This window comes from Peromyscus californicus, unplaced genomic scaffold (genome assembly GCF_007827085.1).
Source record: "Peromyscus californicus insignis strain IS unplaced genomic scaffold, ASM782708v3 Scaffold_20__1_contigs__length_68692818, whole genome shotgun sequence".
Taxonomy (NCBI): Eukaryota; Metazoa; Chordata; class Mammalia; order Rodentia; family Cricetidae; genus Peromyscus; species Peromyscus californicus.
Window position 1 is genome coordinate 39,903,821 of NW_026294503.1, and position 140,107 is coordinate 40,043,927.

The 140,107-nt window shown below is 54.7% G+C and overlaps 2 protein-coding genes across 8 annotated transcripts; one reads left to right on the forward strand and one right to left on the reverse strand.

Moving 5' to 3' along the window:
- The first annotated feature begins 15,558 nt into the window (after positions 1-15,558).
- On the forward strand, positions 15,559-87,948 carry Adgrb1 (adhesion G protein-coupled receptor B1). 7 transcript variants are annotated; one of them, XM_052748001.1, is made up of 32 exons: positions 15,559-15,871; positions 27,869-28,886; positions 37,692-37,853; positions 38,651-38,761; positions 39,146-39,310; positions 39,484-39,647; positions 39,930-40,104; positions 40,683-40,847; positions 40,953-41,054; positions 41,836-41,942; positions 42,101-42,295; positions 43,152-43,220; positions 43,850-43,958; positions 46,723-46,866; positions 47,408-47,483; positions 47,669-47,771; positions 49,157-49,200; positions 61,989-62,130; positions 67,964-68,067; positions 69,710-69,812; positions 70,458-70,608; positions 71,242-71,311; positions 72,630-72,696; positions 74,397-74,482; positions 76,140-76,238; positions 79,455-79,626; positions 81,183-81,278; positions 82,675-82,729; positions 85,031-85,734; positions 86,485-86,520; positions 86,692-86,799; positions 87,169-87,948. In XM_052748001.1, exons 2-32 carry the CDS (start codon positions 28,103-28,105, stop codon positions 87,364-87,366), a joined length of 4,866 nt encoding a protein of 1,621 aa, XP_052603961.1. In that variant the 5' UTR covers positions 15,559-15,871; positions 27,869-28,102; the 3' UTR covers positions 87,367-87,948. The 7 variants fall into 7 exon arrangements, with proteins under 7 accessions (XP_052603961.1, XP_052603962.1, XP_052603963.1 ...); XM_052748002.1 differs by having other exon boundaries at positions 15,560-15,871; positions 39,484-39,648; positions 39,940-40,104; XM_052748003.1 differs by having other exon boundaries at positions 15,560-15,871; positions 82,675-82,714.
- Positions 87,949-102,658: 14,710 nt separating this feature from the next.
- LOC128117226 (maestro heat-like repeat family member 5) lies at positions 102,659-126,775 on the reverse strand. Its single transcript, XM_052749213.1, has 24 exons — positions 126,637-126,775; positions 125,431-125,520; positions 125,128-125,244; positions 124,790-124,909; positions 123,448-123,570; positions 123,281-123,357; positions 122,607-122,742; positions 119,196-119,291; positions 118,174-118,278; positions 113,588-113,723; positions 113,369-113,463; positions 112,122-112,271; positions 111,525-111,679; positions 110,446-110,590; positions 109,062-109,246; positions 108,717-108,854; positions 108,449-108,560; positions 108,123-108,266; positions 107,393-107,569; positions 105,895-106,050; positions 104,782-104,904; positions 103,216-103,318; positions 102,939-103,013; positions 102,659-102,759 (listed from the first exon to the last, which is right to left on the reverse strand). The coding sequence occupies exons 1-24, from the start codon at positions 126,724-126,726 to the stop codon at positions 102,659-102,661; spliced, it is 2,949 nt and encodes a 982-aa protein (XP_052605173.1). The 5' UTR covers positions 126,727-126,775.
- Between the last annotated feature and the right edge of the window lie 13,332 nt (positions 126,776-140,107).

A 140,107-nucleotide genomic window follows, 5' to 3' on the forward strand; every position in this document is an offset into this window, starting at 1 on the left:
ACAGAAGAACTTGGGTACCTCAGTCTCAACAAGACCCTGCTGCAACCAGGGCTCACTCTCTGTGTCTCTGTCTCTGTCTCTCTTTCTCTCTCTCTTTCTCTCTCTATCTCTCTCTCTGTCATAGGCTAAGGCAGCACCCATCTGGGCCCTTCAGAGATGCAAAGCATTAAAGTCACATGAGATACAGTGGGTGAGCATGACCCTGAAGGGGCAGGGATTCGGGAGACTTGTATAATCCAGACCATCTTCTCACCTGCGTGCCCACTCATGTGCATATATGAATGCATATGTGGGCTGTTGTGTGCACCTTTGTATGCTTGCACACATGAGCATCCCTCACTTGAGGCTGTGGGAGTTTCAGCTCAGAGTGAGCCAAGTACAGGCAGACATCCAGAGGCTCTGAGGAACTGTGGAACCCAGCTCAGCTGCTTGGGCTCAGTTTTAGTTGAGGATGGAGAGAAGGAAGGCCCCGGCTTCTGGCTTGTAGTTGTAGAAAAGGTGGGAGATGGCTGCAGAGCAATGGGGGATCCTGAGGGTTTGGGGTGGAGTGACTAGCCCCTGCCTGCTTATGTCTGTTCTCATCCATGTGTCAACTGCTCTGCAGTTGTAAAATCAGGTGACCTTGGACCCAGATCTGTGCCAAGGGCTCTGATAAATGCAGAAGTAAGGGCATTCCTGTCCAGCTAGGGGTCTGCCAATAGGCATGTGGGATTAGCACTGAACAGAGGCCATCAGAGTGGGAAGAATATGCTGAGATGGCCACAAGTGCAATGACAAAGACATTAGGAAAGTATCTCTGTAGGCATACAGGAGAGCATCAGACTCCTGTTTGAGGTCCCTGCGACATTCAAACCAGAAAGGGCCATTGTTTTTTTTAACACTTTCAAAGCCAGTGTCATCATCCCCACTACTATCACCAGCACCACTATTACCACGACTATCACTACTATTCATCACCACCATCACCAACAAAACCACCACCACCACCATCACCACTGCCGTCATAACCACACTATCGCCATGATCACCATTCTGTCACCCATGACCACCACCGTTATCACTACCACCGTCATCACAACCACCATCATTACCATCACTAACATCATCACCACCACCACCGTGTTCCCCAGAAAACCATGAGCAGACAACTGTACAGACCCTTTGGGGGTCTGTATGGCGTACTTGGCGGCTTGGTCCAGAAGGACATGAGAGGGTTGCCAGGCTAGTTGATTCTCACGTGACCTTGTGCACTGATTTGCTACTTCTGGACCTCAATTTTCCCACTTTTAACAGGAAACTGTGCTTCCTGACCTCTCTACTCCCCCATGTTGCTCTGAGAGTGGATAACTAGAACTCTCTGATGTGTTCTGTGAGCTCTAAAGTGGCATGCAGATGCTCTGGATTTTACTGCTCCCAGGGAGGACCTTCCCCAGCCACACCCTTCCTCAGCCCCTTCTAGCAACCACTCACTTGTGGGTCTTAGAAGACTGTGGTTCCAGGAACGAAACTCAGAAGCTGGAAGATTGATTCTGCCTTTGACTGGCATGCAAACAGTAGGCAAACGAGCACGCAGAGTCTCTGTAGCGCTCTGGGAGATCAGCCTGGTCTTCTGGAATTGGCTGCACTGCCTCTGGTAGAGTGTGTGTGAGGAACTGGGTTGGAGACGTTGTAGGAGGAAGTAAAGGGCTTTGAAACCTTGGTGCTCGGCTCATCAGCTGTCTCCACAGATGTCCAAGCTGCTCTTCATTGTCTCTAGTGTGCCCTCCTCCTCCTCCTCCTCCTCTTCTCTCTTCCCACCTCTCTCCTCACCCGCCCCTGCCCATTCTCTCCCCTGCCAGTGTCCTGAAAGGTTGGTATTATCTATGCCATTGGAAGCTCTGACTTGGGGGAAACTGAGGTGATGCCACCCCAGTATCCTACTCACAGTCCCACCCCACAGCCCCACCTCCAACTTTAAAGTCGTGTGGAGATATAGAGGCCTAGACCACATTCCTCACAGGGAAAAGGAGCCTTCCTCCCAAGGGTGCCGTGCCAGGACATGGGGACACAGGGAGAGGGTGACTTGCCCTGGAGGAACACGTGGTGGGGAAGATACTTTAGCTGGGCCAGGCCTGGTGCCTGGTGCCTCTCTGGCGCCTGCACTTCCTCACAGCATGCAGAGCTCAGGACAGGATACCTTTCAGATTTATTTTTTCCTTTTTCTTCTTTTTAAAGACAGGGTCTCTATGTGGCCAGGACTTGATCTTGTGATCCTCCTGCCTCAGCCTCCCAAGTACTGGGTTTGCAGGTCTGTGCCAGTACACCTGGATCCTGTATGTATGTATATATGTATGTATGCATGTACGTATTGTGTATGTGTGTGTGTGCACACACGTACCATAAGCACATGTGCCATGTGTGTGCAGAGCCTGTGAAGGCCGGAAGAGAGCATTGAAGCGCTGGAACTGGAATTGCAAGCAGTTGTGAGCTTCTTGACACAGACTTTCTACAAAAGCAAAAAGAACTCTTAACTGCTGAGCTATTTCCTCAGCTCCTTGTGTTTTGTTTTGTTTTCAATGGATCTTTCTATAGAGCAATTTTAACTTCCAGAAATTTTGATCTGGCAGGACAGGGTCCCACCTGCTTCCTTTCTCCCTTGTCCTTGACTTCCCCTATTTTTTTAAATTATGCTCTTCCATTTTTAAAGATTTATTATTTAATTTTATGCATATGTGTGTGTACACAAGTACACTATATGTGCACTATGTGTGTGCAGTACCCACAGAGACCAGAAGAGGGCATAGGATTCCCCTGGAACTGGAGTTCAAAGTGGTTGTAAGCTCCTATGTGGGTGCTGGGAATTGAACTTGGGTTCTCTGTAATAGCCGTAAGTGCTCTTAGCTGTTGAGCCATCATTCCAGCCCCAACTTCCCCTGTTATTTACATCTTGTATTTGGGCAATTCATCCGCTAGGTGGATCTACCAAGGATACACAGATCAGGGCTCACAGTGGATGCTGGGCCTCTTAGGTCTGGACACATAGTCAAGGACTTCTGTATACCATGATAATGTCACATGGAGCAGCCTGTTGTGATCCCCTAGTCATCCCTTGCTGCCCCAGCCCCTGGCAGCCACTGATCTTTGCACCGTCTCCATAACACTTTTTGCACTCTTTCCCTTTTCCATAATGTGGAAGGGTTAAGATGGCACAGTCTGCAACCTTTCCACCAGCTTCCTTCACTTAGCAATGTGTGTGGAAAGGTGCCTCCAGGTCTTCTCATGGCTTCACAGGCCCTTCTTCTCTGTGATGAATACTGCTGTTGCATTATCTGTACGCAGCAGCAGCGGCAGCAGCAGCAGCAACAACAGCAGCATCTGTTCCCTACTGCGGGACATCTTGGTAGCTTCCAAGTTTGAGTTATTGTGGTTTAAGTTGCTATAAACATTCGTGTCCAGATCAGTGTGAATGTAAGTTTCCAAGTCCTGTGGGTATATGCCAAGGAGCACGGTCGCTGGGTAGACAGAAGGTTGAGTTCTACAGCAAACTGTCTGCTCTTTGCAGCAGTTTTTCACTTCTGCATCCTCACCAGTAACAGCTGAGGTTCTCGGTGCCCCCACATCCTGGACAACACTTGACAGCAGTGTTCCCGAAGGTGGGCCTTCTCACAGGTTCCTGGTCTTTCCGTCCCTGCCTCAGTTTACATTTCCCAAGGACACTGACTTGACACTGACACCCCCCCCACCCCTTTTAAGACCAGGTCTCCTAGGTATCTTCCACTGACTTGCATTTTACTGTGTCGACCAGGCTGCTCTTAGAACTCATGGCGATCCTCCTGTCCCTACCTTCCTAGTGTTGGGCTGCACTATGTCCAGTTAACATCTGCTTCTGTTGCTGTTGCTGTTTTGGTGGGTTTTATTTTTTATTTTTTTATTTATCTATTTTGTTGGTGGTGGTTTTCGTATGTGTGTTGTTGTTTGGATTCTTTTTTTTTTTTTTTTGCTTATTTTCCGGCTGTATCCCTCCGTGTTCTTGCTCATTTTTAAATTACTTTCTCATACTTGAGTTTAGGAGCTGGCTATGGCATCCTTATGTTCCCAGCAGATCTTATCAAAGATGTCTTTTCCTCCTGAGTCTGTGACTTCCTTCATTCTCTCTTACCCTGTGCCTTTTGCAAAACAGTTTTAATTTTTAAAGATTTATTTTATTTGATTATTCTGGGTTACATAAGACCATTTTCATGCAACCATATAATGAACTCTGAGCCTATTCCTCCGGTAGCCTGGTACCCTCCCCTGCGTACACCTCCTCCTTCCCTTTAGGACTCTGTTCCCAAGACGATTCGGCTTCTACTTTCCTGCCATCGACACACACATGACTTTGTTTTTTTTAATTTATAAAGTCTATGACCCACAAAGGAGAGAAAACACAGTTGTCTGAGAGCGACTTGGTTCAATTGCTATTGCTATCTCCAGTTGCATCTGGCTTCCTACAAACAGCATGACTTCCTTCTTCTTCTCTGTGGCTGAAACAAAGTGCCTCTGTATATGGATCACATTTTGAGTCCAGTCCTCTGCTGACAGACAGCAAGGCCGGTTCCGTAACGCACGCGGCTGTTATGGCTATTGCTGCAATCAGCACTGACATGCAAGTGTCTCTGTGACATGCTGCCTTGGAGCCCTTTGGGCAGATGCCCAGGAGTGGTGTCCCTGAGTCACACGGGAGATCGACTTTTAGTTCTTTTGGGAACCTCCAAGCTGATCTCCAGATTGGCTAGACTGTTTATCCTTCCCATCAGCCATATATAAGGGTTCTTGATCACATCTGTGCCAGCACTGGTTGTGATTTGTTTTCTTGATGCCTGCCGTGCTGACTGGGGTGAGATTGACTCTCAATGTAGTTTTTTGTTTGTTTTATTGTTTTTGTTTGTTTGTTTGTTTGTTTTCAACACAGGGTTTCTCTGTGTAGCCCTGGCTGTCCTGGAACTCACTTTGTAGACCAGGCTGGCCTCAAACTCACAGAGATCCACCTGCCTCTGCCTCCCCAGTGCTGGGATTAAAGGCGTGTGCCACCACTACCCGGCCTCTCAATGTAGTTTCAATCTGCATTTCTCTGATGGCTGTATAGGCCAAACATCTTTTCATGTGCTTATTGGCTGTTTGTATTTCATCTTTTGAGAACCGCCTCATCTCATTAGAATGTCTGTTGTTTGGACTTTTGGTGTTTAGGATTTTTAGTTCTTTGTATATTCTGGATACTAATCCTCAGGCAGATGCGTAACTAGCAAAGGTTTTTCTCTCACTCTGTAGGCTATTACCTTAACTAATTTCTTTTGCTGTGCAGCACTTTTTTTTAACATCATGAGGTCCCATTTGTCAGCTGTTGGCACTGCCTGGCTGGCTAGACTCCTGTTCAGAAAGTGCTGTTTCCAATAAGGGTGCTCACATTTTCACCTGGCTGCTCCCAGGGCTCTGTTTTCCTTTGCTTGGTTTTTTTCGTTTGTTTGTTTGTTTGTTTGTTTGTTTGATTCTGTTTTTAAGGCAGGCTCTCTCTTTGTAGCCCTGACTGTCCTGGAAACTCATTCTGTAGACCAGGTTGACCTCCAACTCACAGTGGTCCATTTACCTCTGCCTTCTGAGGACTAGGATTAAAGGTGTGCACCACCATGCCTGCTGCATGCTAGGGGCTCTGAAAGTGAGTGGTCCAGCACCCGGACAGAACTACAGTGCCCATTACTACAGTTTGGCTCTAAAGTGCCCCCCCCCCATAGGTATATGTGCTGAAGGTCGTGTTCAGAGGTGGGGCTTCAGAGAAGTGAGTGGATAGTGAAGATTCCGACCTCATCAGTGGGTTCATCACTGATGGTACCTAAGATGTTTTGTCACTGTGGCAAAATACTTGACATGATTTAAGAGAGAAGCAGATTTATTCAGACTCACGGCTCATACCATTGTGGTGGGGAGGGCATGGTGGAGCTGAGCAGCCTACATCATGGTGGCCAGGAAGCATCAACTGAGTACCACCGATGTCTTGGGTGTACTCAACTGAATCTCCTAGGAACCTTTCATTCCAATCAAGCTGAAGGTTGGGGTTCACCATCACAGCTTGGTTGGCAATGGAATGGGCTCCTGGGAAGTGGTAGAAGCTGCAGGAGGTGGGTAGAATATTGTCCCTGGATTAAACACATGTGTCCTTGGCATGATGCTCTTGGGTTTTCTCTGCTTTCTTTTGTTGCCAGGGCATCAGCTTCGCTACAGTGCATGATGTTCTGCCTCATCTTGCATCAAAACTCTGAAGTTGGCCAGCTCCAGAGGACGTGAATCTCTAAAATTATAAGCTAAACAAATCTCTCTTGCTTCTAGCTGGGTTCTCTCGGGCACTCTGACATGGAAACACAAAGTTGTCCAACACTAGTTGTGTAGGCCACCTCTACCTATGGGAGAAGTGTTGGCAACATTTTGAAGACTCAGTCTTCTAAATTTCCAGATACCCAAACTTGTGGCAGCTCAGCCCTATTGTCAAGAACCTTCTTGTCCTAGAGTGGGGAGGTATTTCTGGACCATCTGGCCTTCTGGAAGGAGGGGTATCTCATACTTGGTTGACTGTTCCACCAGAATGCTCACCTAGGGAGAAATCATGCTTGGCCCAGCCAAAGGAGCGACTCTCTCAGGAGATGGGCCACCTGTGGTCATTCGTCCACTTACAACCAATGAGATTGTTAGGTAGAAGTCATGTCAATCACCAGGATAACAGACTCACACTGTGGGGGACTCAAACCACAGAACCTCACAGCCTCACAGTTCTGGAGGTTGGGAGTCCAGGGTCAGGGCACCAATATGGCTGGTGGACTTTAGGGAAGAGTCGGGTTCCTACACTTCTCCATCCTGCTGATCTTTGGTGGGCCTCAGCTGGCAGGCACCCCAGTTCAGTGTTTGTTCCGTCGGCTCATAGCCCTCCCAGAGCCTGGCCCGTTTCCTTGCTTCCGTACAAGCTCATCTCACTACCCCGTTTTGAAATAAGGTCATGTCCTTGGGGGCCTTAGCATATGAAGTTCAGCTCATCACCTCTCCACACCTGCCTGCTGCAGGCCTGCCCTTCCAGGCTCTGCTCTCCTCTGGCTCTGTCTCACTCTCCATCTCCGTTTCTCTGCCACAGAGGTGGTGGTGTGGAGGTGAGATACCACCATCACTACACAACTGCCCAGAGGAAAGTGTAACACTGTGGAAGAGAAGAGGTCCGGGATGGAGAGATCCCACAGGGAAGCACTGGGGTCCCTAGTTCTTTGTGCTTCACTTAGGAACGGCAGTTCTTTGAGTTCTAGCCCCGCCCCCTGCATCTAGTAAACAGAAGAGGACAGAGGGTTGCCCACAAGAGAAAGGATGTAGGGCTGGAGAGATGGTTCAGAGGTTAAGAACACTGGCTGCTCTTCCAGAGGTCCTGAGTTCAATTCCCAGCATCCGCATGGTGGCTCACAACCATCTGTAATGAGATTTGGCTCCCTCTTCTGGCCTGCAGGGATACATGCAAACAGAACATTGTATACATAATAAAAATAATAAATCTTTATAAAAAAAAAGAGAGAGAGAGAGAGAGAGAGGATGTAAGTCTAAGGATTGGGCTCTGGTCCTCATAGGGGACCTCACCCAAGCTGTGCCTTTGCAGGGAGGTGTCCCAGTTGTACCAGACCTCTAATGAGTGTCCCTGCACATACGTTCACACATACTACTTTAAGTCTAGTTCGAGGAAAGGCCTTTCTAGTAAATGTGAGGAGGAGAGAAAGGGATGTGGAGGGGAGGCAGAGGTTCAAGGTTCAACCCAGCACTTAAAGCTATTCCCCCAGCCTACCTTCAATTTCCTTATCACAACCTACTCTCAATTTTCCTATCTCTAACAGAGACAACTGAGACCCTGTGTTGGTGCTGTCTATATATGGTGGGGTGGCTCAGTGTCAGGATCATTAGTACATGGAGGACCCTGATGAGGACCCAGGCCAGCTGAGGGAGGGTAGATAGGAACAGATAACCACAGATCCACTGAGGGAAAGGGCTTCTTGCAAGCGCTGAGGTCAAGGGGGCACTTATCTGACCCAGGCACTGCCCTACACCCACCCTCTAGCAGATGGCTCTGGGGCTCCACCCTCACCATGTCCCATCCTCAAGCCTTATGTCTGAGAAATCTCTTTGAAAAAACCCTGGGGTAGAGGTCATGCCCACCTCTGTCTGTCTGTTTACATGCCACCCAGTTCCTGTCTAGGACAGCTGAAGACAGCATCTCCTCTTGGTGCGAACCGTAGGACTTAGCCTAGGGTATGGGAAACAACGTGGCGGCCCCAGTAGTGTTGATGGGCTTCTGATCACAACCCAGCCAGGGGTAGGTGAGGCTGACACAGCTGTGCCAATGGGGAACGAAAAAGGCAGCAGAGGCGAAGAAGGCTTGTGACCAAGGGAGGCTGACGGACAGTCCACACGTCAGGAACCCATGCAATGCCAAGACCGAGCAGGTGAGCACGCAGAATCAGCCAGGCCCACCTCCAGCCTGCTCCTGTTGACTCCCAGCTCTCTCTTCCTGCCTGCATTGATTTTTCACTGTGCTCTTTATTAAATGCCTAAACTCCCTCCAACAAGAGCTGGCTTGGCATTCCGTGTTCCTGGGGGCTCTCTAAACCCAGATGTGGGGGGCCTGAAGGGGCAGCTGGGGCAACTGTTTATAGAGGCCTTGAAGCCCATAGTCTCGGCTTTAGGAACCAGGGTGGAAGGTTGTCTAGTGTGGGCAAGATGCCAGGCCCAAAAGAGGTGCTTGGTAAACTGTGGAACTGTAGTTGGTGCCCGTCTTCAGGCTGTGACACCGGATGACAAGGACAAGGGACCAGTCTGGGATTATGGGTCCTGAGCTAATGGATAACCTAGATTCAGGGCTCAATTAATGATTCTAAATATATACCCAGATTTAGAATTCAGTCAGAAATCAAGGGTGAGTATATAACCAGTGATCTGGGATCTGTATATACTCTGAGCCATCTTAATCAGTAATGAGAACTTAGGGATTAGCATAGGAGTATGGATCAGCATGCACTCAGAGTCAAGGCTCAGTTAATGAACACAAATTAGAGTTTAGTCTGTGGACAGGGATCAGTAAATAACCAGGGATAAGTGCCAAGACTCAGATAGTAACAAGATCAGAGTTCTCTCTAGGGATCTGAAGATATGGCTCAGTGGTAGAGCACCTGTCCAGCATGCATGAAGCCCTTAGCACCACACACACATAAAGCTCTCTTTCTAGGAAGAGGGTCAATGCTCTGGCTGCTGCATGGACTGGGAACAGCTCTCTGAAAGGCCTCATGCTTTCCCTGGAACATTTCTCCTCCTTCGCTTTCTGCCCTACCGGTGTTGAAGACCTCCTTCAAAGGACAAATACATGACTCAGTGTGCAGGTTCTGGAGTCTATCCTAGACCCTGGCTGTGGGACCTTGGGCACTCATCCTCCCCTCCCTAGCCGCAGTTCTACCCGCTTTGGAAGGGGGCCCTTCTCTGCCACCTCTCCTAACTCTGTGAGGATAGAGGGAGGTAGAGAACAAGCCAGACAGGTCGGCGAAGCTGCTGAGGAACCTTCCAGAACCTATGTCTAGGCCTCACCATCTGCAGGGGCCTTGATGGCCCCAGGGGACCCCCTACTCCAGAAGGCCTAGGTGTCTGCCACCCCCACAGACTGGCTGGTGCCACCTTGCCTCTCCCTGACCTGCATTCAATGTGCCTGGGCCCTGAGGGGTGTTGGGAAAACCCGCTGCTCACACCTGGTTTGCACTCCCAGAGCTGTGACAAGGAGCGGTTGGAAATAGCTTGAGCTCCTCGGGGAAGGTGGAGCGGGTCCTGAGGCATGGACAGGGGCCACTAGGGTGATGTGCATCCCGAGCCCCTCCAGGGAGGGCACTTCTATACCTACTATCCTTGACCCCTTGGAGAGGGTCCGTGCCCTGGGGACCCCTGGTCTGGGCAGGGCATGATGAAAAGACAGTTAGCCTCAAAGACCTTGCCAGTGGCCAAGGGAGAAACGGCTCAAAGCACTGCCCCCACCCCCATCCCTCCAACAAGTGTCCATGGGATTTCTCTTCCCTTGTCTTCCTCCCTGACAGGCTGCCAGAATCCTGGCCAATAGGAACCCATTGTGGGTCCCAGGCCAGCACCTTCCCCTCCCTGAGTTTTTCCCAACGTGCAAGACGACGTCACCTGCCTCAGCTTGATAAGGGCAGCTGGCCAGGGGACAGATGTGCACTGGATGGAGTCCTGGCCTGGTCAGGACTAGCCATGCTCCCTATAAGCCCAAACACAACCTTCTGTGCACTCCTTCCAGAAAATCAGTGCCTCAGTGCCCCAGCCAAGGCACCCTGGGAAGCACATAACCTGCCTGAATCTTTCCAGGCCTGGTCCTTTGTATGAGCCCTGAATCCTCCATCCATAAGGTGAGGCAGTTGCCCCAGGACTTGGGGGCTTCTCTTGAGTCTTACGCAGAGGAGGCAAGAGTCATGGGGGTATCTATGCAAGGCTGCAGTAGGGTATGTGGACCATGCAGGGTCAGCTCCTGAGGGCCAGGGCCACAAAACGTTGGAGCCCTGGGGAGTCCCTTGCTCACTTTCTTTTTTAGGGATGTTCAGACAGCTGGCCCAGTCTACCAAGGGGGTAGTCTATGGGGCTGGGCATTGACCAGGAGAGTAATCATAGTTCCAAGGTTCTGGAGGTGAGCAGAGGCAGGGAGTCTGGGTTGGGCTGGAGGAGCTAGCGGACTATGCCATTTGCTGTAGTTATGTCTAGTGCTCAGAGGGCCAGGCAAAAGGGTCCAGCTCTGCAGACTGCACTCAGTTGGCAGACGGGAGAGCTTTATGTACTGGTACGAGACCTACAGTTATCTGGAGCAGTCCCTCTCCCGCATACACATAGTTGGGCCAGAGAACCTCTGTGCTCACCTGGTCCTGTCAAAAATCACACAGGAAGGCAGGACTACTGTTCTTGTTTGCAGATGAGGCAGATAAAGCTCAGAGAAGGTGAGAAACCTGCCTGAAAAGAGAGGAGCCAGGACACAGCCCAGCCAGCTGGCTGTGGGACTCACTAAGAAGTCATACCCTTCCTTACCTGGTGGTCCTGATGGGAGAGGGAAAAGAGCTGAGGGATGCTCCTGCTCAGCCACTTGAAGCCACAGGACTCTACTTGATAGAGATAGGATAAATGTCAGGTCCTCTGCCCTGCAGCCCTGTGAGAAGGTGGCCTGGTAGGGCCGGCCTCAGCCGACACCAGCTATACGACACATGCGGCTGTTTAAATTTTAAATGAACTGCAAGTCAGGAAAACGAATTTCCATCCTCAGGCCACAAGCGACATTTCCAGTTTGTAGCCACTCACTGTGCCATGTGGGGCATGCCAGGCAGAGTGGGCACCAGGCTCTGCCACCATCACAGTGGGACCATGTCCATCTAGAGGCAGATGCTTCCCTTGATGCTGGGACCCAAAGGCCAGGCCTTCTCTGCCCTTTGTCACCCTGGGATCTAAGGTGGGGAACTTGGGAGGGAGGCAGGGGAGCTGGGAAGGTGGGGCCACAAAGGCCAGACTCCTGCCTCCCCACTTCTTGCCCAGAAGCCTGGGATGGTGGTTGTGAGGTGACCACCCTCTGGGAACTACTCTTTCTTGTGCTGACCCTGAGTAGGGATGGCCCCAGAAAGCACCCCTTAGGCCCCAGTCTGTCCCTGGCCTCGGCTGGTGATATTAGAGATGATAAAAGAATTCTGAGGTGCATCACAGAATCAGAGAAGTTGGACAGTTGCTCCTGAAGGCCCTTGGGGTGTCTTGGCTGCCATTAACCCTGGCTGGCCTAACGGTGCAGAGCCTTTTCTGGAGGGTCTGTTGTCGTCTTTCTTTGGGCCCAGGCAGGAACAGAGGCCCTTGGGCAGGGGGACCAAGAAGGTTGCAGACTCTGAGTTGGCTGATAAGTGGGCAGAGACAGAGGTGCTTGTGAAATGCCTGGGGCACACAAGGAGACCAGTGAGGTTTCCTGGAAGGAGAGTCTCAGAGTTCCGAACCTTGTCAATGAGGGAGCTAGGTAAACCCTGCTCTTAGCATCGATTCCTCTGACATTGCCACTTGGCATTTTCACATTATGGAGGTTTTAAGGCTGAGCTCGGTCTCAGTTAGGTTATGGAGGGGGGGGGGGGGGCAGGACAGAGCTGGCAGAGGGCAGGGCTTGTACCTGAGTTTTAGGAAGACGCACTTTTTTTTTCCTGGTTTTTCGAGACAGGGTTTCTCTGTGTAGTTTTGGTGCCTGTCCTGGAGCTCACTCTGTAGCCCAGGCTGGCCTCGAACTCACAGAGATCCACCTGGTTCTGCCTCCTGAGTGCTGGGATTAAAGGCGTGCGCCACTGCTGCCCAGCTGTACCTGAGTTTTAGAATGGCAGCCCTTTGTGACCTGACTGGAAAGCTTACACAAGGCATTATTGTTGTTAGGTGCATAATGGGATCAGCACTCAGTATGTCGTGGGATCATGGCTCAGGGTCAGAGTTCAGCTTCGGAACAGGATAAGGACTCCATGCAGCCAGCGTCAGGACTCAAGACTGTGACTAAGGGCAAGGGCTTAGTGTGTGACCAGGATCAGAGTTCAGGTTGTGAGCAGAGTTTCTGGTCAGTGAATTGAATGTCATGGTTGAGTCTAACTGTGGTTTAGAGTCTGTTTTCAGCCAGGGATGTTGCTTAAAGGGTACCAAGAGTCTCCTTCTCCCTGGCTATATGAGGAGACTCCTGGTTGGGATCCGGTTACATGGAGCTTGCTCGGTAGGAGATCATCAATTCTAAGCATTCAGGGCTTCTCAGCAAGGCCCACACCCTTGGAAGAAAATAGATTTGGATACAGAATAGTGCTTAGTGGGTCCAGGCTAGTGTAGATATTGGGGGAAGAGCTACTGCTTGTAAACTGGTGGCAGATCCCCTGGTTTACAGTCGTAGGACCCTGAAGCAATTTGGCTGGAGGAGTTAATTAAGGTCACTTGTGCCCAGGGGGGAAGGGTTGACAGGGGGATGGACGATGACTGAGGTTACAGTTGGGTTGGTTTGTGAATGCTTCAGGGTGGCATCCCCTGCCTCTGACATTCCTCTTATCTGCAGAGGAATAGGGGGGGCCCAGCTGGGGTCTTACCTTGCACTATCTGACTCTGGCTCAGAGGCTTGGGTGTGGGGGGAATTGCTGAAGGCAGCAGGTCAATGGGGCAAGAATGAGTTCCCACTCAGGGAGAGGAAGGTTAGACCCCTTAGCCCCACCCCCCACCCAGAAGCCCCAGTTTGGGAGGAAAGACCACTTTGCCCTGATGGCACAGTTCAAGGGGGTCTCAGCCTTGTCCGAAGAGCCTCCAGGGCAGATCCCAAATCCCTGCCAGCGAGCTCTGCTGCCCTCCCCCATCAACAAGAAACAAGTGTGGAAAGCGCTTAGATCCTGACTCACAGCCTCACTGCTGCTTAGCAGCCTCTTGGCCTGATGTCAGAGGCCCCCTGGTGACCACAGGCTGCTACTGCAGCGAGAAGACCAAACCAGGACTAACCTCCAGAGACTGGAAAGTTAAGAGGCCCAGTAGGAGTAGAGGATGGTTGTCTGAGGCCTCCAGGGATAGCACCTCCTTTTTGTGATTTCAAATACCTTAGGAAGAAGGCCCTTTCTCAAGAAGGCTAGGTGGATATGGTACTGACGAATAGGATGAACTGGGAAAGACCTTGCGAGACTTTGGTTGTGACCCTGCTATCAGTCCCTCAGGACACCCTACACATTGAGGCCTTGCAAGAGTAACTGGTGTGTGCAGAATGACATGTGCAGTGTGCTTGGGAGCCTAATTGGCTTGAGGTGCCCCACACACGCGCACACACACACACACACACACACACACACACACACACACACAGAGTGGGGTAGGAAGAGTGATGACTATGACATTGATGGAGGACACTGACCATAAGTTTCGGTGGGGGCTATGGAACAGCGGTGTGAGTGCCGACACCCAGGGGGAGAATGTCGACAGTGAGTTTGTGTTGTGGTCAGTGGCCCTGAGGGAAAGATGCAAACAGCTGGACCAGATGTGTTCTTGCAATGGTATCTGTGGTCTGCTCAGATGGAGAGTGTGGGAAGTACTGGATCCTGTACAAAACGTCTTGGATTCAGGATGGACCACAAGTTGTGAAACAAGAGCAAGGGGCTGGAGGCAGGAGCATCCTGGTGGAGAGGGACACAAGGCAACTTCCCTGACATCAGGGCTCTGGGACTCTTGCTGTCAGTCTAGACTCAGGAGTGTCCAACCTTTTGAATGGAATGTGACACTGTGGTCTACAAACATGTTGGGTCACATTTATCGCTATCCTGGGATGCATGGAGCTGGTGGGCTGCAGGTTGAACATGTCTGCTGGAGGGACCCCTTGGGGCACCTAATAGAGGAGGAATCAGGGATCTTAGGGTGGAAGACAAAGCAGCTGAAGAGGCCCATCTCCACCCATTGGATGGAAACTGGCATGCAGGGTCACTTTAAAACCCGCCTCCTTTAGGCTCTATCCCTGGCTGGCTCCCCTCCCCTCAGCATCACAGGACAGGAGGTCCTCCCCTAGGTACATCTAGACCCACCAGACCCAAATGAAGCAGTTCAGCGCCGCACCCCTGTTCTTCTTGGAAGGGCCCCAGTCCCTGCCTGTGACTCCATCTCTTTGCCCATCACTCATCCAACCCACCCACCCACTCATCCACCTATGCATGCATCATCCTTCCATCTGCATGGCCCACCCATCTATGTAGCCCTCCCCCTAGTGCCACCAACCAAATCCACTTTCCCCCGAGTCCTGCTCACCCTCACCCACCTTCACAATTCCACCGATCCTGACCCTGAAGGTTACCTGTCCATCCACCCTTCCGCCAGCCTGTACCTACATTCACCTGCCTCTTCCACCCACACACCTATAGGTCTGTGCACAGCCCCTAACTCTTCTTCTCCATCCATCCGTTTGTTGGTTCATCACCTGTCACCCAGATGCAGCCACTCCCCTGCTCCTGGAAGAGAGCACAGTCCCAACTCTTGGCTTTCCTGCTGCGTGGGGCAGGAGCCGGCTGTCCTAGGTGCGGGCGCCTGTGCGTCGCACCCCTTCTCCGTGATCCCGCTCCCCTCCCCCAACCCGCCCCCCGCTTGCGCTCCCCCTCTAATGTGTGATCTGGAAGCTCTATAAAGCCTGATGTAATCCGTAATGCAGTCTCTGGCTCCCGATTCGGGATCCAGTTTCAGAGAGCCGAGAGATTGGGGAGCGCCGGCAGCCGGGCGGGGGAGCAGCTTGCCTCTCTCCTCCTCCTTCCCCGCGTCCTCGGCCTCCTCCTCCTTCTGCCCGCGCCGCCCCGCCCCCGGCTCCGCTCCGCTCGCCCCCCCCCCTCAGGAAGGGGAAAAAAGGCGAGAAGAGCCGGGCAGGCGAGAGGACCGGAGCGGCGGCGCGGCCGGAGAGGGAGCGGCGGGCGCAGGCGGCGGCGGCGGCGGCGGCAGGCGCGGCGTTGGCGGCGGCTCCGACAGAGGGAGCGGAGCGGGCGAGCCAGAGGCACAGGCGTCCGCGCCGCGTCCTAGCCCGGCTCCGGGCCCGCGTGCCCCGCATAGCCTGCAGCCCGGGCATCTAGACCCTCCCGGCGCCCGGGGGGCTCCGCCAGGCAGGGGGTGGGGAGGAGCCTGCGAGCGCCCGCGGGTGCGCTCTTGGGAACGTCTCGGCGGGGCCCGGAGCCGGTCGGGGGCGGCAGCGACAGTAGCCTTGGGTCGGGCGCGCTGCTCGGCCGCTGGCGACGCGGTGCGCTCCGGAGGCTTTGCAAGTCGCTGGATCAAGTCCTCGCCCGCGGGGCCTCTACTGCTGGGGAAGGTAAGAAAGGCTTCAGCGGGGGAGGGGGGACGAGAGGGGGCGTCTCGCGCTCGGAGGGGGTCGGGAGAAGGGTGGCCTCCCGGACTTCCCAACTTCGCTGTATGGGGCTTCGCAGCACCCAGGTTTGGGCTCAGAGCTCGGGAGTTTGAACAACCCCCCCCCTCTCCCAGCCCCCTTCCTCCTCCAGCGGCGGCAACGGAATCTGGCAGGTCCCTGCGCGCCCGCATTGGGCGGGCTGAGGAGGGGGCGCCCTGGACGTGGGAGAGGCTTCTTGGTGCTCCTCACCTCCCCCTCATCCTCACCAGGCAGAGCTGGGCCAATCTGGCAGGCTGGGCCGGGAAAGGACCCCCTGCTCTATCACCCGCACAGACCCGGGGCGCGCTGGGGGAAGGCGTTCCCGTGGCACCCCAACACACAGATGCTGACAGGGGTCTAAGGGAGCCCCGCCTGGCTCCCTATGCCGGCCCAAGGAGGCTCGCGGGAGAAAACCCGATGTGTCCCCCATTCCCTGATCTTCCCCAGAGCCGTTACATTATTATAGGGCCCGGTTGCATCTTCCCCCCACGCACAGAGCTGGAGGCGGGCAGAGAAGCCCCCAGACTCCCCCTTACAGCTCTCACCTACAGCCCCGACAATGGCAGAGAGGAGACCCCCGGAGGCCTATCTCCAAATTCGGAAAAAGGGCTATCCTCGTGCCCCCACCATCACAACTGACACGCGCAAACGCCCCAGCTCGTTCCCTCCCGGTGTTCTTTTCTGTTTGGTTGGACAGGCGGAGCAGATAGGCTGCCCTGAACTTTAGGTCGGCCCGCTGCCCTCTCCGACTGAAGCAGCGGGGCTGGGCTCCGAGCACTCCCGGTTGCGTTTCTCCAGTGGGCAGAGGCCACCAGCCTCCGCTGCCGCTGCGCTCTTTCCGAGCTGCGTGCCGCTGCCTCGAGGAATGAGCACGGCCCCCGCCCCCTCCTGAGAGGCCGAGGGCTCGGGATCCAGCCGGGAGCCCTTTCCCCCGGTCCTCTGCCCAGCCTAAGCAGGGCAGAAAGCATCCCCGACATCGGGAGAGGGGCGGCGTAGCGGATCATCGCCACCAAGAGAGGTGGCTCGAGGGCTGGTCCGAGGCTGCGGCTCTGCTCGGGTCCCTCCGCCTGGCCGCGGTGGCTCCTGCTTGGTCACTCCCAGGCAACCCAGAGAGCTGCACCAGCCTGGCACCCTCTCGGGCCTGTTGGGCACCGTTACCCTTTCCACTTTTATTTTGGGTTTCCAAGTTTCTCGGAGCGCGCGGACCCGGCTAGGGCTAGACTAGCCTTAATCCACTCCTTCAGTGCCCCTTCCCTCCCCGAAGTCCCCATCACGTTCCTCTCCCCTGGGTCTGGGGCGCAGATTCCTTAGCGGCAACTCCGAGGGAGTTGAAAGGCATGAAGGCGCGTGGGTGGGCACGGGGCGCGCACTCCCGCCCCAGAGGAGCCACTTGGCATACGTGTTGGGGAGGGGGTTGGGAGGTCTGCGGGTCTCCTCCACCCTGGGGACCCAAGGAGACCCTCTGTGCCCTGCTTTGTAGCCACAAACACACGCCCCTCGTGAGAGCTACTGCAGGGGCACAAACAGCAGGCGGAGGTGTGGGGAGAAAGGCTGGGGTCTTTTTCATTATCTGAGAGGCGGTATCCCGTATTTGGGATCCGAGAAAGCAAATGTAACATCTCCCGGAACCTTCAAGCCTTCCATTTCTCTGAGACCCTTCCAGCAGCGGCAGCAACAAGGGAGGTCGAGGAGGTAGCTGCTCCCTTCCGGACCGCGGGTGGCCTCAAAACTCTGCGCTCGGATGCCGCCGGGGTGCCGTAGGGTCTGGCTTTGAGTACCCAAGCAAGGTCAAGCAAGCGAAGGAGGGGGGCAGAGGCTCCTGGGCGCGTCCCCGCGCGCTCAGATTTGGGGCCTTGGAAGGGGGTGTGGGTAGCCGCCGAGTCAGTCCCGCGGGCCCGCCGCCGGCTCCCGGTCCCGAGAGGTGGACATAGCGCGAGTTCGGGGATCCCGGAGCGCCTCGCGCCCTGCGCGGGGCCCTGCACCCTCCCTCTCCCCTTGCTCGCAGCTGTTCGGCACTGCCTTCAGACTTGTTGCGCCTCGATCTGGGGACTGGAGACCGGCGGGGTAGCTCCGGAGCCCGGGAGGCCGGGGCAGAGCCCCAAGGCCAAGGGATGCGCCAGGGAGACGCGCGGACGCGCGATGCGCCGGGAGCGCTAGCAGGGAGTTTGCTGCCTCGGATCCGAGAGAAGGACGCTTGTCCCCGCCTTGATCCCGCGCGGGGGCGGAGAGGAGGCGATTTTGTCGCCTTCGGCTTCATACCGCACTCCTATGGACCTTGAGCCGCGGAGGGGCCGCCGCCAAGTTACAGAGCCCTCCCAGACCCTTCCTTTGCTCAGAGGCTCTTGGGCCTCGGTAGCTGAAACCGCAAAATGGGAACGCGCATTATGTTCTTGGAACGCTTGCAGCCCCGACCCCTCGCGCCCATCCAGAGATCCGACGTTCCGGGTCCGCAGTGTGCTGGTTCTGCAGCGTCCAGGCGGGCCGGGTTCCGAGGCGGCTCTGCGCCTGCGGACACAGCGGTTAGGCCAGGGAGCAGCGGGCCCCAAGCAGGGCCCGGCGAGCAGCAGGGGCCTGGGCAGCTTCCTACGGAGTCCTGGTCTCCTGGCTGCCCGCCTGGCCCAGTTCTACCTCCCAGAGCGGGTCTGGGGACGCGGAGTCAGTCCCCGGGGATGCCGCGGGCTCCAGGCCCAGGCGACCGGCGCCGGGCTGCGGTGGTGGAGGGCGGGAGGGCCCGGCGCGCTATCGCGGACGACCAAGAGAGGGCGCCCGCGCTGCGCTGCGCCGCGCCGCGCCGCGCCGGCCCTGCCCGCCCCTTCCGTCTCCTCTGCCGCGGACCCGCGCTCCAGGCCCCATCTTGGGCAACCCCCCGCCGCCCTCTCTTGTCCCTTGGCTCCTGCAGCCAGAGCCAATGACGCATCTGGTGTTTCAGACTGAGCCTGCATCACCCTCTCCCAAACTCGCCTGGCCTGTGTGTGCAATGCACAAGCGTGACTGTGTTTGTGGGCACGTGTACATATGTGCCAACGGATGCACGTGTGTGGGGGACAATCTGCAGGCTGCATGCATATGTGTGCATGCATGCAGCTTTCCACATGTGTGCATGTACTCCCTCTACATGGAAGGGGCTCTAGCACCCTCCCTCCCCAAGCAAGTCTGGACCTGAAGGGTTCTGTGAACCCCACCATGCCTGAAAGTCCACCCTTACCGCCCTTGTGCCGCCTGGGGTACAGCTGCACCAAGGCATAGAGCTGTGAATTCTGGGTAAACACTGGGCCTGTGCGACCCTGTGCACAGCCCACAGACACACAGAGGAAGTGCTGCACACCAAACACCAGGGTGCCCATTGTACAATCGTGCTGGAAGTATAGGGGTGGGCAAAACCAGCCCCCCACCACAAGTGCTTGGGCTAGTGGAAATATAGGACAGGGACCTGACAATCTCCTAGGGGCTGAGGTAGACCAGAGGTGTAGTTCTTCTAGGAGAGTCCCGGGAGTGTCAGAACTTAAGAGAAAGGAGAAAGGCAGTGATGAGATCAGAAAGATGTGAGAGAACAGCTGTACGAAGGCCTGAGGGTAGGAGTGCGAAGGCCTGAGGGTAGGAGTGCGGGTGTGAGGACTGGACAGAAACCGGGAAGGAAGGTGAGAGAGAGAGAGAACCCAAGAGCGCTATGGGCATTGGCCTCTTCTCTGGAAGGCTAGGAGGCATCTGAGGGCCATAGACAGGATTGATCACTTGGGTTCATAGACATGCCAAAGAGATGGTGGGTAGGCCTTTGCGCAGTGTGTCTCAGGGACACCAATCAGGAGACAGAATGCACGCTCTGTTGTATGGGGCTGCCACACCCCTGGCTGCCGTGGCACGGGAGTTATAGATAAGTTTGTCACACAGGAGAGTACCTAGACTGATGGGATCCCAGGTAGCCCACGTGCCAGCGTGCAACAGACATACAAATATCCCACAAAGAGACACACGGGGTGGGGTGGGGGTTACACACCACTGCCCAAACCCTGCGTCCACCGTGGGCTCACTGGGACTCATGTTGGCACGAGTAACACAGTAAGTGGAGCACATTTCACATGTGCCCGTGTGTGGGGGAATGTGCTATGGGGTTCCAAGGATACACTGATGGTTGGGAAGGTCCGTGGTACTCTGCTCCCAGAATGCCCAGGCTGGGGAAGAGCATGCCTCTGGCTTCCTGCACCCTCTGTCAGACAGGCTGTGGCTGTTTGCATTCCACAGTCCATACACACACTCACCCCTGGTTCCCTTCCCTCCCTCCTCACCTTCTGTTCAGCATCAGATGGCATCACATTGGTCTCTGGGTTCTTCATCCCACCCTGCCCATCACCCCTACCATCTCATGCCCATGCACAAGTGCCCACCATTGCCCCATGTCACCCCTCAACCCCTTCCTTCAGAATTGATTGAGGTTCCCAACTTGCCTACCACCTAACTTCTCACCCCCAGGAGGTCTGTGGGTCCATGTTAGGTCAAGAGTGCTGAGGGCTCCCTCGGTCTTGCTAGTCAGGCCTGGAAGCTGCTGTCGCTGTCTTGAACAACAACCTACATACAGCTGCTGATCTTCTGAGCCCACTGGTCCTTTCCAGGGACACGTGACATTCTGACTGAGCCAGGTGGATTCTAGGGAACTTAGAGGCAGGGTGAGGCCATAAGAAAAGCCCAAGCAGAGGAAGGCAAAGCCATCATGCATATCTTACTCAGCTGCCGACCACTTTGGGGGGTGGGGCGGAATTGGCTTTCGGCTGGGACATTGGATTGAAGGGCATGTGGTGTGACAGAGTTAGAGGAAGGGCCCTTGGGATTCCCCAGGCCATGTGAGGGCAGCCTGGACTCTCATGACTGACCTTGACAAGCTTGAAAGTGAGATTACTGAGGGAAGAGCACAAACTCCCAGGCCTATCCACTGGCATCCATGCTCTGACTTTTCCATGCCCCTGTACCCATAGTAGGCCAGAGGTCACAGAATGGAACCCTCACCAGGCCTGTTGGCACCAGTGACTGTCCTGTCGTGGTATGTTGATGAGGGGTTGGTCAAGGTGAGATTGGCAGATCATGGGCTTGCAGGGTGCCTAAAGTGGAGGCGGAAGACAAGGCTTGGTGGCATGGGCCTCTGGGAACTCATGAAAGTGTTTCGGAATCGGAGTGGAAAAGAATATGGCTTCAGTGCTGGGGAGGTGGCCCCCTGAGTCTGTGCCCTGACCGTCTTCCACATGCTCCTGCTGCCTAACCTGACACCCCCCCCAACCCCCATGCAACCCACGTCACCATGCTGGTGGCTCTGGCAGCATCCTCCTGTGGCCATAGCACACTGACCCCCATGGTCGCAGCCTTGCTCCTACATGCCACAGACGTGTGCACACCTGTGTTCCTTGCTACCACACACTAGCCATTCATATGTACTGTTCAACATACTGTGTTTGCCCCCTTGGACTTCCAATGCCATGTGCATACCACACTGCACACTCCACAATGCCACATGCCCACTGCACACTCACAATACTCTCATATGAGCAGGCTCACACACTTGTAACTCAGGGAGCAAGTCCTCACTGTCCATGCACACATACAGACACACATCCTCGTATATGTAGGTGACTCCCACGCTACCTGCACACACAAACTAATATACGCATGTCAGGCACACACTTCCTGGTTCCTCAGTGCCTAGCTGCCCATCTGCAGAACATTTCCTTTCTTCCTCCCCCTTGCCCTCCCAAGCAAGCTGCTCCTGGTTACCCTTGGAGGCGGCTGGGGTGGGGCCTGCTCTTCAGGCCATAACCTCCCTCTATATCCCCCCCTGAGCACTGGCTTAAGAAGGTGACTCCTGTTACAGCTGGAGAGGAGTGGCCACTTAGGAAACTTGCCAAAGGCCCTGGCTCAGGAACATCCTCCCCTCTTTACCTAGCACCTGAGCTCTGCCAGCAGGAGCCTTGCTTGTCTGCCATGGCCTCAGACCTGCCCTGGATTTCTTGGGCCTGAGCAGCAGGAAAGAGGCATGGTACGGGCACAGGCCAAGGGATCTGGGCATTTGGAGCGCCTTCCGTGCCGGGTGGGTTGGAGTGATGGGTACTGGACAGGAAGGGGTGCAGTAAGGCAGGGGTCAAGGTGCAATGGACAGTGGGTAGAGTGGGGTAAGGGATGACAGTCTCTTTCTTCCCAAGAGACCTGGGGCTATTGCTCATCTTCCCTGTGCTGGAGGTGACTGTTGTACTGCCCTGTCTGGGTGGTCTAAGCCAAAGTGGATTATGCACTGCAGAGGGTCTGGGCCTAGGCACTCCAGACACTGCCAGAGTGGTCTCATGTCTGATCTTTTCTCCTGGCAACTCAGTCTGGTTTCCAGCCATGTCCCCTGAATGACTCCTGTGTCGTGGAAAGCAGTGGCTTGCTGGGGCTGATGAATTAGGTGACTCCTGCTTCTGTTTCAGGGTCTTCTGTCCCATGTCCCTTGTGGGACTGATGCGTGGGCCACTCCACATCTCTGCTGTGGGTGGAGCCTCAAGAGGCCTTGCTGGCCCAGGCTGCACCAGGCAAATGGGCCTGAGGCCATGACTGGGGAGCAAGCCATGTAGATACCCCTCTTTGTCTTTGTACCTCCGGGGAGGGGGAGGCCTTTCACAGATGCTTGGCCCTCTCTGGCCCCGAGTCCTGAGGACTTCACACAGGTTGTCTTGGGCCCACATCAGAGGCCCTGATAGGGCCCACAGGCAGGTGCCAGGGCCACCTCTTCAACTGGTGATTAAGGTCTGAGAGGTCCGTGGGAGCAGGGATGGGGGAGCACCATGAGCAAGGAGGACACCCACCCCCGTCTCCTGGGCAGTCCTCAGTGCCCAGGGCGCCTGCCCCTCCCCCATTGCAGCCTCGGCTAGTACACAGGAGGGCACTGTTCAGAGGCCGCAGGACTACAGAGTGGCTTTTGTGGCTGGTGTCTAGGATGCCATTGGCAGCCTGGGGTGGGGAGGGGACCCAAGGCCCAGGCCCCTGGTTGATCTGTTGATATGGGGCTAGGGCAGGGCCTTGAGAAAAGATGGGCACACTGAGGCTGGAGAAGGGCCTCTGACAGCATCCTGGATACCCCTGCAGCACGATGTGGAGACCAAGTTACAGGACCTGATTGCTCTGTGTGTGTGTGTGTGTGTGTGTGGTGTTATTTGCGTTTACACTGGAGTGGTTTCTTCCTAGGCTGGACTGGATCTAGGTGGGAATCTCTGGTCTTTGGGTATTCCCGCCCACAGTGCTCCAAAGACTAAAATCTAGGGTCATAAGGGGCCATGCTTATTCTTGCCTGCAGGTGGCGCTCAGGGAGCCAAGTCATCAGTTCCCCTTTCTCCTCTCCTGATTCCTGCTCTTCCCCTCACCTGCTAAGGCATCTATGAATTCCATCAGCGGGACCTCACCACTGACACCCTACTACCACTTCCTCCCCTCTGAGGCTTTTCTGGGGTCTCTAGAAGATGCTGTGCCGGTAGAGGTGGGCCAGCCTTCTCTGCAGAACAATAGTGGCTAGACACTAGGAAGAACTTCCTGAAGTAAAACTATTGGGCCTTGGGGAAGTTGTTGGGAGAAGGGGCCCTGCGGAGGATTTGATGCAAATTGGACAGTGTCTCTAGGAACCAGAGAGGGTAGAAGGGTATATATACTTCCCAGTGTTACTCAGACCTGGAGATGGGGACTCTACCAGAGAAGTGGACTACGGTTTCGGGGGGCACAAGACAATCACCCACTTTTCTGGAGAGAGGGCCAGAGACAGCCTTATATTAAGTAAGGAACATTTAACCTGAGGATTCTTCAACACTTGGGATGGGAAGCATGAACCATTTGCCAGCCTATCTTGAAGCTTCTCGGCTCTAAAATTCTGTGGGCTGCCCACGACAGGCCAGGTTGCCTTCCCGGGTCCTGATGGATGCTTGGACCATCTCTGGGGGATGAGGCTGGCAGGTAGCTGCAAGGGATGCCAGGCTTTCACTAGGGAAGTACAGAGCATGGCCTTGGGATGTATGGAACTCGGGGAGCCTGGTCCAGCCCCGAGGAACCCAGGCACCTCTCAAGGAGCAGTCTACGGACTAACTGACAGGGGAGGGACAGAGGCTAGGTGGAGCGGAGCATCTCTGTGCATGGTACAGTGGCTGCAAGGCTGCTTCCTGTGGGAGAGCATGTGACTCAGCTGTCCTCTTCCCCCAGCTCCTGGCCACCAAGATTTCTGAAACTTGCTGCCTAGGTGAGCCCTCCTTTCCCAGCCTGACTGGCTCAGCTCCCTCGGGACGGCTGAGTGGGTGTACCTAAGCTGGGCTGTCCAGCACATTATATAAACACACCTTGCCCGTGCTCATATAAATGCACACATGTGTGTAGACTTGGATTACACAGAATGAATGCAGTCACACAAGGGACACATGCCTGCTCCACCTCCCCATCTCAGGGACGGCCACCAGGTGCCCCCACTTGCCCACCGGTCATTGCCTGTGGCCTTCTGTCCCTGCTGATAAGGGTCTCCTCCTTCTCTCCTTGCCATTGTGTCCTCTGAAATCACAGATACCTCTAATAAGGACGAGATGAGGCCTGAACCACAACTCTCAGCCATCCACTTGGGCTCTGTCTTCCAAGATGCCAACCTTTGGTGCCTGAGCTTAACTTAGCCCATGCCAGCAGGGAGCCAGGCCTTGTAGTATCCTTCTCGGAGTCCTCTACTAGAGGGTTTGTTTGGGCTGAGAAGAATGAGAGGGGGCTTGTGGGAGGAGCCAGGCAGGTGGCTGCAGGCCTCTGCTGAGGGCCACTGGGGACAGGCTGGCATGGAGGCAGGGGCCCAGTGTGTTGACACCCAGATTTCTTCCTAGACCTTCCTTCCGACAGAGGACAGCCAAGCCCTGCTATGGCTCTCTCTTGTGTTGGTTGTGATGCCTCTGGGCCAGCTGTGCCTTTTCCAAAGCTAGGGGTGGGGCAAGCTCAAGTCTAAGGAGCTTTAGAGCAGTAGTTCTCAACCTGTGAGTCAAGACCCCCATGGGGGGGTGTCCTGCATATCAGATATTCACATTACGATTCATAACACCAGCAAAATTATACTTATGAAGTAGTCACAAAATAATTTTATGGTTGGAGTCACCACAACATGAGGAACTGTGTTAAAGGGTTGCAGCGTTAGGAAGGTTGAGAACCACTGCTCTAGAGAATGCTAGACCACCTGGAAGAGGCCTGAGCCTTACCACCTCCCTCCTTTGGTGGCCTTGTGCCCCTCTCCAGGCATTTTAGGGACCTGTTTGAGGAGTCCCCAGGTGGTGTTTGTTGAAGGCCTTGGGGAATGGTTGCCTGACAAGACATGGGACAATGCCTTCACTTGCCCCTTCTCCTGTGTCTCACCGGGACCTCTTACATTCTTAATAACAGTCCAGAAATGTTCCCTCTTGGTCCCCTTAGTTACCTTAGTTAACTCTGGTTCTTGACCCTTTTTCCTGCCTCCTCCTTGGCCTCTTTTGGCCCCCAGCCTACAAGTGAGCCCCTGGCTATCTGGTGGCTCATTTAAGGGACAGCTCTGTGGCAATACTGCCACTGGCCCCCATGGCTACCTTCTGCCCCTGGAATAGACATTGGGAGCCTATGTCCCTGTCCAGTACTCAAGGAGTAGTTGGCCATCCTACAGGAGTTGACCAGGGACAAGAGTCAGCCGGTGCCCGGGTTCCTGGGATGGTGGCCAGTGAGGACAAGGCAAGGATCCTCTGTGGACCTTACTGGCCATCTGTGAAGTGGATCCAAAGCAAGAGCCCCAGGCTCTCTGCTGCAGTGACAAATTGCAGGTGCAGGGCAGTGTACACCATGTATTGTCCTTCCAAGAACTGAGATGAGCTTGTTTCTCACCAAGCTGACCCTTGGAGGCCAGTGCCACAGTCCACATGGCTCTATGGACACCACCAATACCCCCACACTCCCTGGCTAAGTTGCCCATTTTCCAGAATGGATGCCAGAGGCCTGAGGGTGCTTTTATTTGACCTCAGACCTGGAGGTGGGTCTCCAGGACCAATGCTCTCCTCTGAGGAGAGGGCCCAGGAGCCAGTGGTCCTTCTAAGCTATGTAGGCCCCTTGGTAAAAGGCAGTGGATTTGGGCGTGATCGCAGCCATGAGTTGTGGCTCCCAAGATGGCCTAGGCTTCCCAGGTGCTTGGGCTGAGCAGAATGAGGGTGGCTGGATTGGGGTTGGGTAGTGACAGCATGGGAGGCTGTGCCAGGCTTGGCTGAGTGCTTCCTCTAGACCTTACCAACATTACCTGGGGATGGGCACTGACCTGCTTTTCATGGGGGGAGAGTATGTTCCTGGGGTGGGGCTCTGCTGAGGGACTGGCATCAGGAACAACAGAGTGAGGGGCCGACTGTGAGACCCCGGCCAGAGCTTCTCTGGTTCTGTAATGGGGAGGATGGTCAGGGAGGCAGTGTGAGGCCGCATCAAAGGTCACCCCTAAGGGTGTTTACCTTGGAGCTGGCAGAAGTAAGGGTAGGAGACATGGGGAGTACTTTCCAGGTGCCTGGGGGTGCCAGGGTTAGAAGTTAGCAGTGCAGGTTTGGACGTTTTAAAGACCACAATGAGGCTGGAGTGTGTGTCTGTGCTTTGCCCCTCCTTCTGGGAACAGTTGAGGTCCTGCCCATTCTGTAGATCCACAAACAGAGGCTCCTCTGTGAGGACTGTCCAGCTTCAGGCATCCTGGCTTCCAGCAGCTCAGAACCTCCACCCAGGCTGGGGCTGGGCCTGGAGGCTGCTGCCTGCCCAAGAGGCAGTCCAGGAAGGATGCCAGGATGAGACGCAGGGCTGTGACTGACCTTGAATCGCTGGTCAGTTTGGGCCCAGGCTGCATGGAGAGTCCCTGGGGTGGGGACAGGCTGCTACATATGCAGGGTCAGCAGAGTCGATGTATCTGCAGCCAGAGGCTGAGAGGGCAAGGAAGGAGGGGCTTGGCTCTGACCTCCCTTCTTCCCCTACTGGCTCAGCTGTGGAGGGACAGTGGGGACACTGAGATCTTCAACGAGGCAGGTCTGGGCTGGGTGGCACACAGCAAGCCTGCCGAGCCCAAACCAACTTTCAAGATCTTGCCCTCACGAGAGTGCACAGGGAATCACCCTGTGATACCACTCCTGAAGATGGAGGTATTCCCCAGAGGCACCCTTCATGGTCAGTCCAGGGTTTGGGTTGTATTCTATTACCCACTCCCTGTGACCTTGAGGAAGCCACCCGCATATTCTCTTCGCCTCAGCTTCCTCCTCATGAAATATGGGGCACCTGTGTGGCCACTCAGAGCTGGAGGTAAGGTGAGGGCCCAAGAGGCAGGCAGTAGTAGGGTGAGGAAAGGAATCCCCAGCTGGAGTGGCTGGTACAAGGACTGCCATGGATGGGAAGCCCTTCGTCTCCAGGGCTGCATCTCACCTCCTCTTATGACAGTCCATACCCGTTCCGAGTCTATGGAAAGGTATGGGGGTCTGTTGGGAGCCCTGGAGATGCCATGGTGACCTTTCTCCTCTTCCCCTCTGCCTGCTTCCCTGTCGGTCTGATGGGCAGATTCTCAGGAAGGAGGGAGGCCACGGAGAAGGGAGTGAAGGTCAAGAGAGGGTCGGAGGGAGCCAGGCCTCTACTCCTGGGGGCCCCAGAGGGTGTGAGCAGATCCAGGGCCCATGATTAACCAGGCGTGGCAGAGAGGCCTGAAGAACACAGCTTGCCCTCACTCAGGGAGGGACAGGGGGTACAGTGTCCCCTGGGTTGGACCACTGGGGGAGACAGGGGAGCAGGTGGACAAGTGCTCAGGAGGACACTAGGGCCATATACTGTCCAAAGCCTCATGCCTTACTAGACTTACTGAATTCCTGATTCTTTAAGTCCTGAGCCCATGCCCGCAGAGGCTTACGCTGTCCCTTCTGCTTTTTCTTCCAGCTACCCTTGGAGGCCACAGGCAAACACCAGGAGCCTGGACGTTAGGAGGAGTCATCGCCGCAATCACTGTATCCTGAAGCCCTGCCCTGTGCCCGCCCACCTTGGCTTCACCCAGACCCTGCCTCTTGCCCACTGCCCTGGACGGCCCTGCCTGCTGCCGGACCCTGGCATGTCAAGGCCTGGCCTGCACTTGCCTGCCCAGCCCGCGGAACCCCAGCGGCCCCGCGAGCTAGGATGAGGGGCCAGGCTGCCGCCCCGGGCCCCATCTGGATCCTTGCTCCACTCCTACTGCTACTATTGCTACTGGGGCGCCGGGCACGTGCTGCCTCCGGGGCAGACATAGGGCCTGGGGCGGAGCAGTGCACCACGTTGGTGCAGGGCAAGTTCTTCGGCTACTTCTCGGCGGCTGCTGTGTTCCCAGCTAACGCCTCACGCTGCTCCTGGACCCTTCGCAACCCGGACCCTCGTCGTTACACGCTCTACATGAAGGTGGCCAAGGCACCGGCACCCTGCAGTGGCCCCGGCCGTGTCCGCACCTACCAGTTCGATTCCTTCTTGGAGTCCACGCGCACCTACCTGGGTGTGGAGAGCTTCGACGAAGTCCTGCGCCTCTGCGATCCCTCCGCGCCCCTCGCCTTCCTGCAGGCCAGCAAGCAGTTTCTACAGATGCAGCGCCAGCAGCCACCCCAAGATGGTGACCTTGGCCCCCGGGGCGGGTTCCCGAACTCTGGTGACGACTTCTCTGTGGAGTACTTGGTCGTGGGCAATCGCAACCCTAGCCACGCTGCCTGTCAGATGCTGTGCCGCTGGCTGGATGCCTGTCTCGCGGGCAGCCGCAGCTCGCACCCCTGTGGCATCATGCAGACTCCCTGTGCCTGCCTGGGTGGAGATGCTGGAGACCCTGCTTCCAGCCCCTTGGTCCCCCGTGGGGATGTCTGCTTGCGGGACGGCGTAGCCGGTGGCCCTGAGAACTGCCTCACCAGCCTGACCCAGGACCGGGGTGGGCACGGCTCAGCAGGTGAGTGGTGGAAAGAGGCCTCTCTCTGTACAGGGCTGCAGCGGTGGGAGTAATGGCGTGAGGGAATGTGCAACCCCCACCCCCACCCCCAAGGCCAGAGTCCATCCAGCGTCACCTTTGTTGTCTGGGTTGAGAGATCATGTGGAGTTCAAGTTCACTGATGACTCTCTGTTCCCAGGGTAGGAAGCTAGCTAGTCCACATAGGGTGCCATGTGAATGAGTGAAGGAAGGAATGATCCATAGCCAGTCTCCTCAGGCCACTTCCTCAGTTTAAATCTCCCACTGTGGGAAGACACTATGTCGCCTCAGTGACCTTTCCAACCATCCCAAGGCTGCGGTAGCCGGTGTCTAGGGACTGAAGTGGAGGTCATTGCTGCCCCAGGGTGGAGCATGGGAGCATGTATAGACAGAGTATTCATAGGGCCGTTGCCAGGAGGTAAGGTTTGGGGGTTCAGTGTAGCATGCGTACAGCGGCTGCCACTGAGGTGTGGCAATGAGAGCAAGGACAAAAACGCCATTCTGGTCTGGTGGTCACAGGAAGGAGGATGTTATACCACCCAACAGTATACAGCCATCTTGGGCAGAACCAGGGTGTCAAGGACACTTAGAAATCCAATGTTGAAGGAGCCACTGTCTTAATTCAAGGCTAGAGAGGTCCCATGGGCTGGAGACCTGAGGACAGTGGCCCTTGGGGAAGGATGGCAGGGCCCAGGCTTGACGGGGATGGGTAGGGTTGACAACTAGTCATATCTTTGTGAGTGACCTGCCTATTACTGGAGGCGGGTTGGGCCCTGCCTGATGCAACCTGCAAGAAAGAGAGGTAGGGGTGTCCAAGATTCGAGCTGGAGACCTGAGCTGAGTCAACATCAAAGGGACATTGGGGTATGAGAAGTCAAGACTGTTCCCCACCTGGTGTGCAGGGCCAAGGCAAGGCTTAGCTGAGGACTTAAGGCCAGGAGAGCCGGAGTGGGATGGTGATGCCCTTAGAGCATCCAGTAGCCTTAGTATTTCTGAGACCATGAGGTCATGCAGGAATTTTCAACCCCGAGCACATTCTGGTCAAGGCCCCGTGGCAGGTCTCAGGTCAGGACCTCTGTGAAGCTGAGGTTGGGCTGACCTCTCCAGGGTCCTCAGCGGAAATTCTGCACACATTGTTGTGGTGGGAAGGAGGGTGGAGGACCAGCCTGCCTTCCTGCTGGGTAAGCTGGAGGTCATTGTGACCTTGACAAGGGCAGATTTCATTGTGCAGCAGGAATGGGAGTGGGCTCAAGGGGAACCATGGAAGAATGGGGTACTCACTGGAGGACTAGAGAAATTGGATGGGAGGACAGGGCCAGCTGTCACAAGCGGATCTGGCCATGTGCCCTATTCTGCCACTCCCCATCATTTAACTGCCCTGAGCCTTGGTTCCTTCGTCTACAAAACACTTCTCAGGGTTGCAACATCGCCTTGGTTTTATCTGTCTCTGACTGGGGCCACAATCATACCACTTGGGCAGGAGCCTGTCCTCTGTGGCGTATTAGGGCAGCTACTATGCCAGGGAGCTTCTGAATGCTGCTCCAAGCACCTTGGCACAGCTGCCAGCAGCCAAGACCTCTGGGACTGGTGTAATCAATGCTGGGGACACCAAATGGAGGGTCTTGTATGCTATGAGGCTGGAGGAAGTGTCAAACTGCAATTATTTTCTGAGGACCTACTATGTGAGGGCCTTGCTGCAGAAGCTGTGAAGTGGCCAGGCCTCTCTGTCAAGTGCATATATGACCTTGAGAGCAAAAGGACTTTGGGAGGGCTCAGTGCAAAGGAATGGTGTACCTGGGCTCCTCACAGGAACCAGATTGGGGGGCGGCTGATGTTGGCCTGGTCAGAGTGAGATGGGAAGGGGGAGGGAAGAGGAGAGACTGTGGTGTGGATGAAAGAGTGTGGGTGTGGAGGCAGGAAGAGCAAGCCTGGCCTCCAGGATCCTGTCAGGAATGAGGACATCCATGTGGGACAGAGGAAGCAGGATTGCGAGATGCAGCTTGAGGGAGATTCTGATGTCAGAGTAGGACTTGAGATGTTTGTGACGCAGGTCATGGGTTATGTGAGCACAGCTCTGGCACCGGGTGAAAGGGAACAGGCCCAGACTAGAGCAATGGCCTTGGAACCCCACTTTGGAGCCTTGGGCCTGACCCTGGCCCACATGCGTTCCTAGGCCAGCCCCTCAGTTCTCATCCCTGGAGGCCTGAGAATGCCTCCTTCTGTCTCTGTGAGGATAAGAAGTGGGACGAAGCAGCCAATGATGAAGCATCAGTGTCCTTGTTTATTGCTAGGCAAACTCCTGGGGCCTGGGAGCAGAGGCAGCCAGAGGCAGGGATGTATGCAAGTTGAGCTTGGACAGTTTGGGGTATGTGTATGGATTCCAACCATGTTGGCAAGTGGTACTCAGAGGCCAGCAAGAGGTATATGTGCATGAGTGTATATGCATGTATTATACATGTGTGTGTACAGGTACAGTGCACCGTTTGTGTACACACATGAACATTTATGCATATGTGTGTGGTGGCTGCACCCATGTATGTATACATATACATAAGTGGAGTGTGTTGTGAACCCATGTGGTCATGAACTCACACGTGGACATGTATGACGCATGGAAACCTAATGGGTATACTGATTATTATGTTTGCAATTTTTTGCATATGTGTGTGCACTATCATGTATGTATGTGTCAGCACTGTGTGAATCCACATATGTCCTTGTTTATTGCTAGGCAGACTCCTGTATATGAATGGGTGCATGTACACATGTAGCACATTGTGTTCATGCTTGAACACGTGCAAAAAATGTGTACATGTATGAATACATGGGTGTTCATGCAGCACATTGTGACTGTGTATGTGTCTGTGGGTGTATGTGTGTGTACATGGTATATATGTACCACGCACTGAGCATGTATGCTCATGTGTGTACGGTGTGTGCATGTGTATCCAGGGTAGCCTCCATCTGTTTGACTTGCATAGGTTGCTGATCTGTTGGAAGATGGTTTGGAGAGCACAAAGACCAGGCCCCAGTGTATGGGGCAAGGAGTGTTCCTGTGGGTAGGGTAGACCGTGGCCATCCAGATCAGATCGGGTGCCTGTGCCCTGTGTCCAGAAGGCTCTGCCGCTTCCTGCTTGTGGGTGGGGAAGGAGCCCACTGGTGACATCAGTGGCTGGTCACTGAGTGCTGACTGTTCCGCAAGTGTCACATATGGATGAGTTCCCCCTTCACATGGCCATGAGTCAGGCCCCAGCAGAGGCTGTCCCTGCCTTGCTCACACCTTCACAGGCCCTCCCTAGGCCGTCCTAAGAAGGCTCTTCCCTGGAGCCCTGCTTCTGTGTGTCCTGCCCAGTGAAGCAATTTATCCCTTTCTGCCTTCCCTGGCAAGTATGTAACTTTGGTGCCTGTCCTGGACCTCACTCTGTAGACCAGGTTGGCCTCGAACTCACAGAGATCCGCCTGGCTCTGCCTCCCGAGTGCTGGGATTAAAGGTGTGCACCACCGCCGCCTGGCGGCAAGTATCACTTTCAAACATGCCATAGAACTCCCCAGTGGGCCTCTTGCTCACTGTCCATGTTAATATGGGAGCACAACAGATGATGGACCTTTGCCCCATTCACTGATGTTTCCCTAGTGTGAAGGACAGAACCAGGCCCAAAGCAGGTACTTGGTGCATGCTTGTGAAATCAGGCCCAGCGATATCAAGGTAGGGTCAGGTCACATAGCTTGTAATAGCAGACTAGTGGGTGGCATCGTGTGTGCTGAGCTCTACTTCGGGTGGTGGCAATGGCTGAGGACTCAAGTTGGACAACCCTTCAGCAGAGAGGAATCTGTGCCAGGATGTGTAGCGGGTGCCTCTTACCTACCTCTGTGCACAGGGCCTTTGCTCTCACTGTCATTTTGGGAGCAGGCAAGCCTGGGCACCCATCCCCTCCTAAGGCAGGCGATGTGTCGCAGAGCTGGGGAGCCAGCAGGCAGCCCACTGAGTGTGTGGCCCATTTTCAGCCCTGCTCCCTCTCCCCCCCCGCCAGGCCTGTCCAAACGCCACATGGCCGTGTCACGCATTGGATTCCATAAGCACTCCTCGGGCTAGGGCAACTGTCCCTGCTGCCTAGTCTCTCTCAGACTGCCAGGCCCTGGCACCCACCCTTATCTTGCACAATCTCCAGCTCCCTGTCTCTCTCTGTTTCCTCCTCCATCCCTCTCCCATCTCTGCCTCTGGTAAGATGGACCATTTCTCTCAAGGGTTACTTTAAATATTCATGTTTTAATTAAAGAATATTATTACAGAAGTGACATGTGAGATAATGAAAAAAAGCAGCATTCTGGGCGTGGGGGAGCCTGTGAGTTCCTGTGAGTGTATGTACCTGTGTGTCTCTGTGCGTCATTGTGTGTGGTCCCCGTATCCTGTGAGCCCCTGTGCGTGGGGCTCGTGAACCACACTGTGAGTGTGTCCCTGTGAGTGTGTCCTGTGTGTCTCTGTGAGTGTGCTCCTGTTAACATGAGTCCCTGTGAGTGTGCCCTCTGAGCCCTTGTGAGGGTGTCCCTATGAGTGTGTCTCTGTGAGTGTGAGCCCCTGTGAGTGTGAGTCCCTGTGAGTATGTCTCAGTGTATCCCTGTGAGTATGTGTCCATGTGAGCTTCTGTGAGGGTGTTCTCATGAGTCCCTGTAAGTCCTGTGAGTATTTCCTGTAAGCGTGCCCCTGTGTGTCTTCATGAGTCTATATGTCCCTGTGTGTATGTACCCATGTGTTTCCATGAGTGTGTCCCTGTGTTTCCCTGTGCGTATCCTCGAGTGTGTGTCTCTATGAGTGTGTTACTGTGATTGTATCTCTGAGTCCCTGTGTGTGTTGCTGTGTGTTTTCTAGCATACATATGCGTCCCTGTGTAAATGTAGTGTTAAATGTGTCTGTGTGCACATGTCTGAGGTAGAAGGCTGGGTTGAATCTGCATGTCAAGTGTGTACACATGCTACACTTGCCTGGGGGTCCTGGAGGGCTCATGACTTGCCCACAGACTAGAGCTGATTCTCTCACTGTGTAGCTCTGGTCCTACTTGGCCAATGATCCTCCAATCTTTGTGAGGCTCAGTCCCCCAAGACACCCCAGAGAAGGGAGGCAGCATGTAGAAGTTGAGGCTAGGCTTGGGGAGAGCTCCTAGTTGCGATTTGGGGTGCAGTGGAGTTGTGGGTATGATAGAGAGGCACCGGGGTCCACCATGGAGATTCGGGTACCATCTTGGCAGTGTGAGTGGTTGTGTGTGTGTGTGTGTGTGTGTGTGTGTGTGTGTGTGTGTGTGTTTATGTGTACGTTTTAGAATAATATAGAAAACTGGCTTCAGTGCACATCACAGACAATACTTCTAGAAGTAAAGAACAAGACAAGACCCTGTGGAAATGCTGGGTATGGCACCATCCTCCATAGGGAAATTCCCATGAGCCTTATCTCTTACTGTGTCTCCTGCCTCAACTCAGGGCCAGAACTGCAAGAAGTCCTTGCGGCCTGAACTTCAGTCATGCTGTCCATGATGATGGGAGGGCCTGCGGCCTCTGTGACACACTCTGATAACTGAGGACAGAGGCTACTTGTCGAAGGTCTCCAGCATGCACTTAACATTTTGGGCCTTGATTTAAGATACCTCCTCAGGACGGGGGATACCCAGCAGCAAGAATTTCCTACAGATGTGGCTTGCTTGATCTTCAAGTGCCTTGGTTTCCCCCCGGAGAACTGGTGTTGGGATGGTACTCGTGTAGAGTCTGCCTGAGGCCTAAAGGTAGCAGTACAGCTTTAGGATCAGGATCAGGGAGGCCAGTGCCCCAAGTGGACAGTGAACTTGGCCACTCAGTCTGTCCTGGGATCCGATTGCCCTTCTGTGGCCCTGATGGTTGCTGGCAGCCTACAGATGGTGGCTGAGTCAGGAGCTGCCGGGCTAAAGTGCTGTGGAGGACCTGTGTGGACAGGTTCCTCCTCAGGATCCAGGAGTTCTAGACCCGACTGTTGGTACCAGTGCCTAAGTACTTTAGGGTAGTCTTTCTCCAGCTGGGTCCCTGGAGAGGGAGGGGTCTTGCTAGCCACCTGGGCAGGGACTGTCCCTGGACCTGCCGTGAGAATCTAGAGAGCTGAGTGGCAATGTTTGTGACCTAATCTGCTGCTCAACCTGCTGGAGTAGGGATCCCTCTGCTGGGAGAAGGTGGAAGTGCATGGTTTCCTTCCTCCAAAGGGGATCCCAGGAACTTGGGAGAGACCGGCTGGGGGAGGGGGATCTCCTTCCTTCCCCCATTTCAGCCCACTTGGGGTGAAGGATCAGGGGAACCCACCACCCTCAAGCCAGGGCATTAGGGTGGGAAGGGTACCAGAGCCCCTCACTGCACACACACACACACACCCTTCCTCCTGGGTGGCCGGCCTGCCTTGGCCAATAATTGGCTCTATTCATGCCTGTAATGAGATGGAAATGAGGCCGCCAGACAGAGGGAGCATTGAGCAGGAAAGAATGACAGCTTCTTTCCGGGCCTGGAGGGGCAGCCCACCCCTGAGCCCTGCCTGCTCCTTCGCTGCCCCCTTGTGCCCACACAGCCCTGACGCACCTCTGTGTCCCCCGGTGCCCTTCACTTTGGCCCCAGGACTTCTGCCTTCATAATGCTCCCTCTGGCATGGATGCTTTCAGTCTGGGCAAACATTTATCATGTCAGCTGTGTGTGAGGACACACATTAAAAATGAAAATGATAATAAAAACAGCAGTTACCATTTTCTGAACATTCATTAGTGGAAGGAGTGTGGCCAGCACTGGGAAATCGGTCTGTGGCTGAGAGCAGGGCCCAGTTTGTGATGGAGGATCAGGGACCCTATGCCTAAGATCCTAGGTCTGGGATAAGAATCAGGGCTAAGAGTTACCAAGGCCAGATGTTGGTCTGTGAGCAAGGTGAGAAACCAGTATATGTCTAGGATCAGGGATTAGTATACAACCAGAGGCAGGACTCAATGTAGGAATAGGGTTAGGAATCCACATGTGGCCTGGATCAGGGTTCAGTGGGACCAGAGTCAGGGCTGGGCCAGAGGAGGGCATCCATCCTCTCCCCCAGCTTCTGATATGCCCCACCTCTCTCCTCCCCTCCCCCTCCCACATCTTCACCACCTGGGTCACCAAGGTAACCAGCCCCGAAATAGTGGGTGTTTTGGCAGCTGAGGCCTAACCTGGGTCTATCCTGAAAGGCTGTGCGCTGCAGCAGTTGCCATGGGAACTGAGTGGCATCCTCCGATTAGCCCAGCTTGGACACCCTCTCTCCCACCCACTGCCGGTTTTCACATCACTCAGGCTTCCTTGTGGGGGCTGGGCTGGGGCAGTGAGGGGGGCCCAGGAAGGGTACAGAACTCTGACCCCACCCTAGGCCTGCCTCAAAGACTCCTGGCTCCTTTGTCTGGAATCACGAAGACAGGCACGACTGTGACAGGTGAGACTCCCGAGGCCAGAAAGCTGGACCGTGCTTGGCCCCGGCAGGTGGTCTTCCTGGGGCTGGTGGGTAGGGCAGAGATCTAGAATCAGATTTGGTTCAAGACCTGGAGTCTGACCCGGTTGAGAGCTGCTCCTGCTTGTCCTGAGTTAAAGCATGTGACCGGCAGCCTCAGAGCGGCCACCTGGGCCCGTTCTGTGGACAGCTGCTGTCCTGTCCTATTCCGCACGTGAGGCTGCGCTGAAGATTCTCTGCCCTCTCCTCTCAACTGTGTCTTGGTGGGGGTGTCACTGCTTACCTCTTCCTGTACCCTTGCTGTGCCCTTGCCCCCACCCTTGGGGCTCTCCTGGTGAAAGGGAAGATGGTATTGAGACAGAATCCTCTGTGCTTATAACTATCACTCAAACCCCGACTTCCTAGCTCGACACCTCGGCAGAGGCGGGGTTTTAGGGCCTCTACAACAGACATGGGGGCATGGAAGATGGCCCTTCCCGTCCTACCCATCTCAGAAGGGTGAGCACTCACTAGGGGACCACTCACTCCCTGGAAATCCAGCGCCCCCTGCTGGTCCAGCCAAGCACAGGCAAGGGGAGATTGGCAGGCTCTGGCTGTGGTCCTTCCCAAACCCTGGGAGTTGGCTGTCCTTGAGATGATAAGGCCAAGGAGATGGTTCGTGGGGCCATCAGGTGGGATTTCTCACACTCTGGGACCTACCATCTCTGAGTTCTCACCTCAGGAGATGGGGCCTATTCCCTCCAGCACTCAGGCCAGGTGTAGCCCTGAGTGTCCTGGACTTATTTATCCTGGCCTTGCTTAGTAGGTAGGCAGATGTGTAGTCTAAGGAAGGTTTCTGGGCTACTGGTTATGGGAGTGGCTACTCCCTACCCCAGGCTCTGGAGTGGAAATGTGGAGGCCTTGGCAGTGACCTCACATGGATAAGAATGTGAGGAAATAGTCTCAGAGTTTGAGGACCGCGGGGAGGCTGGATCTATGTATTTCTGAATGGTGGCCCATGCTGGTCACCAGGCCTCACACTATGAGGCAGCATGGGGTGAGCAGGAGCTAATTGTTTACTCTGAAAGGCAGCCTGGGACAGCAGTGGGTACTTATCCCAGACCTACCTAGTAACCCCTGGCTCAAGGCTGACACAGGCTATCTAAAAGGAGCCCGGACCTAGGGGCAAAGTTTCCCATGGCCTTGTCCTGCCTTGCTGTCTTCCCTGGCCAGACCTGGCCTCTGCTTACTCTTTCAAAGCCCACTACTACTCCTTCTGGCCTCTACTGGACCCCAAAGATGGCAGGACCCTGAGCCTCTCTCTCTCTCTCTTGTTCCCCCAGGTGGCTGGAAACTGTGGTCCTTGTGGGGTGAATGTACGCGGGACTGCGGGGGAGGTCTGCAAACTCGAACCCGCACCTGCTTGCCCACCCCTGGCGTGGAGGGCGGAGGCTGTGAGGGCGTTCTGGAAGAAGGACGCCTGTGCAACCGCAAGGCCTGTGGCCGTGAGTGGGCAGGGCTAGGGTGGTGCTGAAGTGGTGGCTAGGTCCAATCAGGGAAGGAGTCAGGGCCTACCTGGATGGGGCAGAGTAGGGATGCTCTGCTGGGGCTTCAATGGGAAGAGGATAGGCGGAGCTTTGAAGAGGTGATCGTGGTTGGAAACAGGGGTGCTTAGAGGTGCAGACTTGAAAGCCCAGTCTGGTCCAGACCCAGGACGAAGCCGGGTACCTGGAGCTAGGTGGGAGGTTTCCTTATCAGATGTGGGCTGGGATTCTTGATGCTGCCCCACAAGCAAGCTGCAGCCAAGCCAGTCAACTCCAGCAGGATAAGCCTCCGGGATGTATTTCTCTAATAAGGCTTTCTAATGACCTCATGAATTTTTTAGCTGCTACCATAAAGTTAAATCAAGTTCTAATGAGACTGCCATTCTTCAGGTTTTGTTTTGTTTTGTTTTGGATGCCCTTTCCTGAGGAGACAGCTCTTCTCAGGAGCCTGGGGAGGCCCCTGTGTATCTCACAGGGAGGAAGGGATGGGATGTTGGGTAGGAGGCAGCAGACACTCTAAGGAGTTGTCCTGCAGGTTGCTACCTGCCTGCAGTCCCGGAGGCTGAGAGGGAGGAGAGGCGGGATCCTCACAGAGGGGTCCATAGTGACCAGAAGAGAGTTGGTGCCATGGGAAGTGCTCTGGGTGGGGTCTCCCGCTTGTCCCTTGGGGATAGACTGCTCTGGTGACAGTAGGTGGCCAGCTGTGGCCAAGGACAGAGGGAATCCCACAGGGATGCTGACCTGAGCCCATCCCGCAGCCACTGGGCGCACCAGCTCACGGAGCCAGTCCCTGCGGTCCACGGATGCACGGCGGCGCGAGGAGTTGGGAGATGAACTGCAGCAGTTTGGGTTCCCATCCTCCCAGACTGGTGAGCTGGCAGGATGGGTAGAGCTGGCCTACACACAGCCCTAGGCAGGGAGGGGGGAGGGCTGGCTTCTGGGACCAGGTTAATAATGGCTACTAGTTGCCAGTAATAATTCTAATAACTTACTGCTCATCTCAGCTAGTCGGTGCCAGACTCCTGCTCCAGGCAGACTGGCTTAGGGGAGCGGATAGGAGAATAGAAGCCGGTCCCAGCCAGACCCAGATCCTGGGGCTTTCAGCCTTTGGGATAGTAGGCTATCCCAGAGCCCCAGCCCGTGGCCTGTTGCCCCACAGCAAGGTCCTGCCTCCCCAGTGGGCCTCCAAATCTGGCACCGCCCTATGGGAAGGGGCATGGCAGGCCCATGATGCTGCAGGGCTGGACCCACAGGTGACCCAGCCGCCGAGGAATGGTCCCCGTGGAGCGTGTGCTCCAGCACCTGCGGCGAGGGCTGGCAGACCCGCACCCGCTTCTGCGTGTCGTCCTCCTACAGCACTCAGTGCAGTGGACCTCTGAGGGAGCAGCGGCTCTGCAACAATTCCGCTGTGTGTCCAGGTGGGTGGAGCAGAGCACAGGGCGGGGCTTTGGGGTGGTGGGGCGGGGCTTTGGGGTGGTGGGGCGGGGCTTTGGGGTGGTGGGGCGGGGCTTTGGGTGGTGGGGCGGGGCTTTGGGGTGATGGGGCGGGGCCTCTGGGCGAAGGACAGCTATGGCTTCCTGTCTCTCCACAGTGCACGGGGCCTGGGATGAGTGGTCACCATGGAGCCTCTGCTCCAGCACCTGTGGCCGTGGCTTCCGTGACCGCACACGCACCTGCAGGCCCCCACAATTTGGAGGCAACCCCTGTGAGGGTCCCGAGAAGCAAACGAAGTTCTGCAACATTGCCTTGTGCCCTGGTAGGTGAGAGGGAGTGAGTGGCTGGGGGGGTGGGGGGTTGGGGTTGGGGGTGGGGGGTCGGGGGTGGGCCCAGCAGGTCACTGGCCGGTCCAGGGACCCAGCTTGACCCACCGCAGGTTCATCTCAGGGTGCTCAGTGGTTAAAACCTCAGACCGAGCTAGGTTGAGGCGTGACCTTGTGGTATTCCTTTCCCAATCCCGAGGGGGCTGTTGCATGGTGCCCCTGGGGTGTTCTTGCGTGCTGGATATTCACACCAGTTTCCTGTTCCCTTCTTCCCCCGGGCCGGGCAGTGGATGGAAACTGGAATGAATGGTCCAGCTGGAGCACCTGCTCTGCCAGTTGCTCCCAAGGCCGCCAGCAGCGGACTCGAGAGTGCAATGGTCCTTCCTATGGAGGCGCCGAGTGCCAGGGCCACTGGGTGGAGACTCGAGACTGCTTCCTGCAGCAGTGCCCAGGTCAGGATGCCCTCTCAGGGCTCAGGGGAAAGGGTGGGGCCCACTGGAGAGGTATGGCTGTGGGGGGTGGGGGGTTGGTATAGGGTGGAAGTGGTGGTGTTAGAATGCAGGTTAGGGTATTAGGATGAAAGGACAGAGTGGTAGAGGTGGGATTGGGGTACAGGGTGGTGTGGTAGGGTCAGGGTGCTGGTTAGGGTGTCGGGGTCGAAGTGCAGGATGGAAATGTCAAGTGCAGTTTATAGTGGTGGGGTTGGCTGGAGGGTTCACCAGGTTCAGGACGGAGTAGTGGAGTCAAGGTCAGGTGGCAGACTTCAGCTGCACAAGACATCCAGTTTCTTTTTTGAGTCAAGCTGATTTTAGACCTCTTCTCCACTGATCTCAGTTTTCTGTCTCCTTACGGCCCTGCCCCAACACTCCTGGTCTTTTGTCTTTGTCTCATCCGAATACTGGTTTTTTGTTTGTTTGTTTTTGTTTTTGTTTTGTTTTGTTTTATCCCCCTGGCCCCACTTCCCTACTGATCCCGGGTCCTGCCTCTGCTTCCTGTCATCTGTGCCCTGTGATTGGCCACCCGTTGGCAGTGGATGGCAAGTGGCAGGTCTGGGCATCATGGGGCAGCTGCAGCGTCACATGTGGAGGTGGCAGCCAGCGACGGGAGCGTGTCTGCTCTGGGCCTTTCTTCGGGGGAGCCGCCTGCCAGGGCCCCCAGGATGAGTACCGACAGTGTGGTGCCCAACGATGTCCTGGTGAGACCCTTCCCACTGCATACTAGCTCGGAGGGACCGGGAACAGCTGAGTGTCGCAGCCCCTCATCCCAAACCCTGTCCACCTCACTGTCTGGCCCCTCACAGAGCCCCATGAAATTTGTGATGAGGACAACTTTGGGGCCGTGGTCTGGAAGGAGACCCCAGCTGGAGAGGTGGCCGCAGTCCGGTGTCCCCGCAATGCCACAGGTAAGAAGTGGTGGGTGCTGGATATTGCAATCTATGCTTGCTGCCCCTATCCTTAGTTACACTTTCTTGCCGGCATACTGTAAACCCAGAGAAACAGAATAAAGACAATGCCCATCCCTCATGGTATCTTTCCCTGGCCCTTTTCTACCTTCATAGTCACACTGCGTTTCCTTCATTTTTGCTCCCATCTAAGTTCATAGCCCAGGCTTCTGCATCAGGCCACCCTGTGGTTCCTGTCTGGTGACAGGGCTGGAACCATTCTGTGTGGCTGTCACCCTGAATTTATTTACTCTGCTGTTCCTGCTCAGAAATCTTTCTCGGGGGGGGGGGGGGGTCCTTCTATCTGAGAGTGAGCTTGTGTTTCAGGCTGTTGATACCAAGGGGCCCCAGGAGGCTGCACCAGTGTTCGGGGGCCAGCGAGTCCCGTGAAGTCCTGTGAATGTGCCAGGACATAGCAAGGGACTAGGGGACAGCTGTCCCTAAGTCTCTAGATTTCAAGGAACTCCCAAGAGAGGCTGTGTCTGTACCCAGAAGCCCCTGCTTAGCTAAGGATCCCACCTCCACACAGCAAAGTTCCTGAAGGTCTGATGCCTGTTGGTCCCCAGGTCCTCAGGTCCCCAGGACCTAGAGTAGGGCTAAAGTATGTACACATAGGAACAAAGACATCATGGCTTGGCTTGAGGTCCCTAGGGTCCTAAACAGAGCACTGCTGCCTGAGAATTGTGGGTGGGACCCCAGAGCTCCTTGGTGAGCAGTCACGTGAGGAATGGAGTTTCCCCAGGCCTCATCCTGCGCCGCTGTGAGCTGGACGAGGAAGGCATCGCCTACTGGGAGCCCCCCACCTACATCCGCTGTGTCTCCATTGATTACCGGAACATCCAAATGATGGTGAGGCTGGCCCTAGGGGCTCAGGAAACTTCCCCACTCTTTGAACGTCAGGTTGGGGCTGTAGGGGCCTCCAGGCATCGGAGGTCCCTGCCCCCCCCCCCCCCCACCTGGCTATAACCTGCAGCAGTGACAGCATCCAGCCCTCTCCATCTCCCCAGACCAGAGAGCACCTGGCCAAGGCTCAACGTGGGCTGCCAGGGGAGGGGGTCTCGGAGGTCATCCAGACACTGCTGGAGATCTCACAGGATGGCACCAGCTACAGTGGCGACCTGCTCTCCACCATCGATGTCCTGAGGAACATGACAGAGATCTTCCGCAGGGCCTACTACAGCCCTACACCCGGGGATGTGCAGGTAGCTCCCAGGGGAAGCCTCAGGGGAGGACGCTTGGGGAAATATCAGAGGAACCAACCCAGATCCCAGTCAGAGACTAAGTCCCAGTGTTGAGTGTGGGCGGGGCTGTGATCCCACTGTAATAATGAGCTTTAAACATAGTTACATGCTGAATCGTGGCCTGGTCATAGGATGATCACTATAGTCCTATAGTGAGTCCCGATCCAGGTTATATATTGAGTCCTGATCCTGGTCACAATGACCTCTGACCCCGATGATAGACTGAACCTTATCTTTGGTTAAAGACTGAGCCTTGACTCAGATCATATTAGTCATCATCCTGGATCCTGCTTATACACTGAGCCCTGTCCCTGCTCACACACTGAGCCCTTTCCCTGCTCACACACTGAGCCCTGGCCTTGGTCACACACTGAGCCCTGTCCCTGCTCACACACTGAGCCCTGGCCTTGGTCACACACTGAGCCCTGGCCTTGGTCACACACTGAGCCCTGTCCCTGCTCACACACTGAGCCCTGTCACTGCTCACACACTGAGCCCTGGCCTTGGTCACACACTGAGCCCTGTCCCTGCTCACACACTGAGCCCTGTCCCTGCTCACACACTGAGCCCTGGCCTTGGTCACATATAAGCCCTAACTTTGATCACACACTGAGCCTTGGTCTGATTCTGGCTACACTCTGTGCTCCAATCCTGATCCCACACAGCCTGGATCCTGGTCACTGACTGTGTCCTGATCTTGGTCATCCATTGAGCCCTGGTCCCAGTCTAAACTGAGCCCTTATCCTAGCCATAGGTTGAGCTTTTCCCTTCCTCACACACTGATGCCTTCTTCCCTTTCACTGGCCCTCATTTCCAGAACTTTGTCCAGATCATCAGCAACCTGCTGGCCGAGGAGAATCGGGATAAGTGGGAGGAGGCACAGCTGGTATGTGTGGAGGTCTGGAGCCACCCCCTGGTGTTAGCCACAGGATCAGGACAGGAGCAGGCAGCTCTAGGCCTCCTACACTCCAGGCCAGCCATGGTGGGGCCTTGCTGCGTCTTCTGTATGAGTCTCAACACTGCTTCCTGTTGATTGCAAGACCTTGAAAAAGCCACTAAACCTCATAGGCTTTGTTTCCCCACCCATGAAAGTACAGTGGCTTTTCCCTGGGGCTGAACGAGGAGAGCAGGAAACTATGTTAAGATCACTGGGTATGTCCAGAGGAGGGGGTGTGGTGAGTCTTCTCCAATCTTCTCTCTTCCTTCCAGCAGACCTCAAACCTGCTATCACACTAACCCCAGGGCAGTAACCCTCACGGTGAATATTTGGAACACTTTCCCTTCCTACAGTTTAGGAATCCCCCGTGGTGCCCACAGCAGCTTCTCTGGGCCTCTGATCTTATTCGTAAAATGCAAATGGACACTCAGAGGTCAGCTGCCTGCTGCCCTGCTTTGCAAAGGAATGACCCGTAGGGCCTAGAAAAAGAGATAGCAGAGGAGGGGAGGGGGCAGGAGGAGAAGGGAAGGCGCAGGCACCTCCTCCAGCTTGAGCTCCTCCACCTTTCCCTACCCCAGATGGGCCCCAATGCCAAGGAGCTCTTTCGGCTGGTGGAGGACTTTGTGGATGTCATCGGCTTCCGCATGAAGGATTTGAGGGATGCCTACCAGGTGACCGACAATCTGGGTAAGCAACCTCCATGGCCTGGTCCTGTGCCTTTGGGCCGGGTCCCTGCCTTATTTTTCTCGTCTATAAGGAACAGATGACCCCACCCTTCTGCAGCCACTGGCTGCCATTACCTATTAGCCTGGGGCTTAGGTCAAGTCCAGGGGGTTGATATCAAGAGTCCTTTGGGACCTGAGATCCAGGCAGAGACCTGGAGATCTCATGCCAGGGACGCATGCAGGAGCCCAGCCACCCCTGGGGTTGAGGCCCCCTTTGTCCTGTCACCCCAGAGCCACCTCTGCAGCTGCTGTTTCTCTGCCCTCCAGTTCTACAAAGCCAAGGAGCAGTGGGGCAGGGGATTGGCATCTGCCTGGTTGCAGTCTCACCCTTCCTGTATTTTAAGAGTGGAGCTGTAGACTGGTCAGTGGACCTGAGGGGAACTGGTAGCTCTCCTCACAAATATACTCCAATGCTTGAGATGACCCCCCTATCTAGGCTCCAGCTCCGCATCCATCCCCTGAGGATGTGACTCCAGCCTCCCACTCTGAGTCTTCCCCAGCACCTGACTTTACTCCCTCACCAGCTCTGTCCGCAGCTCATTCACTAGTGACCATTCTTCCAGCATGAAGCCACTGTGTTCTTGCCTTGGAGTCCCCACTCCACCCTAGACTGACACCTGTCTCTGCTCTAATTCCCTGCCCTACCTCCACCAGGTCACACTTCAGGCTAACTTGGCCCTTCTTCCTCACTGGGCCTCTTGCCTACTACCTGACCCTCCGGCCTGGCCCCAGACTCCATCAGCCTTTAGCACCAAGCCTTTCCCTAAGCTCCATGCCTGTGACCTCATCTTTTCAAGGCCTGAAAGCCGGTTGGGTCAAAAGCGCCCAGTGTCCATCTGAGCCTGCCAGGTCTCTAATAGCCCAGCCTGGGACCCTGATTTAGCTTCCCCTCACAGGACCTAGGAGTCACATGCTTCTGCCTCTGTACCTCCCTGCCTTCCACCCACAGGACCATCTTTCGGAAGGTGGCTGTCACACTCAGATCTCACCTCTTGCTCTCTGCCACTTCTAGGCTCTTTTCTTCCTTCCCTCTCCTCTCCCTGGGCTATGTCCCTCTTTTTCCTGTCCTCTGCGGGGGGGGCTTCCTGGCTACCCTGTATGGGAACATCACCCCCCCTTTGTTGCCACTACCGACAGGCCATGTCCCCATGCCATGTGCACACGCAGAGGGTTCTGCTGCCCACATATCTTTCTCAGCGTGTAATGGCCGTGAGCATGCAGTTGAGGCTCAGAAACATGTGCCAAGTGAGGTGGTATGTTCATTCCCTGGGAAGCCCTCAGCACCAAGGGCCAGCTGGGTGCTGGCATTCAGAGGGAGGCTTGTCTCTGTCCCCATGGCCTTTGGTAAGGCAGATACTTATGGAACACTGTGGGAGAACCCTCATGCTCCCAAGGCCTCATGGTCCTAAGGAGGGCAGGACCAGGTAGACTGGGGGCGGGGAGGCTGCTGAGCCTAGCCAGGCAGAGTAGGTGAGACAGAGCAAAGGCAGAAAGCATAGGGACCATGCCTGGGGTGCACGGCTGCATGGCCTAGAGCTCAGCAGCTCCCTCTCTCCCACAGCTTTACAAGCAGCCCCAGGCTGTGGCACTGGTTGAAGGGTAGGATGTGTGCCTAAAGTGGGTTATAGAGCCTGGATGGAACTGGAAAGGCGACCTCACTTAGTAGGGACCTCCCTTTGCCTCTCAGCCCTGTGCCCTGGGCCTTGGATCACTGGGCCAGTGTGCATGTGCTGGAGGAAGATGGGCTGGCAGGCAGGGAAGTCCTCTAGGATATCCCCTAAGGTAGAGAAGGGACCATCCTGCTGAGGTTGGTGCTAGACTGGAGTCTGGTCTTGAGTGAGCTGGGAGGGCCCCAGGGACTGGTCTGCCTCTGGTAGAGGCTTGCCAGGCTGGAATACAGGAGAATAGCATCCTACCTGACTACATTACCCAGGATTCTCCCTCCACACCTGCTGCCCCTCCCTCACCAAGACTTCCCACCTAAGTAGAGAGACCTTATGCCTGAAGCTCAGCCACTCCCCTCTCTTTATAGAGGGAGAAGAAGGTGGAGAGTGGGTCTCAGAACGGATCTATGACCCTAGTGAGGTAGGGGGGATAGTGGGAGCCACGATGGGTGCCTAGCTCCTGTAAATCCTTCTGTGCCCGCAGGATCCACCTTTGACTTTTTCCTGACCACAGTGGCTAAGTCTGAGCCTCGATACTAACTAGGCTGGACAGGGCCTGGTCAGGTTTGAATCACTAAGAATAAGAATTCCTGCTGGGCGGCGGTGGCGCACACCATTAATCTCAGCACTGGGGAGGCAGAGCCAGGCGGATCTCTGTGAGTTCGAGGCCAGCCTGGTCTACAGAGTGAGATCCAGGACAGGCACCAAAACTACACAGAGAAACCCTGTCTCGAAAAACAAAAACAAACAAAACAAAACAAAAAGAATAAGACTTCCTATAGGTATTCTGGCCTGCTGTCCCATACAGTCCCCACCAGCCAGCCCTGGGCTCTGGGGTTGTCCATCATTTGGGAGTGAGGGCCTGTGGAGGAACTAGTGAGTGTGGGAGTCGGGGTCTACAGGCTTGGTGCTCATGCCTGACAGCAGCCTGGCCACAGGGACCCTGCCTACCCCTAGCCTCAGGAAACTGTGTCATCGTCTTGCACCAAGGCCTGCTGCCTGGGTCCCAGCTGACATTCCAGGTGGGTGATGCTCCATTGTGTTGTCCCTTCCCTGCCTTAGTGCTCAGCATCCACAAGCTTCCAGCCAGCGGGGCCACTGACATCAGCTTCCCCATGAAGGGTTGGCGTGCCACAGGAGACTGGGCCAAGGTGCCAGAGGACAGGGTCACTGTGTCCAAAAGTGTGTTTTCCACGGGCTTGGCAGGTGAGACTTGGGAGTGGGGTGGGCCTACTAAGAACCAGGGTCCCAGAGTCTGAGGATTGTCATCCTGGGGTATTTCTTGTAGGGTTTTGTGCATGGTCTCCAGTGACAGGGAACATCCCTGGTACACCTTGTTATTCCTGAGACCATCTCCTTGCAGGCGTCTCTTCCTTCCCTCCGTGGGAGAGTGCCTGGGGACTACCCTAAGCCAGAAGTATAAGCAGAGTAGAAGGGGCCGGGTGGATCACACAGCGACAAGGACATGGGTTCCCAGGGAGAGAAATGTGTCTTGCTTCCCCCTATCTCTTGTGGGGTCACTTGAGGAGATAAACTAGTCCTCTCTCCCCATGTTGACCCAGACTGGTGCCCCAGATCCCAGCTGCACCTCAGCATCTGTGGTGGGGCGGGGGGGGGGGGTGAAGCACAGGCCTTTTCTTGTCAGGGCCTTGGATAGGACCCAATAGATGGGACAGTGGAGGTCATTGGGGTGAGGTCCAGGCTAGTGGGTGGTGGCTGGGCTGGGATAACCGATGCTTCCTTCCAGAGGCTGATGACTCGTCTGTGTTCGTGGTTGGTACTGTGCTCTACCGAAACTTGGGCAGCTTCCTGGCCCTGCAAAGGTGAGTGTCACGGAAAGGGGATAGCCTGGGCTCCTGTGGGAGGTCAGGAAGATGCTGGTGGGCTGGGCGTGGTGGTGATTGGTGGCATGGGACAAAGCACCCCACTGGGGCTGGGGCTGGGCTACCAGGCATGCTCGGTGCCGTCCCACACCTCTGACAGCCTTTGATGCTTTTGATGCCCCCAGGAACACAACTGTCCTCAACTCCAAGGTCATCTCCGTGACGGTGAAGCCCCCGCCTCGATCCCTGCTCACACCCTTGGAGATCGAGTTTGCTCACATGTACAATGTGAGTGCTGCCCATATGCATGGGTGCAGGGGCACTTTCACCAGCTCTAAGTGCCTCCCTGCACGTTCCTCTCAAGCACTACCCTTGAGGGTCACAATTGGAATGACTCTCATCTAAATTCCAAGTGAGGAAACTGAGTTTTAGAGCTAGGGGCCCACCCAGGGCCACACAGTGGATTGATTCATGCGGATACTGAAATTCAGCCCATTTTTGACCTGCCCCCTGACTCAATCTCTAGGTTCTCTCCCTCCACTCCAGATCCTGATCCCTGGAGGGGATCCGCTTTCTACCCTGTGCCCATGGCCCAGCGTCCTGGGGAGCTGTGTGACAGACCATCTACCCCAAACCAGGTCTCCAAAACTCCTTTCCCAGTCCACATTGCTGGGAGCATGTGAGAGCCACCTTCTACCAGAGTCAGGTCTGACTACCAGGCCACGTCATGCAGGACCTCTGGGACGATAGTGCCAAGAGCATCTTCCCAAAACTCCCTAGGACTCCAGGCCACGACTGCTGTGTGACCCTGGCAGGTCCCCAGCTCCAGGGATGCTTGGATACCTTGATTGGCATGAGGAAGCTGGGCGGGGTGGGGGTGTCAGTCTTCTCATATGACTTTTCAGAGACTAGAGCTGAGGCCCCTACAGCTCGCTGTCTCTGCCTCTGAGTGGATTGAGTAAGAACCCCAAGGGGGCAAGACAGCTGCATCACTCAGCCAGGACATGGCAGTGCCAGGCCCCAGTCCTCAGGCCACAGGTTCAGGAACACATACCGTCAGTGCCTGCGACCACCTGAGTTCCCAAGCCACCTGGCCAGGGGAAGGGGGGGTTCTCTACTTAACTTCCTTTTCTCCTGTGTGGCCTTGGGGGAGTTGCTTACCTTCTCTATGCCTTGGCTCCCTTCCCTTATCAAACAAGAACAAGTAATCCTCATGAATGCCCAGGGCATGTAGCTGTTGTGAGCATAGACAAACCCCACCGTGGCTGATCCCATCTTTCCAGTGCTGAGCCCCCCGTCAGTAACCCTCTCAGGGATGGCGCCCTGCAATGCTCTCAAGGTCCTGCTTTCAGGACCAAGGACAGCAACAGAGAAGCTTTTCCCCTTCAGACATGGCTTTGTCCTTTAGCCCAGCCCTGTCATGGGGGCTGGAACAGAGAAGGGACAGGAACTGTCTGAAGCCATGTGTTGGGCACTGGTGGGAGGAGGGAGGGGGTCAAGCCAGGCCTAACTAACCTGGAACTGCTCTGAACGTCAGGTTTTTTTTTTACCGCACACAATGCAGTCTCTTGGGGGATGGCATCAGCAGCATATATAGTGTCCCCATGAGTGGATTCAGTGACCCAGGTTGTGACTAGAGGTGGCAATGGCCCTGACTCCTCCTTCTTTCTTAGGGCACCACCAACCAGACTTGTATCCTGTGGGATGAGACAGATGGGTAAGTTCTTTGGGGCTTGGTAGCCCCAGGGCCGTGGGGTAGTGGGAGAAGCTCGAAGTGTGGTCGGGTAGTGGAGGGCTGGTTTTAGGTAGTGGAGCCACCGCTCCCTGGTTCCCGGTCCACTGGCGCCCCTGCACAGCCCTCCCCTTCTTCCTGCCCAGGTCTGGCTTCAGATCATTGGCCTGCCCTCCTTATTCTTCTAGGGAAGTCCATGATGCAGGGAAGGAGGGCCAGAGAGGCATGTCCTAGCTAGATGCTGAAGTGGGGAATTGAAGCCATCCTGTCCCGATGTTGGGTTTGGGGCAGGTAGAAAGCACTGAGAATTGGGAATGTGACTTTGTGGACTAAGAAAGCTGTGGGGTTGAGGACCCTGAGACCCCAAATAATCAACTGGGGCAGGGGCCCCAGGTGTCTCTAGCAGCATCATATGACCCTGGACCCTGAATTCAGACTTTTTTTTTCAAGCACATAGTGGGCACCAGCCTGCTCCAGGGCACTCTGACACAGAGTGGAGCCTCCTGGTTGGAATAAGGTCCCAGGTGAAATAATGGGGAAGTGAGGAGGGGCCTCCGGAAGGAGAAGGAAGTGTGTGGCAGGCTGGAATAGTGTTCGTGGAAGCCAGGAAGGCCATTATGCTTGGGGTGAAGGCTTACAAACTGGAGGCCTGGTAGTGGGCTGTGTGTAGGATGGTCTGGTTGGAAGTTAAGTAGAGAACCCCCCTTCCCCTGGCCAGGTGGCTTGGGAACTCAGGTGGTCCCAGGCACTGACGGTATGTGTAGCAAGTTCTGATGATGTGGGCTGTGTAGTGATGTGCATGTCCTAGGCAGCAGGGAAGGTCTCCCGAGTGACTGACCTGGGACAGGAAGAAGGTTCCAAGAGAGGTGCAGTCAGGGCACCAGCAGGAAGGCTTGGAGGGCTCAGGGAGCCTCGGGAAGCGTGGTCCGGAGGCCCCATGGAGGGGTGCAAACAGTGAGCTGTTGTGTGGGGTTATCTCCCATCCATCTTCTGGTGACTGTGACCACTGATGACTGTCCTGTGAGGTCCCAACCCTCATTTCCTCCATCCCAGGGAAGAGGGACAGTGCGTCATCCAAACATTAGTCTAAAACAATGTCAGGTCCTGTCCTACACCAACAGGGGTTCTGAAGGCTTTGCAGTAGGTTGTGTGGTACTTTTCTGAGCAGGGGCATAGTGGTCTCTGTGTGTGTTATGTTGTGGGGGAGGCTGATTTTCTGCACAGAGTTCCTGCAAACTCTTGTGTGGTGGGTGTCTTGAGGACCAGTATTTCAGCAGAAGGAACAGCCATTGCTGAGGCAAAGTAATGTTGAGTGCAGAGCCAGGCCAGGCTGCCTCACCTGCAGGACACGGGCCTGCGTGCTGTGGGTCCAACACCAGGCTGGGATGCTTGCAGCCTGGAAGGCCAGCCTTTGGGTGTGTTGCTGTCTGTGGATTTCTTCAGGTGTTGTGAGTGCCATGTGCTCTTTGCATAGGAGATCAGAGAAGGGTGTAAAAGGAAAAGGGAGAACAGTTCTTAGTTCACGGTTCACAGCTCCCGCCCCCCTCCCGGGACTGCCATGGGCATGCTGGGGCTTTGGGCTTCGGAGCTGGAAGTGACCTCCCTTGGAGAGCTCAATGGTGGAGGGGCGGCCAACCTGTTTATCCTCTTAGCTCATCCTGGCTCCCTACAGAGCCCTCCCTCTTCCTAGTAATGCAAAGACCAGCCTCCTGGTGGGGACAGCCCCATCCATGTTCCAGACTTCCCAGATGAGTCAAGGACACTGTCCCCTGCCAGGCCATAGCCCATCAGACATCCCTTAAGTGGAGACTCCTAACCTTGGAGCTGGCAGCTGCCTGACACTGGGTAGGATCTGGGCTGCTAAGGTACCATGGTGAGCCCTCGGGTGTTGCAAGTGAGTATGACCTCCACCTGCCCTGTTCTCACAGCTGTGGGCGGTGACCTTGACCTCAGTCACCTTAGGTACGCTCTACCCCAGCCCTTGAGAACTGGACTGTGGAAGGTCAGGCCCCAGGACAGCAGAATGATACCTATTCAGCTGAGTGGCCTGTGCCTAAGCAGAGGTACAAGTCTATCCTGGGATCACACACTGCCCACCCCCCAACTGACTGGTTACAAGGCCTCCAGAGGCTATAGCCAGCCAAAAGCCCAGTGGTGGTTGAGGACACTGCTCAGAACAAGTAGCTAGAACCCTTAAACGGAGGCTGGAGGGTGACTGGAGGGTGACTGGATGGTAGACAGGCTGGTTTTTGTAACGTCCCACATGCCCTGGTCACTCCTCTGCTCTCCGTTGGGTGGCTCTTCATGCCACAACTGGTGGCCATGGCTTTTGCTGTGACTTGTGAATGTGAGTGCTTTCCCATCGGCCTAAAGCGGGATGAGTGGCAGAGCAATGGCCCACCTCCACCAGTGCCTAACCACCAGAGTGTCCCTGACCTGCCTGGTGTGGCCTGTGCTTGCTTGGCTGAGAACAGGCCTAAGTGACCAAGGAATGGCCTGGCCACTAGGGGGAGAGGAGAGCCTTCTGTGACTGTCACCCGATAAAGGGTAACTTTTTTGTACTTTCATTGTGACCCATAACCAAACTATCCTAATCTAGGGTAGAGCCCAGATCCCTAACCAGAAGTGGACTGAGACCAGACACTGGCCGTACCCTGAGTCCTGACTCTAACTGGGACGTTGAGTCCTAATTCTGGTCAAATGCTCCTCATGGTCACAGGTTAAGCTTGCTCGGACCCTGGTCACGCACTGAACCCCGATTCTGCTCTGATACTAAATGTTGACTCTCACCGCAAATGGAGCCCTGACACTGGCCACACGTTCAGCCCCAATTCTGCACATAAACTGAGCCTTGATCCTGGTCATGCATTGAGCATTTATCTGGCTCACACACTGAATACTGACCCTCATCGTACACTGAATCCTGATCTTGACCACTCACTGAGACCTCGCCCTGGGTACACTCTGAGCCCTGATCCTTATCATACACTGAGCTCTGACCATGGTCACACACTGAATGCTGACCCTCATCACACACTGAACCCTGATCTTGGTCCTAGGCTGAGCCCTGCTTCCTGTCTCTGTTGGACCATTGAGTTGGCTCACACTCATTCCATGTAGGCCACGTGCTCAGGGGATCACCCTCTCTTCCAGTCACCTGGGACAGTTGATAGCGTGACACATTCACATAGGGAACAAGCCAGAGGCTTCCTTCTACAGTGTAGACTCTCTTTCTGCCTTTCCTCCAGGAACCCCACAGACCTGCACATACTCTGGCGGTGTCCCCATTGGAGATGTCTGTCTGGGCTCCTTAAACATTTGTTCGGAGCCTCTGATGTGACCCTAGTCCTTCAATGCAATGTCTGTCACCCATGTCCCTGGATCTGGGTCTTGAACTCTTAAGTTGACAACAGGGTTCAAGAGCTCAGTCTCTTTAAGCCCCTATAGAAGCATGGCCAGTGGTTGTGAGAGCCTGGGGTAAGAAGTGGGGAGGAAGGGAGCAACCCTTGCTACAATAGACTACCATGCTGCATCCCCACAGAGCCCTAGTTTTGTGTGTCTCCCCTGAGGAGGACAGTGACAGTCATATGTGTATTCCTGGAGTCTTCTGCCACCTGTTAGGATGAGGAATTATTTGTGAGTGGGAACAGGCAGCGGGAAGTGGGGCTAGATGGTTGAGTAAGTAGGTCATGATTGGCAGTGCTGGGCAAGGAGTGAACAAGGTAAGCAGTTCAGAAGTAGGGTAGAATGGGGTATGGACTGCAGGGTACAGCGTGAATGACTGAATGGAGAATGAGATCCAGAGGACAAACAGGTGCCTGAGGAAGGGACCAGTGTCATAGGAAGTGGGCAGAGAGCACAAGGGCCCGCTTCATCTGGCTACTCTAGCAGGTGGGCAGGTTGCCACAATGATGGGAGGGTCATAGCAACTGAGCTCTGTCTCCCCCAGTGCAGGACGGCCAGAGCTCTGACCTCAGGCATTGTTAGGCTATCCCTCTCCGCAAGTGTTCCTTTCCAACTAGATCCTTTCCTGGGTGGACGGCCAAGCCCCACTAGGTCCACTCATGTCCCTCAAAGAGCTTCCTGCTGCACTGTCCTTTGTGAGCCAGGTTCACAGCCAAGGAGCCTAACCCAAGGCTCGAAGGTTCCCAATGAACCCAGGACTAACTTCAGGAACCCTCTCTGGGCACCTCTTTTTGTTTGTTTGTTTGGTTGGTTGCTTTTTTTTAAAAAAGATTTATTTATTATGTACACAGCATGTATGACTGCAGGCCAGAAGAGGGCGCCAGTTCTCATTACAGATGGTTGTGAGCCACCATGTGGTTGCTGAGAATTGAACTCAGGACCTCTGGAAGAGCAGTCAGTGCTCTTAACCTCTGAGCCATCTCTCCAGCCTGGTTGGTTGCTTTTTTTGAGACAGGGTTCTCTGTGTAGCCCTGGCTCGCAGAGGAAACCTGATGCTCAGCCTGCAGTTGCTTCCCTTATAACATGGCTAAGCAGGGGCTGCCGAGTGGGTGGAGGGTTTGAGTTGGAGCAGAACATAGCGGCCTTGCCACCCCCCTTTGCTGTTCCAGGGAGCCCTTTACTCTGCAGGTCCCCACCTTGCCCAGGATTCTGGGCTCTTGTTTGCAATGTCCCCCATCCACTCCCCCGGCTGAACCAGTGGGGCATGTGGGCTCCTAAGTGACCCACTACAAGTGACCCCTGGCCTGTACCCGTACACAGGTCTTTGTCTGACCCCCCCCTGGTTACATGGGCAAGCTTCCATCATGTTGAGCCTTGGTTTCTACCTCTGTGAAATGGGCCGTTGTCGTGGTTGACAATGTGCTGAATGTCAGGATGTCATCCCAGAGGAAAACAGTAAGCCACATAGATGCATGCCACCTCACAGCGCTCCGTGATGGCTGTAGTGCACCTCGGCAGGAGGGTGTGGGAACCCAAGGCCACAGCACAGGGTGTACAGAGACCCAGCAGAGTGCAACTGGGGTTGCAGTGAGTGGTCCAAGGAGAGGGAGGTAGGGACAGAGTAGGACAGAGAACATACTTGGCAGGGAAGTGGCTACCCAGGCCTGGAGGTCCCCATACCTCTTTTTAGATGTGCAGACTAGGCTCTCTGGCCTCAGAAATGACCTAGCAGAGGTAGAATTGGTGTGGGTCCTGTCCTCAGATTGCAGGGCATGTGGAAAGGCAGACACGGGGGAAGGATTTTCCAGTTAGCTGGAAGGCCTGAGTGATGTGGGAACCTGCTCCTGGCCCTTGCCTGGAAGTGGTGGGATGATGGAGTAACCAGGTCTGCTGGATCAGGTGAGCAGTGAGGTGCAGGAAGGAAGGTCGTAGGGGCAAAGACAAAAGTGCAGGTTAGCTGGCTGGCTGCTCTTACCGCCCTGGCCTGTCAGGGAGCACATTGAGGCTCCCGAGAGAGGGTCCACCGGTGTGACAAGCTGAAGAAGACTGCTGAATTCTGGGGACAGTGTCCATCCTGGAGACAGGCCGATGTTGCTGGCAGGACAGTAACATGCCCATGGCAAGCAGGTGGTCACTGGTCCCTATGAAGGAGGACACATTGGGCAAGGTGGTGCTGCCCTGCTATGGAGCTTTGGCTGGTGCCGACGGTCTTAGCGTCAGTGATACACACGGCTGACTGCATTGGTAGACGTGGCGATGATGTCAGTGCTGGTGTAGCTGATGCTGGCACTGGCCTGGGGATGTGGTGGTGGTGAGGGAGGAGGATTGTGTAATGTCTGTGGTGAGGAGGACTGAAGAGTGCTGCTGGAGTCGTTTTGCACTGAGCGGGAACGGTGGGGAATGGGGTGGTGAGAGAGGGGCTGATGACAGGGTGGTGGTGGTGGTGGTGACGGCTCTGTGGTCTGTGATGCTGCCGCTGGTGAAACTGAGGCTGCTGGTGGTGGCGGGTGTTGCACCATCATTCATGATGGTGTTGCTGTGGGTGGGAGTGATGGTGGTATGGAGGGGTGTGTTGCCAACATAATGAGAGGTCATGGTGCTTCTGTTGGTGATGGTGGGGTGATGATGATGTGGGGGTGATGGCAGTGGTGATGGTGTTGCCAATGTCAGAGACACATGGTGGTAGTTGTAGGAGTGGTGTCGGCAATGTGGGGCTGCCCAGGGAGGTGACAGTTGCTACGTGATGGTGGCCTCAGAGGGGGCGTCAGCAACGTGGCAGTGGCCATGGAAGTAGTGTTATTGGTGATGCAGCAGTGGCTGTGGCTGTGGTGTCATGATGTGGCCGTGCTTATGAAGGTGTGGTGGTGGTGGTGGTGATAAGGTGGTGGGTATGGAGGTGGTATCAGAAATGTGGTGACCATGGAGGGGATGTCAGTGGTGCAGTGGTGGTGTGGTGGCCATGATGGTGATGATGATGATGATGATGATGATGATATGGCACCTATGGAGGTGGCAGGGATGGTGGCAGTGGCCATGGAAGTGGTCGTGGTGACATGGCAGTGGTAATATTATGGTAGCTGTGGAGATGGTTTTGGTAACGTGTAAGTGGTGGCAGAGGTATTAGAAGTATGCTGGGGTAGGGATGGTGGCTAGTGGTGCTTACTAACTGCAGGTGCTATTGGGCTTGGTTTGTTGTCTTGGTGGTGGTTCTGAGGGAGAAGGTTATGGGCATAGGTATTATGAGAGGAGGCTGGCTCTGGAAAGATTTACAGACTCCCTGTGGGTATCATCTCCCTTCCCCTATGGCACAGGTCATGAGTCAGGCCACAGTAACCATATGATAGGTATGATAGGGCAAGTAGAAGAGGAAGGCTTAACATGGAAGTCTGGGAAGATGTCTTGGAGATGAGGCTAGGCTGGCTAGGGTGGGCATGAGGTATACATCATCTTGAGCTAGGGAGGATACCAGGAGTGCCCAGTGCTCAGCAAGGGTCTGGCTCAGCAGGCATCAAATGCTAGAGCGTGAGTGCTGTGGAGTCTTGGCAGTGACCTCTTGACTGGTTGGTGGTGGTGGTGGTGGGGTGACAGGCCAGATGGATATGTCTGTAGGAGCCTATTAGGCAGGAGCCTAGGAGATGGGCAGGTGTTTAGGGCAGGTATCAAACACTTTCCTGAACCAGGCATAGTCAGCTGGACCTTGTTCCCCAGGCCAGGTCATCTTTGCCAGGCTGTGGAGCCAGCGTCCATTGTCCACAGGTTCCCCCACTCTGTCCCACAAACAACCATGACCTGTGTGCCCTGCCCGGGTAACCCGAGAGGAGCCACGAGGCACAGAGGGGGACAGTCTGAGACCAGAAGCCCCAGTACAGAGTGTCCTGGCGCCAGATGGGAGAGAAGAAGAGATCGGTGTCTGGGTGGTGGCAACAGGAGACGTCTCAAAGGCCCCGCAAGACCTGAGGTGCAAAGAGGGGCTCAAGTGGCGCCAGCTTCATAGTTAAGGGCACCAGACCACAGGTGTTGGGATCTCAGAAACCTAGAGTCTCAGAAATGAGCCAGGAGGGGTGCCAACCTAGCAGCGTGGAGTGGCCCAGAGGTCTGGACACAGTGGTCTGGCCCTCACAGGAAGAGAGGCTGAGAGCTTGGGCATTCGAGGCAGCAGCATCCATCTCAACGTGGAGGGAGAAGTCGGTGTGGGGGGTGGGGGGCGGGCAGGGAACTGGGCACCCCTGATGGAGAAAGTGTAACTAAACAGGAGACACCTGGGGTGGAGATGGATCAGGGAGTTGATTTCTGGGGTGCAGGTTGAGGAAGGATCTCCAAGGCACAGTTGAGAAGCCCTCAAATGCAGAGGCTTCAAGTCCCACCCCTGCCCAGAACCGAAGATCCCCCACTGGGGTGCGCTGTGCCCACTCCTGGCTGTTTTATACCGCGTGGGTGGATACCCTATGAGTCATTCATACTGGGGTGTGAATTAGCCCATCAGATCCAAGGGGACCCCGACAGGCACAGTCCTATAATAGCACCTGCTCGTGGGCTGGCGGGAGGCATCACGATGCAGTGAGGGCCCCTGCTTGGTGGGTGGGAGGTGGGCTCCGTGCACTCTCTGCATACTGTCCCCTCGTGTTCCTCGAACACACAGGCCCCGCAGGCTCTCTCATTCTCTGAACAAGCACAGGTGACCGCATACCCACTGCTAGCAGAGCCCTGAGTAGGGTAGGGTCAGGATTCTCCGTTCGCTTCTCCCTCCTAGGGCTGGTCTGGGCTGGCAGGTACCAGAACAGAACCAGAAGCTGAGTGTGTGGCCAGAAGCAGGCCTGTCCCCTTGGCCTCTTCCAAACTTCTTGGGTCCACCTCTTTTGGGCACTACTGGAGGTGCCTATAGAGGGATGCTGGTCAGTTGCTGGTCAATGCCTTTCTTGGACCACCGTCCCTGAGACCTGGGGATAGGGTTGTGACCCTGCTCTTGGAGCTGAATGAAGGTGCTGGGGCAGGGGGACACCCTGTCTTGGAAGCACATTAGGAGTTGTGAGTGCGCCCAGGTTTAGGGAGAGCTACATGGAGCTAAGGTTCTTGGCCAAAGTGTGGTTGTGGTCTAGGAGATTGGGGCCAGCCCCCAGTGGTCCTGCAGGACTGTGAGGAGCAGTATGGCCTTGGATTTGAGTGAGGAGGGGCCTGGGAAGTTCTTTGGATGAATGGGGTGGGGTGGCAGGTGGAGAGCAGAGCTGAGGCTGAGCTGGGATGCAGGAGCCAGGTGGATCCCAGCAGGTTGCCATGGGGGCCCAGGCCAACAGGAGGCAACCACCTTGATGGAGGCTGCTGGGGCAGGTGAACTACAAAGAGTGCAGGCGGGGATAGGGGAGTGGACACATTTCCCATGGATGGAATATGTGAGTGGTATCCTCAGAGCTTTTATCCTTCCAGCCTTACTTGCCTAAGGTCTGTACTGGGTACCCTATCTTACACATGTGTCTGCAAGGCAGGGGATGACTGTGACCCGTCAGGACCTGTGCTTGGGGCAGAGGAAGTTGAATCAGGCCAGAGGATCATCAAAAGTGGAGTGATGGGGCAGAGAATTGTCTCCACATGTGTGCTGACATGTATATCATTGGGCATCTGGGCAGAAGCTAAATATAATTTCCACGATAGAGAAAGGTCATTAGCGGCAGGTAGAGAGGTGGACAGGGTCCAGATCCATCCTGGGCCCCTGGGAGCAGAGGCCCTTGCCTGGGCCCTGTCTGAGAGTTGCAGGCCTCCACTTACTCAGGAAAGGGTTCCTTGTTATGACCCCAGACCCTTGCTCCTCAGTGTTGAGGAAGGTGCCATTGACCTAGCTCCTTCTCTAGGCCTGGACCTGTTGCCAGGACATGAGGGCAAGTATGACTAACCCAGATTCCTAAGTTGTGGTCCAGGATAGGGACCTGGCTGGCTGGCCCAGATCACGTTTCTGAGGCTCAGAGGAGAGGTGGGAGCAGCAAGCGAGCGAACAAGCAAGGGATGCCTGTGTGTGCTGCAACTGAGAACAGACAGCCCCGCAGAAGGATGGGTTTCAGTCAGGCTTGGGGAAGAATGTCCAGATGTTGGGAATCAGGACCTGGGTATAAGATGATTGCTAAAATACTGTGGAAGGGAGGCTGAGAGCTTTTCCTCCACCTTCAACAGGTGGGGTGTCAAAGGTCCACGTGAGTGTCCACCCGCTAGGGTGACCTCCACGCTTGTGCTGAAATGCTGAGGTCCAGGGCTTTGAGGACAACTCCATGGCGTCTCGAACTGAGCTCTCCTCCTGGCTTAGGGCCAGTCAGGATTCTAGGTTGCTGAAAGGGCCGGATCAGATCTGCATTCAGCCAGGGTTCAGATGGGGACGGCTGGGGGCAGCAGTAGAGACGAGCTGGAATCTAGGCCCCGCTGCCATCTTGCTGTGTGGTCAGCTGCACCCTCACAGCTTCTTTTTAGTGTCTACAAAGCTGACCTGAGGCTGTGGCAGAGAATGGAAGATGAAACGCACAGGCGCCTCAGAGCAGAGCGGAAGCTGGGGAGGGAGGTGAGGAGAGGACCTGTCCCTGGGCTGCACGTGGGGTGCCCACGATACTCCTAACACACGTGGCACTTGACTGGAGGGGTGGGCAGGCAGAGGCGGGCCCGTATGGCAGTCTGGGCAGCTTACAGAGGCTAGCTCTGCCCTGGCTGGCTGGCTGGCTGGCTGGCTGGCTGGCTGGTTCTCTGGGCCCACACAGGTGCCTTCTCTGCTCTCCACAGCCTGGGACTGGAGAGTCTGGCCCTGGTGACCCTCTGCTGGGTAAGGCGGCAGCCGCTCCTCCTCTGCCCCTGGGTGGCTAAGCTAATTGATGCCACAGCAGAGGTCCTGGGCAACACTGGCTCTCAGGCTGGCGGTCTCCCAGGTGGTGACCAGCAGCTGTCAGCCTGGCGCCCTGTGGACCCGACTTGGGCTTCTGGGAAACTGCCAGGCTGCCAGCCCAGCTCCCTTTACCCTGCCTCAGGGTACTGTCCCTGAAGCCTTCCCAGCAACCATCAGGCAGGTAGGATAGCTAAGAGCTCTATGTCCTGTTCTAGATAGCAGCCACATGGCCAACATGGACAGGCCAGTGGTGGCATGCAGACCCAACACACAGGGTTTTCTTGGAATGTGTGCATGCTGATGACATTTGTTAGTCTGTGTCTAATCTGTTGTTTGTGGCATGAGACTGTCCCTCTTCCACCCCTAGCCTTGAGGGAGGGTACAGTCAGCCAGGACTCCATGGCTCCTGACCTGGAGTGGGCATGGAGGGAGATAGCCAGAGGCATGTCTGGCGCACAAGTGTGATTTTAGAAACCTCTGTAGCTAGCACAGAATCTGGGGTACTGTTCAGAGCAGGGGTCTTTCTGGGGAACCCACATTCCCTTCCCTGTCCCCTTGGTATCTTAGCTCCGTCTCTGTAGTCTTCTTTAGTGGGGGAAAATGTGCCCTGGGCTATTTATAATCAGGGGGTGTAGTGCCAGGTATGCTGGGTGGCAGGCTCGGGGAAAGGCTACCTGAATAGTAGTCTTGGTTCTTGGAGTTGGTACTGTGGCTGCCCTTTGGGGACCTGCACAGTTCTGCCGGGACAGGGTCTCAGGGCTCAAAGGCTTTCTTGAGAACAGAGGTCCTGCGAGAGAAGGACCTTCCTTCGGCCCATTTCTGCTTTGTAATCTTTCTCTTTCCGTGGGAAGAGAGCCCTTGGGTAGAACCTGGGCCTCAAAGGCTGGCATCCATAGGCCAGGGACCCAGTCGCTCAACTTTGCACTGCATCTCAGAGTGAGCTAACAAGCATTAGGGGGTGGAGAGAGGTTCCCACAGCTCAGAGCAACACTGAAGCCCCTGACCTAAGTCAGGCTTCTCAGGGAGTAATTCTTTCTGAGGGGCAGAGGGACACCGAGGGAGATGCAGATGCTAAGGGTCCTGTCTCCCTGGACCTGACTCACAGGGTTGCTGAGAAGGGAAAGGAAGTAAGGAGTCACCTGGAATTAAAGGAGGGCTCAGCTTCCTGAGAGCTGGAGCTGCTGTGGCTGTCTCCATGCATTTCAGCCAGGCATTGAGTTGTGCAGCCCCATGCTGGGTTGGAGTCCTTTCCCTCTTTAGAGACAAAGAAACTGAGGCAAGGGGATGAAAGTTACTGAGCTCCTGCAATTAGGAAGCAGCTGGCTGGAACCCAGGTATCTGGCTAGTCTTTCGGTTCTTAGCATGCATGTGCATGGGTCAGGGCTCTGTGGTGTTGGTCAGGGCTGTGCACAGGGCGGCTCTCCAATCCATCAGGAAAGAAGCCAGATAGAGAAAGAAAACCCACCTACAGTGTAGACAGGCAGGCCCATTCTTGTCTGCGGACTTTACAGTCTCCACTGGCACTGTGGATGTGGCCTGGAAGAGGCCTCAGGCCATCATCCAAGCTGGGAATGGAAGCTACAGCCTGAAAGCTTCCTGGGTGCAGAGAGGACCTCTGGCTGGCCTCCCAAAGCCTTGGACTGGGAAGGGGTGAATCCTTTCAAGCCCTTCAAGTGGTTCAAAAGACCACTCCCACCTAGAACTCTTGTAAGCTCGAATCCTGGGGTGCTTCTGGGACAGGAGCAGAACTGGGTCCCAGAAAGGTGCCTCCTGGCACTTCCTGCAGGGCAAGCTCAGCCCCAGGGCCAGGGGGTGAAGGATGGAAGCTAGCAACTTTCTGGTCAGAGTTTCTGGCTAGTAGACCCCAAGGGATGTAGCTCAGTGGCGGCAGAAAGGGGAGGAGTGGGTATCTGCCAGAACCCTTCAGATCCTGACGCGCCCAGAACATAGCTAGCACTTTGCTTTACTGAAATGGGGCCAGTGGAGGCCTGGAGGCAGCAGGAGGGGCCAGGGTCAGCGCGCAGAGGGAAGTTTCCAGCGGCGGGCCGGCTCCCTGCAGGGAGAGCTGCGCTAGTCCGGGATTGGAGCGGCAGACACCCTGGCGGCCTGGCCTGGAGGAGGCTGCCGCGCGGGATGGAGCCGTCCCAAGGTCACCAGCTCCGAAGAGCCCTGGGCTGTGGGGCTGGGGTGCTCCCGGGCGGCCCCTCGCGCGCCCCCGCGCCAGGGCCTCGGGCTCGCGCGGTCTCGCAGCCGGGCAGGCGGGCGGGCGGGGCGGCCGGGCCCCGGGCCAGCTCCCGCCTCCCTCCCGCCGCTCCCGCGGGCCGCGCTCCCGCGGGCCGCGCTCCGCGTCTCCAGCGCGCGGCAGGCGGTGCAGAGCGCGGCCATGGGCGCCGGGGCGGCGGGTCCCGGTGGCGGGGCGGGCGCGCGGCGGGCGCAGGTGCGGGCCGGGCCGGGCCGGGAGGGCGCGGGGCCCGCGCGCCGCCGCTGACGCTGTCTCCCGTCCCGCCGCCCGCAGACCCTCCTCCTCCGCCCCCCCGCAGCTCGGGCCCTGGTCTTGGCGCGGCTGCCGCACGGTGCCCCTCGACGCCCTCCGGACGCGCTGCCTGTGTGACCGGCTCTCCACCTTCGCCATCTTAGCCCAGCTCAGCGCCGACGCGGTGAGACCCGGGCGGCGGGGGGCAAGGGGCGCGGGCGGGGATGTGCGTGCGTGCGGGGCGGGCGGGCGGAAGGCAGGCGCAGGGCCCGGCCCCCCCACCAGGGGTCCCAGCGCCAGGCAGCCACGGTGGCCGGTTGAAGTCTTGGAGAGGGTGAGTGGGAGCCTGGTGGGCGGCAGTGTGGAGTTAGAGACCCCCAGGAAGTGACTGCCAAGTGGGTCCTGTCTCCACTCTCCTTGGAGGCCTGGGGCCTTGGAGACCTCCGAACTGGGGCTGGGAGGCGGGCCTGTGGACCCCTTCGCTTGGCTTGCCAGAGAACAAGGGGAAGAGGCGCTCCTTCTCACACAGCGCTTCTGCCTGCCCCCGCCCCAGTGGAGCCTGGGCTGCGGAGGTGGCTGTGTCCCCAGGCAGGGTTCTGGGGGTGGCTGAGGCTGCTGGGCCTGGCCCAAGTCCCTAGACAGGCCCCATGGTCTCAGGGGCCTCCTTTTTTGTTCCTGTGATTCTTGTGGGGGCTGCTGGTTTCTATGGTGACAGCATCTCAGGCCAGCTTGCTGCCTCGGGCCCTGGGTGCTGGCCGAGCCCTCTAGACTGGTGGGCTTTCCTGTCCTCCAGCCCCGAGAAGGCCAGGAGAGTGGGGGTAAGGGCTGGAGCTGCACGGTCCCTGGGCCAGGCTGGCTCAAGAAGAGAAAGAGCCAGGGTCTGAGCTCTGGCCCCCAGCCCAGCCCTCTTGTGGAAGGGGCCTCTGGGCTGGAATGGAGGACTCTGGAGAGAGGACTTGGCTGTCCTGGATGTGGGCAGACAGATCTTGGCCCTCTCAGAGTCCAAACTCCATGTAGATGAAGCTCAGGACCTCAGAATTCTTGCCCCCTTCCACCCCTCATCATTCTCTGGAAAGTAAGGAAGGCACAGTGTTAACAGCTGGGGTCTCAATGGGAGGGGGGATCAGAACCAGAGGGACCTCATTCATTACTACCAAACTCCTTTTTGGCAGTCATGGAATCTGAGGCCAAGAAAGGCCAGATCCCGGTCCTAGGGTGAGTCTGGGCTCTTGGTACTGGCCCCGTGTGCCCTCCAACTGGGCAGTTCCTTCAGTGGGACTGCCTGTGTTGGCAGGTCTGTGGGCAAGGTGAGGGCAGTGGCTGGCACCACCCTGCAAACTCCCTGCGAGAGGTGGCATCTATGTAGATAGCCATTCTAGGGTTCCTAGAGGTTGGCCCGGGCACCGTCGGTCCAGCCTAGTCTCCCATGCTGCTGTGCCTTAGGGCATGGAATCAGAACCAGAACAGGGAGAATGACAAAGGACATGCCCCCACTTCCTTTCTCCTAGCCCAGGGTCAGGCTGTGGGAGGTCAGGGTTGTAGACTGGAGAGATGTGCTTGCTCCTTACGCACAACATGATCCTGGGCTGGCCTTCTGCCTGTTAAGAGTCTCAGTCTCCCTTGTGAAAGGGAGGGGGCCGTTCGCCCTTAGGGAAGAGCACCGTTGTTGTGAGCTGGACCCCTGGAGCAGCCATAGCTGGTGTGGTGCTCCTGATGCTGGGAGCATGCCGAATGTTTGGGTGTGCCCCCCCCGCCCCCGTGCAGGTATAGCTGACCATGACATGTGCCTGGGGTAGGGAGAATGAGGCCACCCCGAGGAGGAGGGGCAGATGGACTGCCCCAGCTCTGCTTTGTGTCGCAGGGATCCATGGATGCCCCCCGGGGGCTTCTAGTGTCGGGTTAGTGGTCACCAAACAGTGTCTCTGCAGGGTGTTGTTTCAGAGCTCCCTGTCTCTGTAGTCCAGATAAGGCAGTAGAAGCTGAGTTCAGAGCCAGGTGGTACCTCCTGGGGCCTTGTCCCTCACTCGTGTGATGGGATAGGATCGGACCTGCCTGACTGCCTGACTCCACCAGAAGCAGCTTGCATTGGTTCAGTGTGGGGTTTGAGGAGGGGATGTGGGGGGAAGCACTGTGGGTGTGGCTTCTGCTTACCTCCTACTAGAACCCCTCTTGGTCTTTTTTTTTTCCTTCCCACCTGACCCATACTGGCTGCCCTAGGGTTGAGACCCCACTTAAGGTGCTAAGTGAAAAGGAGCCAGAATCTTCTCCTGCTCTCTAGCTGGCTTGCTTGGCCCCTGCTGACATTTGGAGTGCCCAGGGCTGGGGGCTTAGGCAGCCCCTGCTGATGCCCTCCAGGGCTGGGGCATGTGTTTATATGGCAAAGTAACCACTCAGGAAGCGAGGAGGCTAGGGGGAGGGGGGGTTGGAGAGAAGCAGGCAGGAGCCTCCTTCCCCGAAGGCAGCATCTAGGAGCATGTAAAGAGGAGGTTTGGAGTGAAGTCCTGAGGGGGTACACGGGAGTTCACTAGCCTAGCTTGGGGTAGGAGGTGACAGCTGTCCCATTAGGTGAGAAAGGCATAGAGATGCCAGGGATATGGAGGATATGAGAGAGGCACGGGACCCAGGACAGGAGAGACAGGGTGAGAGGGAGGACTCAGCTTCATGCCGATGGAAGGAAAGACAGGGAGGACAGGGCGGAGACCAGCAGTGGAGACATGGGACCCTGGTAGGAACAAGCAAAAGAGCCTAGCCAGCTACAGAGAGGTGGCCAGGGCTGAGTTAGGTAGCTGCAGAGAGAGTCAGATGGTCCTCTCCCTGGCCGACGGGGCTGGACCAGCAAATTGGAAGCATAGACAGAGACAGTGAACCTGAGACACAGTCGCTCAGGGGACTCTTGTCTAAAGGGCCTGAGATGGAGTGTGTAGCACCCAAAGCTGGGGTCGCAAACTGGTCAAGGCATGCTATGAGGGAGACAGACCTGGGAGCTGGGAGCTGGCCGTGAGCCAGGGTGTGGGATGCGGCTGCGGGAGGTGAGTAACCGCTCTGAGTCACACCTGTGAGTGGGATGCACCACCTGCCTGAGCTTTGTGGATGGACCAGGCGGTGTGTTTATGGTGCCCCACACAGCCCGGCCATAGTAAACAGAATGTGAGGCCAGCCATTGATGTCGTTGCTTCTGGGACATGCCTCAGGTTTAGGGGACCAGGCCATAGTCCTGTGTGTAAGTAACCAGGATTGGTGTCAGCGTGTGACCTAGCTCAGAGCTCAGTCTGTCACCAGGATCAGGGATCAGCCTGTGACCACAATGAGGGCAGGTGTGTGAGTAGGGTCAGGGCCGAGGTACAGTGGGGTCAGGGATGAGGGTGTAACCAGGTTTACACTCAGAGTATGAGTAGGAACGGGGTTCAGAGCATGACCAGGATCAGGGCTCAGCATATGAGTAGAGTCAGGGCTCATATTGTAACCAGAATCAGGGCTCAGTGTGTGAGTAGGGTTCAAAGTGTAGCCAGGATCAGGGATATGTGTGTGTGGCTAGGATTGTGGCTCAGCCTGTGACCAGAATCAGGGCTTAGTGTGTGTATCCATGGTCAGAGCTCAACTTGTGACCAGGGTCAGGACTCAATATGTGACCGTGGCCCAAGCTCAGCCTATGACAAGGACCAAGGCTCAGTGTTTAGCTGGTATCAGTACTCAGAATGTGCCCCAGGTCAAGAAGCAGAGTGGAAATATGACTGGGATCAAGACTTAGTATGTGTTAGTGGTGAGGGGAAATGGGAGGATGTGCGACAGAGTTCAGATCTTAGTGTCTGAGGTGGGGTTAGTTTGTGGGTACTTAGGGGCTTCAGATAACAGTGGAACAGAGCAGGAGGAAGCCAGCATTGCAGGATAGAAGCCACTCTTTGGGAGATGCATATACCACCTGGAGACTTGGAGCAGGGAATTTATGGGGTGCAAATAGGCAGCAACTGTGAAAAGTGCAACCCAGGCAGGCCATTGGTGAGGTGGGCAATCCTTATCCAGAGTGCTCAAGGGAAAGTCATAGGCAGAGAACCCGAGGCTGGTTCAGATGGAATGTTCTGAGGGTTTCTAGATGGTGATTTCTTAGCAAAAAGAAGAGCCAGTCACATGAAGGTTAGAGGGACAGTGATGGGTGATGGGAACAGCCTGTGCAAAGGCCCTGGGGCTAGCTGAGCTTGGCACTGGAGCTGATCTCCTACAGTGGGCCAGCTTGGTCTTGTCTCCTCTCTAGGATTTGGGGCCTGTTTCTTGTCCTTGGGGTCTCCAGTCTGACCCTCCTAATAAGACCTGGCATGTCTCTTGACAGACAAATCTCTGCTTCAGAGATTGCTGCTGCCCCACCCCACCCCTGTAACGTGCAGAGCTGAGTCTGTCATGAATGACCCTGAGCCAATTGGGAGGAGCAAACGGGCTAGGGGTGTCTGGCAGCTGCCAGACCTAATGAGGGCAGACAAGGCAGATGGCCATAGAGGTCGAAAAGTGGAGTCAGTCATGGCATGGGTGTGAGCCACTTGCTCAGTTGGCTGTGACCTTCCCAGAGCTCTGGAGTGCTTGCTGGCCACTTCCCCCACCTGTCCCTGTCACCTGGCCTCCTCTCAGTTTGGACCCAGGTTCTCCATTGGTAAAGCCAAGTGCGAAAGGACTGTGATCCTAGAGGGCTCGCGCCTGGAGGATGATGCCCAGCCGTTCACTGTCCACACTTGCCCTTCTCAATTATGGCCACAGACTTTTGAGGTCGCAGAGTCTCACGGCTGGTCACCCAGGTCTCCTGCAAGGCCCCAGAGGCCTAGGGTAATGAGAGCAGGAGTTGAACCTCTTTCCAGAGGAGGCTTGGCATATACATAGGTGCCTAGCATGTACAAAGAGCAGGCTTGGCGTGAGGGCCAGGGCAAATCAGGGTAGGCAGCACAAGTCTGCCTACTTGTGCCAGGGGTATGTGTGTCTGTCTAGATATCGGGTAGGTGGGTGTCTGTGGATGTGCCAAGCATGTGGCCCATGTCACCCTGTGGGTAGAGCCTAGTTAAGCCACCTCAGACCTCTTTTCATTCTGGAAGAGGGAAAGGAAGGTGGCAGGAAGCACTGGGGGCGGTGTAGAGGTTCCGCTAGTGCCCCATGACCTATGGCCTGGGGCACTGCATGGCTTATGGTGTGAACCATGAGCTAGCCGTATCATCATTTGCAGTGACCATTGCCCTGTGTGAGCAGGGCCAGCCTGCTGTCTCTGGGTTGTACCGGGCGTATGGTAGAGCATGGTGGTGTCTATGGGCCCTGCCCCTGCACAGGGATGAACAAGATCAGGATGGCCAAGGCCCCAGTCTTATGTTGGTGGGAAGTGAGTTTGGGAGGAGGGAACCCCAGGTGCAAAGACTCTCAGGTGGAACATCCCGTTGAGTGGCCTTTGCAGCAGACGGCGGGGGGGGGGGGGGGGGGGGGGGGGGGCTACTGAGGCCACCAGGGAGGGGACAGCCAAGATATGGAGGTGAATCAAGGTACTTGCGAGAACCAGGGGAAGAAAGAAAGGGGAGCTTTGGCAGAGCGGTGAGAAATGGAGTTGTGGGAAGAATGTTGGGGTGGGTGGCCATGGAGTTGGGGGTGTTGGCTGGCTGCCCAGTCAGATATAGTGGGAGCTGGGGGTGGACACCATCCTGGGGCCCTGGCAGTGTAGAGAGCCAGAGCCTGAGAGCTAATTGTGGGGGCAGGGCTGAGTCTGTGCCTCCCCCCCCCCCACCTGTGATGTGGTGGGAATTGAGGGATTGGAATTGAAGGGCTGCGACATGAAGGAGGTGAGGGCTATTGTCAGGCATGGCCTGTGACTGTCCTTACCCTGGGGAGGGTTTGTCCTCAGCAAGGGACAAGAACTGCTCTTAGGGTCAGCCCAGCAGAGAAAGAAGAACAGGGGTGAGAGGGCACAAGACCCTGGGGCTACATGGGGGCCTTGACCAGACCTCTGTTCGCCAGCCGCGGGTCCTGTCTCACTCCTTGTCTCCCCTGCTCCCCAGAACATGGATAAGGCGACCGTGCCATCCGTGACGCTCATCGTGGGCTGTGGCGTGTCCTCCCTCACCCTGCTCATGCTGGTCATCATCTACGTGTCTGTGTGGAGGTGGGTGCCTGCTCCAGAGCCTGGAGATCCAGCCCTCCCTTTCCCCCTCGTACATCTACCCTGGACCGTGCTGCCCGCTTCGCCCCATGCGGCCTGCGTTGCCGTTCCAGGTTTCCGATCGCTGTGTCGCTCGGGTCACAGAGGAAGGATGGGGGTGGGGGGCATGTTGAACACACAGGTCCTCATCCCTCCTGTCACCTGACTACACTTCCTGACAGACACCGGTTCTGAGCTTAGGCTCCAGCTGGACACACAGAGCAGTCATCCTTTGGTGACTTGGAGTCCTGTGGCTACTCACTATCCCTGTGCACCCTCATACCAGGACCTACAAACTCCTTGGAGTCAGAAATAACTTCCTGCACTGGGCTCCCAAGGCTGCAAGGATCATCAAGGACCCTCATGTCCACCTCAGGCCCTCTCTGCTCCTGTGTAGGCTATGGGGTAGCGCAGCCCGGTTAAATCCCAGGCAGGTGTGGGTAGAGGAGGATTGCATCGTGTGAATTCTCTTAATGGCTGAGCCATTAGGAGCCCATTCAGGTCACAGATGTGTCTGGGCAGTGCCCCCCCACCGGTAGGCATATGTAACCATAGGCATGTGCCAGTGGGGTGGCCTTCTCCCTGCTCACCAGCATCTAACCCCACCTGGCAGCTTGCAGTGAGGTAGCTTCAAGGTCATTGTACACAGAGCTGTTCTAGGGTTCCCCATGTGATGGCTGGCCCCTGCGACGAGCTGTTCCAGTTCTCTACCCCGTGTGATGGTAGCCGATAATCGAAACTGATGTGCCAGTCCCTGCCTGCAGTCAGGCAGCAGGAGATCGATGTGACTAGTGGGAGAGGGGGCAGCCTGTGCAGCCTCTAGCGTCGGAGGCCCTTTGTTCTTCCCGACGACGGAGCATCCAGAATGCTTCTCACAGGACTCCCTCTTAGCAGCCCTTCAGAATCTCACACCATCTTGAGCTTGGAGCTCAGAGGCTGGACTCCACTCTGACCTGGAGAGGAGGTTTACTTGGTGTTCAAAGCCCCTTCCTTAGTGAGCACTGATGGCATCGCTGTGCCCTGTGAGCTGCAGACAGGGACTGTTCTGATGGCCAGTTAGGGAACGGGGGGCGGGGGGGGGGCAGATGCAATAAGGGCTCTGCCTACATCAAGCATGTCAAGCCCCAAAGGCTAGCTGAGGACCCTCTCTCTCTGATCTCTACCTGGGTGGGGTCTCTCTCCTTTCCCAGTGGCTGGTGGTGGTGGTTCATAGTGTTGATGATTGATGATGATGGATGGCAGTGATGGTAGCCCTGGTTGTGGGTTGTGATGGCCACAGTGATGGTGGTGTTGGTGATAACTGTGGTGGGGATGGTGGGGATGGTAATATTGGTGATCGTGTTGGTGGTGATGATAGTGATGGTGATGAAGGTTATGTTTGTGGTGGATGATGGTTATGGTAGTGGTGGTACTGGTGGTAGGTAGTACTGGTGGTAATGATTGGGGTAGTGTTGGTGGTAGTGGTGGTGGCGATGGTGGCGATGGTGATGATGGTAATGATAGAGGCAGTATTTTCAGGGAGGAAATGGAACACTGTTTCTTGGACAGGCCACATGACCTTGATTCCCTGTTAGGTGCTGACCTCAGGCCCTGACCCCTCTCACAGGTACATTCGCTCAGAGCGGTCCGTCATCCTCATCAACTTCTGCCTGTCCATCATCTCTTCTAATGCTCTCATCCTCATCGGGCAGACCCAGACCCGCAACAAGGTAGGCAGCCTCTTGTCCTGCCCTGCATAGCCTTGTGTTTTCAGGTGTGGTGAAGATGCCCACCCCCCGACCCTGGCCAGCTGTGACCTGGGCAGCTCAGTGTGGGAGCCCTCTGTTTGCCTTTCGTAGGACCCCTTCCTCACTCCCACCCTGTGATCTCCACACCCTGTCCTGACACATGTGACCCAGAGGCTAGGCTTTGGGAGGGGTCTTCATGGGTCACCCTGATATGTTGGAGACAGAAAGAAGGCCCAGCCCCAGGCACTGCTGTGTGCCGTGGCAGAAACTCAGTCACAGTGGGCTCGCCTGTGATTTGATGTGGGTCTGAGAGTGTGACTCCCCTTGACCCTCGGGCCTCAATTTCATCCCTGCTGAGGGATGGGCCTGACAGGAGCTCCTCAGTGGGCTTCTGACCCCAGTTTACTGGCATCTGGGGTTGGAGGATGAACATCTACCCCAGGCCTTTAGGCTTCAGTGGTCTATCTCCGGGAGGGGTGGGAGGACCAGGTTGCTTCCTGCCTAGGAACTTGGCTGGTCTCAAAGTCACTGGATGCTGGGTTTCTCCCAGCCATTGCCACATGCACACAGGGGATGGGTGAGAGCCAGTGAGCACCTGCCCAGTCCCCTTGGCCCCTGCCTGCCCAGGTTGTGTGTACGCTGGTGGCTGCCTTCCTGCACTTCTTCTTCCTGTCCTCCTTCTGCTGGGTGCTCACCGAGGCCTGGCAGTCCTACATGGCCGTGACTGGCCGCCTACGGAGCCGGCTCGTCCGCAAGCGCTTTCTCTGCCTGGGATGGGGTGAGCAGGGCAGCTAGGGTTGGGAAGTGAGGGTGGACTGTGGCTAGGGCTTGTTGGGGTATAGATCAGCAGCTGGGAGTGAGGGCGGGCAGTGGGCTGGGGTTAGTGGCCAGGAGTAAGGGCAGGCAGCTGGGCAGAGGGCGGGCAGTGGGCTGGGGTAAGTAAAGCCTCAGGGGATGGGCAGCCCGAGTAGGATGATGGGCTATCTCTGTTCCTGGCATTTTTGTCTTAGCTCTCTGCTTGTTCCTACCACTCCCAGAGTCTCCATTTGCCACCTTGGCTTCTCCCTTGGGGCCTCCAATTCTTTATAAGATTGCCAGAAAATGCAGCCCAGCCAGGCTCCTTAGCATTCAGATGACACATAACACTATACTGTATCTTTCACAGTACTTGGGGCGCATGCTCTAAAAATGATACCGTCTTTCTGTGAGATTGAGTGGTAACAGGCCACGGCTCACCCTCCGATCTGCAGTCCTGCAGCATTCTCGCAGCTCTTATCATCCTACCCGTACCCTGTCCACCCCTTCCCTGTAGTGGTGCCCTCATTTGGGACTTCCCTCGTGCAGCTTGTCTCTTGGCCCATGTGGGCAGGGGATGACAGGACTGACCCCCTTTCTTTTGGTCCTCTTCCAGGGCTCCCTGCACTGGTGGTGGCCATTTCCGTGGGATTCACCAAGGCCAAGGGGTACAGCACCATGAACTAGTGAGTTGGGCAGGCGGGGATGGAATGGCCTTCTGCAGACCCGGGAGATGCCCCCACCTTGCTGGCATTGTATCAGCCGGGCTTAGGAGGGTGGGCCCTTAGGCAGCTCCCTCACTCCTAGGCAGTCAGGTCCTGTGGGCGGGGAGATGAGAAGAATGCCTGGGGCCTCCTGCTCTCTTCCTCACTGTCTGACCTTGATGGCCATGAGCCTCTGGAGTCCTCATTCCCGTGTGTGCAAGTGTTCAGGAGACCCCCAGGGGATAGCGGCGGGTGCACCCTTCCTGTGGGCATTATAGGGGTGAGTCAGTTTCACAGATGAAGCCCTGGGGCCCAACAGCTGACCTAAAGCAGTGTAAGCTCCATGGACAGAGACAGCCCCCGCACCCCCCCCCCCAGGTTCAGGGTGGGGGGTAGAAAGAGGGAAAAAAGATCCGAGGGGTTGTCTGCCTCACACTAGTCAGCATCTGGGTGGGGATGGTGGCTAAAACCATCAGAGTGTGGGTGTCAGAGCAAACCTAAATTACTCTGGAGCCCCAGGAAAGTAGGTGGTAGGGCTCTGGAGTCCCTCTATCTGAGCCATGTTGGAGACACAGACTGGAGATTCTGAAGAATGAAAAGGAATGTATTGAGTGAGCATCGTTGGCTAGAACGCCCAGGCCAGAGGTGGGGACAAGCCTGAGGCATGCCAAGGAGCCTCTATGGCAGTGGTTCTCAACCTGTGGGTCATGACCCCCACAGTGGTTGCATCTCAGATATCCTGCATATCAGAAACTTACATTTTGATTCATAACAGTAGCAGAACGACAGTTACAAAGTAGTAATGAAAATAATTTTATGGTTGGGGTCACCACAGCATAAGGAGCTGTACTAAAGGGCATTAGGAAAGTTGAGAACCACTGACTTATTGGTTTGATCTCCTAGGGGTACCATGGATGGTTCCTAGGGGCTGATGGGTAGTATGGGCTGTGGAGAGCTAGGCAAATGAGCATAGGACTATTGACCTAGGCCAGGAACCTCATGTCAAGGGGGGTCTGCTAGAGACTCTTGAGAAAGAGCCAGAAAGCGCCCCACCCACAGAGGGCAGAGGGGAGCCCCAGGGCTTCTGAGAAGGCGTGCCCTATTCCCTGTACTGGGCCATGCCTCCATTTGTAAGTGGAGGTAACAGTGGCTGCATGGGGACTCCTGGGGATCCAAACCAAAAAACCGTGTGCAGGTTTCCCTGTTCCTTTCACGGCCACCCAGTTCACGTACTTCTTCCAGACACACTGGTTGCCTAGTGGGCATGGGGCTGAGTACTGACAGCTTGTCTCTTCCCCAGTTGCTGGCTCTCCCTGGAGGGGGGACTTCTGTATGCCTTCGTGGGACCAGCTGCTGCAGTTGTGCTGGTACTGACCCAGCCCCTCCCCTCCCCTGTCTCCCAGGCTGGACCCCTGGGTCTTTGTGTGGCCCCTTGGCTGGCCTGTGGGGGTCTGGTCACCAACTCCATTCACCCCACTCCAGTCGCTCAGTGTGGTACACTGTCGTCCTGTTACCTCCATGACCATGGCTTGCTTGCCTAGATATTGGGCATTGATTATGTATCTGCCAGGAGGCCCTTGCAGATTTGGTGAGTAACAGGGAGGTGGGGACAGATGGACAGATGGACAGCTGTAGCTGCAAGGATTGAGCAGACACGGCCCAGGTCGTGCATGTCCACAGCTGTCGGCACCCAGAGTGCCAAGAGCTCGGGCTGCTTGTTTCCTGGTGTCAGAGAGACCTCGCTTTTTCCTGGCCCTTTCGGTTGACATGCCCATTTGGAGGAGAGTCCAAAACTACAGCTGGGGACTGGCCCAGGGCCAGGAATGGCATGGCTCAGCATGGGAGTAGATGCTCTCTCTCTCTAGTCCTTGTTTCCCGGTCTCACCCTCTGTCGAGGAGGGATGGTTAGGGAACTTGGCTCAAGTCAGTCTAGCAGACAGGTGACGCAGGAGTAACTGACCCTGCCGAGTGCGAGTAGCGGGTCTGGGGAGAGTGTGTAGGTGGGTAGAGACCGTTGGATGGTTACCAGAACCCTGCTGCTTATTCCTCAGAGGCACCCAAACGGAAGGCCAGGTGGGCATCCCTGGCAGTGCCTCGGAGGGCAGCTGCCGACCAGCTAGACCAGGTGTCATTTAAAGAACAGGCTCCAGGGCCTGTGTGAGGGCTGCTGGGAAAGAAGCTCCTACCCCTACTTATCCACATGAATCACAGGATCCTGTGCCCTGGCCACTCTTCCTGTGACAGCCAAGCAGAGCCTCTTGCAGAAGGGTAGCCTGGCCTAGGAGGACACCTGCTGTCCAGCTGTTGTGTGGTCAGCAAGCTAGGAAGCAGGGCTACACCAGGAGACAGGGCCCTGTGTTTGGAATCCTGACTGTGCAGAGCCGTGGAACCTGTCGGCCCCTGGGCCTCTGGGCATGACCCCTGGCACAAGAGTCCAGAGTGTCTCCCCACCTTGACCTTTGCCCCTTAGGGCCAGGCCAAGGCCTTCGGGTCCTGGCAGCCTTTCTACAAAAAAGGAATTACCTCGGGACCCTCAGGGATTCTCTTGAAGTGGGGATAAGAAGTAAGATTTGAGCAAGGCGCCTTGTCCCTTGTCCCACATCCTGGCAGAGACAGCCAAAGAGAGGCAAGGTGCCAGGGTGCCCAGGGCATGGAGCCTCTGACAGTGGACTTAGGAATGATTCTTACCTTGTGTAGTAATTTGGTTAGCAGCTTAGAGATGCGCCTGAGGCCCTAAGAAGCCCTCAGGACGCACCCAGTGGAAATTGTTAGTGGGGTTGAGGGTCAGTGGTCTTGGAGATCAGGAACAAGGGGTGCCCAGGATCAGCCGGTGAAGCCATCCTTGGCCCTGGGCTAGGAGCTCACCATCATCAGGGGCCAGGGGAGGGGTGTTGGTGGTGTGGGGTACATAGAGGACAGGGCTCTGGATGGATCCACCTGGCCAGCACTGGGGTCTGAATTGTGGGGGCACTTGAGTAGCCCTTGGAGGACTGTGGACATTCTGGGCATGGCCATTGCTGATCTGGGCACCTATGGGCTCTGGCCCACTCCTGCCTCTGCCCGGCAGGTGAACATGGTGATCGGGATCCTGGTGTTCAACAAGCTCGTGTCCAAGGACGGCATCACGGACAAGAAGCTGAAGGAGCGGGCAGGGTAGGCCCTGTGGCCCTGGCACCTTGCCCTTCTTGGCTGGAAAGACCCAGAGCCCACCCACCATTAAGTCCCAAATCCAGTCTGACAATTCAGGTGTCATAGAGTAGGTTGGGAAACTGGGGCACAGAATACAAAGGCCTTTTCTAGCCAGTCAGTCTTGGTCTTGCTCTGTGCCTCCGTTTCTTTATCTGACCTGTAACAAGGTGGGACCCTGTAGCGTCTCCAGAAACATTTCCAAGCTCATTTCTCAAAGAGAGCCCCCTTGCTGGGCTCAGGCTAGTGGGAGGGCACCCCAGGCCCGAGGCTGGGAGTGTTCTCCCTGTCCCCCGGACCCCATAAGAGGCCTTGCCTGCCTGGTGCCTTCATCACTGGAAGGCAGCTAGGGACAGGTGGACCGTGCTCCTCCCACACTGCTCAGGCACCGGCTCTGTGAGTCGTCCTGGGAGTGAGGGACGACATGGGGGGGGGGGGTCACTGCTGCCTCAACTTAGGGACATACAGGGCCACAGGAGATTGGGGTGGTAGCCTTGCCCTGCCCAGAGTTCTCCTCCCTGCCCCGCCTCTACATCCCGCAGCTGGTGTACTGGTGTCTTTGTGGGGGTCCTACCCCTGCCCTTCCCCTCTGTGCCTGTCTTGCTCGGTGTCTTTCTCTGTCTCACTGTCTCTCTTTTTTCTGGTTCCTCCTTCTCTGCCCAGTGACTTCTCTGGGTGTCTGGTGGGCTCTGGCCCTGGTTAGAGCCTTTGAATGGGCTAACGGAGTTCTGTCACTGTGCTGGGTGCTCTGTGGCGGAGAGCTTGGGCCTGAGCTTCTAGCCTCAGCCTTGCTGCCTACCCCAGTACAGTGGGCCCGCATCAGAGTCCGAGCCCCACGCACGTGCGTGGGTTGAGCTGTGGCTGGAGTTGTAGGTGTGGAGGTCCTTGGAGGCGTTGCATGCTCCAGCACTGGCCTGCTTGATTTGCTCTTAGAATAGCCACAGGGAAGCTGCCAAGTCTATATACCCTCATATCCAAGTAGACAGAGGTTTAGGGAATGGGGAAAGCTGGGGGAGCGGGAATCAGACCCCTGTTGTGGGTGTCCTGGGCCAATGCCTGGATGCGAAGGCACCCACCTGCTGTGTACATGCACACACCTCCCTCCCTCCCCCACCACACACATGCACGCACGCACACACACGCACACACACCTGCTGTGTACATGCACACACCTCCCTCCCTCCCCCACCACACACATGCACGCACGCGCACACACACACACACACACCTGCTGTGTGTGCATGCACACACCTCCCTCACACGCATGCACTCGCACGCATGGACAGGGTTGCCATACAGCTCACCCTACTTCTGCTCTCCTTGTGAGGCCTGCAGGTGGACCCTCCTCCCATGACCCCAGCCCATGAGCTAACCTCCGGCCTGCCTATGCGGGAGGAGGAAGGATATCAGGCCTCCTTCAGATCTTGCTGCTCTCGACACTTAGAGACAGAGGCGTGCTGTCAGTCGGCAGATGCTGGCAGCCCGAGTCCTGCCCATCTCACGCCCTGCCCTAGGCTCGGGTCCCTTCGATGACTGAGAGCCTCAGGCTACCGTCTCTGCTCCTCGCCTCGCGGTTTCGAGGGAACCTGTTTGCTTTTGTTTCAGCCTTTGATTTCACTTGCAGTCAGCCGCCCGCGCCCCGCCTCGGGCGTACCCTCACGTGTGCCGAGTGCGGAGTCCTCTCTGCTGCCGAAGCTACCTCCGACGCCACCAGTAACGCCATGTTAGTGCCTTGCTGCCACCTGGGAGCGGCCCTGTATGGGCTCTGCTCTCTCCTGAGTCACTTTTGCTTGTTTTATGTTTTTCTTTCATTTCTTTCATTTCTGCCGTCCCCTCTGGATTTCCAGGGCAGCCCTGCCCTCTGCCTGCAAGCTCGTCTCTCCCGACTCAAGGCCGGCTTGCTGTGCAGCATATAAGACACACTTAGGAGGCAAGGAGTGGGTCAGCTAAGGTAGTAGAATGGGACTGACTCCAAGGAGGACTGCTTCCTGCTGGTCCCTGAGTCCCCCCCCCCCCCAACAATGCTGGCCCAGAGCCTGGCCTCAGCCCCACCTCCACAAGACAAGCGGATAGGTGATGGAGTCATGTGAGTGTGTATATATGAGTGTTTGGGGGGGGGGCAAGTAATGAACCTGTGCGTGTACACGTACACGTTGCTCATGTGTAAGAGTAGCTGGATATGTATACAGTAGATACGTGCTAGTGTGCATAGGAGCGGTGCCTATGTGTGGGAGTGGGTGTGCTTGCAGTGTGCAGGTGTGCATAGAGGGGTTCCCATATGTGAGAGTAGCTGGGTGTGTGGACAGTGTGCTGCTATGCATGGGAGTGCCCATGTGTAAGAGTGACTGGCATGTGTGCGGACATGGGGGAGAAAAGTGTGCAGGTGTGAACTTGCAAGCAAGTAAATGGTGAGTAGGTGTGAGTATGTGTGTGTGTTGTACCTGTAAGCGTATAACTGTAAGAATATAACTGGGCATGGACAAAGGTGTTTAGATACATGTATAACTGAGATGTGTTATGCCCTGTGGGTATATGTGTTGTGTGTCTGTGTGCGTGCACAGGAAGATGCAACCATGGGAACAAGATACAAAGAACAAGGGATGCTGATCCACTGACTTGGCTGTGACAACATAGCTGGATTGGGTGGGTGGAGCTCAGCATAGAAGGTCATCTTGTCCAGGCCCCTGCCTCCTTCAGGTCATAGCAATAGCAGAGACCCCAAACACTTCTCAGGTCCTTGTGCTCACTCTCAGAGCAGGCACTGGAGCCCAGGACTCTTGGTGCCTTAGGCAGATATGAGAGCCAGATTTGGCTGGATGGGTAAGAGGATGTTCATGGTATAGAAACCAACCAAGCAGAGTAGCCTATCCCCACGATGGGCCCACACTGCTGTGAGCCCCAGTGGCCACCTTTTGGACCAGCAGTCTTTCTGGGTAGAGTGCAGAAGAACTCAGGTCCAGCCTGAGCTAAGCAACTGAGTCCTGGGATCCCGAAGGTCAGGCACCAGCTAGAGGTGGTGACGCCCAGGCCTCACTGGAGGTCTTCTGGTGCTCGGAGGTATCTGAGTCCCTAGGGAGCTTGTGGCTCCTCTTCCTCTGGGCTCCTGGGGAAGTGATTTGGAAACTGGTGGCCTGGAGGAGATAGAGAAATGACAGGACTGACCTTATGGGAAGCCAGGGGGGCTCTGTTCCTGCACCAGACAACGGTGACATGAGGTGTCAGAGGTCCTGGCTCAAAGAATGTCTGCTTTGAAGGGGAGGGGAGGTGTTACTGGGCTCAGTGCTGTGGTGGAAACAAGTCTAGAGCTGAGAATGACCCTGCCCATGGCAGGAAGTCATGTACTAGAGGGCCAGCCTGCCATTGTTCTGTTCTACCTTCAGGGATGGGGATGGGACTGGGTTGAGGGGGGAGTGAGCTCACAGTGGGGGTGGGATGGGGGATACTTCTGGCTTCTGCAGCCATGGGGGAGGGGAGTGCAGTAGCTGGCACTGTGTGGGGAGGCTCCACACCATCCTCAGCTCCAAAAGTATGGGTGGGGTCAGCAGGGACCCAGGAGTTGGGGCTTTGTGCCTCGCATGGGGTTCCCTCTAAGAAGGGGATGATAGATTATATAGTTGACTGGAAATGGAGGCTGTATGAGGTACAGTTTAGGAGCCCACACTTCAGGGCATTGAGGGAAGGGTGGGTCATCAGGATGATTGCTGGTTTGGGCCTGAGCTGGGCAAGGTGAGCTGACAGAGATCTGGGAGAGCCAGTCCTGAGTGTGTGCCTGGCTGTGGGTGGCTACTATGTTCCCCAAGTGATGATAACTATGGCTGGGGGCAGGAAACTCCCTGGGGTCAGAATAGCATGGTTTCATAAAGGCACAAACGTAGGGGCCATGGTAAAGGGCTGCTGTAGCCAGCCATGTGGCCTCAGAGGCCAGAGACGTGAGGGTGGCTGTGTCCTTGCTTGGCCAGACCCCACATTGGACCCCTGTCAGGACTATAATCTTTGGTTTGGTGGGCGTTTGGGGGATCCTCTGCCCAACTGGGCCCTCAGATCCTCTAGCCTCTCCCATAAGCCCTGCTGCCCTAGATCCTACTCTGTGTTCACTTCCCTTCTCCCATCTGCTCCTTTGGGGGGACAGTATGACCCCCAAGAGGGGAGGAACAAGTGATCCCGATGTCCACCTGACTCCTAGAAATGGCAGGGGCTACAGACAGGCCACAGTGGCTCCTGGGAACCACAACGGTGCTGAGGTTGGGGGACAAGGCACAGTTCTCAAGCACTGACGTGTCCCACGGCTTCAGGGCAGCACATGTCCCGACCTGAGCATGGGGGGACGCTCGGTGGTTGACGTGCAGGCCGGGTGCTGGTGGAGGGCATGGAAGTCTCAGGCTGCTAGGCTCCCCGTGCCAGCCAGGTGCTCCAAGAAGAGACTGAGTACTGAAGGCAGGGCTGGCTCAGGTTGGCGCCACAGGAGGGCACTGAGACTCGGGAGGGTAGCTGCAGCCCCGGAAGAGGAAGAACATCCTTCGTGTCTGTTCTGTCTGTCTTGGTCTCTTCTCTGACCCTCTGGCCTTGTCCAACTGTCCACTGTCTGTCCTGTCTCTCCCTCACAGTTTCTCTCTCTCCTTCTCTCAGTACCTCCCAAGACTCCCGTCTCCTCCAGCCATCTCGTATTGCCGTTGGGGCCCTGGGGCTCTGGGTCCAGGGCTTAGGGCCTGGAAGATGGAATCAGGGGCTGGCTCCCTTGCTCTGTGCATCTCTCCCGTCTCTGTACCCTTCCTGTGTGTCCCCTTCTGTCACCTCCTGGACAGGGTCCAAGTTCTCTCCCAAAGAGCTCCTCTACTTTGCTGGGTCCCTTGCAAGCCCTCAGGCCTGGGGATGGGGGAAAGGGGTGTCCTCAGGAGAGGCGGAGCGCCCACGGGGCCGCCCTGACGCCCTCCATCCCCAGGGCCTCCCTGTGGAGCTCCTGCGTGGTGCTGCCGCTGCTGGCGCTGACCTGGATGTCTGCTGTGCTCGCCGTCACCGACCGCCGCTCCGCCCTCTTCCAGATCCTCTTTGCGGTCTTCGACTCACTGGAGGGCTTCGTCATCGTGATGGTCCACTGCATTCTGCGCAGAGAGGTGGGCGCCCTGGGCCCCTCGAGGTGGACATGTACCCAGCACGGAGCCAGGGTTGCTGGGAATGTCCCCCTTTGGGGGGATAGCTTATTTTCAAGGATACCTCGCCAGCTATGGGGAGGTCTGTGGCTGACAGGGCAGAGTAGGAGAGCCGGCACTAGATGCTTGGGAGTGTTTTCTGAGCCTTTCAGGAGGTGAGAACATGAGGTTCATATCCAGCTATGTCCTGATGGCCACCACCAGGAGGCAGTAAGGAGACTACATGGCTGTCCTGACCTCAGAGAGGCTGCATGTAGACAGAAGTACGTCTTACCTCAACAGACCGACTTCTGCTCCAGATAGAGCAGGGACATGGCTGGGGCCTAGGAAGAGCCTTTTGCCTCCATCCCCCTCTTAACCTCCTAGACTGCTGCTAAGGGGTTTGAACTGCAGCAGGTATAAGAGGGCAAAAATCGACCGTAGCTGCAAGAACCAGGGACCTCAGTTGACGGAAGAGACTGGGCTGGCAGGGCAGTGAAGAGGTCAGATGCCACTGCTCCCCTAGAGAGGCTCTGGAGGAGCACCCTGGGAAGAGAGGGATGCCTGAAGTTGCAAAGGTATTCCCACAAGGCCTGTGCCCTCCTTCCCCCTCCCTGTGTAGTCATGTGTCACTCAGCTGTGACCATTGAGACTCACAGGCAGAGAGCAACCTCTGAGCCCTCTTGTCCTGGCTACCTGAGCACTGCATCCACAGTTCTCGGGAGCTCCCCGGCCCCGCACCAGGTGCCCTGACTTGTAGCCCACAGGCAGGTGAAGTCTAGCCTCCTGTTGTAAGGCCACTGATCTGCTCTGAAATCACACTCGTGCCCTCCGCTCCTCCCTCAGTGTTCTGGCTTCTACGGGGCCAGCTGACTGAAAGTGAAAGTAGGCACTCCGGGAGGGTAACGGGACAGACGTCAGCAGAATAGCGGAGCATCCCACTAAGATCTGTCCCTAGGAGTGGCATCTGCAGAAAAGCCTTGCGGTCAGGAAGTTGAGATGTGACCAAGAGCCAAAGGGCTCACCCCTCCACGTTGGGTAGGGTGAGCATGTGGAGCCGCCAGCTCGAGCCCTTGTGTATGGTCCCGATGCTGATCTCAGCATCTCACTGCTATCTCCGGAGCCTGGGTTTCAGGATAATGTTTGATCCTGTGTCCTTCCTCGTGCTGATTATCCTGGGTGGTTAGCCACTTCCCTTGGTGGCTCTTCCTGCCAAGATCTGTGCTGACCTTGTGGCTGGCCTTAGCCTTGTCCATACAGCCTGCCATGAGGAAAAGGCTCCTTGCCTGAAGTCAGGATGGGTTTTGGGGGTGCTGACTGACCCTGAAGCCAGGTAGGCTTCATGCTTTAGGCTAACGTTCTTACAGTGGCTTCCAGCCAGTGGAGTCTGCGGCTCCTTCCCAGCATCAGAAACTCCAAATGTCTTCATCTTACATCCTTTCTCCTCCTAGCACAAGGGGCATTACTGAGCTGCAGGGAGGCTTCTTGCAGCAGGTGCCATGTGGGCCCGGGTCCCTTCTGACATGCTTTCCCTCCTCCAGGTCCAGGACGCTGTGAAGTGCCGTGTGGTAGACCGTCAAGAGGAGGGCAACGGGGACTCAGGGGGCTCCTTCCAGAATGGCCATGCCCAGCTCATGGTAGGACTGATTGCCTGGGGATGCCAGCTGTCCTACCGGGACCTCTAGGTCCTCCCTGGGCCCAGAGTTTTCCTGGGCCCTGGTAGCCCTAGTCGATGAACTCTGAGCCCAGTTCGTAATTGGGGAAACTGAGGCCAAGTGGAAATCCTCGATCCAGGGTTTTGAGCTGGGAAAGGCTGTTGGTGAGTTGGGTGGTGGGTGGTGTGCATCTTTGCCTTCTTCAAAGCCGGCCCACCCAGAACTGTGCACAAGCCAACTGTGAGTTTACCCATGCAGACTGCTTCAGCTATGGGATCTAGGCACAGTAGCCTCTGAGCAGAGCCCTGGGCTCTGCTGGCCAGCTTCCTGCCCCTCTGGCACCACCCATATGTTGTCCCAGGTGTCTCGCACCCCAGGGGTGAGTGAGGCACTAGGAAGCATCTCCAAGTGGTGTCTGCACAGGGCCAACCCTCGGGGCCTCAGTGCCACCATCTAGAGGGAACACGTGTCAGCTGGGCAGGTACTCTGTCATTTGGGGACACAGCTTTCCCTCCTCTTGATGTTTCTCTTGGCCTGACCTCTGACCTCAGGGGAAGACTGCCACCTTCCCAGCATCCTGGCTCCTGCATTTCAGGGAAAGACCTCCAGTTTGAGATTAAAGGCCAGACTGACCCCCCCCCCCCGGAGCCCTGTGGCCTCCGGATGGGTCTTCTAGACCCAAGCTCCTAAGGTGGTCCTGGGTCACTACTATGGCCTCCCCAGCTGCTGTCCTCAGAGATGCAGCGGGGACCATGTCTCTGCTCTAGGGGAGGCTGGTGCTGGCCCAGGTCTGTGTCTGTCCCCTGCTGTCTGTCTTGGATGGAATGGCAGAGGCTTTGGAAGCCCTGGTGGCTGCATGGCTTTTGGGGGAGCATGGCCAGAGGGGCAGAGGCCGGCTGCTCCGTGATGCCTTGGAGGGAGAGCACGTATGGTTGAACGCACGCGCGCACGCACACACAGGCAGACACAAACACATGCATGGAGAAACATGCATATGCTCCTTCACAAAAAATGCACAGAAGTGTGAGTCATATACACAAAACTCCTCTCAGCATACATGTTCATGCTCACACAGTACAGTCCTCTGCCCTCACCAAGGCACATGTGCCGCGAACTCACAGAAACACAGCCCACACATGCATGTGAATGCTGACAGGCACACCCATGCTTGCATAGACAAGCGTAACAGATGCATGGCCACACGATGTGGCCCGGGGACTAGTAATGTGGGCTGGGGCTCTTGGTGACAATATCGGCATATTTGTGACCTCTGAGGTGTGGGTGTGGCTTTGGTGGCCCCCTTCCTACCACGCTGAAGGTTGCAGCCCGACTTGCCACCAGCCCTGCCCTCATCTTGCCCTTGGCCTCTGTCTTACAGACTGACTTTGAGAAGGATGTGGATCTGGCCTGTAGATCAGGTGAGCGCCTGACAGGTGAGAGCCATGGTGGCCAGTCGGTCCATCTGCTTCTTTCTTTACTCCCAGCATCCATGTGCCCTACCTGTCCCCATCCCACACCTGCTCTCACATGGCCCCGCCTGGGCTCCCTCCTCCCCAAGGCTTCAAGGAGTCCTGTGGGTGTGAGCCCCAGAAAGCTGTCGTGGAGCCCATGCTGGGCTGGGACCATCTTTGGTAACCCCTTCACATGTCTGTCTCTCCCTTTTCCCCTCATAGGGCAGAGCAGATAGGCCAGTTCTGTGTGAGACCCAGCCCTGCTCCTGCTTCTGCCTGTACACTCCGTTGTCACCTGCCTCCTGCCTGCCCTCCCTCAAACACCCGTGTTGTCTTCATTTCTTCGTTGTTAACCTGGGGTGGGAGAGGGGAGGTTGCCCTTTGCGAATGGGAGACCTCAGTAGTGGGAGGAAAGGAAGGGGAAGGACCTGCTGCTGGGGCACTTGGCTAACACTGAGCTTCCAAAGTCAAGAAGGGGCTCAGAGCCTCCCCCATGTTCCCAGTGTCAAATCATAGCATCTGAGAACCAGGGGCCAGGACAATAGCAGACCATCTCTGGCTGAGGAGGGGCCCTCTGACTTTGCTCCATCTGGTCCCCAAGTCGGGGAATGTCAGATGCTGCCTGGGTGGGTTTCTTGGGATGGGGCAGAAAAACCCTTCCTTGGTCTTCAGTGATCCAGCTCCACAGCCTAACCAAGAGGTGACCCCCGGCACTGGGAGTTGGGTGCTGGCCTTGTCCAGCTCAAGATGCTGTGGGTTGAATGTAGCTGATGGGCTCATGATAGGTGTCCCTGGATAGGTGTCCATAGTGGGGCAGAGTCCCTGCTGGGAGAGGCTGAGATGAGCTGTGTGCAGGCCAAGAAGGTCCTTGAGATGCTGTTGATCCTTGGAGATGGGCATACAGATTGAGAGGGAAGATGGCTAGTCCATTGCTGGGGTGTTGGGGAAGGGCCGAAGGAGGACAATTCTGGGCGTCTTAATCCCTGTTCTATTGCTGTGAAGGGACACCATGGCCAAGGCAACTCTTATGAAAGAAAGCTAGTTGAGGGCTGGCTTAACAGTTTCAGAGTTTTAGTCCATTATCATCATGATGGGGAGCCTGGTGACGTGTGAGCAGGCACTGGAGCAGTAGCTGAGAGCTACATCGTGATAGGCAGAGAGACTCTGGGCATGGGATGGGCTTTTGAAACCTCAAAGCCTACCCCCAGTGACACAGTGACACACTTCCTCCAACAAGGCCACACCTCCTAATCCTTTTAAAATAGTACCACTCCCTGAAGACTAAGTATTTAAATATGAGCCCATGGCGCTCATTCTTTATTCAAGTTTATTGTCATTCTTATTCAAACTGCCACACTGGGGGGATAGTCTGGAAGAGCCAAAGGTTGTCATTGGAGGGAGCTGGGGGTGAGGGAGTTTTGGCCTGGGAAACTAGGATGTTGTGGATGGCCATAGTTGATGAAACGGTAAGAGCTGCTGGTGGGCCCCAAGGCTGGGCTAGGTGTGACCAGAACAGGCAGTGTGCAGACCTGGGCCAGGCTTCTTAAGAAGGGGGTGTGACCTTGCTCTGGAGAGCATGCCCAGGAGGATGGCTGCCTTGACTCGGAGCTAGTCTGATACTCTACTGGCCAGTGGGGCTAAGCTGATGGACAAGTGACAGATGGGATATATGGTGAGCTGGAGCCCAGGCCAAATGTTGGACAGCTTGGGATAGCTAATCAAGAGAGGTGGATGGATGGGAACTTCAGGAAGAAGGACTTTATCAAGGCACAGGAGCAACCAAGGGAGGAGAGACCTTCAGAGGGGTTGAGCTCATGTGCCAGGTCTCGTGGTTCTTGGGGCTGATGTACCTATGCCAAGCACAACCTCCCTTCAAGGACTTGTGTGCAGCGGGAGTACTGGAGGGGAGCCTGGGCTCCCTAGAAGAAGCTGTTCTGCCCGCCTGAAAGTACCTATTTCCTGTGCTTTCCAGCAGAGGGCACCCTCGCTTGCTTTTCAGAATTGCCATGATGGGCTGTGTATGAGTGACAGTCTGGTTATCTTGGGAGGCAGGCAGAGACCCACGTGTGGGCCATCCTCATTGGAAAAGGCAAAGGAACTTTGTCCAAGTGCCAGCATGGAATGGACCTGGAGTGGGTGTCAGGGCTGGTGTGGGTTGAGACCGGGGTGGCAGCAGTGGCTGGCCAGGCTGAGCCCCTGCTGCTGCTGCTGCTGCTGCTGACCCTCCTCACCGCTCTGACCCCCCTCTTCCTCTCTGCTGTCTTTTCCGATGCTCCCCACTAGTGCTGAACAAAGACATCGCAGCCTGCCGCACGGCCACCATCACAGGCACCTTCAAGCGGCCGTCACTGCCCGAAGAGGAGAAGCTCAAGCTGGCCAAGGGCCCGCCCCCCACCTTCAACAGCCTCCCGGCTAATGTGTCCAAGCTGCACCTGCACGGCTCACCCCGTTACCCCGGTGGGCCACTGCCCGACTTCCCCAACCACTCCCTCACCCTCAAAAAGGACAAGGCCCCCAAGTCCTCCTTTATCGGAGATGGAGACATCTTCAAGAAACTGGACTCAGAGCTGAGCCGGGCCCAGGAGAAGGCTCTGGACACGAGCTACGTGATCCTGCCCACGGCCACGGCCACACTCCGGCCCAAACCCAAGGAGGAGCCCAAGTACAGCATCAACATTGACCAGATGCCCCAAACCCGCCTCATCCACCTCAGCATGGCGCCTGATGCCAGCTTCCCCACCCGGAGCCCACCTGCCCGTGAGCCCCCAGGTGGCGCGCCCCCTGAGGTGCCCCCTGCCCAGCCCCCACCACCACCTCCACCTCCACCACCCCCTCCACCCCAGCAGCCCATACCCCCACCACCCACCCTGGAGCCTGCACCCCCCAGCCTGGGGGACACAGGGGAGCCTGCGGCCCACCCAGGACCCAGTTCAGGTGCTGGGACCAAGAATGAGAACGTGGCCACCTTGTCAGTGAGCTCCCTGGAGGTGAGGGTGGTTTGGGGTCTGCAGAGCAGAGATGGGTGGACCCCCCCCCCCCGGCAAGGGCTGGTACTTGCGTGCTATGTAGGTTTAGTGCATGTCAGAAGTGGGCCCGGCTGGCCCAGGGACAGAATCCTTATGCACTCAAGCCCATTTCACATAGCAACAGTCTCTGTGGTCAGCCTAGTCCTTTGTACTGCCCCTGCGCCTTGTTCAGACCTTAGGACATGGGTCTGAGGTCAGGATGGGACCCTCAGGGAAGCACCTGCCCACCCTAGGATGTGCCACCATCTGCCCTTCAACCTCTTAGGTGCAGCTAGCACCCTGAGTTCACTTTAGGGGTCCAGCTGTGTGGCTGAGCTGGACACTTCAGAGGGAGGACAGGGACGAATAGGCCTGGAGTGTGTGTGTGTGTGTATGTGTGTGTGTGTGTGTGTGTGTGTGTGTGTGTGTGTGTGTGTGTGTAGACCTCACTGCACACAGAGAACTTGGGGTAGCCTTGGAGTAAGGGCTCTGAGACCCCATCCACATGTCATCATTGTCCGGGGTTTTCCTTTGGTCTCAGCACACCCTCCGGACCCAGAACTGGGCCTCTATCCCTAGGGAACAGGCAACCTGGGTACTTGATACACCCTCAGCAGGTCCCCTAAAGGCAGGTTGGTGTCTCTCCAACTGTCAGGCAGGAGGGCCTGGATGTGTGGTCCAGGCAGTTTTAGGGAACACATTTTCCATGCACACAACCCCTTTCTCCTGCAGCGGCGGAAATCACGGTATGCAGAACTGGACTTTGAGGTAAGTGCGGGTGCCTCTCTCTGGACAGACAGGCTGGGCACCAGGGCCTTTTCAGCACGTGGGAGTTGGGGAAGGGCTCCAAGGTCGGAGCCCAGGGGCCAGCAGCAGGTGGGACAAAGGGGTGGCTGTGGATGCCCATCCTGGCTCAGGACTCGTGGCCCCAACCCACAGAAGATCATGCACACACGTAAGCGGCACCAGGACATGTTCCAGGACCTGAACCGGAAGCTGCAGCATGCGGCTGAGAAGGAGAAGGAAGTGCCAGGCGTAGACAGCAAGGTCAGGAGGGTGGGTGGGCTCTGCTCCAGCTGCCACCAGCTTCTGCCCACTTCCTTCCCACCCTCACTCCCTAGATTCCTGGTTGGTCTTCCCCTGTGCTGTCCTTCTCCTCAGATGTACAAAGGGCAGGGCAGGAGGAGCCTGAGCCTGGCTCTGGCTGGTGGGTTCCACATTGTCCGTTCCCACAGTACTGACCCTGACCCCATCATGGGAGCTTCAGCTACCGCCAAGACTGGGTCTGTTGGGATACAGGGGTTGCTGCTCTCTCTGGGAATCCCTCCCTAAGAGACTTCCTCTCTCTTCTCCCTTCCCTCCCATGGACTCACTCCCATTTGCCCCTGCCCTGCCTACGTCGCTGGCACCGAGTAGCCAGAGAAACAGCAAACTCCCAACAAGAGGGCCTGGGAGAGCCTCCGCAAGCCCCATGGGACGCCCGCCTGGGTGAAGAAGGAGCTGGAGCCACTGCCCCCTTCTCCGCTGGAGCTGCGGAGTGTGGAGTGGGAGAAGGCGGGTGCCACCATCCCACTGGTTGGCCAGGACATCATTGACCTCCAGACCGAGGTCTGAGCGGGCGGGCGGTGGCCCCGCACCGGGCCAGGAGGTGGGATGCTGCTCTGCCCGCTCCACCATAGGACGGGCACAGATGCGCTCGCGGTGGCGGGCCGGGTCCAGCCCCGGCCTCAGGGCGCTCAGAGGCGGCCAGGCAGAGGGCCCGCGGTGCTGGGACCAGAGCCAGACACAGGACAGGAGGTGGCATGGCCCGCGGGCACAGGGCTCCAGAGGCCAGACGGTGCCTCAGACTCTGCCCTCCTTGGGCAAGCCCGAGCAGGCGGGCAGGCGGCTATGGACACGGACAGGCCTGGTGTGGCCAGCGTCCCCAGGATGCCCACCACAGCCACCACTGCAGAGGACTGCCTGTGGCCCGCCAGCCTGGCTCCGTTTTTTAGACACCCCTATCCCTTGGGAAGCAGCCAGACCCCCCCCCCCACTCCCTTCCAGGACCCTGGGCCCCTCCCAGACCCAGGCAGAGAGCATGGTCCTGACCCAGAGACCCAGGGGCTGGACTGAGACCACTCTGGAAAGAGGCGGGGTGGGGAATCTATTTTTTCTCTCCTTTTCTTTTCTTCAATAAAAAGAATTAAAAACCCAGTGCTTTATAGTCTATTCATTCTCTGTAGCAGCCTGGCCCGTTCAGTGGCAACTCCTGCCCTGTGTGCTTGCCCTGCCCCGCCCTGCCCTGGGGGCCTGCCCTCCTCTTACATGGTCCTCTGAGGCTGGATGTACCTCAGTTCTCCACCTCAGGAGCATTGGACTCCTGGGCCCCTGAGTCACTTGGGAAGGATAGAGCTAACAGGTAACAATTTAAACAACAACAACAACAACCTGAAATGGTGAAAGGAAACAGTTGTGTAGCTGGAGTCTAGGGTTCTGCCTGCAGCCTCCCAGAGCCCACCTTGGAGTGGCCTGCCCCACTGTTATGCACAGCCAAGTACTGACTCCCTTTGTCCATCACTAAGTACTTCCTGTCCCCAGGCCATGGCGACCCTATCCATCCACAGGGCGAATGTGGGAGGGAAAGGTGAGCATGGTCAGATCACCAGAGGCTTTATAACCACCAGGGCCGCCTTCCCACAAGAAGCTTCGCATTCTTGCATTTCTCAGAGCTTCCAGCAGGGGGCAGCCTAAGCCACTCAAGGAGTCTGGCTGGGAAGCCAGGAGGGCCTCTCCTTTCCCCAACTCTGGGACTGTGCAAACCTGAACTTCTGCAGACAGAACCCTTCCGGCCTCTCCTTCAGACCACAACTTGAGCTGGAACGCAGATACAAACCATTGGCCCTGAGGGGTATATGGAGCCCCTAGCACCCTGAAATATCAAGAGCTGGAAAAGGAGGACAGCCTGGTATGGATTGTTTTCATACCCTCACCTGATCTTTGTTCTTACGAATCTCATTGTGGGCATGTCCTTGACACCCCCCCCCCCCCACACACACACACACACAAGTATCCTTTTTAGCAGGCAGAGACAGGATTAGCACTGTTGGTACAGTGACTGCAGTGAGCTCAGGTAATTGTGATGACCACGCACACCTCTGGATGCACAAACATGGGTGGGTGAATGGCAAGTCCACAGACGCCCAGAGAAGGGCATGCAGAGCCCAGCACAAACCCTAGCTACAGACCACAAACAACAACAAAGCAAAAAACAAACAAATAAACAAAACCCACCTACCATGTTTGGGTGAGATTTGGCAACAAAACATAATTCAGCCTTGACCATGCCACGGCTAATGTGAACTGTGTGCACCTGTGCACATGTCTGCACTGGAAGGCTTCTGAGCCTTATCACAGCGCCTTCTGCAGGTTACATGGAATATCACTATCACACTGCACTGCACAGTCTGCACAGAGACCCCGCCTTCCAGGGCTTCCTGTGAGTTGAGTGACTGTGGTCTCCTCCTCAGCCCCGGCTATTAAGAATTAAAAGAAGCTTGGAGGGCCTATGGGCACAAGGAGAGAAGGCCCTGAGGCTCCATCACCCTGCCTATGCAGGCAGCATGTACATGTTGGGTCCGGGCCAGGTCTGGGTCCGGAGGGCTGAGCTCTGCTCAGACTTACCACTGTCCTCACGGAGTGACCAAGCATCCTTAACCAGCTCCCTAACGTCCCTGTCCCTGCCCACTCAGCACCACCAGCAACAAAACACAAAGCAACAAGGAGTACCCCAGCCCCTCACACCCTCTGCATGAAGGGAGAGACTCAGAACAGTGGAGTCAAGGCTCTGTCAAGATGCAGTGTGTGTCCAGAGGCAGCTCTCTCCTCCTCTGCAGGCCCTCCAGCTCTGGAGGGCTATTTGTGCTAAGAGATGCCCAGGACTCATGGCTGCCCAGGATTCTCCCGCCTCCTCCTGGAGTGACTCACTACGGAAATTGCTGTCTACTTCCGGCCTTGGCAGAGGGAGCTGGCCAGCGAAGGCTCTGCTCCATCAGCACCCTGAGCCTTGCTCCAGCGGGGCCCACTCCAGCAGGCTCCATGTTCATTCCAAGGGGAGTCCTGTCCTGAGCGTTGCCTTGGCCCAGAACTCTTGTGGGGACAGGGACCTTTCCACGGACCTCTTTCAGGCGCCTTTGCTCTTTGGAATGCTATGCTCCTGACACCTGGCAAGCAGGGGCAGATCTTATCTATAGTGAGGAACAAGACTCAGGGTGATTAGAGGATGCTGCTGGCATCCTACAGGTCAGGAGGGGCTGTGCCTGGAACTTGGCTCTCCTGACACCATTGACTGGCCCCGATGGTTGTCTTTCTCAAGGGCACTGACACCATCCTCAGTTGCTGCTACCACCACAAGGCACCCCTTTCCTGTGGAGCCCCAAGCTGGCTGGGCCTCTAGAGAGATCTGTCTGGGCCCTTCTTGCATGACTTGGCTGATCTGGCCTCTCAATACCTCTGCCACCCACTTTAGCAACCTGTTACAAGTGAACCTGAGACATGACACTAGGAGTGACAGTTACTGGGCTCTCTGGGTGACCCGTAAGCTGCCTGGAAACCTCGTGGACATTCAGGAAGCCAGGAGGAGCTGGCTCTGTCATCCCCCCCCCCCCAACCTGCCATCATTAGTACTGGCTTGCCTTAGGGGAACCTGTGGGACTTGGGATGATGGTGGTCACCATGATGGCTGGAACACTGGGCGCAAAGGTAACGGTGAAAGTGTGATTTATAGGCATAGAACTGGAGATTTTACTAGTGATGAGGGTGGTGGTGGTGGTGGTGATAACAATGGTGAGGATGGTGGTGATGGTGATGGAGATGATGATGATGAGTGGGATAGTGTGACGATGATGGTGATGGTAAGGGTAACGACAATAGTAATGGTGATGCTGATGTCATGAGGGTGGTGGCAATGATGTTGGTGAGAGTTGCAGTAATGGTGAGGATGGCGATGGCATTGATGAGGATAGTGACAGAAATGATGATGGTGAGGCTGGCAATGATGGCGATGATGATGCTGGTGAGGGAAATGAAGGGGATGGAACGATGGTGGTGATGGTGATTATGGTCCTGGTGATGAAGATGATGATGATGATGATGGTAGGGTTGATGACATCAGCAGATAGTCATGATGGTAGCGGTAATGGTGCTAGAGATGTAAGGGTAGCGGTGATGCTGGTGGTGGCCGTGGTGATGGTCACGGCTGAGGCTGTGACATTCCTCCCAGGGGTGCTGAAGACAGTAGCTACTGTGATCTCTGTGGATGATCCCTGCGCTGGTGAGATTAGGACCTGGGTTCTCGCAGTTCATTGTTCCTGGCTCCTACAGACTGGAGAATGTGAAGGAGGTGTGTGTGAAAGGAAGGACACATGAGGACAGCAAGGCTTTGCGTCAGCAGGGGGTGCAGCCAGTAGGAGCAGCTGCCAGCAGGTACTGAGTTCTTATCAACACCCACACCCCTCCAATCCGGAGGATGCCCCTCCTTACCTGGTTCCGTCTGTTCATCCCCCTGTGACTAATGTGAACACTTCTGAAAGGGGGCTGTGAGTTGCTCTAGCCCCTTTCCATAATGCCTTGCCTCTACAATGACCTCTCTTCCACTTCCTGGGCCCAATTTGGCAAAGAGACTTCGCATCTAACCTACTTGCCTTGTGCTCCATCGTGTGAGCCTTCCTGTTGCCCTGGAAAACTCTATCCTTCAATGTCATCATGCCCCCCCCCATTCTCCTCCCCAGGTCCTGCTTCCCAAGGGCTGTCCCCAGATGGGAGCAAATGTCCAAGATGATCCTGGATCTAGGACTTGTTCCAGAATCTTCTGCTAGATAGACTTTCCCTTTTTTTTTCCCTCTACCCTGTTATGGCCTTGGGAAGTGGGGGGCTGTGCTGGAGGATGCAGGCTGAAGAGGTGCCAGCTCGTCTGGGCTTCCTGAATGCCCATGAGGTTATGCGGCAGCTGATGGATCACCCAAAGAGCCCAGTAACTGTCACTCCCACCCAGGCTCAACCACCTCTTGGCTTTCTTCATGGTCAGAGGTGGCCAAACAGTACTCTTAGATAAATGTCAAGTCCTGTGGTCCTGGTTTGCTCTGCCCTCAGATTCTTGCTGGTGCTTTGGTCCTAAGGAACCAACCCTGAGGAGGACTCTAGGACCCTGGAGGCATCTCAGACCTGGCCTCCGAGCACCTGCCCATTAAGGGTCCAACCAAGCACTCAGGGTGGCCTCTACTGCCTCACTGGCTACCAAGGGATGATCAGGGAAAGGGGGTCAAGTCTGCTTTTCCCCATGCCTCACATGCCCCCTCTGGGTCTAAGATTCCCTATTGGGATCCTTAGTCCTTAGGGACACCCAGGGCTTCAGATTTTTAACGCAAAGCTTCTTGAGTAGTCGAGAAGCTTCGGGCTCCCCTTTGTCAGGCCCTAAAAATAACCAGTCAGGAGAAACTCTGAGCAGCTAGCAAATGTGCCAGCCAGCACCCCACGCAGCGGAAGCACCTCCAAATAAGGCCTAGGCAATGAGGGAGACAGCACCCAAGCTCATCACCACTGACGTGGATTCCAGAATCTTCCCTCCCTGCACCTCAGAGTCTCCCCACCAGAGCCTGTGTGACTCAGGGGCCTGGGAGCCTGGCTTGTTCAGGGCGCCCAGAGCTAACTAGACAATTCATTACAACAGTTTGAGCTTGGGTTCCTGGAAGTTCTGTGGTCAATTTGGGGACCTTAGAAGCTGCTAGCTGGGGTTGTGGACTTAGAGGTATGGAATCTTAGGACAATCTCAGTCACCCCTTCCCAATCTCAGTGGACATTGTGTGGGCTCACTCAAGTACCATGGGGGCCCAGGGGCTTCCCCACCCCACTCCCTTGGCCTCACTGGGAAATGGGACCAGATGGATGTAAGGAGGCCAGCATGGATGGGACATTGACACACAGCTGTCCTTAAGCAGAGGAGGTGTTGCTGGGCTCCTTATGGCTTCCTGGGAACACCATATGGACCTCACTCAAGGATGGGGGAGGCTAGAGGCAGCACCCCCATTAACATCTTCCTATCCTCTCTCTTGGGGTTCCCTGGCAGGAGTGTGGAGGTAGAGGCCAGGACTTCCACATTCTAAATGACCTCCGTGGCCGAGCCTCTCTGAGTTCACAGTGAACGTGGGGCTGGGGCCACTCCTCACTGGCTAGCACTGGCATGTACCCCCACCTGTCGTCTGTGTCTGTTGGTGCAACCCAGGCCCTGCTGAGGTTCAGCGTTCTCTCAGAGGCTCCTCCGCTTGTCCCTCCATAGGACAAACTCAACCCCTACTGGACAAAGGCCAGAATGGGAGAAAGGGAGGATGGACGTGGCCTGGGCTGAGTAAGGGTGAGTGAATCACCGAAAGGGACATGACCCTTCCTTCATATACCAGGCTTTTCTCAGTCTCCCTGCGTCTGCAACAAGCACCCTGCCCCCAGACTTTACTAAGACCTCCCTCTGGATAGCTTGGCATGGCCTGGCTGTTATTTATTAAGTGGCGCTGTTTATCCTACGAGAGAAGCCACGAGGTACAGCAAAACCTGCAATAAGAGTTTATTAAGGGAAGGGAATAGAAGGGGTGTGCATAGGCCTATGGAACGACCGTGCAGGAAGAGAGGGAAGGAATAGGTGGAAGCTGCTTTTATCGCCCCGCCCCCCCCCCCCGCACATGCGCATATGGGCTCACGTAGCTACACCACGCATGTGCGTAGATTACGTGATCACGCAGCACTTGGATTACATAGGATGTAAGGCCCTGGGATGACTAAGCATCTTCCCTGGCTACTGGACAGAGCATGTGCGGTCATGTAGCTGGGGGAGTGGTTAGGAGTTCTAACATGAGCCCCACCCCTGATTCACCCCTGGTGTCTCCAAACTCATCATGTGCCTTCTTATGTAAGGCTGGTTCTGCTCAGGACATGGACCTTGAAGCATGCACACATGAAGATGTGCTCAGAGGAGACTCTCGACAGCGTAGTGGCTGAGAGGGACCCTGGAGCACAGGACGCATAGGTATGTCCTAGTGGTGGTTCCCATGGAGACTCCCAAGAAGGAGTCCACGAGGACTGAGTCTTCCCACGTTTGTCCCCTTGTGCTGGACCAAATGGAGGGGTGGTGAGGGCAGATCACTGTGACAGCTTCCAGCATCCTGAGGGGCAGGACCTGGACCACTACCATTGTTCCACTTTGTAGAAGTGGGCTGCTCCTCTTCCCGCCCCACGGCAGGTCTCCTGTGCACAGGTCCTGGAGCTGAGACAGCTCATAATTTCCATGTCCAGACTGATACCAAAGCAAGAGCTAAGACCGAGTGCTGTCTGGTGCTGATCTAGGCCTGGGCTCTTCACGGACCGGCAAATACGAAGTGTGTCTGTGTCAAGGCGGCTCAAGACAGGGTCAGGGCAGGAGAACTTCATCTCCCTCTCAAAGCCACACACATCCCAGCACGCCAGCTGCCACGCTTCCCCACCACCACCACTGGGCCCTTCACCCAAGGCTGTCCCCACCCCACACTCCCCTATCCCCCCCTTAACAAAATCCTTCTCAGCAATTAATCATAGCTCTGTGCAGGCTTTGGTTTTTTGGTTTTTTTTTTTTTAAGTCACTTTTAATTCATTTGATGTCTTTGGGAATCTACTTCCGACACATTGCCTTACAGTGCTCATAATAGCCTCTCGTTACTCTCAGAACTGCTGACATGTCGGGTCCCCCTTGTCATCCCCAACATGAGAACTGTGTTTTCTCTCAGTCACCTTGCTCAGGAAGCCACTTCGTGCCCCTGGGGGCCCCTTCGCTAATTCCTGCTCCCCCCCCCCCCCCGTCACTTTCTTCTTTGCCTGAGCTGAGTGCAGCGGTGAATACCAACCACCAGCTCAAGCTCGGTTCCTCCCACGTTAATTGTTAGCCTTTCTTAGCGTCTAATACAAGCATTTTTAGGCCATCAGCTTCTCTCAACATGTCACTCGAGTTCCATCCTACAGGTTCCCATACGCATTATTTTTACCATTCGGTTGTAATTATTTTTCTAATTTTATCAGGAACCCTTCCTTGGGAAGACAAGTTAGTTTATACACGTCTTAAGAGTTCTAAACTGTAGGATTTTGAAAAACAAATCTAGCAATTTATGGTTTTTTTTTTTTTTTTTCTGATGGGGTCTTTCTTCTTAGGTAGCTCAGGATAAGTCTAGAATTCTCGATCGCCCCGTCTCCCCTTCTCAAGTGCTAGGATCAGAGGCGTACACCCCTACTTGTGATTCCTAATTTAACTAGCATGCTGGTAAAATGTAGCCCGTGTGACAAATGCTCTGTTGCATAAGATGTGAGCCTTCTCATAAATATTCCATACACATTTTCTCAACCCAGAGCAGAGCATTTTCATTAAGTCAAGATGGTCAGTTTTATGGCTCAAATCTATACTTCTGTGATCTTATAAAATACGCTTCCTGAAAAAAAAAAAGCGCGCGTGGGGGGAGAGGGGGCTGGAGAGATGGCTCAGTGGTTAAGAGCACCGACTGCTCTTCCAGAGGACTCAGGTTCAATTCCCAGCACCCACATGGCAGCTAACAACTGTCTATAACTCCAAAATATGACACCCTCACATAGATGTACATGCAGGCAAAATGCCAATGCACATAAAATAAAAATAAATTATTAAAAAATACACTTCCTGTCTTTGCTTTCTCTCTCTCTCTCTCTCTCTCTCTCTCTCTCTCTCTCTCTCTCTCTCTCTCTCATGCACGCACGAGCACAGCGCGCACACACACACACACACACACACACACACACACACACACACACACGCACACGGCTCCTGGGACTTTCTCAGGGGTGATGAGTGTCTTTGGTAAGCTAATGAGATGGCTGCTAGCTGGAACCCCTGCACAGCCTGAGGAAGGGGCTGGTCACAGAAAAATCCAAGGCAGGACTAGGGAATGGAGACTGCCAGTCTCCTGAAATGTCCAGGACAGGAAAAAGGACTCAAGGCGAAGGTAAAATTGGTCCCCAGTGGCCAACCAATTATTTGAGATGGGTGTGTTCTCAGGGTTCTGCAGGCTGCAGTCCAGGATCAAGGTGTGGGCAGTGCTGGTTTCTCCCGAGGCCTCCCTCCTTGGCTTATAGATGGCTCTTCTTCCTGTGTCCTGGTTATCTTCCCTCTACCTCGGTCAGTGATTTATTAACCACGCCCACATAACGACACCTCCATGAAACTCCCAAAGGTCAGAGATCAGGAAGCTTCCAAGTGGCCAATCATGGAGTCCCCTAAGTGCTGCACCTAAGGGTCTGGGAGTGTGAGATGGGGCATGGGAGCCGAGTGCTCAGAAATCCAAGCAGACTTTCCACAGCCGGGCATCTTAGGGGACAGAGCTCTCAGCCTGGCGGGGTAGGGGGTGGGGGTCTGACACTCCAGGTACAACGTGTGGGATGGAACTGAAGGGCACCCAGCTCCTAAGGACACAGCCTCTGCTCCTCTGGTGGCGGAAGTGGCTAGTCAGCCAGGAGACTCTTTCCTGCTGTTTTTCTCATAACCTTTCGGTATTTTGTATCTGCTCAACCATTCAGTAACTGCAAAAGACATATGGAAAATTCCCACTGTCAGAGTGGAAAATTCCCTGCAGTCCTGTCAAATGCTGCTTTGTGTGTTTTGAAGAATGAAAGATGAGGACAACTATGTCTTCCTGGAGTGCAGAGGTTTGGGGTCATTCTGAAGCAACCATCTCTCTGGCAAGGCTGTTGCTCTTGACTTCAAGCCCACCCTGCCTGAGACTAACTTGAAGCCCCTCTGTCCTTTGTTGTTATTTCCAGGGTATTCTTCAGGGGACAGCACACAGCTGCGCTTGGAATTCAGTCGCACTGGCTTTGAAAATCTTCTCCTGCATTTGTTGAACTTACATCTTTTGGTTGCCTCCTCCACCTTAGCTGCCTAGGTCTTTCCACCTTCTATGGTAGATTTGAGAAGTCCCTCTTTTTGATTTTCTGCAATAGTTGTATCTTGTATGCACTTATTTCAGGTGCAGTCTCATCTTGTACTGGTGAGGAGAACACACAGGCTCCTTCTGTTCCCTCTTGGCTGTTCTTCTGCATCCTATTGGCCAGAAGAGCTAAGATGTGCCCAGGAGGTACCTGCACCACACCCGATAGCACAAGGACCTCAGGACTTCGCTCTGGTCCCTGGCCTCATCCAGGGGCTCTAACTGCTGTTTCAGTCCTGTATTTGATAACTCTGCAAGTAGGACGTTATTGTCTTGATTTTGTAGGAGGGTAAGGTGCCACCTATGTGTGGACTCCATCTGGGTGCACTGGCTGAGGTCCCAGGCCGATTCATTCTCTCTCTCTCTCTCTCTCTCTCTCTCTCTCTCTCTCTCTCTCTCTCTCTCTCTCTCTCTCTCTCTCTCTCTCTCCCCCCTCCCTTCTTGAGTCAGTCTCCCTGCTGTTAATGATTGGGTTAACTACATCTACCCAATGGCACCTTCTGCCACTGGCCTTTGAGAAGCCTCAGGCTTTTCTTGTGTCCCCATAACTCTGCTCAAGCCTGTAAAGAATTGCTATAATTTAGTTGATGTGTGGTTCCTGTCCAAAGGCTTCTTTGAAATTCTTGTGACCATTCCAGGCATAGAAAAAGATGCGAAGAGAGTGTGGGGAGTGTGGTGGCCCATGCCCAAGCTTCCCTCCCACTGGTCCCTTGCATAACTGGGGCCCAGTGATCGAAGCACAGCTCATTTCAATATTGCTCTATATCTTAATCCATATCTTAAAAATTTCCACTACGCACATTTTAAAAGCCACCCATCTGGTTGTTACGTGTGCATCCGATCTGTTACTTTTTCCTCTTTTCCTTTCTCCACATGGGTTATTTTAATTAAAAAAAAATATATAGCTGAGCACATAGCTCCAATTACACAGAACTATACTCAACAGCTTTCTCGGCACATGGCAATGAACGTGGCCATAGGTTCTTGGATTTCACCATTTCATTCAAGTTTAGCAAAGGCGCCGTTGACATATGCACAGGGAAGTGCCCATTTGAAGTCTTCAATGAGCTTTTTCAAGTGTGTACTCATCTGCTCCACGCTCTGTGAGTTGGGCTTGGGTCACTGTAGCAGTGAGCAGGACGCAGAACAGTGCCCCAGACCGCCCATCCTGTTTCCTGTCAAGCCCTCTCCTGACAGCCGAGCTTGGCTTTTTCTTAATTCTTCAACACTGTGGTTGAAACCAGGGCCTCGCACATTGTAGGTGAACACCCTACCACTGAGCCATACCCTGCTTGCCCTTTCAGCCTTGAGTCAGGGTCTCAGAAAGCTGCCCAGGCTGGCCTGGAGCAAATGGTCCCCTGGCCTCAGCCTTCTAGTCTCTGGACTTGTGCGGTTGGTAGCCTTTTCAGACAGGTGTATGTGGTGTATGTGTACACGTGCGTGTGGGTGCACATACCCCTGTATGTGCATGTGGAAGCTAGAGGAAGACACTGAGCATCTCCCTCTACTGTTCTCCACACTATTATTATGATGATTATGATGATGATGATGATGATGATGATGATGATGATGTTATTTTTTGGCTGCTATTAGGGTGCTGGATTTAAACTCGACTCCCCCTTGCTCTTACCCACTGCACCATCTCCCCGACTCTAGGCTGGTGTTTTTGTCATTTGGGAATCTGTGTGCAAAGTTCCTGCCATGGCTTAGCTTGTTGAAGGTTTTAGCAAACAATGGCCCATTGTTTGAACACATCACAGTTAATCCACTCTTCTTCTGAGAGATATCTCGGTCGCTTTCAGGTTGGGGAAGTTGTGAATGAAGCCCTTGTAAGTTTCCAACTCCTTCCAGTAAGTGCCTTGGACGGCAATGTCTGGACGAGAAGGTCAAGGCTGTGTCTTGTTTGTCTTCCTCTGTGGCCGTTTCACCTGCCTTTCCTTACCAGGGTTTGCTGGTGTCGGGCTCTGCCCTGCGTTTTAGTGGTTCTCAGCCATCTTACTACACACATGGTGCCCATTGCTGGTTAACTTACTGTTCCCCCACTGTTTCCCAGCCCGGGGCCAATCTCTTCATTCTAAAAGTAATATCTTTGGTAGAGCAGAGTGCTCTGTGAAGAGCTTTAACTTTTTTCCCCTTGGCCTGGATGTGTTTGTGTGCGCGTGTGTGCGCGTGTGTGCGCGTGTGTGTGCGTGTGTGTGTGTGTGTGTGTGTGTGTGCATTGACCTAAGGACTTACTGCTCAATTCAAGGTCATTCTGGTTTTTTCCTACCATATTTTAGGAGTTTTTAGTCTTGCACACTCTAATGTCCACTCCGATGGTTTTGGTTTTGAAACAGCATCTAATTCATTAGTCCAGGCTGACCTGGGAACAGAACATGTAGCCCAGGCTGACCTCCCGCTCATGGCACTCCTCCGGCTCAGTTGCCCTAATGCTAGAATTACAGGTGTTAGCCACGCCCCCTATACTGCCAATCTGATAACTTTATTTTTAAATTTAAAAAAAATTAACCTTTTCTTTTAGTTTCTGCACGTGGCATGCGTTTTGTTTGCACGTATGTCTGTGTATGTGGGTAGGCCTTGCAAAGTTCGGAACAGGGTGTTGGATCCCTTAAAGATACAGATGATTGTGAGCATGTGGGTGTTTGATCATTTTTGTGTGAGAGGGAAGATGAGAGCATCCGAGCTGCGCTCTGTTGCCTTGGCCCCTTCATCCAAGCTCAGGTGGCTGCAGGAGGCGCCTGGGCTCCAGGTGATTCCCCCACGGGTTTGTCTCTGATCAACTCTGCTGCCTTGGGCTTTGACTGTTTCTGTCCCGTTTCTTTCTTTGATGTTTCTGCTTCCTCCTTGCCTTGTCTTTCTGCTTCATTCTTTCCTCTGTCCTGATTTTTTTCTCTCTTCTCTGTCTTCTCTGTTCTTGTTTTTCTGTCTTGTTTTCCTTGATTCTTCTGTCTTCTACTCTTCTGTTGTGAAGTCTCCACTTCCTATTCACTGCATTGCTTCTCAGAGCATGGCAGCCAGGGTTGCTCATGCACCGTCTTTGAGAATTCGCCCTGGGGACCCTGGCTTGCCTGATGTGCTTTCCCCTGCAGCTGCTGGGGGTTTTCCGATTCTTTACAGATCATGTAATTTTGGGTTGCAAAACTGGCTTTCCTTTTATTTATTTTTGTTGCTGTTGTTGTTTTTTGAGACAGGATTTCTCTGTGTAGCTTTGTGCCTTTCCTGGATCTCTCTCTCTGTAGACCAGGCTGGCCTCGAACTCACAAAGATCCTCCTGCCTCTGCCTCCCGAGTGCTGGGATTAAAGGCGTGTGCCACCACTGCCCGGCAAAACTGGCTTTCCAAATGGGGGCCTAAGATTCTTGGCTCTATGAAGCATCTGTGCAACTGGCCATCTCCAAGGTATCAGGCAGAAGCAGCCATCAGCAGATGATGGAGCTGTGGTGAATTTTCCTTATCCTGTTTAGTGAGTTGTTCTCCTCAATTTATATCCTAACAAATTCCCTAACACTCCTTAAGCAGACTCCCATGGATATATCACAATATCTGGCGCCCCAATGTGTGGATGGGCTGTCGCTACGGTCCTAGTGGCCCTTTAAGAGCCCACCTGTCCATGCGGGCTTAATAACCCGGCCTGCTAGCAGCAGCTCAGATCCCACCCTCGGAGGCCAGAAATTGCTGCTCCACCAGACACATGCCGCAACCTCTCTCACCCTGTGCCTGTGTTCCATGGCTAGAGCTGCGTACCCCTGCCCGCCCCCACTTCCCTCCAGCTTCTTTTTGTTGTTCTGGCTGCTTAGTCTGAGTGTTGTCTGTGGGGCCATTCTGCTCCAGCCACACTGAGATTTGTAATTCCAGTATATCCACTGTTGTGGATAGAGCTGTAGCCCTGAGTTTTACCTGCTACCAAGGGTCAGGAGCTGGATGGGTTTTCTCTGAATTTAGGACTGACTCGGAAGTTCTGGTCCCAGGGGCTATCCAGAGCCTCTTCATCTCTTTCCTGCTTCTGATCACTCCTCAATCCTGCTGCCTCCCCTTTGGGGACGTGACTGACAGGTGTGAGTGTCTAGTGATTTGGGGGCATCTGATATGACCCAGCACCTCCACCCTGAACAGTCACAGTACTCTGAACATCTCTTAGGAGGCTATGTGCCCCTAAAGAGCCACATCCAAGGCACTGGCTATGTGTAAACTCAATTTCCCATCACTGGTGGCTATGATCCAAGAATATCCTGAGTCTGCCCTGGTAGCCTCCGTGGTATCCTAATGCCACTGTGGTAGGCAAGGGCACTGGGCATGGCTGGAGGACCTGGATGGGCTTGAGGAAGGTGACTTTGCTAGAGAGAGTGGGTGAAGCACACAACAACAGAGAAGCAGCTGAGCTGAGGGTGGGAAGGCTGTCCCCAGAAAGCTGCAAGTCCCATCAAGTCCTGGGGGTTAGCTAAGCAAAGGTCCCGGGCACGTGTGAGAGGTTCAGTGGCCACAAGAGCGAGGTAGTTGATTAAGCAGGTTCATGGAAGACCTATCTGAGGGCAGGATGGATGTGGACAGGCAGATGAATAGGGTAGGCATGTGGGACAGCCTGGACCTGGCTGAGGGGAAGCAAGGGTTGGAGAAGGGGTTGCTGAGGGTGGCTCCTAGGGGCTTAGGTGCTAAGCCACAGGAAAACTGTAATGGAATTCAGCTACTGTCACAAAAGCTACTACTCGGAAAAGTCAAGGACTTCTCCAAAGGTCAAGTCATGGCTTAAGAAGTCTTGGTGATATTTTAGCTTTTGTATATATACATATTAGCTAGTTCCTAAGATGATTTTCTTGTGTGCTTCCAAGAACTCCTAACAGTGTATGTATCTAAAATGCCTATCAAGCATCTAAGGCCAAACGAAACAACACCTGTCTCCTAGGTCAGGAGATAGATAGCGTTATTTCTTGTGCAATTTAGGGTGAGACCCTCCTTTCTTATACACCCTTACTAACAGATCCCTAACTTTTTACCTACATTCTTAGGAATGTAGACTGAGCACGTAGATCCCCTTTTTGATATACTAACCAATCATTAGCACTCAGTTGACCTCCTCTTTTACCACTCCCATTTTGGATTGTAAAAGAAAGCCTGGTTGTCACTGCCTGAGGAAAATTCTTACCTTTCTTTACGACCCATAAGAATTCAAGCCTGGTGACCTTGCTCTGCCAGAGGACCGCTATTGCTTGGGCTTATGATTTCTGGGAGACTTGGAGAGAATGTAGAGAACTTGAGGATGGAAAACTGAGAGGGATAAGGAGGATTTTGGCCAGAGAGAACTTGTGGATGAGATGGAAGATGAGGAAGAGGCAGGTGGAGAAGTACTAGCTGGGTAAGAACAAGGTGAGAAGGATCTAGATGAGGCAGATTAAGATGAGAGAATTAAGATAGAACTTAGAGGGAACAGTAGATAAAGGTAGAGAGAAACCAGGCAAGAAAGGAGCTAGGTACGAGAACAGAACTGAAGCTGTGTAGATAGGATTTTATCTCAGAGGAATATTAAAGCAAATGGACTAAAGAGCTTGGTGTGCTGAGATTCTATTTCCTGAAAATAGTCGTCGACGTCCGTAGTTTTCTCTCCTGAGCCTCTGGAATGTGTAATATTAAGGCTGGTCCCTCTAATATTATACAAGACTTAGGCTCTTGTTTGGGTATGGCAACACCTATTCTGAAGTCTCCAGCTCTTGCTGCCTAGTGGAACACTATGGTAACTTCTGGTATTCTGAGTCATGCACCCTTCCCACTCCACAGCCTGGGGAGCTGAGATTAAGGGGAGAGCTGGCTTGGCCTGTTGTACACATGCCTGGGGAGAGGCCAGTGATACTCTGTGGCATTTAATAAAGATAGGACTCAACAAAGACAAAAATAAGGACAAGTGCAGGCTCAGCTCATCACGTAGTGGGATAGCTCTACAACATCATCCCAATGGTTGAGGTAGAACCTTCGGGTCCTGGAGTCTGTGTCATGGCTGAGGGCCTCCAAATCTGCAGGAGAAACCACGGAGCTTGCTGTGAAGCTGATGGGCCCAAGGCACCCACAGTCTAGAGGGGAAGGTGATTCCCCACCCCCACCCGAGAAAAGCGTCTCCCACCAGGAAGCTCCCTTAGGGGCCGCGGAAGGCAGGCCTCAGCCACCCGAAGGTCCAAAGGCTCCACTCACTCACAGTTCTTAAGGATGATCACATCGTCCTTTGTCAAGTAGAAACAGAGGTCAGAGAAGTAGTCCTGAAGCAATGCCCCTGGGACAGCCAAGGAGGAGGTTGGCAATAGCAACCCTTGCCCTTCGAGAGCACTGGCCAGCAGGGACAGCCCACCCCCTCACTGACATGGAGCTACGGCCCCTGCAGTAGACCCAGGACATGTGAACCTGACCGTCCACTGTGGCAGCCCGGGTAATGGGACATGGGGGTGGGGGTTTGAAGCAGCTGAGTTGGTACCTACCAATGAACCTCATGGCTGCGCCCTTCAGGGTCTTGTGGGGACTGTCCAGATACATCAAGGCCTGACTGAGAAACTGTTGGTAGTTGCCAAAGTTGCTTTCTATCTGAGAAGAGAAGAGAGGGACTGTGGCCATAATGAGGGTCTATAAGACACCTCACTTCAGGGACATGGCTTTCCTGAGGCACCCCCAGACACTGAACTCCACTTCCAGTGCCTAGGGCCTGGAAGAGAGGTGGGCAGGCACCAGAGTCCCACAAGGGATGTGGAGAGGTAGCTGGTGGTGACGGCCCAGTTCCTTCATTTAGTCCAATAAGGGGAGCCCATAACAAGGATCTGGAAACACCCATATTTGTGGCCCTTGCCAACATCACTCTGGAGACCATCCAGCATGCCTCTGTCCATCCCTGCCTGGTTGTCATCTCACCACAAACCAAAAGCAGATGTCCCACAGCCCCGAGCCACCAGGGTCCCCTGCAAGGCCCATGTCATGAAGTGGGAGAGGCAGGTTCACCACTGACAACTTCTGTACCCCTGCTGCTTCTCTGTTGTTGAGGAAGCAAAATCACCTTCGGGTTTTTGTTGTTGTTGTTGTTGTTGTTGTTTGTGTGTGTGTGTGTGTGTGTGTGTGTGTGTGTGTGTGTGTGTGTGTGTGTGTGTTTTGCGGGGGCACTTCCCTTGGGGTGTGGCTGTCCTGCACTGCAGATCTGACACAAACACCCGCATCATATACAGGATCTGCTGCTCTGTGACCTTCAGTGGCCTCTCCACTTCTAAGTGCCCAGTTCCCTGTCCTTCCTGCTGTGCTTTAAACTTTGGGTCCTGGTGGCGCCTGACACTTAAAGTCAGGACCATGGTGAAACAACTGGAGGCTGCAGTCCTGGGTGTCGCCAAGGCCATGCTTCTATTGTTACTGCCATCAAGATGCATGTGGTACCACTTGCATGGGATGGGTAAGCAGGCCTGGAGCTCAGTGCCCCCACGCTGCCCAAAGACCACCTTGAGATCTTTGCAGCCACAGTTCTAGGCCTGTCCTGAGTGGCCGAACTAGGATCCAGTGAGGCCTGAAGACTGAAGACAGGCCTGACCCACCTTGCCCAAGTGACTTTGGACCTGTCCAAGAGGCTGGGATTGTGGCCCTGACAGCCTAGACCCAATAAGGCAGAAGAACCTGGGGCCGGAGATTAAAGTGGTTGCTAGGTGGCATTTATTACTGGTCTCCCCATACCTGGGCCCTGCCATGTCTGGACTCAGAGACTCAGCTGTGTCTGCCTTAAATCTGCACTGGAACATGATGGGGCACTCCCTCCTCAGAGGCCCCATTAAGGTGGCCTTGGGCACACTCTAGGCACATGGTGGAGACTCTGCCAGCCTTCCTGGACAGCCCATTTCAGAGAACCCGAACTCCATTATGAAGGAAAAATGATCCGCCCAGAGCCTCAGTACTTAAACACCCTCAGGACTGCCTCTCTCAACCCCACATCCCACCCTCAGAACAGTCTGGGGTGACTGAACAGCCACCACCTCTCTGGCCCTAAGCCCTCCCCCAGAAAGGGGCCCACACCTTACCATGTAGACAAAAATGTCATTCGCAGCGCCCAGCCCTTGGCCCCATGCCAGCTTGCTGAACAGCTCCTTCCGGAACTCCCATTTTAACAGGATGGCACAGCGCAGGAAGGTGAACTTGGCCTTCTGAAAGTGGAGAATAGACTGCCTCTGCTTCCACCCATCATCACCCCCCTCATCCCAGACAGACCCCGAGGAGAGGTTTCTGTAGCAGTACCATCTGTGGACTCCTAGGGTCCTGGGCCATGCTGTCGGTGGGGGCACTAGAAGGGAATGCATCACCACAGGGTGGGGTGACCCACTCCCTAAGCCCAGGGTGCTCTGCTCCAATTCACACAGAGCTTCCAGAAAGGCTGCCCAGGCCTCCTTCTGAGGAACCAGCTTGGAGTACCAGCCTCAGAGGGGTGGAGACTTATTCTAAGTTTGGGAAGAGAGCTGTCTTCCCACAGTGGATATGGGCCTAGACCAGGTCTGTTACACGTGAGGCCTTACTCTCAGAAGCCTGGGACCGCTTGTCCCCAAGGGCCAGCAGAAGCCAAGCTTGGTCTGTGAGTAGTGGATAGAGGTTAGGCTAGCTCCACGGAGAAGCAAAGGTAGAGGATGGCCTACAAAACCCAAGGCCTTTTCATGATATAGCTAAGTGTTTCAGGGTCACCCCAGGGAGAGTCGCACAAGGTCCCTCTGGGGGGGTGGGGGGTCATGGCACTAGGCAGGCAGGGTACAAGTAAGGTGTTCCGGTACAGCACATGGTCACACCACTGCCTGGAGAGTGGGAGGTAGAGGTAGAAAGAGCCTGAATGGCAGATTCTTGCAGCTTATTTTAGACGGTAGAGTGGAGGTCTTCAGCCAGAAGAGGCTATACAAGAGCCTGGAGTGATGGGTGGATGGGGGTGAGGAATCTGAAGCGGGTGGCTGAGGAAATACCAGGATGGAGCCCACTCCTTTTCTCCGGCTGCTGGGTTGGCCTCCAAACCCAAACCAAGCCGACTCTGCTGCCCAGGTGGGCTCTCCAGAGTGCTAGCTTCACTCAGAGATCTGAGCCCTCCAAGTCCACCACCTGGGTCTTCCTTTGGCCCTGCTCTCCTAGCTGTCCCAGCTGAGCTGCAGCATACTCACCATGGCCACTTCTGGGCAGGGGTCAGCCATATGGAACAGCAGGGGCACTGCAGCCTGGAAAGCCAGGATCTTGAGGCTCTGATGAAACTTCTTGCCACCATAGTGGATGACATCCCCAAACAGGAAGATGGCGCATTCCCGTACCTTTGCTCTTTCCTGGGGGAGATGGAATTCTCAGGCACGCGACAGGCCAGCCTTCTCCCATGACTTCTGGTTGCCTCGCTTTGGCCCTGCTCAGCTCAAGGACAGCCTACATTGTCCCTAACCTCATAGGCCAGTGTCTACTCAGCCCCTGACTCCCGTTGACTTTTTTTGTCCCGTGGTGTGGTGGTTTGAAAGAAAATGGCCTCCAAAGGGAGTGGCACTATTAGGAGGTGTGGCCTTATTGGAGGAAGTGTGTCACTGTGGGGGCAGGCTTTGAGGTCTCTTTTGCTCAGGCTTCCCTCAGTGTGACAGTCAGTCAGCTTCCTATTGCCTGCAAGATGTAGGACTCTCAGCTAATCCTCCAACACCACATCTTCCTGCGTGCTGCCATGCTTCCCGCCATGATGATAATGGACTGAACCACTGACACTGAGTTAGCCCCGCAATTAAAATGTTTTCCTTGTAAGAGTTGCTGTGGTCATGGTGTCTCTTTATAGCAACAACAACCCTAACTAAGACACATGGCCTTCTCATTTACTCCATTTCCTCGGCTCCACTCATGATCCCCTTCAAACTTTGGCAACCTTCCCTAGATACATTCATTCTTCCTGGTTTCTCACTTCTGGGTTTCTCTGCATGTCCCTGGGCTGACAGCAATCATGCCTCTCCTCCTAGGCAGACCTGACTATTGAATCTGTGACATTCTAGTTTCATGACCCTGGGTGAGGTTCCTTCCTGGTACCAGTTCAGCTTTTGTAAACAGTGACTAACCGTAGTGCCTTTGTCCTTGGGTCGAGGTGGGGGCAGAACCCAGCACCTAAGGGACCTGCCTGATAATGCCAGCATTGCTCCTTCTACTAACCCCGTCATGATTCAGCCTCCTGTCCATGAAAGGCAGAGCCATCTTCTGCCCCAAACTGCCTCCCCTGCTTCCTCCTCGATTCCAGATGTACAGCGGCCACTGGCTGCCTACCTACCCCAACTGGGGCTTACCCTACCTCTCATCTCCCTGTTTCTAATCCCTCTCAGGGGCATATTGTGGTTGTCTTCCTGGGACTGTCAATGCCAAGTTCAAGCCTTCCTCATTCTCAACCTCAACCCCCTGAAGTCACTTGGCCCTGTTCTACAGTATGAGGAGTTCATGTTGCTTTCAAATGAAATCATTGGTTCTGATGGCCTGAGAGCAAAACCCAGTGCCAACACAAACTTCAACTATGCCAGAATCTGTATTCTCAGGTGCCTTCTGGGGATGGTGGAGATACCAGAAGCTGAGTGGTACTGGTTTCTGATTGCTATCTGCAGCCCTGCCCTGCCCTGTTCTGCCGCCCCACCCCCAACCCCCTGCCCAGCTCACATCTGTGAACAGGCTGAGAAGGTGCTGGGCAATCTTGAAGCTGAGAGTCCCGATGCCCTGGACACCCAGACAGTGTAGGAGGTGGCCCATGATCTCCATCAGGCCCACAGGGTCCTTGAACTCAGGCTGTAGGAAGTTGTCCAACAGCTCCATCAACTTACTTCTCAGCAGAGTTACCTGCAGGGAGACCACCACCCTCCGGTGGGACCTTTAACCAGTTTCTGCCAGCTGCCCCAGTGAGGCAGGTACTGGGGCTCCTGGCCTTCTCACAAGGTTAGGTATCTGCCCATCTCTGAGTCAGTGCAGATGAGGAGGAGGTCTGAGTGCTGAAGCTGACATTCCCAGATCCACTCCCTGCCTCCCCTACAGGTTGGACAGTAAAACAGATAAAACCACAAGATGTATCTAGCATAGGCCAAATCTGCATCTGTATCCCAGTCCTGTCATGAGGGCTATGTCAGAACAGCCCTGCTCTGGGAGGGTCAAAAGGGTAGGATGACGGACACTTGACGGGAGGTTATCATATGAGGGACTCTTACCTAGGAGGAGACAAAGGGTCCGGTTCAGAGCCCCATCTAAAGCAATTTAGCAGGGCCAACCAGGCCTGATTGCCTCTATCTACCAGCCCTTGCAAGGAGATACCCTTTAGGACACTTCCCTTGTGCCTAGTCTTCCTTGTGACCCTTCTGGGATGGCGGAGGACCCCTCTCTCAAGCTCCCGCCCCCTCACCTTATTAGGGTGCATCAGAGTGCTGCCCAGCCCCTGCAGGCTCATAGCTCGCACTGTTCGGTTGCGGCTGGAAAGGCCCATGCTCAGGGAGTTGTCTATGGCCTTCCGAGACACGTACTGGAAGACATCTGGGCTGTTGAGAAACTGGGCAGGCGTCGGCACCATCAGCCCACCTGAAAACCTCAGCTGCCAAGGAATCCATCTACCCCGCACCATGATCGTGAGTTAGACATAAAGAAGCACTTCCAACAGCAAGTGCACCTGACAAATGAGTCAGAGACCTGGGAGGGAAGGAAGGTCACCGGGGTGGCTGGGGAAAGGCTGACCTCGGTGATGATGCAGATGCCCACGATGTTGTCTCTCTCTTCAGTGCTCTTCAGGGAGATGAGAGCCTGCCCCAAGACAGCCTTGACCTCGCAGTTATAGTGAGCCATGGCCCTATCACATGCAAGAGGCACACACAAAGTCCCAGAGGGCTTCATCACTGGCCAGACTGCTGAGTCTTGAGTGCAGCATCCAGAGCAGGAAGGGTGGGTCGGGCTGCTAACCATTCTAGACCCTCCCAGGCAGAGGGTGCCCGAGCTGAGGGCTCACCTGGCCAAAAGGGTCACTCCCCTTGTGAAAGTCTCCAACTTCCCAAAGAGCTCCCAGGCCTGGGTCAGCTTGAGGTCAGCAAACACTTCCCAGTACTGGTTGGTCCAAAAGAGGCCCTTGAGTGCTTCCAGGCAGGTTCTGGGCAGGGAGGAACAAGACAGGTGCCTGAAACCTGTTAGCTGCCTCTTACTAGGCTCCCCTTGCTCAGGAGTATCCCTATTGACCAGGTTGGGTACTCTGTCCCATCTCTACCCCACTCCACCCAAAACTGTTTTCTTCTTGGGTCCCCCAGAATCAGCATGGCTCAGTGGGTACAAGGAGGGGATGGCAGCCATCTTGGCTCACCTGCAGGGCCCGTGGGGCTTAGAGGCTATATTGTCTTCCTGGTAGTCAAAGATACCCTGCACCAGATCCATCTCCAGCAGATAGTAGAGCTCTGTGAGGAGTCCCAGAAGGATCCCCGCGAAAGCCCAGCGGACTGTGTTCTTGTACTCTGGGGTGTAGAGGAGCTCATAAATGGTGCCCAGTGCCTGCAGTGGGGGACAGCAACGCCTGAAGAGGGACCCCTGAGCAGAAGAGTGGGGACAGCAGCTACAAAGTCACTCAAGTCCAGGCCTCACTGTCCTCATCTGGCCCCCTGCTGCTCACCATGCAGACCCTCTTGGATAAATCCCTGAAGATCCTTGTGATAGCCCTGAGGCTGAACCAGGAACCCTTGCAGTCTCTGGGGCTGGGCCCTGACCTCCTCCTGCCTTTGCTCAGGCCCCAAGAATGCTTGGCTTCCACACCACTGATGGTGCTTTTCTTGGCTTGGCTCCACCTTCTCATGAGCCAGATCACTCCAAGTGCCCATCCTGCGGGGAGGTCCTTCTCAGACCCTCCTTGATGAGGGCCTCTCCTGGTCCCATTGTTTTGTTTTGTTTTGTCTTTGTCCCTGGCCCTGAGTTTCTGGTGTCTGGCCCCATCCAGCCCTATTTCTTTGGGGTTGGGCTGTGTTGGCCATAGAGTCTCCTGGCTCTCTCCCTAAACCATCTCCTAGCCAGTCCTATGGTACCATTCCACTGCCCCACTTGGTCCTCCCTGAACTGAAAGGTCTCTTTTCAGCAGGGCCAGAGATAAGTGGGTCACTGATAAGTCGGGCCCTTCCAAAGCTTGGGGGAAGTCCAAGTGCTAGCCTCGGCTCCCAGTCAGTGCTGTCAATCTTCACCTCCCACTTCTGCCATGTTTTCTGCTCGGGGATCCCTCTGCCTCCCCTAGATCCTTCTAGGGGCCTCTCATCACTCCTCCATCTCTCTTCACTATTCTTGTTCCCACAGACAGCCACGGCCCAGTGCGTGGTCACTGTGTCTCTGAGTCTTCCCGGGGCAGCCAAGACTTTCTCCTACTTTCCAGTGAGTCTAGGAACCACTTGCTGAGAGCTCACAGGATTTTTCAGTTCTGTTATGGTCTATGCCCACGGAGAAACAAGTGCTGTTAGCAGCAGGGGCCTGCATACAGGTGGCCGGTCCATCAGACACCTAGCAGGACCACGCATGCAGGGTGGGAGATTCATCATGAGCAGGTGAAATGCACGGCCCACCTTCACAAACGACCACAAACCATGATAAAGGCCTGAGGGTGGGGCCCTTGGAGGCAGCACAGGGTCCTCGTGGGAACCCACTGAGGTCCTGGATACTGCTACTGTCACTGAGGGGACCATGCTGGTGGCAAAGCAAAGGGTGCTACTCACCATCAGGGAGACCAGATGGGCCTGATACTTGGACTGGAGGAGCTTCCTGGGTGGCCGCAATTTCAACTTTATGTAGAGCAGGGTTATAACATCACGAGACAAATGGTAGTTGGTAGCCAGAGCCTTCCACAGCAGTAGGATCCACCTGATGAGACAGGGTCTAGGCCACCACTGGGAACACCACTGCGGAGAGACCTCCCACCACTGCTGGCCATGAGCGAGATGTGAGAAAGTGAGCCCCTTGGGAGCAGCCGGCGAGGGGCCCTGAGGTCCGTGTTCTGTGATGCTTCGTTAGACATCTGCACAAGCCTCAGCCTTGCAGTCCCTCTCTCCAGGACCCCAAGCAAATGGCTACCCTCTTGGGAAGTAGGGCAAGCCCCTCAAATGGTCTGAAGAGAAGAGGGGAGCCAGCAGAGCCAGGAACCACGCCAGGTGGCGCTCATGAGTTCCCAATTGCACTGGGATCCCTGTCAAAGGCTGTGTGCTCCGAGCTCGGCCACTGTCCCTGCCACCTCTCACATTGCCAGCTATATGCACATATTCATGAGGTGCTCAGAGCGTGGCCAGCCACCTAAAGACTGACAAGCTTAGGAGCTCCTGACAGGCTTATGGCTATGCTGCTGTTGCCCGTCCACAGCCATGTTCTGGATTAGTCAGGTTTCATTGTCAACAGACTGCCGCTTGGAAGACCCAGGGATATCTAGTGAGGCAGCTAGAATCAAGACGCACTGGGGCTCTGGGATCATCGGGCACCTGTGGATGAGTGGAGGGGTGTCACTGCGCATTTTCACAGCCTCTGACCGGTCTGTGGCTCTGCTTACAGACTGGCCTCTGGTGACTGTGAATCTGAGATGGTTTCTATGCTGATGGCCCTCCTCCTGGGACTGCTGGAGCCCTGTTTGATCCCCAAACACCTTCAGAGCCCCTCAGGCCACAGTCCAGAGTCAGGAAAAAGACAGAACCCTTGAGTGCCTCTTCCTGCCTAGTGTGTTCAATAAATAACTAAGGACTGGGCTGGAGGGCCACCGCATGCCTGGATGATGTCCACATTGGGGTTCCTGGGCCAAAGGAAGACCTACCTCTCTGAGGGATGACATAGAGACAAGACCACCTCCACCACCTCCTGAGTATGCTGGATCCCCAGAGCCATGGTGGCCTTACTTATGGTCTGCTGGATACTCCTGGAGTGGATGTTTGGCAGTTCCTGGAACAGGCCTTGCAAGAGCTCAGCCACCTGCAAGGTGGAATGCAGCTTCAGACAGGGCAAGGCCCTCTGAGTTCCTGGTAGGACTTAGCTTTATGGCTCAGCTCCCAGGCTCCATCTCTGTCTTAAGGAAGGTGGGGTGAATAAGCCAAGAGGAGTACTGTGGTTAACCTGTAAGAGCACCCAAGCAGATGGGGCCTGGCAGTCCCCAAGGGGGAATCTTCAATTTAGTTGGCCAAGCTGAACTGGAGGGCAGTTAGATCTGCCCTTTCCCACAAGCCACCTATGAGGCAGCAGAAGGCGGGCCAGGAATCTGCTGGACAAAGGCAGCTGGCCAGGAGTACATTAGGATCCCACTCATAGGCTGATCGCTCATTGTCTCTTGTGATTACATGTGAATGAATGTATATGGCACATGCTCACACGGGCAGGTACACATAGTCTGAAGGGAGCCACACCCACCCAGCCTCACCTGTTCCTTTCTGAAGCCAGGCTCCTCACACATCATCAGGAGAAGCTGGGCAGCAAGGTCACAGCGGAGGTAGTTATCGCTGCCTAGGTTGTGTACCAGGGTGAGGATCAGTTGTGTGTGCTGCGCCACAGTCAAGTTCTTCTTGAAGGCCTGTGCGGAGCCAACGGTCAGGGGGTGGGGGTGGAGTGGGGTGGGGTGGGGGAACCTCTGGCCAGCAGTGGCTCAGGCCAGGCTGCGAGCTAGGCTCTTACCAGAGAGGGAATGAAGGTTGTATGCACAATCGTGTAAGTACCATGAACACAGGCTTGCAGGGTCCCAAAGGGCCCACCCTGCCCCTGCCCCCAGGCTGCCATGACCTGTAGTTCCCCCACCTTGGGGCCGTAGCTGGGTGGCTGCAAGTGTGCCTGCCATAAGCCCCCAGATGCCTCTTCTCTAAGACTTTCCCTAAGGACAATGGTAGTGAACAGTCTTGCAAAGAGTCCCAGCACCCAGTCCCTGCTGCGTCGGAATGATGACTAACTCCTGCCTGGCCCTAGCCCCTGTCTCGCTTCCCTCTCCCACTGCCCCTGAAAGGTGGGACCTGAACTGCCTGCCATCCACTGTTTCTTAGGAGGGGCCACTGGGACAGTAGACTCAGCCGAATCCGTGGCCCAGGAGACACGAGACGCTGGAAGGTGCCACTGCTTCTGACCCAGTCTGTCTCAGAAGCTGGACCCTCACGTGGAAGGTAGGAAAACTGAGGCTCAGGAAGATGGGATGACCGACGCAGGGCCACCCAACCAGTCATGGGGCTTGAATACAAACCCTGTCCCTCTCTTCTCCATCCAATGTAATAGGCAGGCCAAGCCTGAGAAGACTATAGGAAGGATGTGTCATGGAAGGTCACAGGGAAGGGCTGTCCCTCAAGCTTACCTAGGATGAAGGGGTAGTGCTAAGAACAGAGTGTCCCCAGAAGAGCAAGATAGGCTGGCTGCCCTTGTTCCCAGAGGGATACACAAGTGAGAACCTCTGGCCCATGGTTCAGAGGCCCTATCCAAGCTGAGGCTGGAAGGGAGGTGGTACAGAGACAATTTTCCCGGAAAGAGCAGACGTCCCTCCCATCTTGGTTCTGCCCAACCTGCTTGCCTGCTCAGGTCCCTGGGCGCCTTTAGCCCCATCTGTTCAGGGCTGGAGGTGGAGAGGACGACCCATAGAACCACTGTGCTCTGGAGCCATTGGAGGCCCAGGCCCAGCCTGAGCAACCTCACCTTCACCACGTGGTAGAGTTTTTCCTCCCACTCTCTAGACTTGTTGGTTTCAAAGTGCGTCATCTTGCTCCATTGTGTGGATTCCTCCAACTTCCCTGCGTACGGTGGTGTTCAGACGGGCTGCTGGACCCGGAGGTTGCCCCTCTCCTCCAAGACTCTTGTCCCAGCTCACAGGGAGGCCACCCTGAGCCTCCCCTTCCCCAACCCTGCTCCACTCACCTTTCTGCTGGAACACGAGCTGCATGAGGAGGACGACGCAGTGGTGAGAATGTTGTTGTGTGGACTCATCTTTATCCCACCACAGCAGAGTCAGGAGGCCTATCTGGTGGCCCAGCATGGACGGCACGGCCTCTTCCTGGGGAGAGGGGGAGCAGTGAGCAAAGCCAAGCCTAGCTTCCTTGTGCCACTTCTTGCTCCCATTCCTGTTCTCGGCATCTTGTGGGAGATGCACTGGCTGGGGTTTGAGAGAGACTCCTGTCCCACCCAAGAGGACACTTCACCTCTCTGATCTGTCTTCCCATTGGGAAAAGGCATTTCTGTTTTTAACAATAAGAGACTGGGTATGCCTATCACTTTATTCAGGCATGTGTGTGCAGGTGTGTCTGTCGATTGTGTGTGTGTGTGTGTGTGTGTGTGTGTGTGTGTGTGTATGTGTGTGTGTGTATGTGGTGTGTGACAGAGCAGGAGTGACGATGGCCTCCTGCAATCCTCATAGAGATGATAGGGAGGGCATTCACATCCTCCGAATGTCTGGCCTCTGAGATCTGGAGCGTCACACGGTCGAACGTTCTACACTGGCAGTGAGTCTGTGGGGTTGGAAAGTTGCCTGATGAGGAGTGTGAGGATGAGGGACAGGGGCTTGGGGTAGAGACAGCTTGATCTGCAGAGGTTCTTTCTTCCTGTGTGGGCCGTACTCCTGTCCTCTCAGTCTGCTCCAGGCTTGGAGGAAGACAGCCCACAACACCCTGCGCACTCACAGTCAGCTTAGGACCTTTCGCATCACCCATGAATCCACTGTTTTGTGAAGCCCATGTGGGATGCTTTTTCTGAAGTCTCCAGGATGAGCCTCTCAGCTCCCTGCCAGATCCCAACACCCAGACCAGCATGGTGACCTGAGTGTGCAGCAGCCACCACACACCTGGCCAGCCCACCCCACCTGGAAGCACACATCCCAGTGCAGACTCAGCAGGCACTTCAGTTGGTGACAGGATGTCACCTCACTGCCCCTGCCAGCCCCAGCCTGGATTCCCAAAGCCAACTTTGGAAGGCCCAACTTCACAGTTTCTGGTGAAGCCCTCACCCATCTCAAACCTTGGTCAGGTCTAACTGCCCTGTGAGGACCTTCATGGTCATTTTAATTTCAGTGTTGTAGCTTTAATTTTGATTTCACTTCAAACATATGGAAGAATAGTTGAGAATTTCTGTGTCCTCTGGCCACTGTTCTCCATTAGTTACACTCTGCTCTGTTTGGTTCCCTCTGATCTCCCTCCTTCTGACTGGAGACACTGGGCATTTGACCTCAGACAATCCATTGTCTATTTCATAAGAATGAGGGCACTTATTGACAGACTCACAGTGCAACAGTCACAGTCACAGACATCTAATTCAACATCAGTATCGTCATCTAATCCACAGTCCACATCCAGAGTTCATTGGTTGTCCCAATACAGTCATACTTCACACACAGCACTCCTCACTCACACAGCACTCCTCACTCACACACAGCACTCCTCACTCACACAGCACTCCTCACTCACACAGCACTCCTCACTCACACAGCACTCCTCACTCACACAGCACTCCTCACTCACACAGCACTCCTCACTCACACAGCACTCCTCACTCACACAGCACTCCTCACTCACACAGCACTCCTCACTCACACAGCACTCCTCACTCACACAGCACTCCTCACTCACACACAGCACTCCTCACTCACACAGCACTCCTCACTCACACAGCACTCCTCACTCACACAGCACTCCTCACTCACACAGCACTCCTCACTCACACAGCACTCCTCACTCACACAGCACTCCTCACTCACACAGCACTCCTCACTCACACAGCACTCCTCACTCACACAGCACTCCTCACTCACACAGCACTCCTCACACATCCAACACGCTGCACACGAACTACTCCTCACATATCCAACACGCTGCACACGAACTACTCCTCCCATATACATAACACTCCTAACACACACACACACACACACACACACACACACACACACACACACACAGAGAGAGAGAGAGAGAGAGAAAGAGTACTCATCAGTCATACAACACTCCTCACACAGAACATTCTTCACACACACATTTTTCACATATATAACACTACTCACATACACAACACTCACATCACATTTACAACATACCTCCTTGTGCATACCTCACATGCATACACCCCTGATACACATACCTTGCAAACACACCACACAGAGCTCAGTGAATGCTGAAGTATGCACATATCTACATCCATGAGTATTAAGAGTTCAACAGCTCCAACTCCAGTACAGAGCCACATTCTGTTACTCTCTGATGGAGGTCCTGGTCCATTCCTAGGAGACCCTCCATGCCTTCTGTCATTTGTAAGTCTCTGAAATTGTTTCAGAATATTTAGAATACTGCATAGAGTAAAATTTCAAACCAAAATTACTGCAAAAACCAAACTACAGAATTGTTGTCGGTTTTATGGTAATTTTATTTAAGAGTACAGTCACAAGGAGGTTACAAATGTTAAGTGCAAAACTCAATAGTTTTGGAAATTTCAATAGATTCATCCTCCTTCTGCTGCTGTGCCTGAGGCTGGGTGATGAGTAAAGAAGCTTATTTAGCTCACAGTGCTGGATGCTAGGAAGTCTAGCTTCAGACGGGGGCTTCTGGACAGGGCCTCTAACTGCATGGCTGTGTGCTGGATGACACACAGCAGGAGTGCATGTCAGAACAGGATGTGGATGACAAAGGAGACATCAGTCTCTCAAGCTCTCACCCATTCCTAAGAGAGTCCAGCTTCAAGATAAAAACATAATTCTCTCTGGCAGGCCTCACCTCCCAACATCTTTATTAATTTCCACACTCCAACACACCACCAACACGCCCTCCCCATTCCGGGTGTGCCTGTGAGAACACTCCCCATCATGTTTCCTGGACCGCCTCACAGCGGGTCCTGCCTGCCAAAGCAATCACTCTTCTCGTGGGTCTGTTTCTCTGCTGTATCCTTGCGGTCCACCCTTGTGGTTGCTGTGTGAATGGCTGGCTAGATGTCGCCACAGGTTGCTTGCCTGTTCTTATTACTGGACATCTGCAGGGCTCCCAGCTTGGCTCCAGCATGAACAAAACCATATAGGTATTCTTGCATAAATCTTTTTTATATATATAAATGCTCACTCCTCTTGGGTAAATACCTAGGATCAACCTGTGTGGTTAGGGCATAAGTATGTGTTTAACTTTCAAAAAAAAAAAAAAACTGCCGGAAGTTCTGCCAGGCAGTTTTAACATCCTACATTCCCACCGGCTGTGTGAGACATTTCCGGGACTCCATATCTTGGCCAACACTTGCTGTTCCCAGCCTTTAATTTTACCCTTCCAGTGGGTGTGTGGCGGTACCTCATGGTGGTTTTATTTGCATTTCCTTTATGACCAGTTATGTGGGGGCACATTCATTTTCATGGCCTCTGCAAAGTCTCTTTTTGTCTGTTGCCCATTTTAAGGGCTGGTTAGCTTTTCACCAAGTTATAGCTGATCACATTTTCTGGACACAAGTCCTCTGTGAGATACGCACACTGCACACATTTCTTGCCCGTCACAAAAGTTCCTCATTTTGATGAGGTCCACTCTATCAATTTTGTTTTTTTAGATGGGGTCTTGCATAGCCCAGGCTGGCTGCAAACTCAATATGTAGCCAAGGATGACCTTGAACCTCTGACTTTCCTGCCTCCACCTCCCGAGTTCTGGGATTGCAGCATGTACCATCACACCCTTTTCATGTAGTGGTGGGGATCCAACCTAGGACTGGTGCTAGGCAAGTGCTCTACGTACAGACCCAGCCCATTGTATCCATGTTTTATTTGTAGCTACGGCCTTCTGAATGCTGTCCGGGCCATCTGCCTGCCCTTCCTTTATGAGGAGGGTCTGTCTTCTTCTAGAGACCAGGAAGTTCTCAGATTCCATCTTGTCATCCTGACCCGTTTTTCCCTCCTTCTCCCTTTTTCCTCGCCCCGCTCCTTCCTGACAGGGTTTCACTACACAGCTCATGCTGGCCTCATGCAATCCCCCCACCTCTTTGCTGAGTGCTAAGGCGACCACACCTGGCCAGTTCGAAGCCTGCGACAGTTTTCCGGAGGTGTGGGGTGGTGGCTGAGGCCCACTGCCCTAAGGAACTTGGCCTTGTCTCAGTCCTTCCCATCCAAGCCTGATGCCTCCATGTGAAGCAGCTGGACCATGAGAGCCCCAGGGGTGGGGTGACTCTCTTCCTCTCAGCTGCTCCATTCTCAGATCTCAGATTAGCTGTTTCCACATTTGTTTGAGGCATGGGTTCTCCACACAGCAGCTTCCTTGTCCAGACCCAGGCTATTCCCTCAGGGCCCCTCCGCTCTCCTCATTTCTTCAATCTCTGCCCTCTGTTGCTTGTGGTCTTGGCGTGGGGATTTCCTCGGGCCATCCTGCTAAATTGTAGCCACAGTCCCCAGCCTGAGGGCTCTGAGAGTGCCTATGGCAAGACTCCCCCACGCTCCTGGATGTTAACCTCCATTCCCCCCATCAGGTGCTCCCCGAGGCTTTGGGGTGTAGGAAACTCACAGCAAGCTTCAAAGAGTCCACCACATACTGTAGAAGCAGGAAGATGGATTGCACAGCCCGACAGCGCTCATGGCTCTTGTCAGATTTCAGCCAGTGCTCTGTGTGCTGGGAGGAGTAGAGCAGAGCATGAGAATCTGTGCCCAGAGACCCCGTCACACCCAGCTCAAGATCAGCCCAGAGTAGGGCCGCCCGCCAAGAAAGGTGACAGCCACCCAGCCAGACCATTGGCCTCCTTGCCTGTCCATCAGTCTACTCCTTCAGCTCTGGGATACCTTACAGGTTTGGGCCATCTGAGAGACAGGGAAAACGCAAGCAGCCTTCCTATTCTGACACAGTCAGCTCAAGTCTCCTGACACCAGCCAAACAATCCTACTGTAGACCCCAGCAGGGCATCCTTCAACTCAGCTAAACTCCAATAGTCTGCCTGGGAGTCATGTCAGATCCCAAGAGATTCCTGATTCTGGAGCCCGTCGTCAGCCCCAACTGTGGCTCATGTTTCCGTCCAACCCACTATAAATCACATTAGTCCACCTTTCCTTACTATAATAAAGTGCCCAAAGCAGACTACTTTACAAGGAGGTTTATAGCGGTGCATGGCTCTGGAGGCCTTAGTGTGATGATGGCCTTGGTGACAGTCCTAGGGTATTAAGGGGCACCACATCTTAGAGACAGGAAACACATATCTGCCCATTTCTTCCAGTCTCCCTCCATTTCTAATAAAGCCTGTCACAGGTATGCTCACTGTTAGAGCACTTACCTAGGATGTTGAAGGTCTGTGTATAAGGGCCTGGGTTCAGTCCTTACCTCGTATCATGTGTATGTACACACACACACACACACACACACACACACACACACACACACACACTGCCCTCACCATCTCTCTAGTAGCACAGGCTGGGGCTGGGGCTGGGGCTGGGGCTCAGACTGGGACTGGGGCTGGGGCTGGGGCTGGGGTTCAGACTGGGACTGGGGGTGGGGCTGGGACTGGAATCCCTACTCTCCTGGTTCACAGGCCTCACCTGCAGGAGGAAGCAGACCTCATCCATGCTCGGGTTCTCAGAGATGAAGTTCTGGAGGAGCAGGTCCAAGGCACGTATTGTCTTCTTGTACAGCACCTGGCAAGCAACAGGGACAGCTGGCGTCACATAGCAGGTCACCTCACGGTCTCCCCAGCTCCTCTATGAGGGCTGAAAGGTATCTGCTTCCTTGGGTCCAACACTGGCAGATGAGGCTGACCATGCCATTTGGTGGCATCTGGAATAGTGAGACATGCCTCCACACTTTTCATAGAGGAGCTGTGCTGTGAGCATACAGGTCTCTTTAGCTGCTCAGGCACGTCCCCTCCAGCTCTGCTCGACCCTCTCCTGAAGCCACTGATGATGCCTACTACTCCGCTCTCTTTCCTGTTGACCGGTTGTTTTTCCAAGAAGGACCTTTGACTAATGTGTCAGCCATTGAAAACTTAGCAGATACAATAGAAACACTTGTTTGGTTTGATTGTTTGGTTGGTTTTTTTGAGACAGAGTTTCTCTGTGTAGCCCTGGCTGTCCTGGAACTTGTAGACCAAGCTGGCTTCAAACTCAGAGATCTGCCTGCCTCTGCCTCCTGAGTGCTGGGATTAAAGGTATGAGCTATCACTACCTGGCTTTTTTCCCCATATTTTTGATAATGGTTAAAAGAAAAGGAAATGGTTCTAGATGAGAAGAATCTTTAGATGATAATCTTGTCTCAAAGTGAAGGATAGTTCCAAAATGGAAATAAAACCGGAAAATATCAACACAAATGCATCTGGAAGGCCCAAGTATGTCACTGAAAGGAGTCAAGAATTCCTCACAGCTAACACTGTCCACTGTGAAAGCTTTTGGCATAGAGGCAATACTCTTATGTGGAGATATTTCAAATGAGAATATTAAAATAGCAATGAACACACTTAAGACTAAGCAGATCTAAGGATGGTCTTACTCCTTTCCCAAATGTAAACTTACAATATTCTAGAAATCTCAGAAGCAAGATAGGAGACTCCATTTCCAGTGAAAAATATAGCTTGGCCCCCTTGTGTAACCCTCGAAACCCATGATCTCACCCTATCAGACTGCAGCCCTATCCACTTCCGGAAGCACCTTAGAATCTCATTTACCAAAAAGAGGGCATGGAGGGTTCTTCGTAACCCTTTGAAATGGAGCTTGAGAGCCACGGATGTCATTTGTGTGCCCATAGCTAAGATATTTAAGGCTGACTTCATCACACTTGGGTGTGTCTTTTCCTTTCTTTGGGTGCCTCTATTTCTCTCATCCCCATGTTAAGTCTATGTTAAACTCTCTTCCTAAGAAAGTCCACCTCTGCTTCAAACTGGACCGTCCTAAAATTTTCTGTACAAAGTCATGAATGTTGGCATTCCCTGAGTACATGTCCCTGTAAGGAATTCCTCAGGTCTCTGAAGGGAGCAGCATAGAATGCTGTCTCTCCAAGGCCCCACTCCCACTGATGAGCAACGGCATCATTTACTTGGTTGTAGTACCCAAATAGCCAACATAAGCAACTTCAAGATTTGTTCTCGCCAAGAGCTCAGCTCATACAGTGCATCACAGTGTCAAGGCATGGTGGGAAGGCATGGTGACCCTAGCTGCTTGGGCTGTGGTGGCAGGATCTTGCCACACACCTTCTCATGTGACTCAGAGCAAAGAGAACACTCAGGCTGGAAGCAGGGCCAGACACACCACAGTGACCCGCTTTCTCCAAAGCAATACCATCAGCTGGAGACTTAAGTATTCAGACACATGGGCTTGTGGGGGATGTCTGACATTCAAACCTTGTGCTTGAAGCCTCCAGAGCTGTGGGTAGCAGTGTTCTGTTCTTTACAGCTATGGTACTTCCTTTCGGCTGCCCCCACAAAACACAAAACTGAACCCTCAAAATACAAAACTTCCAGCAGAAAACCCAGGCAATTTTTGTGGCCCTAGGTCAAACTTCCTAGACATCCCGTCCACAGCACAGGCCAGAATGGAAAAAAAAAATGTAGGATTATTCTAACCAGTAGCAACTGTCTTCGAAAGACACAACCCAGAGAAAAGATTTTCAAGTGCAGACTAGAGGCTCACATCCAAAGTGTAAGAGGAGCTTTAAAACTGGATAGTCGGGCCGGCAAGATGGCTCGGGGCACAAAGGCCCTTGTTGTCAAACCTGGAGGCTTAGATCCCTAATGATGGAAGGAGAGAAACAATTTCCACAAGTTTTCTTCTGATCTCCACATGCGCACCACAGCACAGACAGACAGACAAACACACACACAGAGGCTCACACAGACACATAGACGCACAGAGACACACAGACACAGACAGCTACACACACACATACACAAATAAAAAGTAGTTTTTTAAAACCTACATAGTAGTCCATTTCTAAGTTAGTTGTGAGAGCTGAACAAACATTTCACCCAAGTTGAGCACATGACAAAGTACTCATCCCAATGGCCAGCATGAAGGTGACGATGAATCCAAGCTACAGCCAGCTGCCAGAAATCCTTTGGTGCCATGGCAGATGGTCCCCGCTGAACTCCATAGGAATGGCTGCTGCTTCCCTTGTGACCTCATGGGGGTAAGCTTCCCTTGGGACTCATCATCTTCCTCTGTTCCCTGGGCTCTCCTAGCATGGCTCTAGAACCATCCACAAGACAATGCCTCATGTGCGCTCTGGGAGCCTAGCGCAAGACCACAGTTCAGCTCCCCGTGTCCACCTGGCCTCTCCAGCTAACCTGGCTCAGGGCCAGGAAACAAAACTTGAGAGGCTTTGTTTCTTGCCTTGCTGTTTCTGCTGAGCAGAACTTAGCCACCCTCAGAGCCATGCTAGTCAGGGGGCTTCTTTCCAGAGCAGGCTCCGTGCCAGCAACACTGTATCCTCTCTTAACTTCCTGTGGACAGAGCTGGCCTGGCCTGCTTTGGATATGACCTTGGTACATACTTGGGTCCCGGAATGGAACATGGCCTAGCTGTGTGCTGAGTGCCAGCCAGAGTGATCAATCAGAGGCATGTGAGTGACAGCCAGCCTTGGCCCTGCTTCAGCTCCCCTGGAGACTGGGTCTGGGGCATGATAGCCTGAGACAGCAGGTAGACCTGCACAGCCAAGGACCAGGATGCATCCCAGCGCTTGGAGAGTATTTGTCAGCTCACTAGAAGTCAGTGAGTACAAGGTACAGGAAGGCTCACTTCAGAGAATTCTGCCAGAGCAGCACTGAGACCAGGGTCTCATTTGAGCAGAAAACCCCCAAAGGTCCTGAGCTTTCTAAGGTTGAAGTGAACCTGTGCTCCAGACAAGGTGGATCTAAACCCAGTCAGAGCTCCTCTTTCTGCCAATGACCAAGCAAAGCTAACCCTTAGCCCAGCACCAGGAACCCACACCCCTGGGAGGAAGACATGCCAAGCCTAGGGTATCACCATGATATCTGGGGCTCGCTCCAGTGAAGGTGAACCACTCTTCAAGGCCTCGGGAGAGGGAAGCTTGTACACGCTGTGCAGGCAAGTCTTCAGGACCTGGGACTTGAGCAGGGGCGTGAGTCTGGGTCGCAGGTTACTGCAAAAGAACAAAGTGATGGGCTGGGGTACAGGCCCAGCCCAAGGGACTCCCAGCGAGGACAATACCAGGAGAATTAGGATATGAAAGTAGACATTGTCTCGACTCAGTGGAATGAGAAGGGCCCGCACAATAGGGGCTGTGGTGAGCTGTCCTAAATCATTGGCACTTGCTTGGGGGAAACCTAGACACTTTTCAGGGTCAGAATCAAAGCTATGAATAGGTCAAGTCAGAACATAGAGTTAAATCAGGATCCAAGGGGGAAAAGCTAGGCTTCATGTATGACTCGGGTTAGGGCCCAGTCTATGCTCAGGACTGTGGTTCAGTGTGTGACTATGGGCAGGGCTTAGTTTTTGCCAGTACTAACAATCTATCTTGGCTACAAAAGAAAGCAAACTTAAGCTCTTAGGCAGAACATGCAGGGCCTCAGCACATCCAATATTCCGGTGTCCCCTCGGGCCCCAGCCCTTCACACACTGACTGCCACCACAAACTCAGGACTCTGCCTGTCTTCCTTCCCGTGCCCTAGGAGAGTTACCTCAGGCCCACGATGACCAGTATGACCTTCTGCCGGGAGAAGGTGGTCAGGAAGTTGGGCTCCTTCTGGAGGATGCCCTGGAGGGTAGAGGGGCAACTGTGGCAGCAGCCTCTGGCTGGCCACCCGGGTCCTTGGGAGCACCCACTGTGGACCCCAGTGTCACTTACCAGGAGGCACTGGACAAGCTCTGGTATTTGGGTGAACTTGTACCTCTGGGCCCCATGCTCGTCCCGGAGCGATCTAGTGAGCAGGATGGCCGCAGATAGGAAGCTTGACTGCAGGATCTCATCCTGTCCCCCACAGATGGGCCAAAGGTGAAGTCAGGGGACACTTCCCTAAAATCCTGTCATATAACCCAAGCAGCCACCTTGATCAGGGGATCAGCATAGTGTGTACCTCACATACACAACACATACAGACACCCCCCCACACACACACACAACATACACAACACACCTCATACACACAGGACACAACAACCCTACTCACATATACACACACAACTTCTCTGACTATAGAGGAAGCTGAGTACAGGATTCCCTTCTCCCTAGGCCAGCCTTACCACCTTGGACTGACACAGCCTTATCTCAGCTACCTGTAGCCAGAGCACTAGACCCAGGAGCGCAAAAAGCAGACCCTGAGTGAGCTCTGTTCCTAAGACCCCCAGGATGTCCTATGTGTACTCCTTCAGTGACTGGCAAGTTAACCCAGGTGGCTCTGTCCACCCTGCCCTTCTATGGAGAGGTGGGGAGGGCCTCACACAGGGGCCACAGGAGTAATAGTACACCATCCTTGAGGCGATGTTGTCCACCCAGGGCAGGATGTCCTTCTTGGTATGTTTGGCTATCTGCCCATAGCACAGCAGGGAGGTGCTGCTGACCCATTTCCATCGAAGGTGGTTGTCTGATGGCTGTGGGCGGGTGAGAGCTAGGCTGAGGAGCTCCAGGCTTTCAGCCCTCCCAGCCCACACTTCCCTCCTGCCAACAAGAAAGTTAATAGCCTCTGTACTGACTGAGGGTAAAGGTCAGCAGTATCCCTCCTTCACAGGGCCAGGTCAAGGGCTGCCACCAGCCCTCCTATCTAGGAAGCCCCTCTAAGCTGGTTTCCTAGGCAAGCCTTCTCCTTTGAGATTCTCTTGTAGATTCTTTCCAGCATAGCTACTAGGGTTAGAACTGGGTTGGAAAATGGAGCTGCTCAGTGTACCTACTGGGCTCAGGGTGGGCCAGCGAGAACTTGAGGCCCAAGCCTGGCACAGCCCTCAAAGTCCTGGGGGGTTCTTGGCCCCAAATCCTTAGCTCCATTGTCTCCACTCCTGAGGTCCTGGGGAGAGGACTCCTATGAAGCATGGGCATAGAGTAGGTACTTCATCTATCCTGTTCCCAACACCAGCCCCTAAGGGAAACGGGCCAGGAGGGAGCCCTGGTATCACCAATGGGCATATGGAGGCTGTCACCCTCTCTGTCCAATGCTGCCCTATTCCACATGCTCCAATACTCAGGACCTCCCTACCTGGCTGTCTGGGGACACGGTGGCTGAACGCAGGAACTTGGTGCGGCCCAGGTGCTCCAGCAGGGCCCATACCTCTTGCAAGTGCTTGGTGGAGGCCAGGCCCACAGCCAGCGCAATGCCCTGTGTACCAGAGGGCCCTGTGAGGCAGCCCACAAGTGACAGGGCGGCTCTCTGGGGGCGGTCCTGCCAGTGTTGCCTCTTAGGTACTGGGCTGGTGGAAAGCCGGCAATGTGTCCCATGCAGTGAGAGCCACACAAGACCACAGTGATGTTGAATGGGGCATGGGGCTGGGAACCGGTAAGGAGGCACGAGGCAATAGCCTGGGAGCGCCGACCCACCTCCCGCTGGCTGGAGTGCTGGTGGGACAGCTCCAGGAGGCTGGCCAAGTGGCACTGAACCTGCTCCTCGCTGGGGCACTCACGCAGGATCAGCCCGTAGAGGTGGAAGAGGACGGCCTGGGGCAGGGCAGGGTAATACTGCTCAGAACTTCACCCATCTGAGCATAGCAGGGCTGTGTGGTCAGACCCACTCCTTCCCCAAGAGGGAGCCCTTTCTCCTCCCGCTGTGGGGGACAAAGCAAGGGAGGTCCCTGTCCTGTAGGGCTAAAGCAGCTGCATGCAGGCTGCCCGTGGGGCACTGACCTTATCAGCAGCCTCCTTGGGGTCCAGGCTGAGGAACTCTAGGAGCTTCTTCACAGAGGCATCCATGTGGGACTCCTGCTTTTCCCAGAGCTGTGGGTAGATGTTACTCAGGCCCTGCCTATCCCTACCCAACTGCAAGGGCAAGACAGATTCTAGAGCCAACGGGACAGTTGGAGCCCTCCCACGACCCTGAGTGGGTAGAGGGCAGCCTGCTCTCAGATGGGTGAGGAAAAGGGAAAGTGAAAGTCCCTTCAGGAACCAGAGACTCAATCCTAAGTAAGTCTGGCCATGCCCACCTCTCCCTTGGTGCCCCCAAGACCCTTAGGACAGAGGCTGGCGTTCCTAGCAGACACAGTCCTGTGGGCACCTGGGCATGCTCCCTGCTTATTGTGCTTCTATGTTGACCCCCTGGGCCTTTGCCCATCCTGTTCTGACCAGATGGTTTCCATCTCCACCTGAGCTCAGGTTCCCAGTCACCACACCCAGTTGTGAGGGCTTGGGTAGCCTCCCTCCGTGAGCACACAGGCAGCTGCAACCCTTAAAGAACGTGTCACTTTGATTGGCCCAGGGGAGTGGAGGTCCTAAAGATTAAAGTACATTTATTTTTCTTTTTGTTTTTTTCAAGACAGGGTTTCTCTGTGTAGCCCTGGCTCTCCTGGAACTTGCTCTGTAGACCAAGCTGGCCTCGAACTCAGAGATCTGCCTGCCTCTGCCTCCTGAGTGCTGGGATTATAGGCATGTGCCACCACCACCCGGCTAAAGTGCAATTTTATTGTCAGGAACCAGGAATGGCCCCACATATCCCAAGAGCTCAACCACTCCCGGTGTTATCTCTGGCCTTCAAGCTGGCATTAGAGGATAGGGGACTTCCGGGTCAGTCCTGCAACCCCCTGCCATGAAGACGTTCAGAGTAGGCATGGGCCTGGGGATGCATTGGCCATCCCTGGTAGGAGGAGACCCTGGGTGGACTCTGTGCCTTCCCACCAGTAGGTGGGAAGTAAGACAGCCACGCCAACTCCCTGAATTCCTCCAGCACCTTCCCATAGAGGGTTAGGAGCTTCATGGGTAGCCAAGACTTGCGGGAGTCTAGGGTAGTTGATGAGTTCAATGTGATGGCTTGGGATAGGTCCTGGAGGGTGCCTTGACTTCCTCCCAAGCCCCATGAATCTCTAACCCAGTGAGGAGCATCAGTCTCTCTGATCCTACCTGGTTGTGCTCCTCTAGGAAATTGCAGATGGTGTCCAGAGCCAGGCCCTGCTCCGTGATCATCATGTTCTTGATCTTACTGACCACCATGTCCTCCCAGGGTGGGAGGATATTCAAGCACTCTCCCAAGAGCCCTGAATCCAAGTTATCTATGGAGATCCCAGAAGCAAAGAGGCAGCACCGGTCCCCAAGACTTGAGGACCAATAACCTTCCTGAGCTGGTGAGAAGGACTCTGCTAGAGACCCCAGGCCCACCCAGCACCTGCCTGCCAGCTCCCTGCTTGGCACACTGAAAGGACACACTATGGAGGCAGACTTGCCTCCACCAACACAGACACATCAAGGAGGCCTGGTGGCCAGCTCAGAGTAGAGACAGTGTTCAGCCGGTTGGCTTGGGAACAGAAACCACACTGAGGCCAGGACTATGACTACAACTGCTGGTCATTTGGAGCAATATGCTGACATGGCTCCTGCCTCGTTCCAGCAGCAGAACAGCTGGCACTTCCCTTGTCTAAATCCCAAAGCTGAAAGTAAGCATCCATAGACCATCATGGGGTTTGTCATCAGCCCAAGCAGGACTCCCAAGAGCAGACACTTTCACAAGTGAGCAGGCACAGACTTCCTGGGACCTAGCCATCCACCACACCGAGAAGAGCTGGAAAGGAGTTGGCTGCGTCTGTGGCAGGAACCATGTGGGCACAAGGAAGCTTCTCCATACCAGCCAGTCATGGCTCCCAATGCCATAAACACATCCAAAAGAACCGTACTCATTATCAGTGGAATGGAAAGGTGGCCCCATGAGCTGTAATTTGCCATCTACTCATGAGACACAGACAAGAACGTGTGAAGGAAGACAGTGCATCCTACAAACATGTGGCTGGGGAGTGAGTCTTCCTCTGAAAAAACACCTCAGTAGCAATTTCCCAGAGAAAACAGGAAGGCGTGGCTAGAGCCACACCATTATGGTTTCCATGTGTCTCCCCACCAAAGGCTCATGGGCCGAAGTCTTGGTGCACACAGATGACAGGGTCTGAAAGCTCTGGCCCACTCAATGGCCTCATCTACCACTGATAGGGTCATAAGTTGATGGTGTTATTGGGTGATGAGGCCTGGATAGAGCAAGTAGGCCTTTGGGGTGCCCCTGAAGGGTGTCTTCTTGGCCCCTTCCTGTTGCCCTGCTTCCTGGTCACCATCTGGTGAAAAGCTTTGCCTGTCCAGCCCTTCTACCACGCTCATGGCCACAGAAGAAGTCCACTGTCCAAAAAGTGAGCCAAAAAGCATCTTTGCTTATGCTAGGTATTTTGGCATCACCATGGAAACTAGCATATACATGTATAAAGGGTCCCTTCCTTGCCATCAGGGAAACCCCAGAGGTTTTATGATGGCTGTATGTAACATCTACATTGTCTGGTGACTTTACAACCATGATTACAGACAAAGTTCTAAATGGCTGCAAAGCCAGACAAAGTCCAGCTGAGTCACACACATGGGCTGCCTCATCATAGGGTTCTTGTCACTCAATCTTTGCAAACAGTGCCCCATAGGATCTGGTACCAGAAGTGCTATCCAGGGTCCTCACATGAGCCTCAGCCTTGGCCCAGCACAGTTCTGGCAGAAAAGAGCCTGCTGTTGGTATCTGAAGGCATCACTCACCCAATCTTGAGCTGGTAGCCAAGACAACTGCACAGTCCACTGAAAGTCATTCATTCATTCATTCATTCATTCATTCATTCTTCCATGCTTGCACACATTTGATCATGCAATAAAAACTTCTGCCTATCTACCTGCCAGGCACTGACCCCTAGTAAGTACAGATGTTTCTTAACAGTCTTTGATTAATTCAGGCTACCCTTCATGTCCCCAGAGCCCCAAGGATGACACAGGGAGCTTTGGGGTCCCTGCTCAGCTGGGTGGCAATGGTCCTTAGTCTGCCCCACCTGCCTTTGTGGATATAGGGAGGGTGGTACCGTTTCAGCTGTCCTTCTTGGAGATGGCGACACAGAGATGAGTGAGCTCTCCCCAAGGGCCTGTCTGCCCAGTGCCCTACTTCAGGAAGTCTGAGTGAACCCCAACCCATACACTGTATGCATGTGAGCACCTAGTCTCGGTCCCCCTGCTCATCCTAGGGGGCCTTGGCATCCCTCAGCAGCATGCCCACCCTCTAAGCCCCACTTGCTCTGCACCCCCACTTACTAAGCTCCAGCTCTTGCTCCTGCCTGGGCAATGAGTGGCTAGTCTTCTTGTAGACTGAGGGGGCGGGTCTTTGTGGGGACTGACCGGAGCCATCGTCAAGCATAGCCAAAATAGGTTCAGTGATTCTTTGGAGGACAGCACCTGGCAAGGACAAGATATCCATGTGTCTTACCTACCTGGAGACAGGGCAAGGCCACAGGGACTCTCAACCACCCCAAGCCTTCTCATTCCCTCCTTTAGTCACCTCAAGCCTCTCGTGGGTCCCCCTTATTCACTCCAGAGACACCACAGTTGGTCCTGTAGGCAGTGTGACATCCAGAAGGCCTTGGCCCAGCCTTTCCTGCTCAGCTGCTGTGGCGGTTTGAACAAGAATGCCCCCCATAGGTTCATATATCTGGGTGCTTAGTCATTAGGGAGTGGCACTGTTTGAGAAGGATTAACAGGTGTGGCCTTGTTGGAGGACGTGTGTCACTGGGGGTGTGCTTTAAGTTTTCAAACGCTCACACCAGGCCCAGTGTTTCCCTCTCTTTCTGTCTACAGATCAGGATGAAGCTCTCATTTACTGCTCCAGAGCCTGCCTGGTGGCACCATGCTTCCTGCTCTGAAGATTCTGAAACTGTAAGCTAGCCCTCAATCAAATGCTTTCTTTTATAAGAATTGTCTTGGTCGTGGTGTCTCTTCACACCGATAGAACAGTGACTAAGACAGCTACTTAACACAGGCTGGGGTGCCTCTGGGGCTACTCTACCACCTCACCCTGACACTCCTTTCTTCTGGCATCGCCTGAACCTGACTCCAGCCCCTACTTCTCCATGGATGAGCCATCCTACCCACACCCGGGCTTCAGAGGTTCTCCTTGGACCTGTTAAAATGGTGTAGGGATCTGGGGACCCTTTGTGTCACCAAGGCCACCTGGAGGCCCAGAGTTCAGAGCCCCTGGTCTCAGATGTAGGCTACAGATTCACTCCATTCTTGGGGTATCTCCTCAGAACCCTGAGCAAATGTTCATCTGCCCGCCCTTGCCAAGTTGGGGTGTACACCAGACCCCAAGATAGCAGGCTAACCAGTTTCCCCAGTTAGCTCATCTTACTGCTGATGAGACCCTCACAAGTGTCCTGAGATCCACTCTCCACCACTTTCCGTCTTGCAACTCTAATGGGAAACCTTCACGTCAGGCTCCTTACCCTACCTTCACTGTCAACTTAGATGGATTTAGAAGTACCGAGGAGACTAGGCAAGCACACCTCTGGGCATGGCTGTGAGGTTGCTTCCAGAAGGGGTCAGTTGAGAGGAGAAGACCTGACCCAAATGTTGGATGGCACCATTCCACAGGCTGGGGTCCCAGATGGGATAGGAGGGGGAGCACAGAGTGTGAGCGGAGTGCCAGCGTTCTCCAGGGCCCTGGCCTGCTAGGACCTGTGCTGTTCCTCTCTGCCATGCCTTTCTCTCCATGGTAGATTGAGACCTCCAAAGCTGTGGGTCAAAATTAACTTTCCTCCTTTGCTTCTGTTAAGTATTCGTCATCGTCACGCAATTAATACCCAACCTACTCCCTCACACCCGAGGCTCCTTGTTCTGGACGCTCTGCTCTGCCCTATCCACCTACCTGCAGCCCTTTGCAAACCCTGCTGGCTCAGGCCTGCCTGAGGCTTCTCTATCCCCTCTGTTCTAAGCCTCCACATGGCCTCTCTCACTAACTCTATGGCGCTGGGGACCTCTGATCACCTGCCTCTCCTGAAAAGAAAGCTTTGTTTGCCTTCAGACCTAGGTTCAACAGGCCCAGCACTGTGGGTGCTCACTGTCCCAGGAAGGAACAGATACTGTGGGATAGGCAATGCGTGATTATGAGTGGCCGGGCAAGCATTGCCATGAGTGGGGAAGAGTATAAGGGGCCCGCCTAGCCGAGGGGAGCACCTCTAATGAGGCTCCGGCCCATTTGCCATTTTTGTGCCCCATCCTGCCCAGTGCCGGGGGCTGAGTTAGGCACAGGCAGTGTTGGTGGCCTTAACACTGCACCATTTTGAAAAGCTTGTTGTCCACCTGGGTCCTCAAGGTCCTCCCTGGTAACCCAGTGCTCAGCCCTCTCACGACCCTGGCTAGGGCCCCTCCCATCTGCGTTTAGCTATTGCCTACCCCCAGCTAGAGCTGGCTCTGGGTTTCCAAGCCACAGTGGCCATGCCACTGCCTGGAGATCACAGCTGGCCTTAGTTCCTTCAGGCTGTCCTTTCCTGAATTCTTCCCACCACCCAGTGCTCTTAGTAGCCCTGCTCACCAAGCTAGGGCGAGGTCTCCATGGACCTCAAAAGGGCCTCAGAAAAGTCGAACCTCTCCTTTGTAAATTGGCCCCCTTACAATCTTTTCATGGAATCAAAAAAAAAAAAACAAAAAAACAAAAGTCATTCTCAAGTGATTGTCCCCAAGCCTGGGGTAGAAGTGAAGGGAAACTGAGTATGGAAGACTGCATGGAGGTTTAGACCAGACAAGGAAGCCCAAGGAAGGCTCAGACAGCAACCTAAGGTGGGGGTCACTGAGTCCAAAGCGGTTCGGTCAGCGTGGCTACAGATGGCAGCTATGGTCTGTACAAGAGAACTGCAGGGACTAGAGGAGACATCACTGTCTGTTCTACCCACTCTTCCCCTCCTTTCCCTTGCTTGCTGGCCTCTCTCGTGCACACTGTCCTTCCTCTTCGACCTAATCCAGCCAGCTTGCACCCAGCTGGGCTACCCAAGGCACCCGGGTATCAGCTTTTCAGATCCTCCTCCAGTGCTCTCGCTCCCTCGCTCCCTCCCTCGTTCTCTCAGCCCCCCGCCCAAGTCCCCAGCCCCACAGGCCCTGAAGCATCTGCACAGTTCCTGCAGCTTGCTTCACTCAGCCACGGTTCCCGGACAACTGTCTTGTGGTCAGCCACAGCCCTGTCTCCGTGAAGCCACAGTCCTCTTTTGTTCTTTGAAGGGAGGCACAAGGGACCCATCACCAGCTTCGTAGACACTGTCTTATTACCTGGACTGTTCTCTTCTTGACTGCCTCCTCGCTTCTCACGCCTTCATTTTGTCACCTGTCCATCCCTCTGCTGTGGCCTCTCCCACCTGAGCTATCCGGCTGTGTCCTTCTCTACTCTGGTTGGTGTTGTTGGGCTCCTATAGGCAGTGAGCTTCTGAGGGTCACCAGGAGGCCATCGGTCAGCCTGTGCACGCTGCGGCTGCCTCGGTGAGCGTTGACTTTGCTAGATGAAGAACGACTCTTCCACGTGCTGAAAGGCAGCTCAGAGATGATCTCCAGGCTGATGAAAGAAACACATGGAAAAGACCCCTGCTACCCACATGTGCACATGGCTTGGACGATCCCACAGAGATCAGTCAGCACCAGGAGCCGCTGAGAACTCTAGTAGTCACCTGCACCTACACCCACCTGCACAGGTCCTTTGCTGTCAAAGACTCCCTTATCCAAGGGCGTGGCTTGCTTGTCCCTGAGTCCCACTTTCAGGAATTTAATCCATGGGGGAAAATGAGAAGTGTGTGGAAATTCACTATTTAAGGATTCTTCCCAAATCTTAAACAGACACAGGGGTCAAAAGGAGATGCCCAGTGGGCAGCTCTGGAAACCTGCTCCCAATGCTGACTGACCAGTGGATATTGTCTGGCTTAGGGGCAAAGTCCCAGAATTCTAATTTAAGATCCACTTTTTCCCAGACATTGTGATTCCAGGTTTTCTTTTCTGAATCCTCTTTTAAAATTCCCAGGGCAGGGGTTTGCAAAGGAGCATACTTCATTATTATCGGGAAAACAAAACAAAAACAAACAAACAAACAAAAAACGCTACTTAAAACTCAAAAAGCTATGTTTTTGTTGTTGTTGTTTTTTGTTTGTTTGAGGGGCTTTTTGTTTCTGTTTTTAAAGGCAAACAGAAGACATTCTGTAAAACCATACCTCTGGCTTTGGGAATGGAAACTGTGAGGCAGGAGCTGGTCCTGGGGCTCTGCTAGCTCCTGAAAGTCCTGAGCCTGGTGACCTTGGGCAGCCTGAGGAGAAGAAGAAGGGACGCTGTGTGACACGGGACTGCTTGCTCGCACCTAGCCATGGGTAAACTTGCTGCAGACTGTGGGCTCTGCCTGTGCCAAGGGTCAGGAAAGAGGGAAATGGGGCTAAACTTAGCCAAGCGTAGAGGAGCTGTCTCGGAACTCCCAACAGCTTTCTGAAGGAAGGGAGGCCATTGCAGGTGACAGGGACCAGCTCCCCCTAGGTGCGCCACCGCCACCACCACCACCACCACCACCACCCCATTCCTGAGGAGAAGTTTATTGAGATTCTCTGATGTCACCTGGCTATCCAGAGAGGACCCTGGGCTGGGGAGAGACAGGAGGAGAATGTAAGATGGGGGAGGGGTGCAGAGCTTGATAATAGCAGGGAGGGGGAAGGATGAGGAGGGAGAGGGTCTTTCTCATAGTTCAGGATGTGGGAGTGTGCGCCCAGGAGTCCATCCACCATCTCCTACTGAAGCTTCTAAAGGAAGTCCCAAGCCCCCCCACCCACCCACCCACACACACTGTGGGATTTGGTTCTTGTGGACAGGGGACGGACTTCAAAGGTACTCTAAGATGACCAAACTGGACTAGTCCCCACTTGGGTCAACTGTGGGGCTTAATTAAGGGGAAATACCTCCCTAAAGACAGACCTGTCTTTGGGTTACTATCCCCCCCAAGGCTCAGTAGGGATTGTGTTCTGAGAAATCCAACCAGAAGCCCCCGGCGGCGGCGGCGGCGGCGACGGCGGGGTGGGGGTGGGGGTGGGGAGTGGGACTTGTGACAAGTTCCCAACAGCCACTGCCTGGAGGTCAGGAGGGAACCTCACCCCTGAGGATTCCATCCTAACTGACACTGGAGGCAGTTGAGGGGCAGTGGCAACCAGAGCCATCATGTCCAGAGACAGAGGCATTAGCCAAGCCAGTGGCAGTCGGGCTCTGCGTCATTTGAAAAGTCAGAAGGGCTGCTGGAAATAGCCCCCTCCGGGCTCTAAGGAGTGTAAAACTTTTGCCCATCTGACAGTCCCAGGAAGAGACTCTGCCCCGGCTAGGAGGCTTGAACACCACATGCAGATGCTTGGCAGAGTCTGCTTCACCGTCTGGATGGCTGGGCCAACTGGTGGGGATCCTCCCTAGGGCCCCTGTGAGGTCCGCAGCTCTGCCTCTAGCCTGTGATGCCCCCACTAAAGCTCCAAGCCTGACTGATGACCTGAGAGCCAAAGAATGAGCATTGTCTGGATGTTCTCGGGACCTAGTCAGTTCTGTGGACTCACCTGGGCTATCTATCCCCAGGGCATTTGGACTATTTTTTACTCTTAGATTTGCAATGCCCCTCAGAACGGCAGTTGGAGGGGGTGTGGCTAAGCCAACTGCCACCTGCAGATCTGAAAGATCACCAGTGACCCCTGTCCCAGGGTGACAGACAAGGCAATGGCTGTGCAGGCTAAAGGAGGAAAGGTTACCTAGAGAAACACACGGCCCCATGAGTCTCCTAGCACTGCCCCCACGGGGCCTCGGGAACGACCCTTGGTCTGGAATTCAGCTAACTTCAGCACGGGGCTCATACTCAAAATTAAACAGGTGTGGTAACCCATCAGTGACAGGCGTTTATATTGCTCATTTTCAGTTTCTTTTCCTCAGTTAGGGATACTGAGTCCCTGAGTTGGCTTTGGGGACTTCTGAGGGAATTCTAATGAACCGTGTGACTCTCTGTGAGTTGAGGCAGAGAAAGGCCAGCAGACGGAAGCTCTGTGGCCAGAAAAGGTCTCCCTGATGCAAAGCTACTCCTGGGAGGACAAAAGCCAGGCCCTGCTCAGCTAAGGTGGGTCAGGCTGGCACACAGAGGAGGCTGCCAGAACAGCTGCCCCCATGAATGGCCAAGGGACATCCATATTGTGTCAAGAGAGAGGGTTCCACAGAGAAGAACTGGGGTCTCGGGCTTAGGGCCAGTCTCAGGTCCCCCCCACCAAAAAAAAAAAAATTCCTGAATGAGAAACCCCAGGGCAGCTGCTGTGTCTGCCTCAGGCCCACTTGAGAGGCCTCCTTCCTCTCCAGAAAATGCCCTGAAGTTCTTACTGCACCCTGCTCACTGCCCCCTCCCTGAGACATTTTGGCCTCTCATTCCTGAGGAACTTTGGGATGGAGACCTCCCTTCTGAGCCCACTTCCTGTGGAGCAAGGGAGTTGCTCAAGGGTCACTACTAAACACATTAAGCAGTTAGCTTGAGATAAGTTTGGGGATCTTTAGGGGACACGTCAGTCTGTCTGTACCCTGAGAAATGATAGTTCGGGGCTTTATGGTTTCTCATCTACAATTAACAAAAGGCATCAGGCAGTCCAGAATGCAATGTCTGTAGCAGAAGTATTATGGTGGTTAGTTACTAGAGGCCGCGTAGCCCTGGTTGGAACCAGGTTGAATTTGGGAGAGGCTCTTTTTTTAACTGTCCCAAACCTGTGTGAGAGAGTGGGGTCTTCTATCTCATAGATCCAAGTTGACGCCTATAACATTTTCATGGTGCAAGTCTGTATTCTACTTGACACGCCAGCATAAAAAAATGCCACGATGTATTTTCTGGCACACCACCCTTTCCCAACTCTGCAAAAGATGATTGGGGCAAGCCAGAAACTCTGATCATGGCTGAGGAGGACCCAGGATTTGGGGACCAGTTTGAAATAGAATCTCATTTTGTCTGTGAGACAGTGTTAACGGCTGCAACCTTTTGGGTAGTGGTTACATTTAGAATATTCCTCTTGTTAGGACAAGCAAAGGTCCCACTAGGCCATTAGTCACTGACCCACCAGTTCAGCCACCCTCCCTTTGAAAACTTATACTGATACATCCTTAGAGCCACAGTAGCACTGAGCATACATGTGGCTTGGGGATCTGGATTGAGTCCTCCCACACACCCACAGCCCACAGATTCCCTTGGGCTTAAAACCTTAGCTGTTTACCACAGAGGGTCCCCCATACTGTTTTTAAGAGTTCCTTAAGAACATGGAGACTCACCTAGGCTCAGGCCTGAGGAGGTTGTGTTGGAGGTCAAGGCCCCTGGGCATCCATTGTTTTAATTTTAATTTTTTGAGCAACCAGGAAGAGCTACATGCTGTGTATATTTACTAGGAAGGACCCCCCCTTAGCCCCTCCTGCCTTAGCCTTTTACTTCTTTTTGTGCCCTTCTCAAATGGGTCCATGTGAGCCCGTTGCTGTCCTAACCTCTGTCAGAATGTAATGACAACCTGGAGCATCTATGATTCTACACAAAAGACTCTTGAGGCTGCTAATAATCCAGTACCGACCCCTGAGCCCACAGGACTACTACGGAGATAGGAAGCATCTGTTTCCCCAGAGGCCAGGAGCCAACAGAGCTGCCTCAGCCAAACTTCCTAGTTAGATCTTTGGCTGGGGGGGGGGGGGTTGGGTTTACCATACTCTGTGCATAGGCCCCTAGATCGTTCAGGAACAAATGCCATGGTTAACGTAGCAAAGCGGACAAAACCAAGGGGACCTTTTAATTATTTTTTAAGCTCCAGGCCCCAAGACTGTGACTTCTTATTCCTGAAACGTCTTTTTTTTTTTCCTTTCAAAACTGAAGTAAAAGATAGTAGACAGCTTTGAATCTGACCTATCAGATGCTCCTATAGATCATACAGGAAAAGGGAAGTAGGCTTGTGAGCTGGGAGAGCAAGGCTTCCAGGTAATAGACACAGGATGCCTCAAGGTCAGGCACCCCCAACAGACAGAGAACTATATTTGAACCAGACCAGCTCCTAGACGCAGATGTGCTTGCTGGCCAGGTTCCAGCCCCGTTCGTTTGGCCAAACCAGGAAGCAATGTCAGGCTTCTGCACCAGAGTACTGTCAACCTCCCTGCACTGTGTCCTGGTAGCACCAGACTCTGTGAGACAAGCAGAACCTGTCCCCAAACTCTATATCAAGGACATGGCACCACTTTTTGCCTCACAGGAATGCCTGAGCAAAAGCTGAATCTGGTCTCTGTGCTTCTCCGACAAGACCAGCAGTGGGCAGGTATCCACAACAGCTCCCAGACAGGGAAACACCTACGAGCTCAGACGGAAAGCTCCATTTGGGCCACTGGTGATTTGTAATAGGGATTCACTGAGACTGTTTCTTGATGGGGAGTTAAGAACAGGACCATGAGAACAGAGCAGATATGATATAGAGATTATTGACAGAAAAGGAGAACTTGAAACTCGGCTCCAAAATCGGGGTGAGCTGCAGAGGGAAACTGGATGCTCAGGAAGGGAGAGGTGGCAGCGTCTGTAGAGGCGGGATGGTCTTCACAGGGGCCATCTCACCACTTGGTCCTCCATACTCACGATGGTACAGAAGTGAGGGCCCAGCCCCTCCCTGGCTGGAAATTTCAGTGTTAGCATGAAGTTCACTCCTCAGCGGCTGGAGTGTGCTCCTTTCGCGGGGTGCCTCACGGACCATCACTGCTGACAACTCCCAAGAAATGTGTTAGAAACACGAGCAGCCTGGATTTCACACTAAATAGCACGTAGTGGCACCACGCTTTCTCAGACCGCCCGCCCCTCTGCTAAGAGGCCAGGGTGGGGGCTCCTCAAAACGTCTTGCGCAGGCCACCCTGTCCCTCTTTGTCACCCCTTGGGGTGGAGTCCTGAGAACCTTTTGTTTTAGAGAGAAGGGTAGTGTGGGAGATGTTCCATCCCTGTGATGAATACTTGACCAGACAAGGGAGGAAGGATTATTTTGGCTCGTAGTTTCAATTGTTTTATCCTATGTGGGGGCTGAATCCATTGCTTAGCATGTGAGACAGAGTAAACTACTTACTCCTTAATGGCCAGGACGCATGACAACAGACAACGTCCTTCAGCAATATTCTCTCAATGAACCACTTTGAGCAAGACCCCACCACTTCCTAAATGCCACCAAATTGTGGCTCCAGCAACGGATTAGTCCGCTGGTGAGGGGACAGTGCCGTCACCTCTCAATGACTGGATCCACCAGTTGGGCGCGAAGACTTGAACTCTTCAGCCTTTAGGGGATAATTCGCAGCCAAACCACACGGGGTCACCCTCACCCTAACAGGGACCTGAAGAAAAAGAGCCCCGTCCCAAGGCCTGGACTGTATATACCTTGGGGCACTTCAGACTGCTTCCTTCCTTTAAGGGCACAGAACCCTGGGGTGGGGGTTCGCCTTGCCAGGGGCTTTAGATTGTACTATGTTTTGTTGACTTGCGTTTGTCTCCATTACCTAGGAGGTGGGGGGGGGAGAAGAAATTGGGGCGCTAGGGTACAGGATGGGGTAGTGTGGGCCAATGCTGGCAGGCGGCTCGCATGTTTGCAGAGAGAGATGCAGAGGTATGGGGCTCTTCTTGGCTTCCCAGTCCATGGTGGCCATGGCTACCCACCAGGTTACCTCTACAGCTTCTTTCATTATTCTGCATAGAATAATTGAGCACCCAGGATATCCTGTCCCCTGTCACGTTGGAAAGAGAGGAAGCAAAGCCTAAAAGCCTGCCAGGAAGACAGACTTTTGACAGCACAGTCATGAAAGAGGGCAAGTAAGCCAGCCGAGGAGGGGATATTTCTGCTTGGAAAATGGGTACAGGCCTCACTGAGGAAGCGAGGATGGGAGCTAAGGGCTTGAAACACATACAGACACTTGCTGGGTGGTTGGGGAGGGGGGCGGACACGGCCTCAGAAGTAGGACGTGAGCACAAGGACCCACAGCAAGAGGGATGTGGCGGGCTGGAGGCTGAGGATACTAGACGGGGCTTTGTCCTCATGATAGCCAGCCTGGCCCACATAGCAGACAGAGGAAGTGGACTGGCACCCATTGCAAAGCCATTTTAATGTGCAAGGTGTCTTATGCGATTTGAAGGGTGTGAAGTGGAGGCGGGTGACAACTTTGGGAACTTTCAAGAGGAAAGGCCCATTGAGGAGGAAGCAAAGGAGGCAACCTCCCTTCTTCCTTCCACCCAACTGAGTTGTCACTCAGCAGGGACCTGTAATGTCAAGTGGCCCAGAATGGGAGCCAGGCCACCCAATCACAGGAAGACAGTCTGGCTTGTCAGGACTTTTCTTCCATCTCTGGGCTAGAGCAGAGAGAGTCCCATGGTTGCCTCCTCAGTTGTCCCAAGAGAGTGTCCCTCACCTTTGAATCTGAGTCCCAGATGGGAACTGGAGTTCAGGGAGGAATCCTGGGATCGGAAGTCCTTCAGGGTGGTCTGAGGGGGAGGTGAGAATTCAGAAGGTACCCTGATCAGACTCTCCTGGATACAACACAGCCTTCACACCACCAGCGGGCAGCCTCTCGCCCGCCCCCTAATCCCATAGGGCCAGACCAGAGGTAGGTGCCCACTCTGTGCTCCCGTGGAAGCCCCACACCTCCACTAGTGCTGTATGGTCTTGTTACCAAATCTGCAGGGTCCTCTTTCTTTCTGGTGCCCATTGGCAGAGACTCCAGCAGTCCTGAGATCCTGTAGGAAATTGCATCAGTGACCAGTGACTGAAAGGGAGGGGTCACCTTTAGAAGCAGCTTCTCTGGCAGGCCTGAAAGCCTAAGGTTTTTTCCTAGGAGAGAGTTGTGAGGGTATGGTATGCACAATGTCTGTTATTGTCAGAGCTCTCCTCAGAAAGGGAGCCTTCAGGGACCAGGCACTACTTCCTTCCTACCCTAATTTGGTTGGATCTGTTATGGAGATGGTGGGTGTCTTTTACAATGAGATGATAACGAGCCCAAGATAGTCTGGAGTGTTAGTGGCAGTGTCTGGGGGATAACTAGGTGGTTGGGTCGTGTGTAGTCATGGATGTCTGGCTGTTACTCAAGCAAGAGAGCAGTACCTGGGGAGAGAACGCCAGGTCCTGGGATTTAAGGATGAGCTACGGAAAGATCTCTGAGCTGCTTTGCCTGTGTAGGGCCTACTGCATGAGGCTGTGATGAAGGCTGATCAAGTGCTGTTGGCCTTGGGCAGAGCCGGTCCCCCAAACAGTGCACTGTAGGTGCTATGTTGTTGGGAAACATCGCACAATGTGGGTTGGATTGTGACTGGGTAGGTGGGGCTGTGAGGGTGGTAGGCATATCCCTCAGGCCAGGAGACTGGGGAAGTAGGAGCAGCATTGAGAAATGGGGCATTGAGGCCTGGGAGCATAGCATCTGTGTCCAAGGAGAGTGCTGTGGTGGGGAAGGGGGGGGGTGCAGTTAAGGATGGTGGTGGGGGGGGGGGCGGGGAGGAGGAACACAGATGATCCAAGGCCACTCTGTAGATGGTTTCTAC

Excerpts from the sequence above, each read along its gene's own strand:
- Adgrb1 (XM_052748001.1), top strand. The coding sequence starts at position 28,103 with ATGAGGGGCCAGGCTGCCGCCCCGGGCCCCATCTGGATCCTTGCTCCA. Across the intron at positions 43,959-46,722 it reads CCAGGTGACCGACAATCTGG|TGCTCAGCATCCACAAGCTT; the intron begins GTAAGCAACCTC and ends TCCCTGCCTTAG. Across the intron at positions 86,800-87,168 it reads TGCCAGGCGTAGACAGCAAG|CCAGAGAAACAGCAAACTCC; the intron begins GTCAGGAGGGTG and ends GGCACCGAGTAG.
- LOC128117226 (XM_052749213.1), bottom strand. The coding sequence starts at position 126,726 with ATGGTGGTCAGTAAGATCAAGAACATGATGATCACGGAGCAGGGCCTG. Across the intron at positions 125,521-126,636 it reads TCCTAGAGGAGCACAACCAG|CTCTGGGAAAAGCAGGAGTC; the intron begins GTAGGATCAGAG and ends ATCTACCCACAG. Across the intron at positions 111,680-112,121 it reads CTGGCTTCAGAAAGGAACAG|GTGGCTGAGCTCTTGCAAGG; the intron begins GTGAGGCTGGGT and ends TCCACCTTGCAG.